Source organism: Haliotis asinina, chromosome 13 (genome assembly GCF_037392515.1).
Source record: "Haliotis asinina isolate JCU_RB_2024 chromosome 13, JCU_Hal_asi_v2, whole genome shotgun sequence".
NCBI classification, from domain to species: domain Eukaryota; kingdom Metazoa; phylum Mollusca; class Gastropoda; order Lepetellida; family Haliotidae; genus Haliotis; species Haliotis asinina.
The window spans coordinates 18,307,428-18,451,606 of NC_090292.1; the positions used below are offsets into that span (position 1 = coordinate 18,307,428).

Genomic DNA, 144,179 nt, shown 5'->3' on the forward strand with positions numbered 1-144,179 from the left:
CGGCCGTTTATAGGCGATCTAGTCCAGTTTGACCGCCGTGGTTACGGTACTGTCAGTGTCTTATCCAAAGTAAGTCATGTCAGGTGAAGACAGATTGAGTGGAAAACGAAACGAAGACAGAAAATCTTTGGCTTACGAAGACAGCCAAGATACCAACACCAGTTCCCTGTCTGTGTTAGCGAGCAGAACATGCCATACGAATATAAAAGTGTATTTGTTGTTTAAACGGTTAATTGAAGGTTCTTGAGGTTCCACAAGACTTTGTTGTTATTTCCAAACGTAAGGTAAGATTGGTAGACAACAACGTGTGCTTTAAACTGTATGACCTACTACCGTCTACTGAGTGATTAGGAGAATATTGTGTCACCGAGCTTGTGATGTAACATATTAATACGCACATATTCGTGACGTCACAGATATCTGTGTTCATTCCACGAGTTTTGTTTCATGACTTGTGGCAACTGAAAAGGCATTGTTTAAAATTGTCAAGTAAGAACGACATTGTATGTCCATTAAAATAGGCTATCCGCGTAGCGTTGAATTTCAAACCATCATTGCCTTTTATACAGATAACAAAGTGGGTAATATTGTTTTTACATACAATGACCTGGAATACAGATAATCGTAAATTATAGTGTTGTTGTAACAGATAATACGATGTGTCCTTGAGGACTGATAGGTCGGTCAATAACCTACCCCAGACAGAGGCTTTCAGGTTGTTGCCAAGTGTTCGTTGGTTACGAGAGCGTGTACCAAAGCTGTTTTCAGAGAACTCTTTCAGAGTCAGGTACAAGGCAGGTGTCTGATTTAAATGACCTGATATTCCTATAAAGTTACTTGACTTGCCTGATGCCTGTTGTGTCGGTCAATAACCTACCCTACACGGAGGCCTTCAGGTTGTTGCCAAGCGTTCGGTGTTTACGAGTACGTGTACACAAACAGTGTCCAGAGCGCTCTTTGAGACTTTGGTGTTATGAAAATGACCTGATGTCCACAAACAAAGGTGACACAAAATCAGCCATTTCGGAACACATCACCAAATTTCCTGACCACAACATCAACTGGGACACTGTCACAACACTTGCTAGCAACAAACATGACTTCAAACAACGCAAACTTGCTGAAGCAGTACAAATCCGCAGACAGAACCCAACAATCAACAGGGATCAAGGCGTCTTTGTCTCTCCGGCATTCAACTGCATCATTAACACTAATTAATCAACCCACTCTGGCCCCCAGTCTCTATTTATCCACTCAACTCACTCTGGCTTCCACCAATTAATCCACTCATCTCACTCTGGCTTCTGTCAACTCACCCTCTTCCCCCCTCCCCCCCCCCCCGCTGGCTTCAGTCCTTAATCAGCTTACCTCAACATGTATTGTTACCTCAAATAGTTATTGTTAATCCTGTTATTGTTGTATTGTCATCACATGCTCATCTCTGCTGCATATATATTGTACTCCCCCTGCCATTCCCCAAACGCTTGAAAACGGTATAAGAATCTATACCGAAACGTCGCTACCCTGCAATAAAGAAGTTGATCATCCATAAAAATTCTTGTCATCTTTATCTCAGCAACTTCTAGAATGCCTCTCAAACAGTCGATCTGCAATGTACCACTGTTCACACAACGGTGACAAGGTACCTGGCGGGATGGGGAGGTGATGTGCACATGATTGTTAACTCACCAGTGACTCAGTCAGGGTTATATACTTCTCGGTTGTTATTCTCAGTTAAGACTAAGAGCGAGAACTGAGTCTTCATTGAATCCCTGAACGACTAATTGTGATTGGTTCTTAAAGGGTTAAATACTTAGATGATTGTTTTGGCACGTCACGTGGCTGGTTACTAATCATTACATGTTTATGTGGTATTTACATACAATCTGCCATCATAAACACGCGGGCATAAGAAAGTGAACGCCTTTGTTAATGATCGACAAAATCAAGCAAAACATATATTAAATCGCGAGTTCGGGGAGTTAGCTCGCTTGGGAAGAGGTGTGACTATACCAAACCACACACACCACAACACCTGGGTAAAATAAACAAGGAGTTTGTTACACGACAGTCACAGGATGATTTCTACATTATCACTCGATAATAGCATCGGTAACATTTATAGTTATCAATCAGCTTTCCAAGAATAAAAACATCATACGTAGATTCGTTATACATACTACATTAATCACGATACACATTCAAAAGTATGCTACGTAATGTCATTGTTAAATACTGTACACATCAAGCCACATCTACACTGTACAGAGTTACAGAACAGCATAGTATTCACAACATAATACAATAGATAAAATAGCCGACACACTTTACACAATCTACAATATCCACACCAAACAACGTATACGTAGAGTTAATCATTACATAATTGAGTAACAAATTTAACGATACCAGGTTCCACATGTACCTAACGGTTGATATCTACTATAAACTATGGTTCATGTAGATTATAGAATAGCAATGGTAAAGATTCTCCGCACTAGAAGAAAGTAAAGTTGCGTCCAGTGTTGCCAAGTGTCTGGGTTGGTGAGCCGCCATGGCCACTTTTGGTCCTCCGCCGTTTATCAAGAACGAGCTGAAGTTACAGCAGAGGTACCAGTTGCACAAACAGCCCACACAACCTATGAGCATGAGTGAACTTACTAGGCAGTCATCTCCCGACTGCCATCCGCATTACATACCTATACCAGCTATCGCAGATAATCGCGTTTACAGATAAAACTTACGATAACGTTGTTATTGCGAACTTGAGATTATGTCACTTAGATGGACCAAGACTTCGATGGCCAGTCGTGAGTATGCAATGACGGTATACGTAGTGAACTATCAACAAGCGTTAAGACAGATACATGCATTGCACCTTGGTTCTGTTACCTTTATCACCATGACCTTTGAAAGCTTAAATACTGGGGAACGTGGTCAGCTGGTCTGTAAATTTTCAGTTTTCAATAACACATACCGTTTGTCCAATTCAGCTATGTTCCCTTTTGTTATTGGTGAAGAAATGGTATAGCCAGGGGTTGAATATCTGTTATTTCTTTATCTCTGAGCGTTCAAGTTTCCACGTATTTTGAACCAGTCGTGTTTGTTGATTCCCACAAAAGCCTTCACACCATCACACACGTTTTCCCTAAAAAATATGCAGTTCGGAGCGAGTCTTTCTCACTTGCGACGGTATACTCGCATCCAGCCATCATCATGGAGCATGGTGAACTGACGTTCGTCTGTAAAACCACTAGTTGGTAGTTTTGTACCAACCGGCGACCTACAGTCCTTGCCCACTGTAACCTACAAGGACGATGTTCCTTGGTCAGTGCCATTCCAAGCAGAGGACGTCAAGCTCTGACGAGCAATTTAGGTTTGTGTGTATATATGCAAGCGTACGTGGGCGGGTCTCGGTCATCTCGCAATGCAGTACCTGACTCTTACAGAGCACCTCCAACAGTGAAGCCTGTCAAGATATTACTGAATGTTATAATCGAAGTATTTCATCCGTCTGAAATAAACTCATGTTCAAAAGGAAGTGATTACTTTTTATTCGGACTTTTTATATAAAATATAGCTTCACATACAAATCTGTGTGAAGCTGGATTGGTTCATGCTGTCCCAGAATCTTCCTAAGAACTGTTTAAAACTGTATTCTGTAATAATAACATCTCTGCCCCAAACTGAATCTTACCACTCACAATGTAATATGTTTGATTAACCATGAATTAGACAAACACACGTTTAATTAACTTATGTACTTTGGGTTATAAGCTAGCTTGTTCCGTGTAAAGGGATAATAAGAAACGGCATTATATATTAGAAAGCAAACCAAATGACATTCCCAAAAAGTTGACGTGTGAAATCGTTTTGTGTTTTTCAGAATGTGGACAGGAATGAGGCTGGCGCATCTGGCCTTGTTGTCACTTTTACATATTGCTAAGACTCAGAAAGTGTCAACTCGAGACGGCCCCCTTCTTGGAGAGCGTGTGTCAGTGTTGGGAAAGTCCATTGACGTATTCTATGGAATCCCATACGCCAAACCTCCTGTAGGTGATCTACGCTTCAAGCATCCACAGCCTTCAGAGTCATGGGGACCGGAAGTGAGGGATGCACGGAAGCCAACGCCGTCTTGTTTCCAACCTAAAGATGCTCTAAGCTCTGATGAGAAACACAGACAGATACCCGACGATTACAGTGAAGACTGTCTTCATCTTACAGTGTGGGCACCATCGGACAATGCTGGCAATCTTGCAGTCATGATCTGGATCTATGGTGGAGGGTTTTACAGTGGATCTACACGAATGCCATTATATGAAGGAAAATACCTTGCAGCAGAGAATGACGTCATCGTTGTATCAATGAATTACAGATTGGGACCTTTAGGGTTTAGCTACCTTGGACCAGATACAATCCCTGGCAACATGGGCTTAATGGATCAAAGATTAGCCTTACAATGGGTGAAAGACAATATTGTCAAGTTTGGTGGAGATCCAACCCGAGTGACCATATTTGGAGAAAGTGCTGGTGGTGCAAGCGTGCATCACCATCTGATGTCACCTTGGTCACGTGACCTGTTTGACAGAGCCATCATGTAGAGTGGGACCCTCAATTGCCCATGGGCATACACCATTCCTAAAACAGCAGATGTGATAATAAAGAAGCTTGCAGATCATCTTCAGTGCCCTTCATCTTTAAATGATGGAGACATCTTTGAGTGCTTGAAGACAGCAGATGCACAAACTATGACAGATAGTCAGCCTGTTTTGTTTGGTGAAGAACTTGTATTTGTTCCAGTTGTTGATGGGTACTTCCTCCCCGATGACCCAAAAACTCTTCTCTCCAGCGGATCCATCAAGCAGACTAGTGTATTGCATGGGTTTACAGACAACGAGTATACGTTATATTTGGCATTGATGCTGAATCAATTGAGAAACGAGTCCAAATTACCAGAGACATTGCGTATAAGTCGCTCGGAGTATGAAAATCTTCTTTCCTTTGATTTAATTGGCAAGAGAGGAATCGCAGAAGCTCTTCGCCTGTTTTATGAAAGTCAGAAAGCGCCTTTAAAAGACACTGACTATTTTGATGTCGTGGCTCGCATGACTTCAGACAGGGATTTCAAGTGTCCTCATCTTGAGTTTGACAGATTGTACTCTCCTGCCAACCCTACCTACGTGTACAGTTTTAATCACCGAATGTCAGTTGGTCCGTTTCCAAAGTGGGTAGGAGCTACCCACTGGTCTGAGTGCGACTTTGTATTTGGTTGGGTTCTGGACAAGTCTCTGGAATGTACAGAGGAGGAGATGGAACTCAGCAAGACCATCATGACGTACTGGACCAACTTTGCCAAGTCAGGGTGAGTGAGTGACAGAGTGAGTTGGAGACAGTAAATGATATATCGAGGCACTGAATCTACGCAGGTGAATAATTTTGGAACAGATGAGTGAAATATTCCCCACTCGGTCTTATACTGAACATGTGTGTTTGCGTTTCTTGTCAGTTTACAATTATTCTCAGAATATCACGTTCTCACGTTCTGACCTGTTCATCCTGAAAATGTTATTGATGTCCATGATGATACAGGGACGGTAAGCTGGACAAGTAAGCTCAACCTAAGAAACAGTTCGTACACCACACTCTACCCACTTCCTGTGACTGAAGCCGTCTTTTTTAATTGGTCAAAAAAACCCAAAAAAAAACAAAAAAACAAAAAAAACAAAAAAAAACAAACAAACAAAAAAAACCCCAAAAAACCAAAAAAAACAACAAAAACAAAAAAAAACAACGAAAAAAAACCCCCAAAAACAAACGAAAAAAAACAACCCCATCCATAATAATAATATTAAATGTGTTTACAGCAATCCAAACGCTCCTGTTCCCGTCAAGGTGAACTGGCCAGTCTCTGACTACACTGATCTCTCCTACATGGCACTTGACGTGGGCAGCAAATTATCACCAGGACACGGGGTAGTCCATCACGAATGTGTCTTCATCAACAGGATTCTACCCATGATTTCTAAAGGTAAGGTTACGCGCTATCGAACAGTCATTTTGATACTTATGTATACCAGTACGTTACACTGATACTGTTGCACATATACTAATCAGTTCGTATCAACACATTCGTGCCATGTGGTTAAAAAGACACATTTATACCAATACGTTCATGTGGATAGGTTCATGCCCCACTAGTCCTGTACCATGCATCGAACTATCGATGGATTGCAATTGTGGAGTCCCCGATAGGAGTTAATCGATAGTAGAAACGAAAAACTATCGATGCATCGATAATCTGCGTAAGTGTCGATATTTTAGTGATTGACTTGCGTTGATGAATGGACAGCGCAAGATACAGGAAGTACCAGATTCGTTCACTTTGATTTAGAGTTATCCGCCCCTGTTTCCTCTTCAGCAAACATGACAGCAAGCACGACATACTACTCAGAATTTGAAATTGTCAATAATAGTAAGCTATATATTAACTGTTTATATGATCTGAAGTTTCTTTTCTGTTATCAAAATATACTGGAACTACTTCAACTTGCTTTTATTTCATAGAAACCGTACATTCATTTGGGAAATGACTTCAAATCAAATTCAAATTCCTTCAGAGAAAAATACTATTGTAATAGTTGGTGGCAATAGCCTATCACTATCGCAATAGTATGTTGCAGCAGACCATCGCTATGACAATAGTTGTTTCCCCTTCATTGTCACCCGTAATACGTGTGATCATCTCAGTGTCGAGACTTGTTTCATGAAATATTGTTAAAAGAAGCCTTGCGCACTACTCACTCGCACTTTAACTAGTATTATGGCTGTAAGACATATGCTTCACTGGAGGCACGTTTGTTACTAACCAGGGCCCTGTTTCACAAAGCTGTCGTTAGCCTAAGATCTCGTAACTCTTCTCGTAACATTGGTATCTCCTGTGTTACAATATAGGAGGTAGGGATGCTACGAGGAAACCTACGAGATCTTAAGGTTACGAGAACTTTGTGAAACGGGCCCCAGGTGACAGACCCTCTCCATGTCACTCCTGGTGTATTGTTATGGATGCTATACTCAACTGTAGCAAAACAAATTCATGAATCCATTTTACGATTTTACAGACACGCCTGAAGGACAGGAGTACTGCACAAGAGGATGAAAGGACAGCACCATTGTAATCAGACTTCCAGAGACATAGATTTTAAGCGTAGTATAGTCAAAGTCCATTGTAATCGGACCTTGAGGAACACATATGTCATTAACATTATTCAAGCTGCATTAAAGTGTACTGGGTAAATAAAGTCCAGTGGAGTCCGGGTCGGTGAATGTCCCTAGAAATAAGTGACTTTACTCTGTATGAATGCTGTGTCTGTCGTCTGTGTCCATGTAGGAATATGCCAAGCAATGGGTCTTCACAACATATGTATACGTCTACAATAGCTAAAGATAAAGTACGAATATGTCATTTTCACAATGAGTACTTATGAATTTGATGCTCACATGTTCAAAAAGAACAATATGAAAATGTAAGCATGAAATTACAAGGTATTGAATAACTTCTTGAAAGCTATTGTCTGTAGCGATTGGTATAGACATACAACGTAGGAGACAACACCTTGAAACCGGGAGTCTGGTTTGAATGGGAAGACTCGGATCAGGCAGATAACATTGACCTGCACTAAATGTGTACATGCACAGGGCGTAGAACGTAACCAAAACGTACCGTAGAGAAGCGTACCGTGGAGTAAGAACCTAGCCGTTTTCAACAACTTCTTCTGATAAAAATGTATGTCTGATAACACCATATAGATTGCATTACATACTCAGTATATGAAACCATAACAAACGTGAACACGACGAATCAATGACCAGAGAAGATACAACATACATACTAACATACCTCTCATAAACAGGAACGTCCTTGAGAAGTTTACGTACACAGTTCACGTTGAGAGTCACAACAAAGTTCACAGATATTGTCACAAACATCGGAAGAAACTTGCTGATGGATCTTGAGGTATGCCGAGGTTGACCTGATCTTGAAAGTTGGTTCACTCACTTGATTGCTGGGTCCAGATAGATTTGTCAATGATGCCCTGATAGTTGGTGAACGGCCGACATGTTGATGCTCACGGTTTCTGCCTCTGGTCTCCGCTTCTGTGTTGCATGATGACGGTCTCCGTGACGCTGCCTTTGTCGTCCTTCATGTCAACTACTGGTGCATTACTGCGAAGTGGACAGTGTAGGACGTAATGTTGATGCTCACGGTTTCTGTCTCTGGTCTCCTGCTTCTGTGTTGCATGATGACGGCCTCCGTGACGCTGCCTTTGTCGTCCTTCATGTCAACTACTGGTGCATTACTGCGAAGTGGACAGTGTAGGACGTAATGTTGATGCTCACGGTTTCTGCCTCTGGTCTCCTGCTTCTGTGGTGCATGATGACGGCCTCCGTGACGCTGCCTTTGTCGTCCTTCATGTCAACTACTGGTGCATTACTGCGAAGTGGACAGTGTAGGACGTAATGTTGATGCTCACGGTTTCTGCCTCTGGTCTCCTGCTTCTGTGTTGCATGATGACGGCCTCCGTGACGCTGCCTTTGTCGACCTTCATGTCAACTACTGGTGCATTTCTGCGAAGTGGACAGTGTAGGACGTAATGTTGATGCTCGGGGCACTGATTCGTGGAATCCCCCAGTTGCTCTGTTCCAATCGGTTCTGTGGTGGCATCCAAGGTCGTCTGTCGATGGGTCGTCTGGGTCCAGCGTCCGTTGTTGCCAAGTGTGTGGGTTGGTGGGCCGCCATGGCCACTTTTAGTCCTCCGCCGCCCATCATGAACGAGCTGAAGTTTCAGCTCGCTCATCAGAGCTACCAGTTACACAACCAACCCACACAACACACCTGACTGAATGCTTTCACTAGACAGCCACCCCAGTCTTATTTGTGACTGTCATCCGTATTATATACCTTTTCCAGCTATCATAGATAATCGCGTTTCAGATAATACTCACGTACTTCAGATTATATCATATAGATGGACCAAGGCATCGATGGCCATTCGTGTGTATGCCACGAGGGTATACGTGGCACGTACGTGATGTGACAAGCGTGAACTGCAAACAGTCGTAGAGACAGATACATGCGTATATGCATTGCACCTTGGATTTGTTAGCTTCAGAGATACTGGACACGGATTAAGTCCGATGCTCGTTATCACCGTGACCCTTGACAGGTTAAACATCGTGGTGGTCAGTTGGTCTGTAAATTTCCAGTTTTTAATAACACATACCGTTATAAAATATTGGTAAAACTTTGTCCAATTTTCCGGGGTTAATAGTATTTGAAAACAAGTGGTATGGATGTTGTGGTGAAAGCAGTACGCAACCACTGTTTTAGCGTTGGTGAACGACTGGCGTCATCGGCCGTAAACGCATTACGTCAGAAAATTGTATATGTTTTCTAAAGGATTTGTTTTTCTATATTTCAGATAAACCTCTACAGTGAATGAGTGAGTTTAGTTTTACGCCGCACTCAGCAATATCCCAGCTATATTGCGGCGATCTGTAAATAATCGAGTCTGGACCAGACAATCCAGTGATCAACAACATGAGTATGTGAGTCTGTGCAGATGGGAACCGATGACATGTGTCAACCTAGTCAGCGAGTCTGACCACCCAATCCCGTTAGTCGCCTCTTACGACAAGCATAGTCGCCTTTTATGGCACGCATAGTTTGCTGAAGGCCTATTCTACCCCGGGACCTTCACGGGCATAAACCTCTACAATGCCACCATACGCATGTGACGATCATGCGTCTAAGGGATTTTGTGATGCCATTACGCATATGAAAGACGAACATTCATCAGAAATAATTCAGTATCAAAACATTGAAGCTTTGTGAGGTAAGTGACGAAAAGTTACAAACACGTCTGAGCTTTCATTGATTCACTATGAAATAGCTGTTGCTGACATCCCGAAGACATTGGTAATGGTAGATGAGGATGATAGTGAGTGTGAGCCAGCAGGAAAGAAAGCTTCCTCGGACCCTGACAAATATGATGCACCCAACATCGATATTTCTCAAATAAATACAATTTTGACAGAGTTTCCTTAAGACAGACGACACTTGCCAAATGCGATTTAATGAGCAAATCAAAATGTTCTGTTTGACAGGGTATAACTATTTCGTGGCAAACATATCCATTTCATGGGTGGAACAACTTTGACAGGACAGAAACAAGTGATATGTTATTTACACCTTAATAACGGCCTTACTTCCTGCCTTAATAATACAAAATCATGACATGAAAACTGTAGAGGCTGCCAGTACATTCCTGCACACTGCCGGTATACTTTCAAGTGAGATTTCATCAGGCTAGCTATTCTCGGACGTTCGTAGCCCTACGTACTTCTTAAGCCCATTCTTAACACACTGGTGACGAGTTAAGAATTATTTTTAGGGCTACGATCGTTTCGAGAATAAGGGCCCTGGACTTCAGTCACATTATTTCGATATTACAGAACCCTGGGGTAAAAATACAAATCCTATGAAATTGTGTTTTATAAAAGATCAACAGCAGCATTACTGAACATGGAGGACATGTTGACCTCCTGGGTTGTGAACCATCACCAATAGTAGCAGAAACAAGGCATAGAAGGAAGGAAGAGCAGAGCAGGAGTTTTTACAGAATATCATAGCAAGAACCCAGTCGGCTTTGGAGAATATACAGGACGGGACGGTCATCAGACAGGTTCATGAATCACGGGGTCAGATTGGTATGATATATGGTACAGTCATTTCATCCTCTTGTGCTGTACTCCTGGCCTTCCGGAAGTTTATGCGCCCTTCAGTCCATCAAATCAATTTCCACTTCATTCATTCCGTCACATCAATTTATCAATTTCCATACTCGTCCCTCCGTCATACAAGTATAATTTATGTACCCTTCTGTCAGTCACATTAATACATCATTTTCCGTGCCCTTCGGCCAGTCACATCAATACATCAGTGTATGTACCCTTCAATCCGTCACTTCAATACATCATTTTCCGTGCCCTTCGGCCAGTCACATCGATACATCAGTTTTCATAATCTTCACTTCTTCTCTGTACCATTCTGGCAGTCACATATATACATCAGTTTATGCGCCCTTCAGTCCATCAAATCAATTTCCACTTCCTTCATTCCGTCACACCAATTCATCAATTTCCATACTCGTCCCTCCGTCACACCAGTATAATTTCTGTGCCCTTCTGTCAGTGACATCAATACATCAATTTCTGTACCCTTCTGTCAGTCACATCAATTCATCAGTTTCTGTCAGTCACATCAGTTCATCAATTTCTGTACCCTTCTTTCAGTCAGAAATGTACCTATCCACATAAGAAGGAACTCTCGCAGCAGCTAATGTAATCAAAACGAAGAACGTAACTGGATGATTGTTGTGAGTATGATCATCAGAGTGACACAAGATGGAGGTCCCCGGGGAAGAGCAGGTAATATACAGGCCTATTTGCATACAAGCATATGCAACCTAAATCTTCAAAGATAAACCGTGAGGTAACAACAGTGTTCGTGATGCATTACCTATATTTCGGACAATGAACCCCAATGGCATTCAGTGGAAAACCACACACGCACCTTGTACCAGGCTCGACAGCTGCACTGAGGACACGGCAGTGGGGTGTGCACGTAGACGCTGTTAAACCAGTGATATGACCTGGTTGGGGTGACCTGTGAAAGCTCAGTTGCAGCCAAGCCCGAAGTGCCTGGTAAGTCGAGACGTGAATGGTTTTTACAGTGGATGAGTCCATATAGCAGTGAGTGTTGTGTAACAACGTATTGCTTTCATCATCATTTTCATCATAGTCCCAAGTCGTTCAACCACAACCTAAGTAAGACAAGTACGTCACAAGCATGTGAGTGCATGAGGTTTCGTTGACGACTATATTTATCACTTTTCTTTGAGGCACATGTCGTAATCATCCTGGCGGCCTGGTCGAGATACAGCTACGCTCAAAATGCCGTTTCATTTATCCCCGATTCATACGTACTGTTAAAAACAAAGGATTTTTGGGTGATTGTAGAAGTGTTTGTGACTGGTGATTAAGCTGCACAAAAGACGTGACAATAACTCTGGGAACTCCTGCAAACAACGTTAATGGTGTATCTTTATTTTAACAATAGTCTGATTAGTGTGATGCTGTTTGTGGACTCCAGATGGTGTTCAAAACATATGATATATCTGTACTCTGTTGCAGATTCATTCTGTACGTTCATCCTTTTGCGCAATACTCCTACCCCTCCGGTGGGTCTGAACCACAGCCCAATTCATATTGTGCCTAGATGCGCTTCAGTATCATTCATACACACAGAAGGTCTTTCATTAAACCATTCATAATTCACATCTATGAAGGGCCTTTAGAAGTTACGGAAGCGTCCTAGTGCCAGAACCTGACTTTTTTATCTCCTAATTAGGACTTAATATGTCCTAATTAGTACGTATTATTTCCTAATTAGGACATAGTACATCCTAATTAGGACTTGAGAGGTTTGTACTGGGTCGGGGCAAGATGGTTGCCTACGTTGTCTCAACCTTGCTTGGAGCAGCGTTTTCAGTTGGCATTGGTTTTCATTTGTCTGCGTCATCACTGTATTGGAATTCTTGATAGGCATTTAGAAGTGAATATAATAAGACGAGTATATGGATGACAACTTTTTATTGCTTAACACAACGATTCTGGGCTACTCCTTGCCCCTTCTTCCTCATGTGATAGAGACAGGAGTACAAGACATATTATATATACCAGTAGTTACAGGAAGAAGATACGTACACATATATACAAATCACAGAGGTCAGATCAAATGCAGTTATAAAAACAATGATAACAGTGAAAAATTGAAACCAGTTAACAGATGAAAGGAAACATCTGTTTATGAATGACATTTTCGTTATTGTGAATAACGTGACGTTTCATCCCATATACTTAACTATGATATGAATACTATGTAATACTGACTTTGCTGTTTACCTCTACACTGTGCTTCGATAGTACTTGCACAGCACCTGTGAAGATCCGGGTTAGAATAGATCTTCAGCACCACGTGCTTTGTCGAAATATTATAGCGATCGTATGGGCAGGGTGGTTTACCGTTTTGCAAAACAACAGTTTTATCCCAAGTTATCCCAACTGAATATGGTGCGGATCAAAGGAATGTTTGTTCAAGACTCTATTACTTAAAGGACTATCCCTGAAATATTGCTGAGTGCGGCGAAAATCAACAAACAAACATTTCCACTGTTAATAACACCGTTAATGGGCAGTTTTCATTCCCGGGCTTCCTGTGGATTTCCTTGTGCCACCGAGACGCGATAGTGTTCACGGTTACATCACCACGTTGTCCTTACTGGTACCCATGTCCAGCTGAATGAACAGAGGAACGTTTGACACAGACCAGCATGAAGCCTAGGAAGTTGAAACCCATCAAAGGATACTTGACTCAGGCTCGAAAACAGTAAATATGAAGTGAGGCGCGATAACAGCCTCATCACCATCTTGTCCTTACTGGTACCCATTTGGTGCTGAATAATCAGGGGTACGTTCGACGAGGTAATGGACACAGATACTTCAATTAAATTCTAGGGAATATATCGCTGTAACTTTAACTGAACCACTAGTTTGTATGCAACATGCAGGTCTCTGAAAGAGAGACGGGGTTTACTGGCCTGTTTGTATGCAAACATATTCGCGCAAGCTGTTATGGTCCCAAGCAACATTGTTGTGCAGGATGTTGTTCACGTCGTACAGTCATATGCTTTAGTAGTACTTCATGTACAACTGAATGACTTTTATCACACAGAGATGTCACCTCAGGAGTGGATGGTTTTAGAGTGAATGAGTGAAAGTCTGCAGGATTGAGTTTAACAGTATTTCAGTTCGATGATCTGCGAAATGCACGAAGTAATATAGGATATTTACTGCAATCACTCACCCACTCACTCATATAGATTCCAAAATACATGTATGACACGGCATATTGATATCTCACGAGTGTTATCATACATGTAGACCTGGCTAATTGGACATAACAAGCATATTCGTTCTGAACGTGAGATCATTTTAAGTAGAAACATTGAATGAGGAAGTGTGTGTGTTAGTGAGTCGGTGAGTGAGTGGGTGAGTATGTGTATAATTGAGTGAGTTGATGACAGGGTGAGTGAATGAGTGAGTGTGTGTATAAATGTGCGAGTGAGTAAATCAGCCTTCTTGTTCCTACAGAACATTGGGTATTGCCCATTCATGTGTATGTCTGTTGGCTATTATCTCGTCATGTCGATTTCTACTGGCTTCCTCGCTGTGCTCATCATACAGACACAGCATGACACACCATAAACACGAACTGACTTTCAGGATGCAGTATGTACACCAACTGACATGCAGGACACGGTATGTACACCATCTTGCTTGAAGGATACAGCATGTACACCAAATGACATGCAGGACACACCGTAAACACAAACTGACTTGCAAGACACAGTATGTACACCATCTGACTTGCAGGACACAGTATGTACACCAACTGACTTGCAGGACACAGTATATGCACCAACTGACTTGCAGGACACAGTATTTACACCAGCTGACATGTGGAACACACCATAAACACGAACTGACTTGCAGGACACAGTATTTACACCAAATGACATGCAGGACACACCATACGCACCAACCGATTTGCAGAACACAGTATGTACACCAAATGACATGCAGGACACACCATAAACACGAACTGACTTGCAAGACACAGTATGTACACCATCTGACTTGCAGGACACAGTATGTACACCAACTGACTTGCAGGACACAGTATATGCACCAACTGACTTGCAGGACACAGTATTTACACCAGCTGACATGTGGAACACACCATAAACACGAACTGACTTGCAGGACACAGTATTTACACCAAATGACATGCAGGACACACCATACGCACCAACCGATTTGCAGAACACAGTATGTACACCAAATGACATGCAGGACACACCATAAACACGAACTGACTTGCAAGACACAGTATGTACACCATCTGACTTGCAGGACACAGTATGTACACCAACTGACTTGCAGGACACAGTATATGCACCAACTGACTTGCAGGACACAGTATTTACACCAGCTGACATGTGGAACACACCATAAACACGAACTGACTTGCAGGACACAGTATTTACACCAAATGACATGCAGGACACACCATACGCACCAACCGATTTGCAGAACACAGTATGTACACCAAATGACATGCAGGACACACCATAAACACCAACTGACTTGCAAGACACAGCATGTACACCATCTGACTTGCAGGACACAGTATGTACACCAACTGACTTGCAGGACACAGTATATGCACCAACTGACTTGCAGGACACAGTATTTACACCAGCTGACATGTGGAACACACCATAAACACGAACTGACTTGCAGGACACAGTATTTACACCAAATGACATGCAGGACACACCATACGCACCAACCGATTTGCAGAACACAGCATGTACACCAAATGACATGCAGGACACACCATAAACACGAACTGACTTGCAAGACACAGCATGTACACCAACTGACTTGCAGGACACATCATGCTTGAATAGATGAAATACGGAACAACAGAATATGATCCTTCTATTTATTCAATAGCGCCGTTGACAGATCTTTATTTCAGGGTGTCCTACAAGTAATAACCAACAAAACAACATTAAAACTAAATAATAATGATGGATTTATATTTCTACTCATGACTGAAAAGTATGATACAGCTCTGTTATCCTTTTGTGCAGTACTCCTGTCCGTCTGGTGGGTCTGAAACACATAAAGAAGACGTGATCACGAGCTATGAGGACGTACAGATTTTGGCATAGATTTCCTCTATTTTTGAGGATTTTAGACAACAATACAATCAAATATGTATAATTGCGACAACCGACACCAAACCGACATCTCAACCGCAAAATATAATAAAAATAATAATAATCATAAAATAATAATAACATTACCTTCAGAAATCATGGGTAGAATCCTGTTGATGAAGACACATTCGTGGTTGACTACCCCGTGTCCTGTAGATAACTTGCTGCCCACGTCAAGCGCCATGTAGGAGAAGTCAGTGTTGTCAGAGACTGGCCAGTTCACCTTGACGGGGACAGGAGTGTTCGGGTTCCTGTAAATAGAACAGGTCTATAATGTTTTGCTGGAATTGTTTGTCTGTTTGTTAGTTGAGTAACACTGCACTCAGCAATAATCTAGCTATGTGGTTGCAGTCTGTAAATAAGTGAGTTTGGCCCAGACAGACCAGGGATTAATGTCATGAACATTGATCCATGTTATGCGATATATACAATGACTTGTTTCAACCGTGTCAGCGTGCTTGACCAACCTATCCCATCAGTCGCCTGGTACGACAAGCATGAGCTGAATCAATTCTAGACAAAATCCTCACGGCTTAGTCTGTTTGGTATAATGCTAACTGTAGAAAGTGAAAATGGCTTCTTGACACAAACATGTCATATTGGTTGACATAAATGGTATCTGGAAATTGCACACATGAGAACAATAAAGGTTGTTTCATCTGTTTTTTTGTGCTATGCTTTCGGGTTCCTGACAAAAATATGAGAACTTTAAAGGTCTTAAACTTGGTGTTTGGTATCATTCAAAATGAGTGAGCGCGTGTGTTGTTTCGACACATCCAGAAACAGCTGGTTTTAGACGTTGTACGTATGTAGAATAGGACCAACACTATCATAACTTGGCTAACACCCGTGTGTTCGGGTTGCTGCATAAAGATATATACCTTCAATGAAACAATACAGATCGATCTGTTTGGGAATCAGTCCACCTTGACTGAAACAACAGTGTTGGGGCCCATACACATGGAAATAAAAAAAACTCAAATGTCTTAGATGAGTATGTTTTTAGGACATGAAATTTAGAAAAAAACAGCGGGAGTTACAGAAAGGTGCTTGAGACATCGTAAACATGTGAGAAAGAGAAGCCATTAAATCTCCATTCATCGCACATTATGGATGCAGTGTGTTTGAGGATTAACTATTGTCGGTGCATACACTACTTCTGGGAATTAATTATATCTGAGGTGATATTGTTTGAACATATAAATATAAACGAACCATATAAGACCGAGTAAAGGATTGTTCACTCCCTCTCTAGATCTGTTCCGAGCTTGTGAAAAGCGTAGATTTCATACTCGGTATATCAGTTACTTCGCTCTAACTCACTCTCACTTGCACTCACTCACCCTGACTTGGCAAAGTTGGTCCAGTAGGTCATGACGGTCTTGCTGAGTTCCACCTCCTCCTCTGTACATCCATGAGACCTTTCCAGAACCCACCCAAACACAAACTCAACATCATACCAGTGGGCTGCTCCTATCCACTGTGGAAACGGACTAACTGACAATCGGTGATTAAAACTGTAGACATAGGTAGGGTTAGCGGCAGAGTACAATCTGTCAAACTCAAGATGAGGACACTTGAAATCCCTGTCTGACATCATGCGAGTCATGACATCAAAATAGTGAGTGTCCTTTAAAGGGGATGTTTGACTCTCATAAAACAAGAGAAGGGGTTCTTCAAATCCTTTACCAGCAATAATGTCATAGGAAAGAAAACTTTCATACTCTGTGCGGCTTAAAATCAACGTTTCCGGTAATGAAGATATGTTCCTCATCTGCTTCAAAGCAACTGCCAGAAAGAATGTTAACTCATCTTTGGTAAAACCATGCATTACACTGACCTGCGTCTTGGAGCCAGAGGTCAAAAGAGTTTTGGGGTCGTTAGGGAAGAAGTGCCCATCCACTACTGGAACAAATGCAAGACCTTCAGTAAACAAATCAGTAAGCTGGAGATCTGCCATAGTTTGAGCATCTGCTTTCTTTACACAGTTATAGACATCTGTATCAGTTGAAGATGACGGACATCCAAGGAGATCAGCCAACCGCTTCAATTTCCGTTTGGCTGTGTGTGGAAAAGTGTAAGCCCATGGGCAAATCGGAGATCCACTCTGCATGATTGCTCTCTGGAATAAGTCACGTGACAGAGGTGACACCACGTGATGTCCTACGCTGACACCTCCAGCACTTTCACCAAATATGGTAATTTTGGTTGGATCTCCACCAAAGTTGGCAATATTGTCTTTCACCCATTGTAAGGCCAGTCGTTGATCCATCAAGCCCATGTTGCCAGGGATGGTATCTGGTCCAAGGTAGCTGAACCCTAAAGGCCCCAATCTATAATTCATTGAAACAACGATGACGTCATTCTCTACTGCAAGGTACTCTCCGTCATACAGTGGCACTCGTGTAGATCCACTATAAAAACCTCCACCGTGAATCCAAACCATCACTGCCAGATTGCCACCATTGTCTGATGGCGCCCATACTGTAACATGAAGGCAGTCTTCGCTGGTGTCATCAGGGGTTTCTCTGTAAGCGTCTGGAGATGTGATCTCGTCTTTAGGTTGAATGCAAGATGGCGTTGGATTCCGTGCATCTCTAACTTCCGGTCCCCATGAATCTGAAGGCTGAGGATGCTTGAAGCGTAGATCACCTACAGGAGGTTTGGCATATGGGATTCCATAGAATACGTCAATGGACTTGCCCAACACTGACACCCGTTGTCCTAGAAGTGGGCCATTTAGAGTTGACACTTTCTGTGTTGTCGCAATATGCACGACCGCCACCAGCGTAACAAGCACAAGTCTCATTGCTGTTGCCATTCTGGAAGAATATAATTAAACATTTAAATTTACTTTCTTTGTTTCTTTTTAATGCAAGTTCCTACTTAATATCAGGACGTGTTATACTAATAGGTGCAAGTAAAAATGGTGTTGTATTTAGTTGTAGTTCGCTCAGCTCCCTCTCTTCCTCTCTCTCTCTCTCCCTCTCCCCTCTCTCTTCTCTCTCCTCTCTCTCTTCTCTCTCTCTTCTCTCTCTCTTCTCTCTCTATATCTCTACTCCTTGTTCTCTCTCTCCTCTCTTTCTCTCCCTCTGCTCGCTCTCCTCTCTCTCCTCTCTTTCTCTCTCTAATCTCTCTCTCTATCTCTCTACTCCTTGTTCTCTCTCTCCTCTCTTTCTCTCCCTCTGCTCGCTCTCCTCTCTCTCCTCTCTTTCTCTCTCTAATCTCTCTCTCTTCTATCTTTCCTTTCTCTTTCTTTCTCTCTCTCCCTCTCTCTGTCCTCTCTCCCTCTCTCTCCCTCTCTCTCTTGTTCTCCCCTCTCTCTCTACCCCCCCCCCCCCCTCTCCCGCTCTGTCTCTCCCTCTCCAAAGCAAACTTTATTGCGTACATTGTGGGCTAAGTTCTTCCTACCACGGAGCGCCCTCCGGGTGGATAGGTCTGTAACTCTTGACCTTTTCATGTATTTTCTTAACTATTTTCGAATTGTAACCACTGTCCTTCCAGAAATTCTACCACACGTTGATATTCTGCCTGTACCATTACAAATAGACGCATAATCTGAAAATATGTCTTCTAATCCTAGATTAAAGACATTGTATCCTGTGGATTTGATGAAAGTCCAGACATATTCCAGAAAAGGAAATCCAGAGAGCTCATCAAAATAAATGCACAAATCTTAGTGAAGCGCCACCCCTCATCCCCCACATCCCTACACCTCCCCCTCTCTCTCTCTCACTCTCTCACTCTCACTCACTCACTGTCGCATTCAGCCTGATATATTCCGCGTTTGTTACCATATGTTTCACAGTTGTAATAAAACAAATCGAAACCCTGAAATATGGTTGTGCATGGATGTGCCCACCATTTTCACTGAGACAATGAATGTTGTAATCTTGACCAACAACGTGTGAGTCGTATGAGGTAAGGGTAGGGGGCTGACAATAATGTTAGTTTGCAGTTATGTGCAGCCTCAGTCCTCAAAGATAAACTGTTATGGTCAAGAGGAGTAATATTCCCAGCCATTGGCTACATTTCGGACAATGCCATACGTCAGTGATAAAACAGAAAGTCATTTTTCAACACACACTTACCTTGTACCTGACTCGGCAGTTGGGACTCAACACACCGCACTGGGGTGCACAAATAGACGCTGTTAGACAAGTGGCAACTCGCGTCATGACCTAGTTAGTAAGACATACGCAATCTCAGTTACAGGTGAGCGCGGAATGACTCTGTTAACCTGAATAAGTGGTTTTAGAATGAGTGAAGCAACGCGCGCATAAGTGATTGAGGGTTGCACAACAGTTTTGTTGTTTCATCTTGCGATTTCATCAATGCTGGAATGTACACACTACGAATACCGGCGTAATGGCTTAATTTTTTCAATGTAGTCGTAATGGATAGCAATGACCAGGCCAATGACCAGCACTCAGCCCAATGACCAGCGTTCAGTCAAATGACCAGCGTTAAGTCCAATGACCAGCGTTCAGTCAAATGACCAGCGTTAAGTCCAATGATCAGCGCTCAGTCCAGTGACTAGCGTTCAGTCCGACGACCAGAACGCAGTCCTATGACCGGCGTTCCCTTCTCAGTCCAATGACTTTGACCATTTCTAAATTCACATACAATCATACAACTCCGTTCCCAGTCACCCAAATGAAATAGTTCCTACTTTTTAACTGTACATAATAATCACTAAATTCGTGTGAACAGTTATTTTTGGGCGTAGCTTGACTTCAGGCTGAGAATTTACAAGTCATCCAATCAGGCCGCGAGCCTGATTACGAGTGGACACAGGGGGACTCTGACCATGCAGTCTTAGCAATGGGGGTAGGATGACATAATTTTAACTAAGTCAGCGTTCGCGGTAGGTTTTGTACGAGTACGTAGAGAAAACAATTATAAATATGTAATCCAAATCTTTTGCGTGCGAACATGCCCATGGGCTTACACATTAATATCATTTACATAACAGATAATCATATTTACACACTTTAACTTGCGCTCCACTGTTTTACTATAATTAACAATCATTATTTGGCTGTAGTTTGCATATCCCCATCCTCGATATCTCGAACGTATACCCTGGAGATATCGAGGATGGCATATCCCTGGTGTGGAAGTCAGTTCTTGTCTTACAACGATCGTTCATGGTGGTTTCACATATCGATCCTATTACTGATTGTGATATTGTATTTCTAAACTGGGCTTTGATTGGTTGAACTTCCGGGGAATACCTTCCACAGTGTCCAATGAGATCATGTCTGTGATTTGTTATTCGTCTTGTCAATTTGACACGTCAATGACATGTAATATGGCACTCACTTGTCATGAGTTACGTAGTGAAGTAGTTTGGGCGGGCAAGTGAGTTAACAACAAGGTAGACTCTCTCTATGTTTACTAAGATCAAAGCTGCTCTTGTAAGTTGTAAAGCCAATTCACCAATACCTATCTTCGTTTCAATAATAATCTGGTTTTTTTTTAAATCCAACAAAACATGGAGATGTATGGAGAACTCGGAGGTGTATGGAGAACATGGAGATGTGTGGAGAACATGGAGATGTGTGGAGAACATGGAGATATGTAGTGAACATGGAGATGTATGGAGAACATGGATATATGTAATGAACATGGAGATGTATGGAGAACATGGAGATGTGTGGGCAACATGGAGATGTGTGGAGAACATGGCGATATGTGGAGAACGTGGAGATGTATGGAGAACATGGAGATGTGTGGAGGACATGGAGATGTGTGGAGAACATGGAGATGTGTAGAGAACATGGAGACGTGTGGAGAACGTGGAAATGTATGGAGAACATAGAGATATATGGAGAGAATGGAGATGTATGGAGAACATGGAGATGCATGGAGAACATGGAAATGTATGGAGAACATGTAGATGTGTGGAGATCGTGGAGATGTGTGGAGAACATGGAGATGTATGGGGAACATGGAGATGTATGGAGAACATGAAGATGTGTGGGGAACGTGGAGATGCATGGAGAACATAGAGATGTATGGAGAACATGGAGATGTGTGGAGAACATGGAGGTGTATGGAGAACATGAAGATGTATGGGCAACATGGAGATGTGTGGAGAACATGGAGATGTATGGAGAACATGGAGATGTGTGGAGAACATGGAGATGTATGGAGAACATGAAGATGTATGGAGAACATGGAGATGTATGGAGAACATGAAGATGTATGGGCAACATGGAGATGTGTGGAGAACATGAAGATGTATGGAGAACATGGAGATGTATGGAGAACATAGAGATGTATGGAGAACATGAAGATGTATGGAGAACATGGAGGTGTATGGAGAACATGAAGATGTATGGGCAACATGGAGATGTGTGGAGAACATGAAGATGTATGGAGAACATGGAGATGTATGGAGAACATGGAGATGTGTGGAGAACATGGAGATGTATGGAGAACATGAAGATGTATGGAGAACATGGAGATGTATGGAGAACATGGAGATGTATGGAGAACATGAAGATGTATGGGCAACATGGAGATGTGTGGAGAACATGAAGATGTATGGAGAACATGGAGATGTATGGAGAACATGGAGATGTGTGGAGAACATGGAGATGTATGGAGAACATAGAGATGTATGGAGAACATGAAGATGTATGGAGAACATGGAGATGTATGGAGAACATGAAGATGTGTGGAGAACATGGAGATGTATGGGCAACATGGAGATGTATGGAGAACATGGATATGTATGGAGAACATGAAGATGTGTGGAGAACATGGCGATGTGTGGAGAACTTGGAGATGTATGGAGAACATGGAGATGTGTGGAGAACATGGAGATGTATGGAGAACATAGAGATGTATGGACAACATGGAGCTGTGTGGAGAACATAGAGATGTGTGGAGAACATAGAGATGTGTGCAGAACATGGAGATGTGTGGAGAACATGGAGATGCACGGAGAACATAAAGATGTATGGAGAACATGAAGATGTATGGAGAACATGGAGATGCATGGAGAACATGGAGATGTGTGGAGAACATAGAGATGTGTGCAGGACATGGAGATGTATGGAGAACATAGAGATGTATGGAGAAGATGAAGATGTATGGAGAACATGGAGATGCACGGAGAACATAAAGATGTATGGAGAACATGAAGATGTGTGGAGAACATGGAGATGCATGGAGAACATGGAGATGCATGGAGAACATGGAGATGCATGGAGAACATGGAGATGTATGGAGAACATAGAGATGTATGGAGAACATGAAGATGTGTGGAGAACATGGAGATGCATGGAGAACATGTAGATGTATGGAGAACATAGAGATGCATGGAGAACATGGAGATGTATTTAGAACATAGAGATGTATGAAGAGAATGGAGATGTATGGAGAACATGGAGATGCATGGAGAACATGGAGATGTATGGAGAACATGAAGATGTGTGGGGTACGTGGAGATGCATGGAGAACATAGAGATGCATGGAGACCATGGAAATGCATGGAGAACATGTAGATGTGTGGAGAACATGGAGATGTGTGGGAAACATGGCGATGTGTGAAGAACATGGAGATGTGTGGAGAACATGGAGATGTATGGAGAACATGGAGATGCATGGAGAACATGGAAATGTATGGAGAACATGTAGATGTGTGGAGATCGTGGAGATGTGTGGAGAAGATGGAGATGTGTGGAGAACATGGAGATATGTAGTGAACATGGAGATGTATGGAGAACATGGATATATGTAATGAACATGGAGATGTATGGAGAACATGGAGATGTGTGGGCAACATGGAGATGTATGGAGAACATGTAGATGTGTGGAGATCGTGGAGATGTGTGGAGAACATGGAGATGTGTGGAGATCGTGGAGATGTGTGGAGAAGATGGAGCTGTATGGGGAACATGTAGATGTGTGGAGATCGTGGAGATGTGTGGAGATCGTGGAGATGTGTGGAGAACATGGCGATGTATGGGGAACATGGAGATGGATGGAGAACATGAAGATGTGTAGGGAACGTGGAGATGCATGGAGAACATACAGATGCATGGAGAACATGGAGATGTATGGAGAACATAGAGATGTGTGGAGAACATGAAGATGTGTGGAGAACATGGAGATGTATGGAGAACATAGAGATGCATGGAGAACATGGAGATGTGTGGAGAACATAGAGATATGGAGAACATAGAGATGTATGGAGAGGATGGAGATGTATGGAGAACATGGAGATGCATGGAGAACATGGAAATGTATGGAGAACATGTAGATGTGTGGAGATCGTGGAGATGTGTGGAGAGCATGGAGATGTATGGGGAACATGGAGATGTATGGAGAACATGAAGATGTGTGGGGAACGTGGAGATGGATGGAGAACATGGAGATGTGTGGAGAACATAGAGATGCATGGAGACCATGGAAATGTATGGAGAACATGTAGATGTGTGGAGAACATGGAGATGTGTGGGAAACATGGCGATGTGTGAAGAACATGGAAATGTGTGGAGAACATGGAGATGTATGGAGAACATGGAGATGCATGGAGAACATGGAAATGTATGGAGAACATGTAGACGTGTGGAGATCGTGGAGATGTGTGGAGAACATAGAGATGTGTGGGGGACATGGAGATGTATGGAGAACATGAAGATGTGTGGGGAACGTGGCGATGTGTGAAGAACATGCAGATGTGTGGAGAACAAGGAGATGTATGGAGAACATGGAGATGTGTGGAGAACATAGAGATGTGTGGAGAACATGGAGATGTGTGGAGAACATGGAGATGTATGGCGAAGATGGAGATGTATGGAGAACATGAAGATGTGTGGGGAACGTGGAGATGCATGGAGAACATGGAATTGTGTAGATAACATGGGGAAAAAGTAATGTTACCACTCAACAGTCTTTCCTTCTACTGGTGAATGACATGTCGTATTAGTTAAACAAACAAACCCAGTCGACCATGCCTCATAATCCTCTTATTCTTTAAATATAAAGCTTGCCCGACTGGCAAAAGAGGATACCACCAGAGGCGAGAATACCTCAAAGACCGTCACAAGTAACGGATTACCCGATAGTCAGTTGTATAGTACATATGTCTGCTAATGATGTCGACTGTTGAAACATTATCCACGTACATGGAGAAATATAATATCACGATGTTATTGTCATGTAATTCGCGTATGCATTGAAGATAACCCTAGTTGTTCTTTAGGAAATATTTCTAATTATTTATTTGAATGTTAATTATTTTCAGTTTTGAGAGGAGTGGCTAATTTCACGGTATTGTCAACAGCAATACAATCTGTGGGTTACTACTTTATGGCAACGTAATTCAGTTCAGTCGAAACATATTTAGAATTGTTCAAACTTACATTTGTCGGTCAAGTAGATTCTTTCAATTCAGACAGTTGTTTTACGGTTCCTTATCTTTCTGTCCTTTTCTGTTCATCTTGTATGGATGTAAATTGTATCCAGTCCTTTTCTTACGAACAAAGTATGTAAAAACAAATACAGTATCACACATATGAGTATTTCATTTAAACAACGATTCAGGTCACACTCAGAACTGGATCCATGGAGCGGATAACTTCGTTAACTTACACTACTATAACTAAATAGTCACTATCCACAAGGGGCGGTGGGGTAGCCAAGTGGTTAAAGCGTTCGCTCGTCACGCCGAAGACCCGGGTTCGATTCCCCACATGGGTACAACGTGTGAGGCCCATTTGCTGGTGTCCCCCGCCGTGATATCGCTGGAATATTGCTAAAAGCGGCGTAAAACCAAACTCACTCACTCACTCACTCACTATCCACAAAAGTAAATTTAGTCATTGTACTCAACCAGTGAGTAAGTGATATACTTAAAGATAGCATTGACTAAAGGATAGTGCACAAAACAACCATGTTTCAGATGGTTCTACCTATCATAGGTTGATTGTCCCTTGCGTTTCCGATTTTAGGCCCACTGTTATCTGAAACGGCGAGTGCTTCACTGGATTTAGCATCTACCCTGCTCGCACTGAGAGCTTTACATGGACGTCTGTTGTTCTGACATGCTGATTGTGTGGTGCAACTTCGCTTATACATTGCAGACTATAAAGTTCAAACATCGACGCAGTTCAAACAATGTGCTACCCAATCACAGCTCACGTTACATCGACCCAGTTGAAAGCGTTCTAATTTAAATTTCCAACCTTCGATCTATGAGAAGCTTAACAGGTATGTTTTCATTTCTATCTCAAGGTAATTTTTCTATAATTACTTAAATCAGAATCTGTGCGTGAAAAACTCAAAATATTTTTACGAGCCATTTGCACTGGTCATATTCCGTACAACAATACGAGCCATTTGTGCTGGCTATATGCTTTGTAGGAATACCAGCCATTTGCGCTGGCAACATACTCTGTAAGGTTACAAGCACTGGCTATATACACTGTACGGATACAAGCCCTATACACTGGCCATATACTCCGCAACAATGCGAGCCACTTGCGCTCATCATTGTGTTTTCATCTTGAATAAAAAAACCTTCTTTTATAACAGTGTATAATCAGGTCGTCCCAATCCTTATTCAACTCACGTTTACACTATGTCACACAAACCAGGTCATCTTGTCAGATAACACCTGTTTACCAACGCGTTTGCCTGTACACCCCAGTGCAGTGTCCAGAGTCCAACTGTAGAGTCAAGTACAAGGTAAGTGTGTGTTGAAAAATGATTTTCTGTTTTATCACTGAAGTATGAGATTGTCCGAAATATAACTGATGACTGACGATCTTATTTCATTTGACCATAACAGTTTCTCTTTGAGGACTGAGGCTGCACATAAATGCAAACAAGTAGGACGTTGGGATGGATGATGGATGGATGGATGGATGGATAGATAGGTAGATAGATAGATAGATAGATAGATAGATAGATAGATAGATAGATAGATAGATAGATAGATAGAGTGAGTCCAGTTCATCGCCGCAGTCATCAATATTCCAACTATATGGAGGGGATCTGTATCTGTTTTTCGAGTGGCTAAACGATGATGTGCACAGAATGCAAGACACCACTGCCGTCGTTGTTTCACCGCAATCACGCTCAACTGTACTTTGACTTGTACTTAGTAGTATCACATTAGTATTCCTGAGATTAACCAGCAACATGCACTGAAAAGAAACAAAAGAAAGTAAATTTAAATGTTTAGTTATGCTTTTCCAGAATGGCAACAGCCATGAGACTTGCGTTTGTCACGCTGGTGGCGGTCCTGCATGTTACGACAACACAGAAAGTGTCAACTTTGAATGGCCCACTTCTAGGACAACGCCTGTCAGTGTTGGGCAAATCCCTTGACGTATTCTATGGAATACCATATGCCAAACCTCCTATAGGTGATCTCCGCTTCAAGCATCCACAGCCTTCAGATTCATGGGGACCGGAAGTTAGAGATGCACAGAATCCAACGCCATCTTGCATTCAACCTAAACATGTGTACTTTGCTACAGAGGTTTACAGAAAGACCCCCGATGACTACAGTGAAAATTGCCTTCATCTTACAGTGTGGTCGCCATCAGACAATGGTGGCAATCTGGCAGTGATGGTGTGGATCTACGGTGGAGGTTTTTATAGTGGATCTACAAGAATACCACTGTATGAAGGAAAATACCTTGCAGCAGAGAATGACGTCATCGTTGTATCAATGAATTACAGATTGGGGCCTTTAGGGTTTAGCTACCTTGGACCAGATACCATCCCTGGAAACATGGGCTTAATGGATCAAAAATTAGCTTTACAGTGGGTGAAGGACAATATTGCCAACTTTGGTGGAGATCCAACACGGGTGACCATATTTGGTGAAAGTGCTGGAGGTGCAAGCGTCACTCATCACTTGGCATCACCTCTGTCACGTGACCTGTTTGAGAGAGCAATCCCACAGAGTGGGACCCTCAACTGCCCGTGGGCATACACCGTGCCCAAAACAGCAAAACGGAAACTTAGGAGATTTGCCGATCTCCTTCAGTGTCCTTCATCATCAACTGATGCTGATATATATGACTGCTTGAAGACAGCAGATGCACAAATTATGGCAGACCTTCAGCTAGGTTTATTTGACGAAGGAATGGCATTTGTTCCGGTTGTGGATGGGTATTTCCTGCCTGATGACCCCAAGAGTCTTCTGTCCACTGGTTCCATCAAACAGACCAGTGTATTGCATGGCTTTACTAAAGATGAGACAACACTGATCTCTGCAAGGACATTGAAGCAGATGAGAAACATATCAACATTACCGGAAACACTGATTTTAAGTCGTCAAGAATATGACAGTTTTCTTTCATTTGACTTTCTCACTGGAACAGACATTGGACAGCCTATGCGTCTGTTTTATGAAAGTCAGAAAGTCCCTCTAAAGGACACTGACTATTTTGATGTAGTGACTCGCGCAACTTCGGACAATGGATTTAGGTGTCCTCATCTTGAGTTTGACAGATTGTACTCTCCGACCAACCCCACCTATGTCTATAGTTTTAATCACCGACTATCAGTTAGTCCGAATCCACAGTGGATGGGAGCAACCCATTCGTACGAGCTTGACTTTGTGTTTGGTTGGGCTCTGGAAAAGTCTTTGGGATGTACAGAGGAGGAGGCGGAACTCAGCAGGACCATCATGACGTACTGGACCAACTTTGCCAAGTCAGGGTGAGTGCGTGAATGACAGAGTGAAATACACTGTCATAAACCGTTATTTCCTCACCCGTCAATAAATTATACCACAAATAAATCTCTTTAAAGAAAATCAAGATTTCTTGGAGATTTTCTTATCTGTATCCAGGGATCCAAACGCTCCGGTCCCCGTCATGGTGAAATGGCCTATTTCTGACAACACTGATCTCTCCTACATGACCCTTGACGTGGGCAGCAAATTAGTAGCAGGACACGGGATACTCCACCACGAATGTGTCTTCATCAACAGGATTCTACCCATGATTTCTAAAGGTAATATTATATGTTAATGATGAAACATGGGCTGCTGGTACACATGGTTAAATGTTCTTAGAAGTGACTTGGATGCTTCTTTTGTTTGGTTGAATATTTACAATGATAAGTAGTGTTGTTTCGTTGGTTTAATTTACACAGTTGAGTGGTTGAAACAGACAGACTTTATAACAGTAGTTGTTGACTAGAAGACTGAAACTAAATAGTTAACCTAGAATCTCACTGTGAGAGGATTATGTGTGAAACCAAGAAACAAAAAACAGAAAGAAATACGATGAAATTACCATTTGTATTCTAAAATTCACAAGAAAAGTCTCAAATGAATACGATCTCTGGAAAGATGCCACTTTGGAAGAGTGATTGATTGAGTATACTTTTATGCCGCATTCAGCAATATTCCAGTAGAGTGGCAGTAACAATTCAAAGGCACATGACATAAGAGCAGTCATTGTAATGGGAATAAAAACTTGAAAGAAAGGGTCAGGCAGGGAGTGTCCAAAGTTTAAAGTGACCACACCCAAAACGGGTCTTCTTGTGACTCGAAATGTAATGTGAGGTGAAAGGCAATAGCTAAGATTGGTGTCCCTTGAAACATTGCTGCACAACGTTTGACACTGCCTCGTGGCAGTATGGTCATGTTTATATCTTTCCATATACAGATTCATGTTGAGACGTTCAACAATGTGTACAATCCAAAATGTCTATGTATGTATGTTCCCTTCGATGGTTCATGAGTGAGTTGCGGTCAAACATATCCTGCTTGGCTGTATTGAATTCTCTATCACGAGGGATAAATAGTTCAATGTCAAAATTAGCAACCGGTAATATTAGTGGCTGTATCCCCAAAGGGGGTTAACGTATTCTAAAATTATTGTCCTCCTGAGAGGGTACGTCAGTCCCAAAAAGTTCACAGTTTAAGTTTTGCTTACCCCATTTAAACTCAGTATATATGCTCTTTTAAAATTTTGGCTAAACGTCCCTACAAACGCCAGCGTCTGAGTAGATCATGTAAATTATATCTAGAGTCCATACAGGTAGCAAAGGTACTGTCCCCATGGACCCTGGTATGGTGGCCTACCTACAGTGGTTGGCGGTCTATAGCCCGTTTCTATATTGCAACGTCCGCTGTAGTTTATCTGTTATAGATTTAATTACTAGTTTTAAATATCAGTCCGTGATAATCTAGTTGTTTTGCTGTCCTTTATAGACAGATTTTTTACCATTCACTATTATGTGTAATATTAATGCTTCTCGTCACAATATGGCTGAAATATTGCCGATGTGACGTTTAATATAAACTCACTCACTCACTCTCAGTTTAAGTTTAAAATATGGAATTTATGATGTTTATGATGTCAGTTTTAACCCAAACTATAACCATTCAACAACGTAGGGGATATTGGATTTACAAGATTGGTAAAATGCAACTGATGAAACCAAGGAGGAAGCAGATGAGGAAGAAACATTAAGGGAAAATGTGACCATGTCTTCCATTACTTGGGAAACGTTTCACCTGTATGGATATATATTACTTTTTCTCATATGCATTGGCATTGGGTAATGGTATGATCGCAAAATGGAATATCCCCTACTTTTTAATAGAATATTATGTCTGATACATGCATCATTTTTGGGCCATCCTCCATCAAGGACCTCACACGTAGTGGCTGAACTGAAATACTCTTCAGAGCAACGTTGAGTACACCTCACTCACCAGCCAACACAATTGATTTTGATAGATGACAAAAGTCCCTGTCCGTGTCGAAGGCTGTATGACTGATTCTGAAGCGCAGCTATGCAAACAATGAAATCATTTTTGTTTCAGACCCACAGGAAGGCCAGGAGTACTGCACAAGAGGATGAAAGGACAGCATCATACTAATCAGACCCACCAGTCACAGTCACATCCACAGTCACCAACCTCAATCTGTACGCCTATCAAAAGCTTCATGGAATAATTACCATGTTCCTCACTGTTTCATGTTCACTTCCTCTTTAGTATAGTCAAGCAAGTCAAGTTGAAGAAAGTCAATATATGTATGTAAATAAATTAATATATTCAAAGACAAACGTTATTGTGATTGACTTGAAGTTTGAAATGAGTATTAACTACTAATTTATTTCTATATTCTTTCAGCGAGCTTCATACTTGGCCTGAAGTTTGTCTTAACTCTGGGCATTCTTGAGCTTGTCTTGAGCTTGCATTCCAAGATAGGTGTCCGCCTGATCTTCCACAAGATGTTAATAACGCCTCCCTTTTGTAACTTGACTGATGCATTATCTTATTAAGTACATTGCCACGTTTCAAATGAAGAGAGTTACATTTGTCGAGTCCATATGTCATGCCAATATCACTAGAAAAAGACTCGACAAGGAGAATGTTGCTCTTTCAAATTGGCATCCCCTTTGGCAAGAAGCTCAATGTCATCCATGTAAAGGAGATAAAACGTCCCGGAGGTCGCGGTAGCTGGGCGGGTTAGGCGGCTGACCTGTGTGCTGGCGAATAGATGCCTCACTCTGAGGTCTGAGGGTGCTGGTTCGAATCCCAGCTCGAATCTACTTAAAAAAAACAACTAAAATTTGTGTTTTACTAAGAAAGTGTAATCCCAAATATAACATATGTTACGATGTAGGTATCAACGGCACATTGTATTACTATTTACAGAGTAAGATTGAAATGCAGCAGAGAGGGTTCAGGTGATCCTGGCACAGTCAGGCCGGTAAGGCTCATCATCAGCTCAGGGCCCTTGTCCCCGCTACACGCAGCCCGGGCAGCGAATGGGACTTCTCCCGGGAAACACTGCCTAGTCGAACCCACCAAGAACTTTCCGGAGAATATGAAGGCTCCCCAACACTGCAGCCTTCTGCATTACCCAGGCACTCTCGTGATCTGCGCCAAGAGATCAGGAGATACCAAACCAAGGGCACCGAGAACAATGGGGTGCCTGACGACAGTGTACTTGGGATGCAAACGATACATTTCAAAGGCGAGGTCCGCATATTTATCATGCTTTTCCTGAATCTTGCCAATAACATTGCTGTCAAAAGGGACAGAAAATTCAATGATATAAATAATTTCATTTGTTTTATCAAAAAGGACAAGATCAGGATTGTTGGGTGGAATTCGTCTCAGGTTGTATATTGGCCTATTCCAGAGAAGTTTAAAAGCATCATTTTCCAGGACGCCCTGGACATATTCAGGGTCGTACCATGGATGGACCTCGGGGTCAAAGCCACAGGCATGGCGGAGACGATAGTAAAAGCAGCGAGCCACGCCATCATGTCTTAAGATAAGCTGTTTGTGTCAAGGAAGGGCATCCACTGACAAGGTGTTGGACAGTCTCTGTGAATTCATTGCAAAGACGACATTTCATATTCATATTTTCTTTAAGAATCACATTCTGGCGATTACGAGTGGGAAGCCCTCAGTTTCACATTTGAGACCAGCCGACTTCATCCAGGCGAAGGAGTCAGTTGGATTGCTGTTCTGATCCACACACTGCATGTACACACGATGCAATGGCTTCTCAGACAGCTTCTCAACAAATGACCGACTCTGAGCAGACTTGGTGAAGGACTTCACCTGGTTTACTCCCATCACTGTACCGTCCAGCGGTACATCGCCATCAACAAAATCAACTTCAAACTTCAAATTGTGTCCAACAACCTTGGCACGCTTAAAATAGCTGTGGAGTTCCTTGCTTTCATTGTGAGTCTTGACATGCATCACCAGAGGATCATCCGATAAATAATTATGTGCAAAAGTACACAATAAAATTCTGTCATGAAGAGTCTCCACATTAATCAAACCCCGTCCTCCCGAACTGATTGGCATATATAAACGATTAAGAGAGGAACGAGGGTGGTGTGCTCTGACATGATCCTTCTGGTCAGGCGGTCAAGACTCTGGATGTCCTGTTGTATCCAATCAACTACTCCAAAGGAATAGGAGAGGACTGGCACAGCAAACGTATTGGTGGCTTTGACCTTGTTTCGAGCATTTAGCATTTTTCTTTAAACGAGATTTATACTCGACCCGAAGTTTACCTTGAATCTGGGCATTCTGGGCTTGTCTCGAACTTGCATTCCAAGAAAGGTGTAGGCCTGATCTTCCACGAGATGCTCAATAACTCCTCCCCCTTGTAACCTGACCGATCCATCATTGGTTACCTTGCCACGTTTCAAATGAAGAGTATTACATTTGTCAAGTCCAAATGTCATGCCAATATCATTATAGAGAAGGGCTCGACAAGGAGAACCTGTTCTTTCAAATTGGTCTATCCTTTGGCAAGGAGCTCGATGTCATCCATGTAGAGGAGATGAGTAAGAGGTGTTGAACTGATCTTCCGTAACCCATGCTTGTCGTAAGAGGCGAATAACGGGATCAGGCTCGCTGACTTGGTTCTCACGTCACCGTATCCCAGTTGTGTAGATTCATGCTCATCATGTTGATCACTGAATTGTCTGGTCCAGACTCGGTATAGATGACATATTGCTGAGTGCCGCATAAAATTAACTCACTCACTGACTCTTCAGCACTTTCATACATCTCCTCGCATTCGTCGTAGAGCTGTGGTAGGCATAGTTGTCATGGGAGTGGTTGTTGTTGTAGTTAGTGTAGCTGTCGTTGACGACAGGGTCGATACTGCTGGCGTCGTTGGACCCACTGTTTGACCAGGGACGACAAGCCTGTGCCGACAGCTGTCATGTTGGTTATTCCTTCCTTAACAGAGCAAAACTCACTGTTGCAGGTGTCCGTCTTGTCACAACATTCCCGACACAACTCGTAGCGCTTGATCACGTGACGGCGGCCGAGAGAATAAATAAGTTGGAATATTTTCCATATTCATTATTCAGTTTTGTGTTTTGTGATCTATTTATTGCACACAAGATAGGAAGACAGTGGGACAAATGAGGCAGATGACAAATGAAGCAAACGATGTCGGATGTAAAGAAAAGAAAAGGGAGATAACTCTGTCACGACTACTTTACAGATGATAATAACTAAACAAAATAGTCAATTGAAAAATAGTACTAATTCCCAGTACACAAAAACTGGATTGTTTAATAATCAAGAAACCTAATGTCCTGCTTGGTTTACACATTTAGTCGTAAACCACTTGAATGGAATCCTAACTTTAACTTAAAATCGAGGTGGGAACAAAAGTTCGACACTATGACATCACTATCGTTGAATAACCTAGTCTGGTTATGCAACATTCGCTGGACAACTTTCAACTGGTTACACAACACTTGTTTCAAATAACCAGAATTACCTTATACAGATATTCAAAACTCGTGTGTAATAAAAATGGATACACAACAGGAACACGTTTACAGTGAGTGAGTGAGTTTAGTTTTATGCTGCACTCAGCAATATTTCAGCTATATGGCGGCGGTCTGTAAATAATCGAGTCTGGACCAGACAATCCAGTGATCAACAACATTAGCATTGATCTGCGCAATTGGGAACCGATGACATGTGTCAACCAAGTCAGCGAGCCTGACCACCCGATCCCGTTAGTCGCCTCTTACGACAAGCTGAGTCGCCTTTTGTGGCAAGCATGGGTTGCTGAAGGCTTATTCTACCCCGTGACCTTCACGGGTATCACAGTGCTAGACTAATGATATAAGATGCCGTTGTTCCATCATTGTATATCAGCTTCGAACTGTCTAGTCTTACCAGGCAGGGTAACAAAAAGTATCTCTCTTTAACAGCCATTGTCAAGACGTGGCCAAATTCACCACCGACGTTTCACCCTCAAGGCAGACGCTTTATTCCCTAGAGCATGGAGGCGATAGCTCTATATATCACATAGCACTGTATGGATAAAGTGTGAGTGAGTGACGTCTGTGTTAGTATGTGCATATGGCGAGTGTCTGAGTGACTCTTGTTTGTGGCGACTGTGTGTGTGTGTGTGTGTGTGTGTGTGTGTGGAGTATGTGTGTGTGACGTGTGTTGCGAGTGTGTGTGTGTGTGTGTGTGTGTGTGTGTGACGAAATATATGTGTGTGGAGGCGTGTGTCAAGTGTGTGTGTAGATACAAGTGTGGCTATAGCTAGTGCAGTCGGCGCCATGTCCCATACAGCCTAGCTAGTGCTAAACATCTTGATAAAGACTATAAATAAACCTACTTACGAATTCCAATTAAGAGTTCAACCCTGCCCTGCTGCTCACCACAATTTTGAGCTGGCTGGGTTCCAAACACATTTTACGCAAATGTGGTTATCTTATGATGAATCACTGGTTCAACAGCGTTTTCATGTGTACATACGAAGTGTAGCGTTCAGAGGTCACGTGTGGGGTCAGGTGCGGGGTGAGAGATGAGAAAAGACATTCTGTTAAATTTTAAAACCATTAAAATATCGATTGTCTGATAACCTCTGTAAGACGAGCACCTTCATGTTGTTGAAAAACGATTGCCTGCAATACAGATAATGGTGGAAGACGGAGCTGTTTCTAGAGACCATAATGTGTAATGTATCACGTTTTAGGAAGGCTCTCGCCATGAACGGCCCATGTGCTACTCAAAAGAGCCAGTCAAGTGAAACACGTGCGGTGTTGTTTTTTATACCCCCCTTCAAAAAAACAGCTGTGCTACGGCGGGGCTGTTCTTTATCTGATAAAAACCTGGGGTTGAGATGCCTAGACTTACTCAGGCTCTTCCAACATAAACTTTAATAGAAACGTAAATTGTAATACTTGTAGCAAATTGTAATAACCCTTGACGTAAATTGTAGTGAAAACGTAAACTGTAATAGCAACGTAAATTGTAATAAATATTGACGTAAATTGTTATACGCAAAATGTAATAAAATTTCGCTTTTATTAAAAGTTACGTCAAGGGTTAACACGAAAAGTAGAACTCGATTTTAGCTTTATATGCTTAGTCACATATATACTGAGAAAAACAAATAAGGGAACATCATGGCAATGTTTCTTTATTTCTTCTCATTTCCTCCCAGCGCTATTCAAGGCCGGTGAAGAAAACTGGAAACATTAAAGGAACGCTTGAATGTTACAGTTATCCTATATTTGTTTCTTTCAGTATATTATATTTATTCTAAACATCTTTCGTATATGTCACCCTGCCCATCGATACATTTTTATTCTAGTGTTAATAATACCATCTCGCCACCTATGGTGAAGTATATATAGTTACCTCACTTTACTGTATGGGTCGTGTTGTAGCTTAGTGGTTAAAGCGGTCGCTCATCACACCGAAGATCCAGTGATGTTGCGGGATTGTTGCTAAAAGCTGCGTAAAACCATACTCACTCACTTTACAATTTCTGAATACTCACACGTGTTTGCCCTTGAATTCTCTGATACTTTTTACTTTATTGCGCGGCATTTTGAATAGGATATTTACACGTGAGTTAAATACTACTTGTACAAACCAGTGGCCTATAGTGAAAGCTGAATATTATGTTTGGGTCAATATCTTCCTCCATATAAATCAAACGACACAACGGAGATAGTTCTAAGGATGCACACGTTTCGATGAGCGACGTTTCGATGTCGTTACTAACACCGTTATGAAGCGAGTGCCTGGTACATTACATCAACTCCTAAATGAGACTCGAAGAAGTAAACCAAGAGACAGTTATACTGCACTGAAGGTTTGTTACGCATGAAACAAACAATACACCATTCTTATTTAACAATGTTTGCAAAACACAAAACAATGCTTTAGTCCCACACAATCAAATCATCTGGAAAAAACTATTTGGAATTCACATGTTCGCCTCTTCACTATAGAAATAGTATGACGTCTGGATGAAACTTTTGGAAGCCGGTCAGTTTTCGCAACGAGAAAATCAAACATTCAAAACTTTGAAGTTGGTCCCTTCCTATGACAATTAGTTTTGAAAGTGTGTTTGTATACTACATCCATACAGTGTTATGTTAAGAAAATGTGTTACCTGGATTAATTAGAATTGATATAAAGATTGTTATAAAACATAATGAGGTGATATACATTCCACCCATCGTAAACAAGTCATACATTTCACCTATCGCTAAGTGGTGAAATCTGTGAGTGAGTGGGTGAGTGAGTGAGTGAGTCAGGGCATCAGCAATTTTGCAGGTATTCGCGGCGAGAAATACTGTATACAGAACAACATGTTAACGATACAAATAAGAATAATTATGGCATTTACTAAACATTCTCAGTCAAACAGCACATTCAAAGATATAACCTTACCATTGAAATAAAATTTTCTATTTTGTCAAATGATTTGAAAGTTACAAAATTAAGAAATACACTTCGCTCAGCCATCATGTATAGTCTAACGAAACACATTTTCTCCCTGACCTATTATAGTTAAGGTACGAGGACGATACAGGTTCACATTCCGAAAAACACTCCATGTGTATTTAATTGGGTGAAGAACTGCAAAAATCTTTCTTTTCACATAAGAAGTCGGAGTAAGATTTATGTAGACAGCTGTTGAGGCAGGGAAGAGCAGAGTTACCTCCAGTCACAGCCTGGGAATAAGCAATGGTGGGACGGAGATTTGGCCCCAACCGTCCCCAGATTTCCGGTGCCTGGCTCCTTCCAGTTACATCAGATCGGAACCAACGTCTACGCCATACTAAACGTTATCCTTGCGCACTGAGACTCTACATACGTCAGCCTGCAGACACATAGGTCGGTCAGTCACCTATCAACACGGAAGACTCTAGGTTGTTGCCAAGCAAGCGTTTGTTGGTCATTAGAGCGTGTACACAAGCAGGCTCAGAGCACACCTGAAGAGTCAGGTACCAGGTAGGTGTGTGATTGACATGGCAATCTGTTGCATATGTCCAAAATGTAAAACAGCCAGCATAGCAGTGATGCTACTTCAGACAATGAATGTTGATGAAATAACCATGAATGCACTTCCACACTTCTTACCAGCGTTATCTAATATGCAAATATTCTGGGAATGTTCCCCTGTTACACAGCAGTGCCAGGCAGTATATGCCATGTGGCTGTTAACCCTCTTCCGACTCACACGTAGTCAGGGATATGTACACCTGGGTTAACTGTTCACTCCGACGCAAAGTAATGACAATTTAAAGTTCACTTGGTTCACAAGCACGAGTTGTACCCCAACACGGGCAACAGCCATGCCTAAAGGATAGTAGGGCGTCTTCAATTAGTTATATGCTCATTGCTGATTTTTACCTGTATTACCTGTGATATTTAGATCAAATGTGCCAATATATTTTAATTTGAAATTTGTGAGAAACTTCACAGTTGGCTCTTCTCCATAACGTACACGTTTTCGTCATGTAACACACTGTACGTTCGTGTACTTGTTTAGCAATGTGCATCGTGTTGTGTAACCTTTAGAGCACAGATCCACTGGATCCAAAACCATGATTTCTGTAGAAGGCTGATCCTGCCTTGTAGTGATATTGATGCAAATTAGAGAAGTCATTTGCATATTTTAGGGACTACTTTTACAGTGTAAACAAACATGGAGTCACGCCCATCTACCGGCGATCATGGCCGGACTGACGGCCGCGGTTACAGTACTGTCAGTGCTTTGACTCAAGAAAAGACATGTCAGGTAACGATGGAGTGGATAACGAAGTGAAGATAGGAATACACAGGCGTACGAAATAGGAACATCAGTTCCCCGACCGACTGTCACTGTTAGCGAACAGACGACACAGGAATCCAGCAACAAAATGTCACTCGAACATTTGATGTTCAGAAAGTTAATTGAAGATGTGAAGTTCCACGAGATGTAAACTACGATTTATTGGCATCATTACGTGTCATTACAGAATATGTTACTGGGAACTAGATGTCCTGGCGCAGAGAATTGAGTGATCAGAAGAAAATTGTGTCACCGAGCTTGTGACGTAACGTATTACTACACACATATTTGTGACGTCATAGTTGTCTGTGTACATTCCACGAAGTTTAGCTTGATGCTGTGAGGTGAAGCTCGCAAAATATAACGGTTCTTCCAGATGCAGGATATTAACCATCCACAAAACACATTAGACTGATAATCTAAATTTAACGTATATAATCTGGGTCATCTGTCTCACGTGTCATGTGTCAAGGAATTATGATCATCTGGGAATATGAATTCGAAAGTGATTTTGAAACAAAATATGGTGAATTGCGAAATAGATATGTTGTCTCAAATCGCGGACGAGGTTAACCCTGTACTTGCAACGCTCCTGATCTACGCTGTTGCTGGTTTTGCCTACCCAAGAAAGTGTCATCTCTAAATGGCCCACTTCTTGGATCAATCCCTTACGAGGTGGTTATGAATTTCGCGCACGCAGCCTGCACACACTGATTCTCTCTAGAAGCATTTACTCGTCAGGTGAAGATACGGGTCATTGACTGTCCACGGCCTTTTCACAAATGAGGTCAATGTCTGATGCATCATTGGTTTAACAATGTATCGGCGCAGCATGTCAATATTTCCTCTGTGGGGTCAGGTACGAGAAGAAAAAGGGTATTCTGGTGAATTTCAAAACCATCAAGAAGTTATTGCTTGGTTGGCCGGTCAACAGCCTATCAAACGCGGGAGGTTTGTGCTGTTGCAAAGCAATTGCCTGCAATATAGATACGTACAGGATAGCAGTGTTGCTACTGTAGAGTATACCGCGCATCCGCGAGGACTGAGACTGCATATGCCTGCAGACAAATACGTCCGTCTAATACCTACTCCACACGAAGGCCTTCAGGCTGTTGCCAGTAGATGTTTGGAGTTTACGAGGGCGTGTACCAGGTACGAAGCTTTTGACAGGCATTTAGAAAACATGACAGGTTTTATGGATAACTAGTACTTTTATTCCTTGAACGATGTTTCAGAGATAATGAGTATCATGTTGTACTACCTTTAGTGTCGGGTTCCAGTGTTGGGGTGTCTCTGTCACACACTGAGGCGTCACACACTGTACGCACGTGAGCATCATGTTGTACAACCTTTAGTGTAGAGATCCACTGGGTGTACAGATCCACTGTTGGCGCATCTCTGTTATGCACAATGAGACGTCACACACCGTATGTTCATGAACATCATGTTGTACAACCTTCAGTGTAGAGATCCAGTGGATCCAGAGACGAGCCCTTCAGACTGATGGTCCTCCAGTGTGCGATGGCTGAGGCTCACCCATTTCCGGGTGGCTGGTATCTCCAATGCATTTGTCTCCAGTTGCATGCTGTTTTGCTCATATATCCTCGTGGTTTCAACATATTTATTCATTTCATCATGAAGGGATTGGCAAACAATGAGTGAGTAACTTTAATTTTACTCCACACCCAGCAGTATTCCAGTTATATAGTGGCGGTGTGTAAATAATCGAGTCTGGTCCACATGCTCCAGTGAGCAACAGCATGAGCATCTGCGCAATTGGGAACCGATGACATGTGTCAGCCAAGTCAACGATCCCGTTAGTCGCCTCTTACGACAAGCATAGTTGCCTTTTATGGAAAGCATGGGTTGCTGAAGGCGTATTCTAACCCGGATCTTCACGGATCGATTAGCAAACAAGCACAAAACATTTTTATATCAATGCTGCCCCCTAACAATGATAAAATAGCATTGATAAAACTGATAGATAGTGAGGGGCACAAGAACTGTGTGCAAACATAGTGGGAATCTACCTGGACAATACTAACGACATAATGAGTGACCATTTGCAAAGAATCGTTGAAGGCAAATAAACTAGTAGTTGTTGTGATGTCCGGATATCAGCAAGTCAAGGTGTGTACAATAACGCTATTTTCTGTAAATTGGTAAAGAAGGCCTGGGAAGGTATGACTTAAGTACTACAGATTTTATTAGTTCCAGATCTACCTGTTCTGATGAGCCCGAATGACCGCATATGATGATAGACTAATTGATTCCTCTACTAAAGAAGTAAGCATTTGGTCTTTATCTTACCTCACACATAAATGTCGTTTTCTGATTGGCTTAGCGCTCTTCTATTATTTTCAATGTACCCAGCTTACAAACGAGGTACATTGCAATGTTCCCTAATGGTAACCCATTCGGTACTTCGTGGTAGTACTTCTTTAGCGTCTTCTTTAACACCGCATGACGCATGATGCACGGAAATTACCGATGTTTTGCGAATGCAGATAGATGGAAGAGCGATAACTCTAAATCGGCAAGGTGCAAAGTCGGAATCGTTTGATTCACACAGGTTGGCTGAAGTGTATGATCCGAAACGCATGCTGCATAAAGTTCAAAATTAAGATTGTGATGTTTGGTAAGATAAGAAATAACCATCTGGAGCTCAAATTAGTTTTGCATTTAATATTTTGTAGGTCTGAATTATTTCTCAAATTATATCCACTTACAGCACTTACAGATGATAGGATAGACAAATAATCTGGAGATAATTTGATAACCGTTTTGTAAAATGCTTAAAATGAATGAGATCGTTTCATTTAGATCCAAATCAATTTGCCATTGTGACATTATGATAAATAACTGTTCAGATATGAGCCGCTACAGCGACACAGACCGAAGTGTCATCAGGATACATAATTGTTAGTTTATAATTGGTATGATATAACCTTGATCATCGTATACTAAAATGGCACGTCTAGTTGCAGGAAATATCATTCCCGGTGCGATTTATCTGAGCGATTTATTTGTGTTCACGGTTACTTTTTTATTTGAAACTATTCACCAGACATCCTCAATCTACCAGTAATAGTTATTATTTTGTTTGTGATACGCTTATCACAAATCTCTAAGAAAGACTCAGAGGACGAGATAGCGGCTTCATCAGTTGTGTCAGATGACAAGGTACCTTGCCAAGGAACTGAAACTCAACTTTCAATATGTTTTTCTTTATCAGTCATGTTGTAGCTTTAAATTGTCCTTTTAAAAGTAATATTGTTTTGAATATTGTCCTTAAAAGTTACGAATATAGGACAGTTATCGCTTCATATTGGATCAGACATAACATAACAAGGTATCAACATCTCATACAAAGAACAAATTAATCAATGTTCCAGAAGTGGGTGTGATCCTAGTAGGTTTGACAATGAGCTATTTCATCCCGTACATTGCCGTCAAGGTTTCGATTTTATGATTTTTTTCATTTATGATGTCAAGGCTAAAGTCAGCCTCTATAATGGTTTGCATATTCAACAGTCTAAGTAAACTTAGTCTCAGTGTATTTCGTTACACTCACTCTAACAAAACCTAGTAGAAGGTCGCGTCAGGGGATATTTGAGCGACTAATGGCCGTCCAATCAAACGCGAGACGGTTAAATAGATTTAACCAATCGGACAACGGCTAAGCTACTATTTAGGGATCGGAGGGACTTTCAAAATATTCAGTTCATTGACACAAATCTCTCCACAAACAAAAATCCGCATACACACAGTTATTTGACCTACAGTATATACGCTTTGGGGTTCCTGTTGACATGGTTACCATTACATAATATTTCCGCAAGACAACATGATTGAATATCGCCAAATACACTATTTTTAGCGACTGTTTACTCACCGTTGTCATGGTTGGACGTACGCCATGTGCATCATCCGGAACTGTCGTAGAGAAAATAGCATTCGGAATCGTTCGGGTACGAACCTTTTCGAGATCAAAAGTTCTAAAGGTATGCGCGAATGTGCACTTTCGCGATTTGGTAAGCTGTGTTGTGGTTGGTCAGTCTCATAGGTTACTTGACGCGACCTCCCATAAGGTTTTGTTAGACTCAGTAGTGGAGTGTAACGAAAAGTACTGGGGATAAGTTTACTTAGACTGCATACTGATTAATCTATTAACCCCAAATAGACTTCGCATTTATCTGAGCCATAATTCCAAGTATTTATTTCACATATGATTTACATCCAGTTTGCTTTTATTCCTGGTACTGATCGGTGATCCATATCATTAACGTAGAAATTATATATAGCATTTAAAGCTACACCACACATTCTCTTGGGTTTGGGTTAACTCAGCGGGACCATTCATTCTAGCGTGTTTCATGCTCTCTGCTAAACGTATTAGATCCTAAAGGGAGACGTCGTATATATGATAAAACGCGTCATATATTCATGTACACAAGTAGTGATGAGCTCAAATTTTACGTCACCTCGTCAACATTTCAGCCACATAGTGACGATAAGGATTTTGCCTACACAATAAATATAAGTTGTTCAATTATCAGTCAACGAAAGACTGTAAAATAACTAGAGTATCACAGATTGTGTCTGAAACTAGCATGTAAAGCTAAAACTCTTTAATTTATGACGACAGCGGTTATAGATCGCCAACATCTGAAGGTGAGTGAGTGAGTGAGTGAGTGAGTTAAGGTTTACACCGCACTCAGCAATATTATATAGATCGCCAACTACTGCAGGTAGATCACCATATTACCTGTATGGACCCCAATTGGATTCATGCCATCCCTCCAGAAATCGAATTAGAAAGTGATTCAGAAACAAAATGTACCGATGCGAAATTGTTATGTCGTTTCAGAATGGGTCCTGGGATGAGGCTTGCACTTGCCACGGTTGTGACGTTGTTGCTAGTGTTGCCTACTGTGCAAACACAGAAAGTTTCAACTCTAAATGGCCCACTTCTAGGACAACGAGTGTCAGTGTTGGGCAAATCCCTTGACGTATTCTATGGAATCCCATATGCCAAGCCTCCTGTAGGTGATCTCCGCTTCAAATACCCAGAACCGTCAGATCCATGGGGACCGGAAGTTAGAGATGCACGAAAACAAACGCCATCCTGCATCCAAATTAAAGATGCTGATGGCGCAGTTGAGGAGCACAAAAAGATACCAGACGATTACAGTGAAGACTGCCTTCATCTTACAATGTGGGCGCCATCAGATAATACTGGCAATCTAGCCGTGATGGTCTGGATCTACGGTGGATCTTTCAATAGTGGATCTACACGAATGCCACAATATGAAGGAAAATACCTTGCAGCAGGGTATGACGTCATCGTTGTTTCAATGAATTACAGACTGGGGCCTTTGGGGTTCAGCTATCTGGGGCCAGATACCATCCCTGGCAACATGGGCTTGATGGATCAACGACTGGCCTTACAGTGGGTGAAGGACAATATTGCCAACTTTGGTGGAGATCTAACCCGAGTGACCATATTTGGAGAAAGTGCTGGAGGTGTCAGTGTGGGTCATCACCTGGTGTCACCTCTGTCTCGTGAGGTGTTTGACAGAGCGATCATGCAGAGTGGGACCTTCAGTTGCCGTTGGGGATACACCATACCTAAAACAGCAAAATTGAAAATAAAGAAGTTTGCTGATCATCTCGAATGCCGTTCGTCTATAACTGATGCAGACATCTATGACTGCATGAAGACAGCAGATGCCCAAACTATGGCAGATATTCAGCTTAGTTTGTTAGATGAAGGGCTTACATTTGTTCCAGTTGTGGATGGACACTTCCTCCCCGATGACCCAAAGTCTCTTCTGTCCAGTGGATCCATCAAGCAGACCAGTGTATTGCATGGGTTTACTGAAGACGAGACAGCTCTGTTTTTGGCAATGATGTTGCCGCACATGAGAAACGTAACCACACTACCGGAAACATTGATTTTAAGTCAGTCAGAGTATGAAAGTCTTCTTTCGGCTGACTTTATTACCGGTGAGAAAATTGAAGAGCCTGTTCGCCTGTTTTATGAAAGTCAGAGAGCGCCTCTAAAAGACACTGATTATTTTGATGTCATGATTCGTATGACTACAGATAGTCATTACAAGTGTCCTCATCTCGAGTTTGACAGATTGTACACTCCTGACAACCCCACCTACGTGTACAGCTTTAATCACCGACTATCAATTAGTCCATATCCACAGTGGATTGGAGCACCCCATTCGTACGAGCTTGACTTTGTGTTTGGCTGGGTTCTGGAAAAGTCTCTTGGATGTACAGAGGAGGAGATGGAACTCAGCAGGACCATCATGACGTATTGGACCAACTTTGCCAAGTCAGGGTGAGTGAATCATACAGTGTGTGTGAGACAGTATACGTGACATATTCCATGGAACGGTGATTTACTGAGTGAAAGATCCCCAACTCGGCCGGAAATTATGATAAGACAAGACAATACTTTATTGTCGATATAGTTGAAATTAAATTCATTGCACAGTTTGCATGTCTCAGTCACATTAAAATAAACATTTTGGTTTGAACAGACAGGTTCCCATACCAGCAAAGAAAACTGAAAGTTAGAACAGACTGGACAAAACTTCTATAAGAAAGCACCATAATGGTTTGGTTTAATATCCACAGTAAATGTAACATGCCATAAGTACATTATGACGCAATTTGTTTTGACACAATGTGTCCTCATAGGTTTTCATAAAAATGTACCATTGATGCCTATAATTAATATTGAGTTGTTGGTAAACAGAGGGACAGGCACTATTTCTCTCGTGTAAATGTCTAAAGCGCTAATTCGTATTGTCAAGCCGTTCTCCTACATGCGATCTCTCTCTTTCACTCTCACAGAGTGAAATACACTGTCATAAACCGTTATTTCCTCATCCATCAATAAATTATACCACAAATAAATCTCTTTTAAAAAATCGAGATTTCTTGGAGATTTTCTTATCTGTATCCAGCGATCCGAACGCTCCGGTCCCCGTCATGGTGAAATGGCCTGTTTCTGACAACACTGATCTCTCCTACATGACCCTTGACGTGGGCAGCAAATTAGCAGCAGGACATGGGGTAGTTCACCACGAATGTGTCTTCATGAACAGGATTCGACCTATGATTTCAAAAGGTAATGTTTATGATGGAATGTACATTCTAATAGTTTCAGAAGTGACTTTGATACTTCTTTTATTTAACTGAAAAGGGACACACAACAAAAGAGGATCGAAATGTCAGTCTTTGCCTGTGTGGAACCCATCACACTTGGACAACAGAAATTATGAATACTACATGTTGACCTCGACAGAGGGATATCAGCATGTTTATAAATACTTATTGTAACACTCCCGGTTTTATTTAATAGTGATACAGATATGTTTTAGTAATGAATAATTGATGATATTTAAACGTGGGCATGCGGAATGTTTTGTATGTGTCTATAATTTGTATGTTGATTATCTATGTAGCAATATAGTGAAGCTGTACCTGTGTGCAGGGACCACAAATAGTCACGGATTAGTGTTGTCCATAACTAAATGACACCCAGCAGTGCATAGGGAGTGTACGTGAGTTTGGGGTCAATGTAAACATCAAGAAAGACAGAACGCACCGACTTGAGTTGGGGGGAGATTAAACGGTCACAGGTAGAGTCAACTCAGACCATGTAACAATGGACAGCACTACTGTAGGATGAATGTTGTTTGGGATTACTAAGGCTACGTGGCAAGACAGCGAGGTACAGACCTTGTACACGGACACTAGCAAAGGGATATATAGTTTATCATGGCTTAATAATCAGGGAGGGTTTATGGCATCTAGGGACGGTCCATCGAAACGGTGACGATCTTTACATTTGATGGATGCAGCGCACGTTTTGACTTCGACTTGTTTTGTGATAAACCGCGGGGGAAGTCTAGTTGTGGAGAACGGTTTGCGGGACACACGTAGCTTGACCAGAGATCACTGCACTCCTGGACATTCATGATTACTTACAGTTCGTTCACTAAGTATATGTGTTGACATTATAAACGTTTGATGGTAATAAATAAGCCACTAGAATATTTTGAAGTTGGTTGTTCCTGCTCGGCTGTCGCCTTGGAGAGAAGCTCAAGAATAAGAACCTGGTTCTATCAATATATTAATATCAATATGTATGACACATTCTTTCAGCTTGGTGTCTTCCAAGTGTTAAAAGCTGTTCTGCAGTTATTGCATCTGAAGCATGATAAAACTCCTTTTCAAGCGCGATGGAAGTGATGAGTTCAGATAGTAAATCTTTACATGGAATATCAGTAATTAAGTGTCCTTTGATATTTGTTTATAGCGTTAACAGTTCTAGAACACTGGGAAAGTTGGATACATGTGCATGTAACTTTGGGCGTAAACATGATGCCTATATGTCTGAAGAAGTTTACAACTTCAATCTTTTCACCATTGTATCTCCACTTTTCGTAACTTCTTAGGGTTTACCTTTTCTAAAAGACCATCACTATTGTTGGCACTTTCATTCCAGTTTCTAAGCAACATAATTTCAAATCATCTGTTTGCTTTTTGAGTTGAACAGCTGAATAAACTACAGATGACACATCATCTACAAACATTACATTGAAAACCATTGTATTGCAAGAGAGAGAGAGAAGATTTTCTCTTTGGAAAAGAGATGAGAAGTGGTATGGCGATGTCTGGGTTCTGATTCTAGCTATATGGCATGCTTAACTGTCTCCCAGTTTCAGAAATTTCAAAGATGTTGTTGGATTTTGTCTTGGATCAAATAGCAAATATCAATTTTTGGAACTGTAACTATAAGGGCAGATTTATTGTACATAAACTGCTTCATGTTGATAAACATACACAAGTAAACATAATGAGGCGTTTACAGATGTTGGCATTAGGCGATTAATTTCATCCTTAACCATCAAATATATGTTAAACTCTTTATACATAGATTTAAACACCACAATGTTTTCCTCCTTTCAGTGTTATCTTGACCAGACAGTTGTTTCATTGTCACTTCTTCCCAGTGGCTTGTAAATAATTGGAGCTTTCTTGTTTAAAATCAAACCTTCAGAAGTCTGGAATGTGGTTTGTCTCATCCCATGCATATTCACCTTGCTTGTCTTGGTGGCACAGCCATATCAATATGCCTACACATATATATGTGGTTCATTGGTGTACACTAATGGTTAAAGTGACCACTCGTCACGCTGAAAATCTGAGTACTCGGTCTGGTCAGACGCGCTGATTTTGTTGCCACACGCCATCCTTTCCCAGTTGTGCAGATCAATGCTCATGCTGATGATCACTGGATTGTCTGGTCCAGACTCCATTATTTACACACCGCCACCATATAGCTGGAATACTGCTGAGTGTGACGTAAAACTAAACTCACTAACTTAGCCATACATTCATATCGATATATTCATGCTAACACTTACATACCAATATGTTCATACCTGTATGTTCAAATTTACATATACATATAATTAAGTTCATTGCTTATGTTTATCTTAACATCTTATCACTCATTCTAATATCGCCGTGCTGATGTATCGTTTTTTGGAATCATACCGAACTGCAGCCATAGATTTAAGTTCGTACAGCTTTGATATTTTGTCTCTCTTGTGGCTTTGTGGATGCTTGCGAACTGCAGGTCAATGATGAGTCACACTAATGTGTTTCAGACCCACCGGACGGGCAGGAGTACTGCACAAGAGGATGAAATTGAACACGTCACACTGCATGAATGTTGCGACACCCTTTACCGTGTTGTTTGTCAGTTTGTTGTTTAACGCCGCACTCAGCAACATTCCATCAATATGTCTGTGATCTGTAAGTAATCAGGTCGGGTACAGACAATCCAGTGATCACCAACAGGAAAATCGATCTACGCCATTGGGATACGATGACGATGTGTCAGCTAAATCTGCGAGCCTGACCACCCGATTCCGTTAGTCGCTTAAGCAAGCATGAGTTACTGAAGACCAATTCTAACCCGGATCCTTACGGGTAACTATATTGCTGATTTATCAGTAACAACAGCTATATTTTCATCACACTCGCCACACCTCTCAATAAACAGATAAGCTGTATTCTGTCGTTCCTCACGTTTCCATATAAAGGTTGTTGTAGCACGCTGTGCCGAGAATGTCAACTTTCAGATGCATATACGTTATTAGCATAGGCAGGTCAACCCCTAGATACACAATCAACTCAGGTACTCAGGTAAGTCAACTCTTAGATACACAATCAACTCAGGTACTCAGGTAGGTCAACTCTTAGATACACAATCAACTCAGGTACTCAGGTAGGTCAACTCTTAGATACACAATCAACTCAGGTACTCAGGTAAGTCAACTCTTAGATACACAATCAACTCAGGTACTCAGGTAAGTCAACTCTTAGATACACAATCAACTCAGGTACTCAGGTAAGTCAACTCTTAGAAACATCATCAACTCAGGTACTCAGGTAAGTCAACTCTTAGAAACATCAACTCAGGTAAGTGAACTGGTAGATTCCTCATCAACTTAGGTAAATCAACACTTAAATACATCATCTACTAGTGTAAGTCAACTCTTTGATACACAATCAACTTAGGTAAGTCAACTCTTAGATACTTCAGCAATTTACTCAAGACAAGACAACTGATAGATACATCATCAGGTCAGGCAAGGCAACTGATAGATACATTATCATGTCAGGCAAGTCAAATGATAGATACATTATCAGGTCAGGCAAGTCAACTGATAGATACATCATCAGGTCAAGCAAGGCAACTGATAGATACATTATCATGTCAAGCAAGGCAACTGATGGATACATTATCATGTCAGGCAAGTCAACTGATAGATACATTATCGTGTCAGGCAAGTCAACTGATAGATACATTATCATGTCAGGCAAGTCAACTTATAGATACATCATCAGGTCAGGCAAGTCAACTGATAGATACATTATTAGGTCAGGCAAGGCAACTGATAGATACATTATCAATTCAGGCAAGTCAACTGATAGATACACTATCATTTCAGGCAAGGCAACTGATAGATACATTATCATGTCAGGCAAGTCAACTGATAGATACACTATCGATCAGACAAGTCAACTGATGGACTAATCAAGTGGTATATGCGTTATTTACTCTCAGAAGTTTAGACGCAAACTGCTCAGACAAGTCAACTAAAACATACACTTTCACGTTTCGAGGTGTTCAGTAAGATAAATACGATGTTCATTGGTCACCAGGGGACCAGGGGTTGAGGGGTCAGGGAACATAAACAAACAACGAGGGTACCTCAATCCATGATCCCCTCGTGACCAGTGAACAACTTCTATTGTTAGGATTGTTTCAGTCATTTGATTTCAAATGTGTGGACATGAATGACCTTGAACATGGCTTGGGTTGAGTCGGCTGGTGTGTGATGATTTTAAGACGGCTTATCCCGAATGGTTTATATGCATACAGGGAAATAAAATAATATATTACAGTGTGCATAAACAGAGTGAGGGGATTTTAGAGGAGCTCTTTCAGAAATGTTTTCCGTCCGGTTTCACGGGGTGGGACCTTGCTCAATGTGGCAGCTGGACTGTGCGGCGTGCCCGTTGGTTGAGAAAAAAAATCGTCTTCTTTAACTCGACGATAATGTAATAATTCGCCTGGGAAATCTGACGGAAGACATTATCGTGTTGCCGTGTTTTTCTATATGACAATTCACTGATGCGCGATAATCCCTTAAACAACGAGGCATTGACTTGTAGTCTGTAACAAAGAACACACCATCACGTTATGTCGATTTTAGTTATTTCAGCAAGTGATCAATATTGACTATTTAATTCTTAACATATCTTTGAACAGAACTTGTCCTGTGACTTCCTACCACATCAGGGGGGAAGTTATAGCTATGTTCCGATGTAACAACTTTAGGTTAGCAGTGGAAATCGGCTGCCACGCAAATACACTCTATGACCAACGTCTGTGCTTTTGCTGCCACTCTGTTGGCGTCAACTAATAACTTTGTTGAATATTATATCCTTGTCATACTGATGTGTGGGAAATATTTTGAAATAAGAAAAATGTGTTTCACAGCCCACCAGATCTATCCTCCAACAACTGAAATCTTTGTGCGTACTTACTTGAAACAACATAAAGTATCAGGACATGAACAAACGCTGATGTCCCCAAATGAAACTATGGGTTTTAAGTACTCATCGTTGCCCTTAATCCGTTATCATCACATCAGCTGGCCGGCAAAGTTGGATGTGACCGACTTAATTAGATGTGTGGTAATCAGGTGTCGCATGATTTCTGGTGTCACAAGTGTATAGCTTTCTAGAGAGTTGAATTGCAGTCAGCTGCATGATAGTGGCCTCTGAGAAGGCGTGCTCATTCTTGAAAATGTCTACTAACTTTAAAATGTTCGGGTGAGTGGAAGCTAGAATGGATGTCATCTTCGAGTGCCATCCTTCCACGTGATTGGTAGTGCGTGGACCTTCAGCGTGGAAATGGTTTCACATGTTGCGTCCATGCTGCCCATCAACCCCATCTTGCTTTCAAGCTAATGATCCTCTTAGTTCTGCCGAGAAGCACAAGCAGGTGCCCGACGTTTAATATTACAGTGAAAACTGCCTTCATCTTGCAGTGTGGTTGCCATCAGACAATAGTGGTAATCTAGCAGTGATGGTCTGGATGCACGGCGGAGGTTTTTATTGTGGATCTTCACGAGTGTCACAATATGAGGGCAAATGCCTTGCAGCAGAGAATGCCGTCATCGTTGTTTCAATGAATTACAGATTGGGGCCATTCGGGTTCAGTTATCTTGATCCAAATACCATCCCTGGCAATACGGACTTGATGGATCAAAGATTAGCCTTGTAGTGGCTGAAGGACAAAATTGCCAACTTTGGTGGAGATCCATCTCGTGTGGCCATATTTGGGGAAAGTGCTGTTGGTGTCAGCGTGGGTCACCATCTGGAGTCGTGACCTGTTTGACCTTTTTCCAGTGATCCCAATGTCCTTCATCGTCAACTGATGCAGATATTTATGACTGCTTGAAGACAGCAGATGCCCAAACGATGGCAGACCTTCAGGTTAGTGATTTGTTCAGTGAAGGGCTTGCATTTGTTCCAGTTGTGGATGGGTACTGCCTCCACGATGACCCCAAAACTCTTCTGTCCAGTGTATTCATCAAGCAGACCAGTGTATTGCATGGATTTAATGAAGACGAGATAACACCGTTTTTGGCAGTGAAGTTGAAGCAAATGAGAAACGTGTCCACAGTCCTCGAAACATTAATTTTAAGTCAGCAAGAGTATCAAAGTCTTCTCTCTTTTGATTTTGTTGCTGGTAGAGGAATAGAGGAACCGATTCGCCAGTTTCACGAAAGTCAGAAATCCCCTTTGACAGACACTCACTATTTGGATGTCATGATTCGCATGACTTCGGACAGGGATTTCTAGTGTCCTCATTTTGAGTTTGAGAGATTGCACTCTCCTGCTAACCCTACCTACGTCTACAGTTTTAATCATCAACTATCAAGAAGTCCATATCCACAGTGGATAGGAGCAGCCCACTGGTACGAGCTTGACTTTGTGTTTGTTTGGGTCCTTGAAAAGTCTCTTGGATGTACAGTGGAGGAGATATAGCTCAGCAAGACTATCAGGATCATCATGACTTACTGGACCAAATTTCCCAAGTCAGGGAGAGTGAGTGCAAGTGAGAGTGTGAGTGAGTGGGCGGTTGAGTTCTTGGAACAGTGTTAGAACTGACTAAAAACATTATTGAACAGCCATAAATTGTAGCAAACAGAACGGTCAGATTTCTTAAAGATTTCATATTTATATTTGCCCTGAGTGAGTGAGGTGTTTATAGAAGTGACACCATTCCGTTGCAGTTTTTGTTATCTTTTTCCAGTGATCCCAACGCTCCTGTCCCCGTCTAGGTGAACTGACAGTGTCTGACAACACTGATCTTTCATATGTGGCCCTGGACGTTGGCAGTAATGTATCAACAGAACACGGTGTAATCCATCACGAATGTGTCTTCATTAAAACAGGATTCTACCTATGATTCCTTCAGGTACCATACAAGTAACTTCTCCAGTGAAGATCTCCCAAACGTCATAACTAAATGTCACTAGTCACACCAAGCTGTGCCTATTTTGTCATCGTTACATCCCCACGTTGACCACGCCAGTATTGATCAAATCTCGACTTTGAAAACTTCCCATTTCCAAACACTGAAAATGGTACTAGCTGAATGAGGACCACAGATAAAAAGAACACTCAACTTGTCAAGTGTTATAAATATCAATTATGCATGTACAATTGAAACAAAGAACATGCGTAATGTTGAAGGTTTCAGATACTGCTTCATATACTATGCATGTACAATTGAAACAAAGAACACGCGTAATGTTGAAGGTTTCAGATACTGCTTCATATACTACGCATGTACAAGTCAAACAAAGAACATGTGTAATGTTGAAGGTTTCAGATACTGCTTCATATACTATGCATGTACAATTGAAACAAAGAACACGCGTAATGTTGAAGGTTTCAGATACTGCTTCATATACTATGCATGTACAATTGAAACAAAGAACATGCGTAATGTTGAAGGTTTCAGATACTGCTTCATATACTACACATGTACAATTGAAACAAAGAACATGCGTAATGTTGAAGGTTTCAGATACTGCTTCATATACTACACATGTACAATTGAAACAAAGAACATGCGTAATGTTGAAGGTTTCAGATACTGCTTCATATACTATGCATGTACAATTGAAACAAAGAACATGCGTAATGTTGAAGGTTTCAGATACTGCTTCATATACTATGCATGTACAATTGAAACAAAGAACATGCGTAATGTTGAAGGTTTCAGATACTGCTTCATATACTACACATGTACAATTGAAACAAAGAACATGCGTAATGTTGAAGGTTTCAGATACTGCTTCATATACTACACATGTACAATTGAAACAAAGAACATGCGTAATGTTGAAGGTTTCAGATACTGCTTCATATACTACACATGTACAATTGAAACAAAGAACATGCGTAATGTTGAAGGTTTCAGATACTGCTTCATATACTATGCATGTACAATTGAAACAAAGAACATGCGTAATGTTGAAGGTTTCAGATACTGCTTCATATACTATGCATGTACAATTGAAACAAAGAACATGCGTAATGTTGAAGGTTTCAGATACTGCTTCATATACCATACATGTACAATTGAAACAAAGAACATGCGTAATGTTGAAGGTTTCAGATACTGCTTCATATACCATACATGTACAAGTCAAACAAAGAACATGCGTAATGTTGAAGGTTTCAGATACTGCTTCATATACTATACATGTACAAGTCAAACAAAGAACATGCGTAATGTTGAAGGTTTCAGATACTGCTTCATATACTATGCATGTACAATTGAAACAAAGAACATGCGTAATGTTGAAGGTTTCAGATACTGCTTCATATACTATGCATGTACAATTGAAACAAAGAACATGCGTAATGTTGAAGGTTTCAGATACTGCTTCATATACTATACATGTACAATTGAAACAAAGAACATGCGTAATGTTGAAGGTTTCAGATACTGCTTCATATACTATACATGTACAATTGAAACAAAGAACATGCGTAATGTTGAAGGTTTCAGATACTGCTTCATATACTATACATGTACAATTGAAACAAAGAACATGCGTAATGTTGAAGGTTTCAGATACTGCTTCATATACTATACATGTACAATTGAAACAAAGAACATGCGTAATGTTGAAGGTTTCAGATACTGCTTCATATACCATACATGTACAATTGAAACAAAGAACATGCGTAATGTTGAAGGTTTCAGATACTGCTTCATATACTATACATGTACAACTGAAACAAAGAACATGCGTAATGTTGAAGGTTTCAGATACTGCTTCATATACTATACATGTACAATTGAAACAAAGAACATGCGTAATGTTGAAGGTTTCAGATACTGCTTCATATACTATGCATGTACAATTGAAACAAAGAACACGCGTAATGTTGAAGGTTTCAGATACTGCTTCATATACTATACATGCACAATTGAAACAAAGAACATGCGTAATGTTGAAGGTTTCAGATACTGCTTCATATACTATGCATGTACAATTGAAACAAAGAACATGCGTAATGTTGACGGTTTCAGATACTGCTTCATATACTATGCATGTACAATTGAAACAAAGAACATGCGTAATGTTGAAGGTTTCAGATACTGCTTCATATACTATGCATGTACAATTGAAACAAAGAACACGCGTAATGTTGAAGGTTTCAGATACTGCTTCATATACTATACATGTACAATTCAAACAAAGAACACGCGTAATGTTGAAGGTTTCAGATACTGCTTCATATACTATGCATGTACAATTGAAACAAAGAACATGCGTAATGTTGAAGGTTTCAGATACTGCTTTATATACTATGCATGTACAATTGAAACAAAGAACACGCGTAATGTTGAAGGTTTCAGATACTGCTTCATATACTACGCATGTACAAGTCAAACAAAGAACATGCGTAATGTTGAAGGTTTCAGATACTGCTTCATATACTATACATGTACAATTGAAACAAAGAACATGCGTAATGTTGAAGGTTTCAGATACTGCTTCATATACTACACATGTACAATTGAAACAAAGAACACGCGTAATGTTGAAGGTTTCAGATACTGCTTCATATACTATGCATGTACAATTGAAACAAAGAACATGCGTAATGTTGAAGGTTTCAGATACTGCTTCATATACTATGCATGTACAATTGAAACAAAGAACACGCGTAATGTTGAAGGTTTCAGATACTGCTTCATATACTATGCATGTACAATTGAAACAAAGAACATGCGTAATGTTGAAGGTTTCAGATACTGCTTCATATACCATACATGTACAATTGAAACAAAGAACATGCGTAATGTTGAAGGTTTCAGATACTGCTTCATATACTATACATGTACAACTGAAACAAAGAACATGCGTAATGTTGAAGGTTTCAGATACTGCTTCATATACTATACATGTACAATTGAAACAAAGAACATGCGTAATGTTGAAGGTTTCAGATACTGCTTCATATACTATGCATGTACAATTGAAACAAAGAACATGCGTAATGTTGAAGGTTTCAGATACTGCTTCATATACTATGCATGTACAATTGAAACAAAGAACACGCGTAATGTTGAAGGTTTCAGATACTGCTTCATATACTATACATGTACAATTCAAACAAAGAACACGCGTAATGTTGAAGGTTTCAGATACTGCTTCATATACTATGCATGTACAATTGAAACAAAGAACATGCGTAATGTTGAAGGTTTCAGATACTGCTTTATATACTATGCATGTACAATTGAAACAAAGAACACGCGTAATGTTGAAGGTTTCAGATACTGCTTCATATACTACGCATGTACAAGTCAAACAAAGAACACGCGTAATGTTGAAGGTTTCAGATACTGCTTCATATACTATACATGTACAATTGAAACAAAGAACATGCGTAATGTTGAAGGTTTCAGATACTGCTTCATATACTATGCATGTACAATTGAAACAAAGAACACGCGTAATGTTGAAGGTTTCAGATACTGCTTCATATACTATGCATGTACAATTGAAACAAAGAACATGCGTAATGTTGAAGGTTTCAGATACTGCTTCATATACTATGCATGTACAATTGAAACAAAGAACATGCGTAATGTTGAAGGTTTCAGATACTGCTTCATATACTACACATGTACAATTGAAACAAAGAACATGTGTAATGTTGAAGGTTTCAGATACTGCTTCATATACTATACATGTACAATTGAAACAAAGAACATGCGTAATGTTGAAGGTTTCAGATACTGCTTCATATACTATACATGTACAATTGAAACAAAGAACATGCGTAATGTTGAAGGTTTCAGATACTGCTTCATATACTATGCATGTACAATTGAAACAAAGAACATGCGTAATGTTGAAGGTTTCAGATACTGCTTCATATACTATACATGTACAATTGAAACAAAGAACATGCGTAATGTTGAAGGTTTCAGATACTGCTTCATATACTATGCATGTACAATTGAAACAAAGAACATGCGTAATGTTGAAGGTTTCAGATACTGCTTCATATACTATGCATGTACAATTGAAACAAAGAACATGCGTAATGTTGAAGGTTTCAGATACTGCTTCATATACTATACATGTACAATTGAAACAAAGAACATGCGTAATGTTGAAGGTTTCAGATACTGCTTCATATACTATACATGTACAATTGAAACAAAGAACATGCGTAATGTTGAAGGTTTCAGATACTGCTTCATATACTATACATGTACAATTGAAACAAAGAACACGCGTAATGTTGAAGGTTTCAGATACTGCTTCATATACTATGCATGTACAATTGAAACAAAGAACACGCGTAATGTTGAAGGTTTCAGATACTGCTTCATATACTATGCATGTACAATTGAAACAAAGAACATGCGTAATGTTGAAGGTTTCAGATACTGCTTCATATACTATGCATGTACAATTGAAACAAAGAACATGCGTAATGTTGAAGGTTTCAGATACTGCTTCATATACTATGCATGTACAATTGAAACAAAGAACATGCGTAATGTTGAAGGTTTCAGATACTGCTTCATATACTATGCATGTACAATTGAAACAAAGAACACGCGTAATGTTGAAGGTTTCAGATACTGTTTCATATACTATACATGTACAATTCAAACAAAGAACACGCGTAATGTTGAAGGTTTCAGATACTGCTTCATATACTACACATGTACAATTGAAACAAAGAACATGCGTAATGTTGAAGGTTTCAGATACTGCTTCATATACTATGCATGTACAATTGAAACAAAGAACATGCGTAATGTTGAAGGTTTCAGATACTGCTTCATATACTACACATGTACAAGTGAAACAAAGAACATGCGTAATGTTGAAGGTTTCAGATACTGCTTCATATACTATGCATGTACAATTGAAACAAAGAACATGCGTAATGTTGAAGGTTTCAGATACTGCTTCATATACTATGCATGTACAATTGAAACAAAGAACATGCGTAATGTTGAAGGTTTCAGATACTGCTTCATATACTATGCATGTACAATTGAAACAAAGAACATGCGTAATGTTGAAGGTTTCAGATACTGCTTCATATACTACACATGTACAATTGAAACAAAGAACATGCGTGATGTTGAAGGTTTCAGATACTGCTTCATATACTATACATGTACAATTGAAACAAAGAACATGCGTAATGTTGAAGGTTTCAGATACTGCTTCATATACTATACATGTACAATTGAAACAAAGAACATGCGTAATGTTGAAGGTTTCAGATACTGCTTCATATACTATGCATGTACAATTGAAACAAAGAACATGCGTAATGTTGAAGGTTTCAGATACTGCTTCATATACTATACATGTACAATTGAAACAAAGAACACGCGTAATGTTGAAGGTTTCAGATACTGCTTCATATACTATACATGTACAATTGAAACAAAGAACATGCGTAATGTTGAAGGTTTCAGATACTGCTTCATATACTATGCATGTACAATTGAAACAAAGAACATGCGTAATGTTGAAGGTTTCAGATACTGCTTCATATACTATGCATGTACAATTGAAACAAAGAACATGTGTAATGTTGAAGGTTTCAGATACTGCTTCATATACTATACATGTACAATTGAAACAAAGAACATGCGTAATGTTGAAGGTTTCAGATACTGCTTCATATACTATACATGTACAAGTCAAACAAAGAACACGCGTAATGTTGAAGGTTTCAGATACTGCTTCATATACTATGCATGTACAATTGAAACAAAGAACATGCGTAATGTTGAAGGTTTCAGATACTGCTTCATATACTATACATGTACAATTGAAACAAAGAACATGCGTAATGTTGAAGGTTTCAGATACTGCTTCATATACTATGCATGTACAATTGAAACAAAGAACATGCGTAATGTTGAAGGTTTCAGACACTGCTTCATATACTATGCATGTACAATTGAAACAAAGAACATGTGTAATGTTGAAGGTTTCAGATACTGCTTCATATACTATACATGTACAATTGAAACAAAGAACATGTGTAATGTTGAAGGTTTCAGATACTGCTTCATATACTATGCATGTACAATTGAAACAAAGAACATGCGTAATGTTGAAGGTTTCAGATACTGCTTCATATACTATGCATGTACAATTGAAACAAAGAACATGCGTAATGTTGAAGGTTTCAGATACTGCTTCATATACTATACATGTACAATTGAAACAAAGAACATGCGTAATGTTGAAGGTTTCAGATACTGCTTCATATACTATACATGTACAATTGAAACAAAGAACACGCGTAATGTTGAAGGTTTCAGATACTGCTTCATATACTATACATGTACAATTGAAACAAAGAACATGCGTAATGTTGAAGGTTTCAGATACTGCTTCATATACTATACATGTACAATTGAAACAAAGAACATGCGTAATGTTGAAGGTTTCAGATACTGCTTCATATACTATGCATGTACAATTGAAACAAAGAACATGCGTAATGTTGAAGGTTTCAGATACTGCTTCATATACTATACATGCACAATTGAAACAAAGAACACGCGTAATGTTGAAGGTTTCAGATACTGCTTCATATACTATGCATGTACAATTGAAACAAAGAACATGTGTAATGTTGAAGGTTTCAGATACTGCTTCATATACTATACATGTACAATTGAAACAAAGAACATGCGTAATGTTGAAGGTTTCAGATACTGCTTCATATACTATACATGTACAATTGAAACAAAGAACATGCGTAATGTTGAAGGTTTCAGATACTGCTTCATATACTATACATGTACAATTGAAACAAAGAACACGCGTAATGTTGAAGGTTTCAGATACTGCTTCATATACTATACATGTACAATTGAAACAAAGAACATGCGTAATGTTGAAGGTTTCAGATACTGCTTCATATACTATACATGTACAATTGAAACAAAGAACATGCGTAATGTTGAAGGTTTCAGATACTGCTTCATATACTATGCATGTACAATTGAAACAAAGAACATGCGTAATGTTGAAGGTTTCAGATACTGCTTCATATACTATACATGTACAATTGAAACAAAGAACACGCGTAATGTTGAAGGTTTCAGATACTGCTTCATATACTATGCATGTACAATTGAAACAAAGAACATGTGTAATGTTGAAGGTTTCAGATACTGCTTCATATACTATACATGTACAATTGAAACAAAGAACATGCGTAATGTTGAAGGTTTCAGATACTGCTTCATATACTATACATGTACAAGTCAAACAAAGAACACGCGTAATGTTGAAGGTTTCAGATACTGCTTCATATACTATGCATGTACAATTGAAACAAAGAACATGCGTAATGTTGAAGGTTTCAGATACTGCTTCATATACTATACATGTACAATTGAAACAAAGAACATGCGTAATGTTGAAGGTTTCAGATACTGCTTCATATACTATGCATGTACAATTGAAACAAAGAACATGCGTAATGTTGAAGGTTTCAGATACTGCTTCATATACTATGCATGTACAATTGAAACAAAGAACATGTGTAATGTTGAAGGTTTCAGATACTGCTTCATATACTATACATGTACAATTGAAACAAAGAACATGTGTAATGTTGAAGGTTTCAGATACTGCTTCATATACTATGCATGTACAATTGAAACAAAGAACATGCGTAATGTTGAAGGTTTCAGATACTGCTTCATATACTATGCATGTACAATTGAAACAAAGAACATGCGTAATGTTGAAGGTTTCAGATACTGCTTCATATACTATGCATGTACAATTGAAACAAAGAACATGCGTAATGTTGAAGGTTTCAGATACTGCTTCATATACTATGCATGTACAATTGAAACAAAGAACATGCGTAATGTTGAAGGTTTCAGATACTGCTTCATATACTACACATGTACAAGTCAAACAAAGAACACGCGTAATGTTGAAGGTTTCAGATACTGCTTCATATACTATGCATGTACAAGTCAAACAAAGAACACGCGTAATGTTGAAGGTTTCAGATACTGCTTCATATACTATACATGTACAATTGAAACAAAGAACACGCGTAATGTTGAAGGTTTCAGATACTGCTTCATATACTATGCATGTACAATTGAAACAAAGAACATGCGTAATGTTGAAGGTTTCAGATACTGCTTCATATACTATGCATGTACAATTGAAACAAAGAACACGCGTAATGTTGAAGGTTTCAGATACTGCTTCATATACTATGCATGTACAATTGAAACAAAGAACACGCGTAATGTTGAAGGTTTCAGATACTGCTTCATATACTATGCATGTACAAGTCAAACAAAGAACATGCATAACGTTGAAGGTTTCAGATACTGCCAGTTACATTCAGGAATTCTCCCTGACGATGATGTTGTGCTTGTCATCATCGTGTGCTGCTCAGTGGTTTCTTTAACGAATCCAGTTACAAAGAACACATACCAAGTACTATGCATAGCCACATGCATGAACGTGGAAGGCTTCCAGGATTTCCCAGTGTGTGATCCTTAAGTGTGAAGCTTTTCTTGTTGTCACCGTATCTTGCTAACTAGTTTCAGAAAACCCATGAATGTCCAGAACCGCACAGGGAACATAATTAGAAAAACAGTCAAGCACAATTGCATATGCACAATTCATGCCCCAGACGCTCAAATAATTCCGATTATTATTACCCTGCTAGAAGGTTAATGGTTAGATGACTTATCCCACCGTGTACCCATTTTCTTCTGGGTGAACAGAAGCATTTTTGAACAAACTCAAGAGAGATACCGAAGAGAGCTGGGATGTAGGCTCATGTTCACATTAATAGATAAATGGCAGCACTTTCATATCTGTAGGTTCATTACGAAAAGAAACCTATCTGTTCACGTTCACACTATCATATGAATTAAGTCACGCTGAAATACTCATATCAGCATGTTTATTCATGTTTATTCATGTTTACACATTAACAAAATATGTCCACACCCATATACTCGTGTCAATACGCTTATGTATGAGCAAACAGATGCATTCATACCAATATCGGTAAGTGAATATGTTCATACATATATCTTATATATGTTCAACACGTTCTTGTAATAAGAAAAGAGTCAAATCATTGGGTGGCAAGGCTGGACACATGTCATCATCTCCCAATTACATAAATCGATGTTCACGTTGTTTATTACTGGACTGCCTGGTTGAGACTTGATTGCATGCATATACAGACCGCCGCCATATAAGTGAAATATTGTTTGTTATACGACAAAACAACCAACCAACCAGCCACCGTCTAAGGTCCTACAGCTATGGTACCTCATGTATTTTCTGGTTTAGCTTTGTGGTTTCGCAAGAAAAAAATGGAGATTTCTAAAATTTACAGTTTGGAAATATCATATTTACAAAAATTTCAAAAAATTGCTAAACTGCAGCCAGAGACGTTATGAATCATATTAAATATTGTTGTGTTTCAGACCAACCTGACGGACAGGGACACTGCACAAGAGGATGACAGGGCTGCATATTCCCCGAGTAAAGAATATGTTTCATCACTGTCGTTTCTTTAAATCCTTTGTCAGTCATATCATCAAGTGTCATTGTGTTGAGGAAGACAAATAGAGCCCAGAAACACTCCTCAGAGATAATTAACGTCATTTGTGCATGTATGTTGTGGCGTCTTCACACCGAGTCATTCGGGTCTATAACAGTCACCTTACCAATGAAACAATAGCTTCGGCCTGGTTAACCAGTTTCTTTTTCCGTGGAAGCTGGAGACTCTTCGCCTTGAAATATCTCTGCACATATTCCGCGGTCAAACGATGACATTCAGAAGTACTCATGTTAAAAAACACTAAATATATAATATGTGGTCAGTGTCAATTATTGGATGGATGTACATTTCAAATACATAAATATCTCACACGTTACAATCCAATCACAGTTTGCCTCCATCAAACCTGAAGTTACGATACGCGCTCAGGGCGCAACACATTCCTCTTTAGTGTAGTGAAACCGTCACCATTCGTTCCTTTCCGTAATTTGCAAGATGACTTTAGTGTAGTAAAACCGCCACCACTCGTTCCTTTCCGTAATTTGTAAGATGACTTTAGTGTAGAAAAACCGTCACCACTCGTTCCTTTCCGTAATTTGCAAGATGACTTAAGTGTAGTAAAACCGTCACCACTCGCTCCTTTCCGTAATTTGCAGGATGACTCAAGTCAGTGGATGGGTAAACAAGGCACAGCAGTCAGATTAAAACCGAAACGTCGCATCTATTGCAATAAAGAAATGTCTATCCAAAAACTGTGCCCCACTTCAGCATTCTTTTAAATACAAAGAGATTTAAGCCCGCACATGTGTGTTTGTTCAAACAACAACACTACCGCGTTTTCAGTCGCGTTTTTCCCATGACGTGGCACATTCGTCATTGTAGTTTTTGAGGGTGGGCAGGTCCTAGTGTTAGCTGATGACGGGTTGAACGACGTAAAACAATCCTCACTCGCTCGTTGAATGCATGTAGTTTATGCACGTACTGTTATGAATGGGCATGTGCAGGTCAAACGGTCTGCTCTTGACATGGAGGGGCGTAATATTACTCACTCACGCGTTGAATAAATATAATTTCTGGACGCGTGACCAGGTTTCTTTCCATATTTAATTCCATGGGCTTAAATTTAAAATTAATTCTTGGGTGTTTGGAGTCCCTTTCAAAACGCAAAGATTCTGACGCTCTAAATACTGTATGCAGACAACTAGTCATTGTCTTTGATTTCAGTCAGTCCTTCATAATAATTTGTGTTTTGCATAAATTAGACTTAACTTTACCATTCGCAGTTACATGTACTCACATGATGAAAAATTTTCATAACTTTCAAGTTTGAACTTATACACAAGTTTCCAGATTAAGGGGGTTTTAAAACTTCGAATATAATCCATGGGCGGCTTAAATATGGTTAAAATATTTCATCGCTAGAATAGACAAATAGACCGATCTAGTGTGTCAATCAAAACTGGCGCATACGTCAGTTTCGACCAATCAGCAGTCTGGACTCGCTTTGTGGATTTGTCAGACCTATTTCCGGGGTCAAACGATGCCATTCACACTCGCTTCATGTACTGATATAATGCTCCCGTTAGTCATTAGTGGAAGCACATCTGTCAACCAGTGACACGAAGTCTGAAATAGTCCCAGGAAATTGTGTGTGTTTTCCTGGACACACACACACACACACAGAGAGAGAGAGAGAGAGAGAGAGAGAGAGAGAGACAGACAGACAGACAGAGACACTCAGACACATACACGCAGACACACACAGACACGTAGACACACACACATACACACACCGTTGATACTCTAAGCTGAACCTTTGGTGTTATTCAGTAGAGTACAGAAATGTGTTATATCGTGGTGCATCACAAGATAGTCGACCAAGTTCTCATTCTGCCGCAACGAGATTGACCATACATTTGACAGCAATCATAAGAACTATTTTGTATCAGATGTTTCAGTGTTACATACATATTTCAAGGTAGGACAAAATCGTTATGAAAATCATGAACGTTATAAAACGTTTTACTTGATCGTGACATATTCATGTTTACCAGATTACAGCAATCTTCAGAAATTTCATTTACATATATGCCGTGTTCGGACTGGAGTGGGGTGTGCGGTCAAAGTGTACAGTATTACCCGGACACAAGGTGGCGCTATCATCGATCTGGTGTGTGGAGGCTGGTGTGGAGGATGTGGTCCTATTGGAGATATGATCAAAAAACAAAACAAAACAAAAAAAACCCCATAGAATCCCAACTCCTGCTCTCCAAAGTACACTGGTGTTGGGTGTTATCTTACCCTACGCCCATCCCCTCTCCGAAGCAAAACAAAGATATCAACGTTCACAGCACTGCCTTCACTGACCGCCATACGACTCAAGAAGATCCACCAATCGCTTGTGTCTCCAAAGTCTCGCATAATAGGTCGCTGTCAATCCTTCTTTGTTCTTGGCGTTGACATCCACCACATTCAGGGAGAGGACAAACGCCGCTGTCCAAAAATCTCCTGTCCGGCAAGCCATGTGACGGGTGTTATCACCTCCTTTGTCCACCAGGGACACATCGGCTCCTTCCCTCACAAACAGCTCCACCACGTCTCTGTGTTTATACCAAGCTGCCTCAGTCACTGGTGTCCTGCTATAGTCTCCTCTCTGGTTGACATTGAAGACATTCAGAGACAGGACCAGCTCTACCGTTCCCACATCTCCTCCCCGACAGGCGAAGTAAAGAAGATTGTGACCATCATCGTCCAGAAGAAACACATCGGCTCCTTCCCTCAGAAGGAGCTCAACCACATCCTTGTGTTCATACCAAGCTGCCAACATCACCGCTGTCCTGCTCGACCAGTTTCTACTGTTGATGTCCACCACGTTCAGAGACAACACCAACTGCACCGTCCTAAGATGTCCTCCACGACAGGCCACGTGAAGGATGGTGTTATCATCATGGTCCAGTAGCGATAAATCGGCTCCTTTCCTCACAAGGAACTTCACCACTTGTCTATGGCCCTGCTCTGCCGCCCTCAACAACGGCGTCCCCAGTTCCATTCTACAGTTGATGTTGGCGTGGCCTGCAGACAGGATCCGCTTCACTGCCGCCAGGTCACCGCGCTGGCTTGCGTAGTAGAGGTCGCGGTCGTCTGGTGATGGAGTTGCTGTAACATAAAATTAATGCAATCTGACTTGATACGTGACGAGGGCATTTCTTCATCATGGCTGACAACAACATGATAGGAATGACAACACGCAGACTAACAACCAGGTTCTGAAATGATGACAATTTACAGAAAAAGGCTCATGCTAAAATAACAATATATTGAAAGGGAGCCCTAAGACTCCCTTCATTTTCAGGAACTGTGGAAATGCAGATATGCAACATTTTCTAGACTTGCAAGGGTCTTCATGGATATACACGTATTTGCTTTAGAGTCTGTACGACATACCAGATAACACGTTGTTTCTGTAATTAAGGGTGCAGTGTTTTATTCTTAAAATATTTCTGTTCAAGTCAGTTGTTGTAGCAATATTTTGTGTAATCTCAAAGAGGGGTAACATTTGTTGATCGTTCAACTTGATAATATTACAATTGCTGTTTGATGTAAGTGTGTTTATGTCAGCCTGTTTTGTCTGTCAACACCACACTTAGGTTTATACACGCTGCTTGATTATGACCTCAGCCTGTTTTGTCTGTCAACACCACACTTAGGTTTATACACGCTGCTTGATTATGACCTCAGCCTCTTTTGTGTGTCAACACCACACTTAGGTTTATACACGCTTCTTGATTATGACCTCAGTCTCTTTGTCTGTCAACACCACACTTAGGTTTATACTTGCTTCTTGATTATGACATCAGCTTGTTTTGTCTGTCAATACAACACTTCCGTTTATTACTGATTGTGCTTGATTATGACCTCTACTTGTTTTGGCTGACAAGATAATACATTGGGGATACTCATACACATGTTAATTGCATTAAGGGTTAAGGTAGGTGATCGAGAGAGTTACGCTCTCAGCAATCTTCCAGCTATTTGGCGGTGGTCAGTAAGTAATTGGGTCTGCACCAGGTAACTCAGTGATCAACAGCATGAGCATCAATCAGCGCAATTGGGAACCGGTGACATGTTTAAACCAAGTCAGCGAATCTGACCATCCGATCCCGTTGGTCGACCCTTATTACAAGCATGGGCTACTGAGGAGCTTCACAGGTACCTTGTAAATCGGGCTGTTGGGTCGTCACTGGCATTGGTGCAACCCTCTTGGTCTCGGCCGGATCCTGACTCGGGTCAGTTGAGGCTGAAACAGAGAATATTTTGTTCATCATGCCAAAGGAATTTAAATGCAGCTGTCGGTCCCTGTCTGGTGCTCTGCATTAATGGGTACAACAAGGACTGGTGGGCCCGGAGTCAGTATAATGTGTCTGAGTGGGGAATTCATACTTAACTGCGGTATGGTATCTCAGTGAGCTAGCACCGTGAAACCAGCTTAATCTGGAGAGTACAAACGGCTACACATACACACGTCTGCACGTTGTCATGGGATCGAAATATTCTTATGCGCGACGATAAACCCTCATCTGCGTCAACGATGACTGAAAGAAGCATCATGTTAAATATGTAATGGGAACACTTGTGCGGTCATAATTTCACGACTGGAACGAAAACATTGTCAGTCAGTTCATTTGTTGTGAATGGAATTCACTCTAGTGCAGCATTAAGTCTGCATAGAATTATTAACAGAGACCTACAAAATGCATACAGGTCAGGTACTTAAGATTGTTTGCCCTTGTGTTCTATGTCATTCCTACCCGAGAAAATCCTGGCTGGAATTGACCTTGACCCATACTAACGGGATGGGTTTTCAGGCTCGCTGCAGCGTTTGACATATGTCATAATATCCCAGTTACGTGGATCAGTGCTCTCGCTGGTGTCCAGTCCCGACTCGATTGTCTTCACCACCAAGTATTGCTTTACCAGACACAGTTCAAAGAAGAGTCGGTAACGAAACATATTATTATCAGGATCTGATTATTATGGTGTTGTCTTTCACCACAAGCTTTGTTATCTCTGGGTATTTGAGTTATATTCGCGTGTAGTTTCAGTTACAGTCGATGAAGTAATCAATCGACGATGTAATCAATCGATTGAGTAATCAATTTATCTGACTGGGGAGACATGGCGACCGTTGTGTAGGTCACTCGAGTAATAAATTCGTATTGGCTTTCAAAATCGAAACTGTAACACAATTACAGTTACAGTCTGTCATACAGACTAACGATTAGTCCCTAAATATACAAAAATGTGCGTTTCTTGTTGTTGTTGTTTTTTTGTTGTTGTTTTTTTGTTGTTGTTTGTTTTGTTTTGTTTTGTTCCTTTGTTTTGTTTTTTTTGTTAGTGTGTGTGTGTGTGTTTTGGGGGGGTTTTGTTTGGGCTTTATTTGGAGACAAGTGAGAAGGAGCCCCAAGGGAGAACCTGGGTAACAGTCTGAGGAATGCGCTACTTATGTCTCAGCCAATGTGCCCCTCTCCGGGTACAGGTTAACGTTAGGTCTGAATATATCTACCCAAAACTATAGATGATAATTCCTTGTAAAGTTGAAAGTTGAGATGAAAGATCCTGGAACTGATGAACGCTACACGCGTCGTATAGACTTTTTAATTGCAGAAAGGGATAATAGCGAATAGTTAATTAAGTACCATAATCAATGCTGTCCCATTAATTTAACGAACGGCGGAATAATTTTGTAAACACCGCTATAACATGGCAAAAAATGTCCGTGAGCCAGTAAAAGTTTAGAGTTTGAGAGAATGGGTTTAGGTTTTTGTCGCCTTTAGCAAATTTGGATCAGTATCACAGCGGAGTACAGGAGAAATAGGCTTTACACAAATTTACCCAAGTTGGAACTCGACCTGGGGTCTTCGACGTCGAGGCAAACGCTTTAACCAATAAGCTACCTCGCCGAATCTTCCGCAACTATATCATACAAAAAGGTACAAAACTGGGAATGGTGAATTATACCAGTCCGTACGAAGAAAAGGAAACGAACGCGGATTGTGCGTGATTTTCGCAACCACTCTTCTTCCTGTCATCTAGGTAAAAGTAATCATTTGAATATAATCTGCAATGATCATTTTGTTAGCTATTTTATTAAATATCAGTTAAACTATTATTTTTTAGCTAGGGGACTTTTGGAAGTCTGACTCTCCGGTTCAGTCAGTGAAAACTCAGACTGTGGCTCCGGTAACACTATCTTCCCTTATCTCATCAGAATTCTCGGGCCACTTTCTTATGTGAGAGGAAGCATTTATACCACGTTCTTCACATCATTAGCTATACATCTGGTGTTTGTTAGAACGGTTACTTTCATATCTGCTTATTATCCTGTCTAAAGTCCCTGAATCACATGCAGTCCTAAAGCCTTTTATGAGGCAGGTCCACATTTGCCTCTTTCCAGTTTAAATGGTTTTATCTATTTCCATCCAAACGGTATATATTCAATGAGCGTGTGAGTGAGTACAATTTTACGCCGCTTTTAGCAATATTCCAGCAGTACCAGGGCAATTGTCACCTGAAAACCTGTCGACTTGTACTGCATTTTGTTGTAGTAATTTTTACATACTCTAAAGACAAAACGTGTGTTTGAATGTTGTGTGGTTGGCACTGAGTTAGTTCGATCATGTGGTTTGGCGTTTTTGTCAAAAAAGGGTTTCTTTGGATCTTCACTTAGCTCTTAACATATTTTGAAAACACAACTGAATAATATCTATGAGTCCCACATGGAAACTTATTACATGTAAAGCTGTAAACAACATGCCAAGTAAATCAACCCTATGCTTATATGAACACGGGAAAATGGGACCAATATTTTATAACGGTATGTGTTATTAAAAACTGGAAATTTACAGACCAACTGAGCTCATTCCGCAATGTGAAACCTGTCAAGGGTCACAGTGTCACAGTGATAACGAGTATCAGACTTAATCCGTCACCAGTATCTCTTAAGCTGACAGAACCAAGGTACAATGCATGTCTCTACGGCTGTGGTCAAATCAAGTGCGTGCCACGTATGCCCTGGTGGCATACTCGCGACTGGCCATCGATGCCTTGGTCCTTCTAATTGACATAATCAAAGGTTCACAATAACAACGTTACCGTACGTTTTATCTGCAAACGCGATTATACGCGATAGCTGGAATAGGTATATAGTACGGATGGCAGTCACAAATCAGGGTGTGGCTCTCTAGTAAATGTTATCTATTGTATTACGTTGTGCATACTATGCTGTCTTGTAACTATGTACTATGTAGATTGTATCAACGCCACCGGCTTGATGTATAGAGTATTTAACGATGACATTACGTTGTATACGTTTGAATGTGTGTCGTTATTAATATAGTGTGTACAACGAATCTGTGTATGATGTTTATATTCCTTGAAAGCTGATTGATAACTATGATTGTATCCATACTATTATCAAATGACTGTGTAACAAATGATCCTGTGACTGCGGGTATTAAACTCTCTGTTTGTTTTACTCAAGTGTTGTGTTGTGTGTGGGTTGATATAGTCATACCTCTTGCCAAGCTAGCCAATTCCCCATACTCGCGATTTAATACTTACATCCCCTGTAAAACCTATGTTGAAGGGCATGTACACAATATGTGTTCCCTTGACAAGTATACCCAATGCTTACACTCGCAGTAAAACCTATGTTGAAGGGCATGTACACCCTATGTGTTCCCTTGACCAGTATACCCTATGCTGACATCCCCGATGAATCCCACGCTTAAGTGTCCTGTACACTCAAAGTCTCCATGTTTACAGGCTCAGTATACCCTGTGTTGTCATCTCCTAGCTCAATTCATCACTGTCACCTTTGTAGGTGTCTCCACACTTATAACAGAGAACGTCTACCTTTGACATAAGACACACACTTCGCATCTATGACTACACAGGCGTTCAAAATAATAACATGTTTCATAAATTGTTTGGTTGCAATACCAAGAGAGCATTGTGACAATTGCGTTTTCAGAACAAATGTTTTATTAAATGTCTCACCTCCTGCAGCTCCAGGATACGCGAAGGATGTAGTCGTGAACGACATCAGCGGCGACGATGTCGTCAGTGAGGTTGCATCAACATCATTCTCATTTATCTCATCCACCCCCACATTAGTTGTATTCAGCTTCAACAAGTCCTCCTCAAGCCCCGATTTCACCATCCTTGAATCACGCAGGTCCGCCTCCGTCTTATTCAGCTGCAGCTGTAACGCATTGATGCCTTTGGTCAGATCATCATGTAATTTTCCATGACTCTTTCTGTAAGTGTCTCTTTCCCGCTCAAAACGTCTCAGTTCTTGTTTCACTGCTCTAAGTTGAGCCTTTGTGTTAAGTACATCGGCTTTCAGACTGTTAATTTCGTCGAAAGCATGTGAGCTGATAGTATCTCCAGTATGATCTTGCAGTATGTCAGAAATTGCATGTTTGACGAAACCATTTACCAAGGGACGAAGAAATGTTTCAGTCAGTTCTTCCTTCAGTGACGACTCAAGTGTTTTGAAGTTTTTAGCAATTCTAATCTCATTATCAACAGCTGTAACCTTCGGTGCTTTCATCTCTCCTTTCACCCGTCTCATCCGTTTAGCCATCTTGGCATCAGCATGCGCGTCTCTGACACAGCACCACAACAGAAGACACAACACAACCCCTTGTGTCTCCATTGTGCAAGGTCTCCGTATCTGTCGAAACTGAGATGCTGAAGTGTTTATCCTTGCCTGACGAACGTGTCTGGCAGAGTGCCAACTCGAGGAAACAGATACTTCACCGATCGTGCGTGTACTCGTGGTATCAAACCAATTAGATAACAACTAATCCCTGAAATGAACATAATATACGGAAAAAAGTTCATGTTGAAAAGTATATGAAATGAAAATGAACCCTGAGCCTTTCTTAATAAAGCTGTGTAAATCTAGATTTGCCACATTTCTTAGACTTGCGGGTGCTTTCTTGGATATACTTGCTTCGGGGTCCGTATGCATATATACCAACCGACACGGTGGATAACTACAGTGGTATATTGTAATGGATATCCCGCACCACGTATTGGAATCACAGCACTATTGTTCCATTGAGAGTATTGCTGGAGTTAACTCTGCAACCAACATATATTAGAAACAAGTATTTTATGCATATACATGTATATGCTAAGGATCCAGGTGGCCTATTTGTTGCTATGGCGGGTTTACCGTTAGATCTACGTAGCACAAAACCAAATATTTTCCCATGACTTCAATAGTAATGTTTCATTTCTATTTAAATTAACTGAGATGTGAAGAGCTGTTACATGTACATGAGTGCATAGTCTTGCCTTAAAGAAGCAATGAAAACATAGAATGCGAACATCTCAGCCAGCGCCTTTTCCGAGTACAGGAAGGTGAACAGACCCACCATCAGCGGGTATATATGTCAGTGTGTTAAATACAAGAACAATCAAGGACTGAGATTCCTACCTGTAGGTCAGACTCTCCACAGGTACATACCCGTACATCGGTGTGTTAAATGCAAGAACAATCAAGGACTGAGATTCCTACCTGTAGGTCAGACTCTCCACAGGTATATACCTGTACATGAGTGTGTTAAATGCAAGAGCAGTCAAGGATCTGCTGGAGTCTTAATGTCTTAATTGACTGACTGAGACTATGACAGCCAAAGCTAAAACCGCTATAACTGACATGTCGCAGGCTAAAGTCTGTTTTGTCAATAACACTGCACCTTACTTTCCAGCAATCTCACTGATGCTGGCATAGACAGCAGTGTTGCAGAGGCAGGTCATGTGACTGCAGAGCGGACTGCGCTGACAACAACGGATAAAATACAGCTATATCTACATCTTGGCTCTTTTGGTGCACTTCTTGGACATTTTCCAGGCCGATCACGCGTTCTCTCTTGTGTAGTATTGCAGATTCCATGTGAGCACTTGGACTCTCTATGCTATTTATACCCTGGGTCATTCTTACCTATACATACTCAACCTGTTTTGTAGTTTATCATTGCATGTGTATCAATATATAAAGCACAGATTTTGAGTTATAGCAACTGTCGGGTTTATCAAAGGAGTGTCAGGATGTCAATAAAGTAGATTGGAAACATTAAACAAATGACATATATGGTGTACAAATACATATTATTCCCCTGAATACTGTATTTAAGTGTTTGTATTGTGTGAGATAAGCAGACCTGGAGTAAAAAATCCGACAGTGAAATACTGTCGTCATGGACCACAAACTTTGATCTTTTAAACTCTTTTATGTTTGCAGTAAAACGTACCGATGAATTTCACGTAAACAAAAGTGTAAATCGAATAAAGTGCAATTAAGGTGGCGAATCCTCATAATTTTTCTTTCCCAAATGAACATTTTAGTCAACTTAATGATAGTTGTTTAACAAACTGTCATAGTTCGAAATTGAGTCATTTGTTTGCATTGCAAGGGGGTATGCACACTAAATGAAACACTGTGATCAAGTTGGGCACCGCACGTAACTTTGCTGCACTGTGGAGGCGGGGAAGGAGGCGACTGGCTTTGTGCAACAATGTTGACGTATGACATCACTTCAGAACGCCGTTTTGCGTTTTATTACAAGATGGCGGCTTCGCTGACAAGAGTAAACAGGATTTTGCGAGAACTCTTCCCACAGTTTAGAGACTGTTTCTACATAATTATGAGATGTATCTTATCAGAATGACCCTCACTAGCTGTGTATAGTTATATGTTTTAGTCGTTTTCACTTAAGTAAGAGAGGAAGCCAGAAATAATTACCATCGTCGTTCAGCGTATTTGTGTCAGTCAAGGTGTCACTCTGCACGGAAATTCGGGACCTGGTTTGTTCTCTTTGGAAGTTGGAATAAAAAATGATGCTTTAGTCTTTCAGCATCCTTGGTTTTCGTTGTTTTCACACTGTGTCATTTCACTCAACCTCAACGAATGCTTCATTTCGATCAACTTCACTGAATGTTTCATTTCACTCAAACTCACTGAATGTTTCATTTGACTCAACCTCACTGAATGTTTCATTTGACTTAACCTCACTCAATGTTTCATTTGACTCAACCTCACTGAATGTTTTTCATTTGACTCAACCTCACTGAATGTTTCATTTCACTCAACCTCACTGAATGTTTCATTTGACTCAATCTAACCGAGTGTTTCATTTCACTCAATCTAACTGAATGTTTCATTTGACTCAACCCCACTGAATGTTTTCCATTTCACTCAACCTCACTGAATGTTTCATTTGACTCAACCTCACTGAATGTTTACTTTCACTCAACCCCACTAAATGTTTCATTTCACTCAAACCTCACCGAATGTTTCATTTCACTCAACCTCATTTACTTTGTGGTATAAATGACGTTTAAGTTGACCATAACAAATTTAGGGTGTTATCATACTGTTTTGGTTGCAGCATACTGGACTTCGAAGTGAGGTCTGATAGAGGTAGGACAAGGATGCATCTGTTACCCAGACTGATGATACGGCGACCAGTGAGTCAGGGACGTTTGGTTAGCCAAGTGGTTAAAGCGTTCGCTCATCACACCGAGGGACCCAGTTTGATTCCCCACAAGGGGTACAATGTTTGAAGTCCACCATGACATTGCTCCAATATTGCTGAAAGTGGTGTAAAACTAAACTCACTCACTAGTTTCTTTACGCCGTGGTGTACAACATTCCAACTACACCCTGCGGTAGAGATGAGCTGTGATCAAACATGCTCCAAACCAAAACTGACCAAACGATTCCGACTAGCCGTCCCACCTTGAAGCATTGGTGTAAGTTTATTATGAACCTCAGTATAAAGCATATTAAATATACACTGTAGGCCAATCACGTTGTTGTAGAACATGTCATTAAAAGGAATCTGCTCAACCTCCTCCGGTTTCTGCACGTCCACTGAAACAGGATGAGGCGTCACTATTTGCTCAGTTTCAAACACAAACATTACTTCTTCAGCAGCAATACAGTAAGGTTAATAAAACTATATATTGCACACTTTCAGCTAAGGTAGTACCATATGCTATATATTGCACACATTCAGCTTATTTCAAACCGGCTGCATTTTGGACATATTCAGTTTACTTGATACCAGCTACACAGTGCACGTGCATACATTCAGCTGAGCATAACTAGCTACATTTTCCATACATTCAGTTTCTTGATTCAAGCGACTTATTGCCCACATTCAATTAGTTCATTCAAGCTACATATCTGTTAGATTCATATACGTTGTTAAGAGCTACATATCCATACATTCAGTTAAGTTGCTATGAACTGAAAATCGCATACATGTATTGAAGTTGATACGAGCTGCATATCATACACATGTATTGAAGTTGATACGAGCTACTCATTTAATGCAACCAGTGAAGTTAATAGCAGCAATGTATTGCATATATTCATGTAAGCTGAAACCAGCTACAGATTCCATTCATCCATTCATTCATTAACATCAGCTACATATTTCATACATTCTGTTAAGCTGTTACAAGCTATATGTTGCATACATTCTGTTAAACTGTTACAAGATATATGTTGCATGCATTCTGTTAAGCTGTTACAAGCTATGTGTTGCATACATTCTGTTAAGCTGTTACAAGCAATCTGTTGCATATATTCAGTTAAGCTGTTACAAGCTATGTGTTGCATACATTCTGTTAAACTGTTACAAGATATATGTTGCATGCATTCTGTTAAGCTGTTACAAGCTATGTGTTGCATACATTCTGTTAAGCTGTTACAAGCTATATGTTGCATACATTCTGTTAAGCTGGTACAAGCTATCTGTTGCATACATCCTGTTAAACTGTTACAAGCTATCTGTTGTATACATTCTGTTAAGCTGTTACAAGCTATATGTTGCATACATTCAGTTAAGCTGTTACAAGCTATCTGTTGAATATATTCAGTTAAGCTGTTACAAACTATATGTTGCATGCATTCTGTTAAGCTGTTACAAGCTATGTGTTGCATACATTCTGTTAAGCTGTTACAAGCAATCTGTTGCATATATTCAGTTAAGCTGTTACAAGCTATGTGTTGCATACATTCTGTTAAACTGTTACAAGATATATGTTGCATGCATTCTGTTAAGCTGTTACAAGCTATGTGTTGCATACATTTTGTTAAGCTGTTACAAGCAATCTGTTGCATATATTCAGTTAAGCTGTTACAAGCTATGTGTTGCATACATTCTGTTAAACTGTTACAAGATATATGTTGCATGCATTCTGTTAAGCTGTTACAAGCTATGTGTTGCATACATTCTGTTAAGCTGTTACAAGCAATCTGTTGCATATATTCAGTTAAGCTGTTACAAGCTATGTGTTGCATACATTCTGTTAAGCTGTTACAAGCAACCTGTTGCATATATTCAGTTAAGCTGTTACAAGTTATATGTTACATACATTCTGTTAAGCTGTTACAAACTTTAAGTTGCATACATTCTGTTAAGCTGTTACAAGCTATATGTTGCATACATTCTGTTAAGCTGGTACAAGCTATATGTTACATACATTCTGTTAAGCTGTTACAAACTTTAAGTTGCATACATTCTGTTAAGCTGTTACAAGCTATATGTTACATACATTCTGTTAAGCTGTTACAAACTTTAAGTTGCATACATTCTGTTAAGCTGTTACAAGCTATATGTTGCATACATTCTGTTAAGCTGGTACAAGCTATCTGTTGCATACATCCTGTTAAACTGTTACAAGCTATCTGTTGTATACATTCTGTTAAGCTGTTACAAGCTATATATTGCATACATTCAGTTAAGCTGTTACAAGCTATCTGTTGAATATATTCAGTTAAGCTGTTACAAACTATATGTTGCATGCATTCTGTTAAGCTGTTACAAGCTATATGTTGTATACATTCAGGTAAGTGTTGTTATTGATACTTAATACATATTGCATACATTCAGTTACGTTCACACTTGGTACATAATGTATAGCTTTAGGAGAGATGATACCAGGTGCACACTGCATATGTTCAGGTAAGCTGGTACCAGCTACACATTGAATACATTCAGTTAGGTTTTTGTTACTGACACTACATACATATCGCATACATTCTTTCAGTTGATTCCAGCTACACATTGCCTTCATTCAGTTGATACCAGCTACACATTGAATACATTCAGTTAGGTTTTTGTTACTGACACTACATACATATCGCATACATTCATTCAGTTGATTCCAGCTACACATTGCCTTCATTCAGTTGATTCCAGCTACACATTGAATACATTCAGTTAGGTTTTTGTTACTGATACTACATACATATCACATGCATTCTTTCAGTTGATTCCAGCTACACATTGCCTTCATTCAGTTGATTCCAGCTACACATTGCCTTCATTCAGTTGATTCCAGCTACACATTGCCTTCATTCAGTTGATTCCAGCTACACATTGCATACATTCAGTTAAGTTTTGTTACTGATACTACATACATGTTGCCTTCATTCAGTCGATACCAGCTACACATTGCATACACAGGGAATACTACACGAGATCTTATTACATACGAAGGTCAACAGCTTCGTATAATTCGTATAAGACGAATGTGGTGTTTTATTTATTACCCACGTTTTACGTGCATTAAAATTACAAAATAACATATTTTTTATCTTTATGTGTCAAACCGAAAACCGGTTTCATAAAATAAAACGTTGTACAGTTCTACACTTTTGCATTACGTCACTATGTCTGCTGCCTTGGTAACAGACGTCACGATGCATGTCAGTTGTCATCGCCTTGATCAGCTTCTTACAGTAAACTACTCCGGGGCACCCCTTTTCTGGGTTTGCAGTTTCTTCACGCATTTAACATCACTGTTGGAAACGCTGGTTACGACACAGGTCAACGTGTTATGACACTCGTTGGACGTACAAGATTGGTGTGCACCTACCCATACGTTAACCACGTGGGTTATAAATTCAGTCAACCACCTACATACTGCATACACTCATTTAACTTGATACCATCTACATAGTGCATACCTTCAGTTTATTTGATACCAGCTGAACATTTCATACATTCAGTTAAGCATGAATACCCCACTCAGACACAGCAAAAGCAATTTTGGAACTCATTGGTCGTCTTCACAACCATTAAAGGTGAAGGTCGACGGATCGTCTTCGTACACATTTAGTCACATGAAACATCGGCTAAACCGTTCGGGGAAGAAATATGTCATCTTTGTTTGCTTTGGCAGACCCGTGAAGGTCACAGGGTAGAATAGGCCTTCAGCAACCCATGCTTGCCATAAAAGGCGACTCGTAAGAGGCGACTAATGGGATCAGGTGGTCAGGCTCGCTGACTTGGTTGACACATGTCATCGGTTCCCAATTGCGCAGATCGATGCTGATGTTGTTGTTCACTGGATTGTCTGGTCCAGACTCGATTATTTACAGACCGCCGCCATATGGCTGGAATATTTCTGAGTGCGGCGTAAAACTAAGCTCACTCACTCACTTTGACAGCTTTATGTAGTCCGCCTGGAACATATGAAGCACAATAAACCGTTGTTGCGGTAACAACCGAACCACCGACACGTGATCCGTGGAGAAATCATGACATGTTCTTGACGTAGTGGCAAAATAATTGAAGGGCTCCACGTGACGCGACGCCATGTAATTATTAACCAGAACCAGGCGAAGTCATTGATGACATTAAGTTTTACGTGGTTCACATTTCAAGTTCATGACTGACAGATCACATCTCTGACGTTCACTTTCATCATCAGGATGGTGAGTGAGTATTTTAGCAATATTCCAGCAATATCACGGCGGAGTGCCACCGGAAATGGACTTCACACATTATACCCATGTGGGGAATCGAACCCGGGTCGTCGGCGCGAAAGGCGAACGCTTTAACCACTGGGCTCCCCAACCGCCCCTCATCAGGATAGACAAATAAGTCAGTATTTAGACTCACATCTCAGAACTGTTTTCATTAGACAGTTAGTTTGCTTGAGTTGAACTTTTGAACTGTTAGCATTACACAGTTAGACAGTTTACCTGACTGCTCAGAACTGTTATCTCTACATAGTTACACAGTTTACCTGACGTCTCAGAACTGTTATCATTAGACGGTTAGACAGTTTACGTGACGTCTCAGAACTGTTTTCACTACATAGTTACACAGTTTACCTGACGTCTCAGAACTGTTATCATTAGACGGTTAAACAGTTTACCTGACGTCTCAGAACTGTTATCATTAGACGGTTAGACAGTTTACGTGACGTCTCAGAACTGTTATCACTACATAGTTACACAGTTTACCTGACGTCTCAGAACTGTTATCATTAGACGGTTAAACAGTTTACCTGACGTCTCAGAACTGTTATCATTAGACGGTTAGACAGTTTACGTGACGTCTCAGAACTGTTATCACTACATAGTTACACAGTTTACCTGACGTCTCAGAACTGTCATCATTAGACGGTTAGACAGTTTACTTGACGTCTCAGAACTGTTATCACTACATAGTTAGACAGTTTACCTAACGTCTCAGAACTGTCATCATTAGACGGTTAGACAGTTTACTTGACGTCTCAAAACAGTTATTGTTAGACGTTCGAACAGTTGACCTGACGTTTCAGAACTGTTGTTAGTAGACAGTTATTTGGTTTACCTGACGTCTCAGAACTGTTGTCAGTAGACAGTTATTTGGTTTACCTAACGTCTCAGAACTGTTGTTAGTAGACAGTTATTTGGTTTACCTGACGTCTCAGAACTGTTGTTAGTAGACAGTTATTTGGTTTACCTGACGTCTCAGAACTGTTGTTAGTAGATAGTTATTTGGTTTACCTGACGTCTCAGAACTGTTGTTAGTAGACAGTTATTTGGTTTACCTGACGTCTCAGAACTGGTATCAATAAACAGTTTATTTCACAGCTCAGAAATATTTTTATTATCGATTTAGACAGTTTAGACATGTCAGTCAACTTCAATTAGGTTTCAACATCAAGACTGATATGTTAGTAAGTATTCATTTCAATGTCAAGACCTGTATGTCACTCTTAGTGCTAAACACAATCTCAGTCTCAAGAACCCGTGAAGGTCCCGGGGTAGAATAGGCCTTCAGCAACCCATGCTTGCCACAAAAGGCGACTCTGCTTGTCGTAAGATGCGACTAAAGGGATCAGGTGGTCAGGCTCGCTGACTTGGTTGACACATGTCATCGGTTTTCCAAATGCGCAGATCGATTCTCATGTTGCTTCTCACTGGATTGTCTGGTCCAGACTCGATTATTTATTTCCATATAGCTGGAATATTGCTGAGTGTGACGTAAACCTAAACTCACTCACTCACACAAGCTCAAGACTGACACAACAACTTCTACTATTGTTAAACAGTTTACATGTCAACTTGAACATTGATATGTCATCTTCAAGTATTGTTAATCAGGGCCCGGTTGTTCAAAACTCGGTTATATTTTAACCACTGGTTAAGTCCTCTTAACCAGCCGTTAAACCTAACCAAGTGTCAAAAGCGTTTCTCAAAACCTGGTTATCTTTAAACTGCCGTTGTCTTGGTATTAAAGTTAACACACTTACGGACCGCCGCTAAATGGTTAACCGTGTTGTTTAAATCGGCTAAATGGTTTTGGTCATTCAACCGAAAGCCACGTTCATGGTGCCGTTAAGACAAGCGAAAGTATATAGTACTTACGATTTAAACATTGTAGACTATTCGGATAGTGAACTGCGTATGCATGACAGGTTTGGAAGGAGATCTATCGAGTATGTGGTGGGCGCCTTAAGAGACGATCTTAACCATACATTAACATTCACTTACGTCTGAGAGACATTCATTCACTTCTTAGTGCTGAGAGAGCTACGAAAATGTGGGTCACACATACACAGAGAGAGAGAGAGAGAGAGAGACAGAGAGAGAGAGAGAGAGAGAGAGAGAGGTCCTTCCCCTTCAACCCTCATTTCATCCAATAAAGTTCTAAACATATCACGCACGCAAATATACTTCATGGTTTTGAATTCTGGGGGAATTCCCACGTTTCTTGATACTCAGGCAAAGTTAAAGTGCTAAAAATAACCTTTCCAAAATAGCCTTCATCGTAAATGTTCGCATTTTGGACACAATACGAAATCGTTACTCACAGCTTTATTTGCTGTGCGTTTTGATGATATTGATGATCACTTATGTCAGGTTGTCATGAAATCACTAATTATAATCCTGAAACGTTTCCGTTGAACACAGAATCGGTCGGGATGTTTTCGAAAATACATTTCAATGAACGCCGAAGTGCGCTTTCCGCAATGTTGGATCGTGTTTTTGAATTGACGTTTTTCGGAAGCCAGTATTCAGACATATTATATACATCACATTTATGGATCCATCATATTAGGCTGCGGCAAACAAATAAATCAATTCCCCACATACTCATGTATGTGGGGAATAATCAAATTACAAAAGGTCTTTCTCACCAAAACCAACTGTCTAGATAAAATGAAACGAAAGATACTGGGTGTGAAAATGAACCCTGTGAAACGAACGAAAGGATGCGCTTGTTTGAAATGTAAACAAAGAAAAATTCCGATTTTACAGTTCATTGCAATTTCTGAAAGTTTCCGACATCCATCTATTCGTTGCTTGTAATGGCTCAATACCTTTAGATTATGCATGGCGAGATTATAGTAGCAGGATATCAAAAATAGATACAATGCAATGAATTGATAATTCATATGAAATTTTCTAAGTTTTCGTGCAGCGTGACGCAATGACTGATGTAAAATCACGAACAATCAGATCAGAACAACAATGGTATTTATCAACATTTCTGCTTTCTTCTCATACTTACAATGAAACTGATAAAAACATATAACAATACCCAGGTAGTCAGTATGATTCTGATTAAGTACATATCATATTCATGTACAAACGATCCCTGAATCGAAGGAAGAGTCCTCGCAAAACCCTGTGCACCTTTTGTCACCGAAGCCGCCATTTTGTAAGAATTCGGTCATCGGTACTGTACTGATGTCATGCGTCAATATTGTTGCACATATTAGGCAACTTCTTTTAAGTGAAGGTGGGTTGAACAAGAGTAAACACAATCGCCCTATTATTCCGATCACACTTTCAGTATTATGATGAAAATCTGGCGCATCGTTAATATTGTTGATGTATACTGGACACAATAAAATAGTAAAATCAGTTATGTTTTGTCTAAAGAATGTTGCATTCTGACAACCTCGCTGAGACATTTTATAATGGAAACTGGGTGAGATACAAAGCAATCTCGGACTTTCAGAGCTGGGAATCTCGGAACTAACTTATATATATCGGATAGGATCATCCAGATCGCTATTACCTACGTCGCATGCAGTTCAGTGTCTCGCGTTCAGTGTCTCCATTGTTGACATTGACGGAAGTAAGCAAACTATAGCACTATGGGATGGATAGATCTTTAAACACGCCTATTACCACGACGTTAAAGATAACCACGCTACCTGTTCTTTAAACGTTCGTAGCCCTACGAACTTCTTAAGCCCTATCTTAACACATTGGCTACGATTAAAGTTAAGAGTTCTTAGGGCTACGAACGTTTCGAGAATAAGGGCCCATGACGTTAGTAAACGGACTGTGCAACGCTCTTTTAACGTCCGGTTAGCTAACAGCGGATTGAAGGATTTAAGAGTTAACCGAGTGTTAAAATAACCGATCTTTGAACAACCGGGCCCAGGACGATATGTCAGTCACATGTAGCGTTAAACTCTAATCGCATAACTCATGTTACAGTTGTACATCTAAATAAGTGTCAATTTCGAATCCGACCCCACGAAATGAGAATCACGGCTAAGTGAGAAAATTCTACGACGCATAAAGACGCCTGATACAATTCGGTCTGTCAAGGTAGAAGCTCAAGGTGCCAAGACAAAAATGTAAGAGCGTGTATCGTGGCGCATCTGATCTTTAAAACAGATTGTGAAAAACAGCGCAAATGCACAATAAGATGTTCTTACAACAGGTACCTTGGCACGATGTAGTTCCCGCTGCTAATCTAAGACTACAGCACAGTCTTTGAAGCACCCAGTCTGGTGTTTTCCTTTCCTACCTGAATTGTCTTGGGAAACGTAAATTCCGAAGTCAGCGAGGATTGCTGAGCATTTGGAGTGGGTGATGTTGAGTGAAGTGATAGGTTCATGTTGTGGTTTGAAAGTGTGATGTATGTTTGAATGAGCGTAATTGAGTAAAGCAGCATTAAGTGTAAAATACCGGTTCAGGTAACAGAATAACGCTGTGTTTTAAGTAAATGAGCAGAGACGCACTAAAGAAGTGAAAGAGATTTTTTTTATGAAGAGAGAAGTGTAGCGCCGGGGAAGTGAGAGAGTGTACCGTTTTAACTTAGATATTTTTGTTCAGTATTGCATGGCCATTAGTAAGTGAACACTGGGTGAGTGAGTTATGTTGTATTTCAACTGAATAGTGTTGCGAGAAAGAGAGTAAGTAATACTTTCATGTAAGTAAATAAGTAATTCTGTTTGAGCACATCAGTATGCTAATGTTACAAAGTATTTCATAATAAAGAAATGAGCGATCGTATCTGTTTACAATATGCTAGTGTTACAAAGTGAGTTAGTAATGCTAGTGTTGCAAAGTGAGTTAGTAATGCATCAATACAGAATTGAGTGGTCGTATCTGTTTACAGCATGTTAGTGTTACAAAGTGGATATGACCTGGTGTCATAACTGTGATTCCTGACCTGCTGTTATCACTGTGATTTATGACCTGCTGTCATCACTGTGCTTCTCCACCTGCTGTCTTCATGTGATTCATCACCTGGAGTCCCCACTGTGACTCATCAACTTGTGTCCCCACCGTGAGTCATCAAATTGTGTCAACAATGTGAGGCATCACATTGTGTCCCTACCGTGATTCATCACCTTGTGTCCCCACTGTGAGTCATCAACTGGTGGCCCACCGTCATTCATCACCTTGTGTCCCAAACGTGATTCATAAACCTGTGTCCCCACCGTGTTTCATCACCTTGTGTCCCCACTGTGAGTCATCACATTGTGTCCCAATTCTGAGTCATCACCTGGTGTCCCTACCGTGATTCATCAACTTGTGTCCCCACCGTGATTCATCAACCTTGTGTCCCCACTGTGAGTCATCACCTTGTGTCCCTACTGTGACTCATCACCTTGTGTCCCCACTCTGAGGCTTCACCTTGTGTCCTCACCATGCTTCTTCACCTGGTGTCCAAACTGTGAGTCATCAACTCCTGCCCCACCGTCATTCATCACCTTGTGTCAACCCCGTGAGTCATCACCTGGTGTCCCCACTGTGATTCATCACCTTCTGTCCCAACTCTGAGTCATCACCTTGTGTCCCCACCGTGATTCACCACCTTGTGTCTTCACCTTGAGTCATCACCTTGTGTCCCCACCGTGAATCTTCACCTTGTGTCCTCACTATGCTTCATCACCTGTTGTCCAAACTGTGAGTCATCAACTGGTGCCCCACCGTCATTCATCACCTTGTGTCAACCTTGTGAATCATCACCTTGTGTGCCCACCGTGATTCATCACCTGGTGTCTCCACTCTGAGTCATCACCTTGTGTCCTCACCGTGATTCATCACCTTGTGTCCCCACCGTGCATCATCACCTTGTGTCCCCACTGTGAGTCATCACCTTGTGTCCCCACCGTCATTCATCAACTTGTGTCCCCACCATGTTTCATCACCTTGTGTCCCCAATGTGAGTCATCACCTTGTGTCCCCATCGTGATGCATCACCTTATGTCCCCACTCTGAGTCATCACCTTGTGTCCCCGCCGAATTGTGACGAGACACTGTAATATGACACGAAACATGTATGCTGGAACCAGAGATACACGATATATCCTGTACAATAACAAGTATTATCTGTTGTAAAATAGCTCGAGGCAAGTGTCTTGTGACTTATTATAAAAGTTAGAGTGGCCATATCCGAGGTTCTCTTCCGCTTCATGACGGTGGCATTCAAGTTTGGATGTGCCGCTCAGCATTTCCGCTTATTTGGGCTCATGGTCTACTAATACTACTGGTGTAGCGTGTGGTTCCCCGAGCTGGCGTTTTACCAAACATTTCAGTCGAGCTATATAAAAGCCGTTTACCCAGCGGCGAGGCAGTTGCTTTCCTAGCTGCGTGTTGTTCTGTTGGAACAATGGAGCTATCAACAGTTGTATTCCTGAGTCTTGTACTGTGCGGTATGGTAGATGTACATGCTGGTGACAGTTTGGAAATTCTGACTATGCGTGTGGGGATAGTTGAACAAGCCATTAGCCTTTGGAAATTTTCAAGTATTAAAACTGAGACAAAATTGAAGAACAAGTTTAAGGTTTGGGAGGAGTCCCTGAAAAAAGAACTGACTTCAACAATCCTTCCTTCATTGCTAAAACCTCTCTTGAAAGAAGAGATTACATGCATCCTAACTGAAGATGATATTGGGCATCGGATCATCGAACAAGTTCGCGATGAAGTTCACAGCTTAAAGGACAACATGCAACACATAAAGACACAGCTTCGAACAATAACACGAGACTTAAGGCATGTTAAGAGGGAAAGGGTCACCTGTAAAGAGAGTGTCAGAAAACAACGTAGCGAGTTGACCAAAGACATCCGGGCTTTACAGATGCAGGTAAATCAGACAGTAGTTCGTGCAAACTCATATGCACGGATGCTGAGATCAAAAGTCAATCAGACCATTGATGGCCTGCTTGAGACAAACCAGACACTCGCAGGCCTCACACAGGACTTCAAGACGCTGAATACCAGTTGTGTGGTGACGGAGAGAGAAATAAAATCATACCGGGAGGGCTTGCAGGAAATGAAGAGAAACGTATCCTCAGATATTCAACGTTTAAACATTCAAGTGAATCAGAGCATTGATGACCTGTTTTACACAAACCAGACACTCGCAGGCCTCACACAGGACTTCAGGACACTGAATACTAGTTGTGTGGTGACGGAGAGAGAAATAAAATCATACCGGGAGGGCTTGCAGGAAATGAAGAGAAACGTATCCTCAGATATTCAACGTTTAAACATTCAAGTGAATCAGAGCATTGGTGACCAGTTTTACACAAACCAGACACTCGCAGGCCTCACACAGGACTTCAAGACACTGAAAACCAGTTGTGTGGTGACGGAGAGAGAAATAAAATCATACCGGGAGGGCTTGCAGGAAATGAAGAGAAACGTATCCTCAGATATTCAACGTTTAAACATTCAAGTGAATCAGAGCATTGATGACCAGTTTTACACAAACCAGACACTCGCAGGCCTCACACAGGACTTCAGGACGCTGAATACCAGTTGTGTGGTGACGGAGAGAGAAATAAAATCATACCGGGAGGGCTTGCAGGAAATGAAGAGAAACATATCCTCAGATATTCAACGTTTAAACATTCAAGTGAATCAGAGCATTGGTGACCAGTTTTACACAAACCAGACACTCGCAGGCCTCACACAGGACTTCAAGACACTGAATACCAGTTGTGTGGTGACGGAGAGAGAAATAAAATCACACCGGGAGGGCTTGCAGGAAATGAAGAGAAACGTATCCTCAGATATTCAACGTTTAAACATTCAAGTGAATCAGAGCATTGGTGACCAGTTTTACACAAACCAGACACTCGCAGGCCTCACACAGGACTTCAAGACACTGAATACCAGTTGTGTGGTGACGGAGAGAGAAATAAAATCATACCGGGAGGGCTTGCAGGAAATGAAAAGAAACGTATCCTCAGATATTCAACGTTTAAACATTCAAGTGAATCAGAGCATTGGTGACCAGTTTTACACAAACCAGACACGCGCATGCCTCACACAGGACTTCAGGACGCTGAATACCAGTTGTGTGGTGACGGAGAGAGAAATAAAATCACACCGGGAGGGCTTGCAGGAAATGAAGAGAAACGTATCCTCAGATATTCAACGTTTAAACATTCAAGTGAATCAGAGCATTGATGACCAGTTTTACGCAAACCAGACACTCGCAGGCCTCACACAGGACTTCAAGACACTGAATACCAGTTGTGTGGTGACGGAGAGAGAAATAAAATCATACCGGGAGGGCTTGCAGGAAATGAAGAGAAACGTATCCTCAGATATTCAACGTTTAAACATTCAAGTGAATCAGAGCATTGATGACCAGTTTTACACAAACCAGACACTCGCAGGCCTTACACAGGACCTCAAGACGCTGAATACCAGTTGCTTTGGGATGAGGAAAGAGATCAAGGAACTTTCAACCGCGACGTATCCTGGAACGACAGAAGGTGAGACATTTACAAGAGATTTATTGCTTAATTACCATTCTATTTTGATATGGCAATCGAAATATATAAGAATAACATTAATTTGTTTGCCAGCCTAGGGTTCATATGACAGGCCAACATAGAGTTCACATGACAGGGCAACGTAGGATTAGGTTGGCATGGCAGCAAAAAGTTTCATGGACACGTCAACATGGAGTTTTGGCAGGAATAAATTAGCTTTATCTGATAACCTAGGGCTTACAATGTATGTAAACGTTCGATTAGCATGAAACCCTTGAGTTTACAAGACATGCAAACGTCAGCCAAACTAGGGCTTACAAGGCATGTAAGCGTTAATTTAGCAGGTATAGACAACCTTGGGCCTACAAGGCATATTAACGTGGAGGCACCAACCAGTGTACATAAAGGACATACAAGGCATATTGACGTAGAGTTAGCAGCTATGGCCCAGTGTATATAAGGCTTACAAGGCATATTAAGGTGGAGTTAGCTGGCACGAACCAGTGTACATAAAGGACTTACAAGGCATATTAAGGTGGAGGTAGCAGGCACGAACCAGTGTACATAAAGGGCTTACAAGGCATATTAAGGTGGAGGTAGCAGGCACGAACCAGTGTACATAAAGGACTTACAAGGCATATTAAGGTGGAGGTAGCTGGCACGAACCAGTGTACATAAAGGGCTTACAAGGCATATTAAGGTGGAGGTAGCATACGTGAACCAATGTACATAAAGGACTTACAAGGCATATTAAGGTGGAGGTAGCAGGCACGAACCAGTGTACATGAAGGACTTACAAGGCATATTAAGGTGGAGGTAGCAGGCACGAACCAGTGTACATGAAGGACTTACAAGGCATATTAAGGTGGAGGCAGCAGGCACGAACCAGTGTACATAAAGGTCTTACAAGACATATTAAGGTGGATGTAGCAGGCATGAACCAGTGTACATAAAGGTCTTACAAGGCATATTACGGTGGAGTTAGCAGGCACGAACCAGTGTACATAAAGGACTTACAAGGCATATTAAGGTGGAGGTAGCAGGCATGAACCAGCGTACATAAAGGACTTACAAGGCATATTAAGGTGGAGGTAGCTGGCACGAACCAGTGTACATAAAGGACTTACAAGGCATATTAAGGTGGAGGTAACAGGCATGAACCAGTGTACATAAAGGACTCACAAGGCATATTAAGGTGGAGGTAGCAGGCGTGAACCAGTGAACACAAGGGCTTACAAGGCATATTAAGGTGGAGGTAGCAGGCACGAACCAGTGTACATGAAGGACTTACAAGGCAAATTAACGTGGAGTTAGCAGACATGACCCAGTGTATATAAAGGTTTACAAGGGTTATTAACGTTGTGATAGCAGACATGACCCAGTGTACATAAGGGCTTACAAAACATGCACAAATTGGGCTAGTAGGTAAAGCCAACAGAGCATATTTATGTGGAGTCAGCAGGCAAGGCCCGGTGTCTATAAGAGCTTACATGTGTGCTTGTCTGTTTGAAAGCAAAGCAACACCAAACAACAAGATCAGCCAGTGTGTAAAGATCATTGACCACCCTGTATACCTAACCTCCACCCAGCTTGACAGCTGTTGCTCCATGCTTTTTAGTTTTATGCCTGGCATTATTTGTTTTAGTAATTCTCACGTATATAACACTGATGTTGTAAGTGCACTGCCTGTACAATTCGAGTTTCCACTCTGCTGTGATCGCACTAATTCATCTCTGTATGTCTACATATTTGAGTGAACTTACTGATTCAATTAGGAACTTGACTTCAGAGGTATAGTTGTCATGAATCTGATGAAATAAATCACCAGGTTATTACTATTGGGTGATGCCATGACAAACGCTGTGCATAGATAGAAACCCATGGTTTTTCTTCATTTATTTTTGTAGTACACGATTATCATGACATGAAATTAACAGGCGACTAACTACGACCATGGTATTGGAACAGGCGGACCACTTATGGCTACTGAAAATACATGTACGATATACTGGTTATATCGCCACCGTTTGTGGAGGAGGAGAAATTTAATCCATGGCGAAATATAACCACATAAGACAGTTAGAGACCCTTTGGAAAAGAAAACAAGTCGTTACTTTCTTGATCGTTTTATACGTCGCAGTTGCATAGCGCACGTACACTCGCACATAAATACAACATACATGATAACTATGGTGCACGCTTTCTCGGTATGTACGTCGCACCTAGAACCTTGATGCCGAGATCTTCACCTAAAACAAATTGCCTTTATATGTACAACAATGTTGACGCATGACATCACTACCGTTGACCTATTTCTTACAAAATGGCGGCTTCATAGACAAGGGGACGTATTATTTGCGAGGACTCAGGGACCGTGTGTACATGAATATGAGATATAAGTAATCAGAATGGTTCACACTATTTGTGTATTTATATACATTTTCATCGTTTACATTGTAAGATAGATAAGAAGCCAGAAATGCTGATAATTACCGTTGTCGTTCTGCGTGATTTTGAGTCAGTCATGGCGTCACGCTGGACGGAAACTTTGATGATTTCTTTGAGTTTAACTTACGTAACATTTACACTTTCTTAGTAAAGTACAGATTCTAGTACTTTTTTGGTTGAGCCTGCACCATAATCGCCAGCTCACAAAGTCAGCCGCCTAGTCCACTCAGCTACCGCGACGTGGATATCGTACTAGAATTTGTACTTTACCAACATGGCGTAATCCCAAATATGATATATGTTACATTTGACCACTTTCTAACTGGCATTGTGCAATTCTTTTGAGTTCCATTGCATTCCAAATCATTGCATTGTATCTATGTTTAATTTCCTGTCTTGCTACCATGCTCATTCTATACATATTCTAAAGGTACTAAGCCATGACGAGCAATGAATAGACGTCTGGATGTCGTACAATTTCAGAACATGCCATGCAGTGTAAAATCGGAATCTGTCATTGTTTACATTTGAAACAAGCGCAGTGTTTTGAGCACAGCGTTCGTTTTCAAATCAATTAGCTTTCGTTTTATTTTATGGAGAGAGTTGGTATTGGTGACGAAGACCAGTTGTAGTTTAATTCTAAAACGTAAGGGGAATGGGGCATCCTGTTGAATTTATCTTCCCTTCATAGGTGCGCTGTTCCGGACGGTCCAACCTTAGAATGACGACACATGTGTATGCGCGATGTATGCCGTACGTGTTACTATTACCAGGGATAATCTACAACTATACAGTCTCCCTGCTATTACATTTAGAGACAGTTGACACCTGCAGCTGTCACCTTCACTGGTAACGTTCACTCCTGTGCATTGACCGTATATCTATTCCCTCTCACGATGATACATCAAGTGTTATATCCTGAAACATATATTCCATGATTCTGTGATACACCTGGGATAGTCATGCCTGCTCACACTGCAAGAATGAATGGCGAAATGGCAGTTCGAAGCGAGGCGGTGGAATCAGCTGATGTATTACGGCCGATATGGGTGCATTCCTGTAATTCACTCCGGCGGGGAACTGATGTGCATGAAATGTGAAACGCTGATAGTTTTGTTATGTAAATTTCATGGGTGGTACAAGATGGGATTGAGTTTTTGACAAGACAAATATTTAGCAGGTACAGAGGGAAGTGAGAAACAATGGACAAGTAGTTGTAAAGTAACAGTGACGGACGAATTATGTCAATCATCACCTATATGCAGCCAATTTTCAAATGCGATAAACATGGACATAACTAAAATCAACTTTTTTATGTCTGTAACGGTTTGTGATGCATGAAATATAAAATCACTGTATGGATAAATAATGCACAAAAACACTGCAAAATTCTACAATGACCGCGTTTTAATTATTCTGATTTACGGGTATAAATTAAAATGTTTTGATTTTATTAAGTTTTAATAGAAGGAAATAATGTTGAAATACTAATTTATTTAATATACTACCTCGGACACAGAAGATCTAGAAGTAAAACCACCACTTGTTTAAATACTCATTCAAGGGCACTTTCCAAATTCTATTTTTCATTACACAACTAAACAATACATATATTCATATTGATAACATATTTCAGTCTCTAGCATATTAAATCACACGGTTAAGTGTTGTCAGCATCAAATGGTTTACATTTTCCTGCAGTGTCTACATAATAAAGTCAATATCTTTTCGCACACAATGGTTAAAGAATTACCGTTGGAAATAACTGAAGGGTTGATAACATATACAAAGCATTTTCATTGATGTCGCGACTTGCTAGTACAGCTAGCACTCGTTGGGGTTCTGTCATAGGAAATGCCGTGACAATATAACCGATTTTTCATGGCGTTTTCAGTCTTTATTTATATCGTGTCAAGTCGCACTGCTCTTGGAAATAAAACAAACCATGCTTTTCTCCTCAAGCAAAAATCAAAGCAAAACGTGTCAGTTAATGGCTTTTTGTCGTCACCGATAGGCATTTTTTAAAATGAAGGTGGCCAGGGCAACGTGTAAACGTGGTTCTGTCTGTGCATGTAGCAAGTTGTCGCAGCGCACATTGAGTCGGGAACTAGAACACAAGCAAGAAGTTGGACCATGGCTTATATATCATTTCACAAGGAGAGTTATTTTCAGAAAGTGACTTTTCAGGCTTTTTTTTGAGAATTTCGAATTTCAAGCTGATACGTGATTTTGTAAATACTATCCAAGATAGCGGAAAACACACTTCGGCGTTCGTGTAAGTGTATTTCCGAAAACATCTGGGTTCATCGGCAACGGCAGCAGTGATTTCATGAAAACCTGATATGTGATTTTTTAAATCAAATACACCCGCTAATTATCCTGTTTTGACACTTCGCAAAACAGCAAGTAATGCTGCGATAAAAGAGCTATATTTACGATGAAGCCCGTTTTGAAATCACTCTGTCTGAGATAATAGTGAATGGTATCACAAAACAGGAAATTACCCACAGAATTCAAAACTGTGTAATATGTTTGTGTGCTTGATATATTTAGAATTTTATTTGAATTTAAACTGAGGGTTAAAGTGGAAGGACATATATGTTCCTGTGGCACCCAGGGGGCTAAACTGAGGTGGGAATGTCTGCCTACACGTAGGACAACATACATTAAAACCAGCATACACTAAATCTGGATATCTTTATTTCACACTAGACTGAGATGTGGAAAAGCGTCTGTACTAAACGCAACAGGTTCAGAAAACCAGTTAGATTTTCCAGGTTATACTTAGGGGTATTTGCTCAATTCAAGTCCCTCAATGTCCTTGTTTGATAGAGTGATCGCAACTATTTGCACCTAAGCCTTTGAGGTCTACTAATATCCAGGTATGACCTATTTTGAAAGTGAACTTATATATCTTTTAAACAAATAAATTAGGAATTAAGCAATACAAACAGTCGGTGAATTACACCAAGTTCAGAAGTGTCCGATATGCTAATATATGATTGTCCATGTCATGCCACAGGTAACGCGAACTGTATCATAAAAACTGAAACAAAACTAGAGAGCAAACATGGGACGATTGGAAATATTTCCATATCGATTTGTTGATCAGTCCAAGTAGTCGAGCGCCAAACGTTGTCGTGCTCCTAACCTAACAGGTCCAATGATGTCATAGCTGGCAGGTCTGCTTCGTGGCGTCGCCAGTCAAAGCATTTCTCAACTAGCAGAGAGATGTGTCGCCCGTGTTAGGACGTACGTTATTGGTGGGCAAGTTCTGAGCTTATGATTTTAAACTGATTTGTGGAATTAGATGAAAGAGTCCAAATGTATATTGCATGACTGCTGTAAAGCAGCATGAATGTTGCAGGAACCAAGTGTTTGCTTCACACCATGTTTACACCCAGACCTGTGCTTAGCCTGTCATCGGCGGGGGACGATGGAGGGTCGGGGAAAACATAACAACGCAGCGTTTCACCTGATAGACTCGTTTTATTTAATCAAATTATGTACTCTTTCCTACCGTTAACATTGACCTGGTGGGATTTACCTCCTACATCCGCCCATTCCAATATTTCATTTCAAATGTATTGTGTTTTTTACTCGGGGCTGCTGCATTGCATTGAATTTGTGAGAGTTTCACAGAGTTTGACACAAATTACAACTGTGTTGCACAAACATCGAGTCAGGTTGCCCTGTTGTTCTTCACACTGATAAACATTAGTGTTAATGTGCTTCAATTTAGAATTTACAGAGTTGCCTAAAATAGCAGGTACACTAAACAGAGAGTCTAGGGTTAGGACGTCTAGGAAAGGCAATTTTTAATATTCCAGCCACGGTTACTGAATTCAAACTAAAACGGTTGTCATTCCATAAAGTAAAAGTGCTGAAGTAATTGTTTGTTTATATATCAACACACAATGTGAAAATAATATATACTCATATATGAAGTCCTCGTATTCGTATCCCTAACCTACCCTAGCCCTGAGGGTGAATTGACTGTTTTGTTTACACCGTTCAAGTGTATATTTAACACAAAACAACCCAAAAAAAGTCAGACATCTATACAATTCAAACATTTCAGCAAATAGGGTCCCAACTGTTATCAAATAGTCGATGCGCAATGGACAGCTTATTAAATTTACTAAATGAAGCTGTGAAAATATATTTAGGAAATGAAATATCCATCAAATTAAACCATCTGTTATAGCAGATGTATTTGGACATAATATTGAAAGGCAAACATTTGTGGAAAGCAGAACCTGAGGTCAGTAGTCATAGAACTATTTTATGTACATGCATAGTTTTCTGATTAAAATACTGCCTGTTTCAGCTTCGACTGACCCCAGCCGGAACAACACGTTTCCATCGGCGCCAGTAACGACACAGGACCTACAGGGTAGGTGGGAAAACCAGGAAAAAACAGGAAGTGCAGTTGTTAATTCTCCCTGCATTTACCACACTGATGTATATGCCCGTGGTGATTTTGACTTCAGGGATGAATCTCACTCCAGTACCGATCGACGTTGTCAATCACAGAATTTCGAACTGTAAAAAATAATATAAGGAAGTATCACTTTTTTCTTGCTTTAAAGACTTACCTCAGTCAACTTGAAAGATATATGATTAATACTCCTTTTCCATAAGATATGTATTTAGAATATAATCATACATAATATTGAAAGGCAAAACATATAAGGAAAGGCGAAAACAGACCAGCAGTAGAAATGCTTATGTGCTATGTATAGTGTTCTGAACATCATGTTCACTGTTTCAGCCTCCACGACTGACGAGAGTGAGTATCTGACACCCAGCAAGACGGTTCCACCGACACCAGTGACGACACAAGACTCTGATCACCATGGTAGGTTGGAGAACCCAGCAGCAACAGTATACTGGCTTTATCAACTCGTAAAATGCAACAAACGTCAACACTCTCAAGCCGTATACAAAATAATGCAGAACATCTGACTCTAACAGAACGTTATGTATTAAACACACCATCATTAATTCCAGAAACCACATGTTGACATTCCCGTCATTTTGGATTGTTGTCAGCCATGATGGAATTGTTTAAATGACGTAGCAATGTCTGAGTCACGTATCAACATGATGTAAACATTGTAGATGTGTGACAAATATGTCTGGTGTACATAGTTTACTTTGTGTTACAGCGACTCCATCACCTGCAGCAGGCCGCGACCTCTACGACGCCAGCAGTCGCGGTGACCTGGAGAGAGTGAAGCGGATCCTGGCCGAGGGTGACGTGGACATCAACTATAGAGGACAGTGGAGCAGGACACCGGTGATGCAGGCAGCATGGAAGGGACACAGGGACGTGGTGGAGTTCCTGGTGGGTAGAGGGGCTGATGTGTCACTGGTGGACAGTAACGGTAATAATGTCCTTCACTTCGCCTGTGCAGGTGGCGACCTGGAGACGGTGAAGCTGATACTGTCCATGAACGTGGTGAACATCAACAGTAGAGGATGGTACAACAAGACACCGGTGATGATGGCATTAGGGAGTGGGCACAGGGATGTGGTGGAGTTCCTGGTGGGTAGAGGGGCTGATGTGTCACTAGTGGACAGGAACGGTAACAACGTCCTTCTCTGGGCCTGTATTGGTGGAGACCTGGAGACAGTGAAGCTGATACTGTCCCTGAACGTGGTGAACGTCAACGCCAGGAACAAGAACGGGCGGACAGCGGCCGACATAGCGAGAGGCAGAGGATATCAGCGAGTGGTGGATCTCCTGGTGTCACGTGGTGCACACTGAGTCAGTGTCGGTGTGGACAGAGACGGAGCACATGTCGTTGCTGATGCGGTGTGGTGTGGGTCGCGATTCAAGTGATTTCCTGTTTTTCTTTTTTAATATAAATAAACGTTGTTGAATGTAATGTCAGACATTTTGTCATGTTTTGTCTTTGGAACCTCGCATGATCAGGTAGGAAAATTGTAAACTGAGTATAAACACAAACGCTGAGTGATTGTACATAAATGTCGCCCGTCTTAACGTAATTCTGTGTTAATCTTAATAATTCTGTTCACAGAATATCGCGAATCGTAAAACAGACAACAACAAACTGTTTATTTACATGTCGATGCACTCTGTGACCTAAGACTGAGCCGAGGTTCACCCAGCTGACGTGGCCCCATTTGTACAGTGACAGTGTCGTCACACTGCTGGTGACGTCACAGACATACAGAGGTGCTGGGTCGTCTTCTCAGCCAGCATATATAGCGGCACGCTGCCTCAAAACACAAGCAGCGTTTCTCAAATACCATGTCGTCACTTCTGCTTAACAAAGGGAGAATGGTAGTCCATAGCTGATTACTGTAGGATTTAACCAGTTCGGTTATTTGACTACACTCATAATATACAAAATTAAACTGAAAACAATCATCACCCGAAACATCCCAGTTTTATTTATTCGTGGATGCCATAAGGACAAATAGATCCACCCACTTCTCTGCTTCACAATCTAACATACTGTTTTCAGTTAAAACACAATAATTGCTGAAATGACCGGCAGTTATAATGTACGTCGTAAATCTCGCCGTTTTGATATATGACGAATTCTTGGCATCGTTTACTGTATGTATGCATACAAGTGTAAATATTGGATATTTATACATAGAACTCAATTTTGAGTGAGTGAGTTTAGTTTTACGCCGCACTCAGCAATATTCCATCAATATGGCGGCGGTCTGTAAATAATCGAGTGTGGAACAGACAACCCAGTGTTCAACAACATGAGCATCGATCTTCGCAATTGGCAACCCATGACATGTGTCAACCAAGTCAGCGAACCTGCCCACCCGATCCCATTAGCCGCTTCTTACGAGAAGCATACTCGCCTTTTAGGGCAATGCGCCTTTAAATCAATTCCCATGAACACGTGTAAAAGGCCTATGAAGAAATTTCAAGTGAATACCATCCAAATTCCCATCAATATCGACCAAATTATTACGGTGAACATAACTTTCAGAAATGAATTATCAACATGATTTCCCCTAAATTTTAGAAAATTCATTAAGTAATGGTTTTATCCATATGCGTGAGTGAGTGAATTTAGTTTTCCGCGGCACTCGGTAATATTCCAGTGAGTGAGTGAGTTTGTTTTTACGCCGCACTCAGCAATATTCCAGCTCTATGGCCCCAGTCTGTAAATAATCGAGTCTGGACCACACAATCCAGTGTTCAACAACATGAGCAATCTGCGCAACTGGGAGCCAATGACATGGGTCATCCAAGTCAGCGAGCCTGACCTCCAAATCGCCTTTTATGGCAAGCATGGGTTGCTGAAGGCCTATTCCACCCCGGACCTTCACGGGTCGTATATCACGCGGTTTAGGTGATAAATTTCATTACACATTAATCTCCCCGGTCTTTGGACAGCCAGAGAAATCAGGTGACTGACAAATATTTCAAAGCAAAACCAAACCTCTTTTAAATGAATGTACTTTTTAATAGTCGAAAACTAGGAAATCTTATTAAAGTGTAAAACCATCATGTTCCTATCTAACATAAACAGATGAATATTATACACTTAGATGTATGTTGTCAGTGCTCTCAGTGACCAATCTTGTATACCTACATATGAAGATTTATGTCAAATTTATGTTCCGCTAACTGTGACCAGCTGTGGAGATCGATGTCCATGCTGTTAATCACTGGATTGTTTAGTCCAGACACGCTTATTTACGGAAGCATAGCTAGAATATTCCAGAGTGCGAGGTAAAACTAAACTCACTCACTCACTCTTGTCGCTGATTGCGGCCCTAGAGAAAATATTTTTCAGTTCAGGTAGATGTTCCGGTCAAGCCAATAAGAATATAAACCATAGCAGGTCCCACCTTGTGAATGCTTAGCTCGATAGACGAATAATACCCAGGTCAATCGAATTTTAGTTATAGTTCCCTGTGGATACGTAATGAAGGTAAGAGGCCATGCTTTTAAGAGTCACATATTAGCATTAACAAACCGGGTACCCATTCATTGCTGGTGAGGGTTAAGAAAGCGTTAAGTCACTTGCCATGTGTTTCGGTGTAGAGCAGGACCGGAGACCAAGAGGCTAAGGGTTCTGCTGGCGAGCACTTTCCCAACCGAGGAATCACAACGACTAATGTATTTTGACATTATCTGAATCGCTGCCAATACACGTCTCTATCGCCGTGTATGGACCAACTCACTCACTCACTCACTCATCGCCGTGTATGGATTACCTTTAAATGAAATCCATGACAAGCTGTACATCTTTCCTTTCGTGGAGATGCAGGAGGCCAACATAACTGCATTCTTATTCTCATATTTTCTTTGTGTTACCAAATCCTCTTTCCATTGTGGAGTCAGTATTCCGCCTGTACATTTCTGAATAACGTATCCATGGTTATCCAGGAACCAACCGATCCATTGGAGATGCTGATAATCAACACCAGTAATCAAATCCTAGACTAATGCCTAATCTCTGAATATAGATAACGTTGATACAAGAAAACTCGTGTAAATTGTAAAGGATCCCCTAGGAGACCAGAGGAATTCTAGACTTGCTTCATTTAGGGCTTTAGCATTGCAGAGAGGGCTTGGAAGTGGGGGAGGTATTGTGGTTCAGGGACTGAGTGAGACTAATTAAATCCTTGCTGCCCGACTCAAAACAAATTTACTTTTTATTTTGTTGTCAGGAATCTAAAGCTGGAAGTCGACATTCTGTCAAAATATTCTAGTCAGAGCCACACAGACGGGTGAGTGATATCATGAGCATTCTCAAATTATCGAGAAAATGCTACAACGCATAAAGACGCCTGATACAATTCGGCCCGTCAAGGTGAGAGAAACCCGCAATTTGCCAACACAAATATGTAGGAACGTGTAACGTGGCGCATCTGATCTTTAAAACATATTGTAAAAAACAGCGCAAATGAACAATAACATGTTCTTACAACATGTAACTTGGCACGGTGCAGTTTCTGCTGCTAATCTCAGACTACAATACAGTCTTTGAAGCACCCAGTCTGGTGCTTTCCTTTCTTACCTGAATTCTCAGGTGAAAACTTAAATTCCGAAGTCAGTGAGGAGTCTTGAACATTGTGAGTGGGTCATGTTGAGCATTGTGAGTGTGTGTTGTTGAGTGAAGTGATGGGGTTATATTGCAGTTTAAAAGTGTAATATATGTTTAAATGAGCGTAATTGAGTAAAGTAGCATTAAGTGTAAAATACCGCTTGCGGTAACAGAATAACGCTGTGTTTTAAGTAAGTGCGCAATGAAGCTCTGAAGAAGTGAAAGAGATTCTTTATGAAGAGAGAAGTGCAGCGCCGGGGAAGTGAGAGGGTGGTACTGTTTTAACTTAATTAGATATTTTTGTTCAGTATTGCATGGCCATTAGTAAGTGAACACTGGGTGAGTGAGTTATGTTTTATTTCAACTGCGCAAAAGTAAGAGAGTAAGTAATACTTTGTTGTAAGTAAATGAGTAATTCTATTTGAGCGCATCAGTATGTTAGTGTTACAAAGTACGTAAGTAATGCAGCGATAAAGAAGTGAGTGATCGTATCTGTTTACAGTATGTTAGTGTTACAAACAAAGTGGGTAAGAGATGGTGTCATAACTGTGATTCATGACCTGTTGTTATCACTGTGATTCATCACCAGCTGTCATCACTGTGATTTATCACCTGGTGTCATAACTGTGGCCTGCTGTCTTCACTGCGATCCATCACCTGCGGTCTTCACTGTGATTCATCACCTGGTGTCATAATTGTGACCTGCGGTCTTCACTGTGATTCATCACCTGGTGTCCCTAATGTCATTCATCACCTGGTGTCCAGACTCTGATTCATCACTTGCTGTCTTCACTGTGATCATCACGTGCTGTCCTCACTGTGATTCATCACCTTGTGTCCCCACTGTGTTTCATCACCTTGTGTCCCCACTGTGAGTCGTCATCTTCTGTCCTCACTGTGATTCATCACCTTGTGTCCCCACTGTGTTTCATCACCTTGTGTCCCCACTGTGAGTCGTCATCTTGTGTGCCCACTGTGATTCATCACCTTGTGTCCCCACTGTGAGTCATCACCTTGTGTGCCCACTGTGAGTCATCACCTGATGTCCCCACTGGGATTCATCACCTGGTGTCTCCATTGTGATTCATCACCTTGTGTCTCCACTGTCAGGCATCACCTGGTGCCCCCGCTGTGCGTCATCACCTTGTGTCCCAACTGTGAGTCATCACCTTGTGTCCTCACTGTGAGTCATCACCCGGTGTCTTCACCGTGATTCTTCCCTTGTTGTTTTGTGTGCTTGGACTTATGTTTCTTTTTTGGTAGAATCAAATTCTACAAAAATCGGATCGATATTCAAATACCTAATGACAGGCAGGATCTGATGTCTGAGGAGATGTATATGATTTTGAAGTGTCAATGGCCCAAGAACTAGTTTGTGTTTGAGGACCCCTGCTCAGTGACATGAGCTGTTCAGATGGAACAGACTGTGAAAAGTGTACCGGCTCAGTATGAATCTAAAGTTTTAAAGGCGCAAGAACTGGTCTGGGCACAGTGATCTGGGCTGTTCATATGGAATAGACTGTGAATAGTGAGTGAGTGAGTTGAGTTTTACGTCGCACTCAGCAATATTCCAGCTATATGGCGGTGGTCTGTAAATAATCGAGTCTGGACCAGACAATCCAGTGATCAACAACATGAGCATCGATCTGCGCAATTGGGAACCGATGACATGTGTCAACCAAGTCAGCGAACCTGACCACCCGATCCCGTTAGTCGCCTCTTACGACAATCAGAGTCGCCTTTTATGGCAAGCATGGGTTGTTGAAGGCCTACTCTACCCCGGGACCTTCACGGGTAGACTGTGAATAGTGTACCGTCCCAGTCTCGTCTACTGAACGTGAGGTACTGTTTTCACCTAGCCAGATATGTCTGGAGGTAAGGTGGACACAACACTGGATATATCCATGGATGTAGGTGCCAGATGTTGCGTTCCGTCAACCGCTGGTGCACATCTCTCCCCGCTTGGCTATTTTGTCGTGTTCACACGTCGACACTGCTGCGTGTATTACCTTACCGTGTCTCCAGAGATGTTGTTGTATATCGATGATCACTCTTTGTGTGCTATTCCACTAAGCATGCTCATGACATTCCAGAACGCTGTTTGTCAGCAGTCTGTGCCACCGTTATAGATGTATAATGCATAAACATATACTGCTGTAACTATGCATTAAATCCCTAAGACACGCAAAACCAAGTTTTGTGTTGTTTAAAATCACGGCATTTCAGGCGTGGCGTCTTCACTTAATATGTATTCTATAACATAATACACAACTGAGACACTGTAATAGTGAGTGAGTGAGTGAGTGAGTTAGTATTTAACGTCACATCGGCAATATTTCCGCCATATTGTGACCAGACACTGTAATATGACACGAAACATGCATGCTGGAAGCAGAGATACACGATATATCCTGTAAAATAACAAGTAGTTTTAGTTGTAAAATAGCACGAAGCATATGTGTTGTGACTTATCATAAAAGTTTAGAGTGGCCACATCTGAGGTTTTCTTCCGCTTCATGACCGTGGCATTCACGTTTGGATGTGCCGCATCAGCATTTCCAACTAGTTGGGCGCAAGCTCTACACACACTACTGGTGTAGCGTGTGGTTCCCCAGGCTGGCGTTATTCCAGACACTTCAGTCGAGCTATATAAAAGCTGTTTACCCAGCGGCGAGGCAGTTGCCTCCCTAGCTGCGTGTTGTTCTGTTAGAACAATGGAGCTATCAACAGTTGTATTCCTGAGTCTTGTACTGTGCGGTATGGGAGATGTACATGCTGGTGACAGTTTGGAAAGTCTGACTATACGTGTGGAGGTAGTTGAACAAGACCTTAGCCTTTGGAAATTTTCAAATACTAAAACTGTGACTAAACTGACGAAGAAATTTAAGGTTTGGGAGGAGTCCCTGAAAAAAGAACTGACTTCAACAATACTTCCTTCATTGCTAAAACCTCTCGTAGAAAAAGAGATTACAAACATCCTAACTGAAGATGATATTGGGCATCGGATCACCGGACAAGTTCGCGAAGAAGTTCACAGCTTAAAGAACAACATGCAATACATAAAGACACAGCTTCGAGCAATAACACGAGACTTAAAGCATGTTGAGCGGGAAAGAGACACCTACAGAAAAAGTGTCAGAAAACAACGTAGCGAGTTGACCAAAGACATCCGGGCTGTTCAGATGCAGGTGAATCAGACAGTAGTTCGTGCAACCTCACGAGCACGGATGCTGACATCACGACTCAATCAGATCATTGGTGACCTGCTTGAGACAAACCAGACACTCGCTGACCTCACACAGGACTTCAAGACGCTGAATACCAGTTATGTGGTGACGGAAAAAGAAATAAAATCATACCGGGAGGGCTTGCAGGAAATGAAGAGAAACGTATCCTCAGATATTCAACGTTTAAACATTCAAGTGAATCAGAGCATTAGTGACCAGTTTTACACAAACCAAACACTCGCAGGCCTCACACAGGACTTCAGGACACTGAATACCTATTGTGTGGTGACGGAGAGAGAAATAACATCATACCGGGAGGGCTTGCAGGAAATGCGGAGAAACGTATCCTCAGATATACAGAGTTTAAACATTCAAGTGAATCAGAGCATTAGTGACCAGTTTTACACAAACCAGACACTCGCTGGCCTCACACAGGACTTCACGATGCTGAATACCAGTTGCTGTGGGATGAGGAAAGAGATCAAGGAACTTTCAACCACGACGTATCCTGGAACAACAGAAGGTGAGACTTTTAGCAGGGATTTGTTGCTTAATTAACATTCTATTTGGGTATGGCAATCGAAATATATAAGAATAACATTAATTTGTTTGCCAGCCAAGGGTTCATATGACAGGCCAACATAGGGTTCACATGACAGAGCAACGTAGGATTAGGTTGGCGTGACAGCAAAGAGTTTAGTGTACACGTCAGCATGGAGTTTTGGCATGAATAAATGAGCTTTATTTGATAACCTGGGCTTACAATGCATGTAAACGTTGGATTAGCATGCAACCTACGGTTTACAAGATATGTAATAAACGTTAGCCAAACTACGGCTTACAAGACATGTAAGCGTTAATTTAGCAGGTATAGACAACCTCGGGCTTAAAAGGAATAATAACGTGGAGTTAGCAGGCATGAACCAGTCTACACAAGGGCTTACACGGCATATTAACGTTGTGATAGCAGGCATGACCCAGTGTATAAAAGGACCTACAAGGCATGCAAAAGTTGGGCTAGTAGGTAAAGCCAATACACCATATTTATGTGGAGTCAGCAGTCAAGACCCGGTGTATATAAGAGCTTACATGTCTGCTTGTCTGTTTGAAAGCAAAGTAACACCAAGCATCAAGATCAGCCAGTGTGTCACGATCATTGACCACATTGTATACCTAACCTCCACCCAGCTTGACAGCTGTTGCTCCATGCTTTTTAGTTTTATGCCTGGCATTATTTGTATTAGTAATTCTCACGTATATAACGCTGATGTTGTAAGTGTACTGCCTGTAAAATTTGAGGTTCAACTCTGCTGTGATCGCACTAATTCATCTCTGTATCTCAACATATTTGAGTGAACTTACTGATTCAGTTAGGAACTGGACTTCAGAGATATATATATTTCTCGGGAATCTGATGAAATAAATCACCAGGTTATTACTATTGGGTGATGCCATGACAAACGTTGTGCATAGATAGAAACCCATGGTTTACTTTCATTTATTTTTGTAGTACACAATAATCATGACATGAAATTAACAGGTGACTGACTACGACCATGGTATTTTGAATAGGTGAACGACTTATGGGTACCGAACATAAATGTACTGTATACTGGTTATATTGCCACCGTTTGCCGAGGAGATATTTAATCCACGGCGCAATATAACTATATAAGACAGTTAGAGACCCTTTGGAAAAGAAAAGAAAACAAGTCGCTGCTTTCTTGATCGTTTTATACGTCGCAGTTGCATAGCACATGTACACTCGCACATAAATACAACATGCATAATAACTATGGTGCACTCTTTCTTTCTTTCTTGGTATGTACTTCACACCTAGACCCTTGATGCCGAGATCTTCACCTAAAAGAAATTGCCTTACATGTACAACAATGTTCACGCATGACATCACTACCGTTGACTTATTTCTTACAAAATGGCGGCTTCATACACAAGGGAACGTATTATTTGCGAGGACTCAGGGACCATATGTGCATAAATATGAGATTGTGAGATATAAGTAATCAGAATGGTTCAGACTATTTGTGTATTTATATACATTTACATCGTAATTTAGATAAGAAGCCAGAAATGCTGATAATTACCGATGTCGTTCTGCGTGATTTTTTGTCTGTCATGAAGTCACGCTGGACGGAAACTTTGATGATTTCTTTTGAGTTTAACATTACAAACATAACAAAGTGTAATCCCAAATATGATATATGTTACATTTGACCACTTTCTAAATGACATTGTGCAATTCTTTCCATTGCATTCCAAATCATTGCATTGTATCTATGTTTAATTTCCTATGTCTTGCTACGATGCTCTTTCCATACATATTCTGAAGGTACTAAGTCATGGCAAGCAATGAATAGACAGACGTCTGGATGTCGTAAAATTTCAGAACATGCCATGCAGTGTAAAATCGGAATTTTCCATTGTTTACATTTGAAACAAGCGCAGTCTTCGCGTTCGTTTTCAAATCAATTAGCTTTCGTTTCATTTTATGGAGAAAGTTGGTATTGGTGACGAAGACCAGTAGTTTAATTCTAAAACGTAAGGGGAATGGGGGATCCTGTTGAGTTTATCTTCCCTTCACAAGTGCGCTGTTCCGGACGGTCCAACCATAAAATGACGACACATGTGTATGCGCGATGTATGCCGTACGTGTTACTGTTACCGGGGATAATCTACAACTATATAGTCTCCCTGCTATTACATTTAGAGACAGTTGACAACTGTAGCTTTCACCTTCACTGGTAACGTTCACTCCTGTGCATTGACCGTATATCTATTCCCTCTCACGATGATACATCAAGTGTGAAAAATATATTCCATGATTCTGTGATACACCTGGGATAGTCATGACTGCTTACATTGCAAGAATGAATGACGAAATGGCAGTTCGAAGCGAGGAGGTTGAATCAGTTGATCTTTTTCAGGTCATGTTTGTCGTTTTGTTGACGTTTTGCAATCGGTAATTTAAGTTTGGCACTAGATGTCTCAGTGTCACACATTTAAAACTGCAGTGTATTTTCATTGTATATGTACTCAAATCCCTTTAGTATTACGGCCGATATGGCTGAATTCATGTAATTCACTACGGCGGGGAGCTGATGTGCATGAAATGTGAAACGCTGAAAGATGGCACAAGATTGGATTGAGTTTTTTGACAACACAAATATTTAGCAGGTACAGAGAGAAGTGAGAAACAATGGTCAAGTAGTTGTAACATAACAGTAACGGACGAATTATCTCAGTCATCGCCTACATGTAGCCAATTTTCAAATGCGATAAACATGGACATAACTAAAATCAACTTTTTTATGTCTGTAACGGTTTGTGATGCATGAAATATAAAGTCACTGTATGGATAAATAATGCACAAAAACACTGCAAAATGCTACAATGACCGCGTTTTAATTATCCTTTAGTTTTAATAGAAGGAAATAATACTAATTTATTTAATATACTACTTCAGACACAGAAGACCTAAAAACACCATTAGGTTAAGTACTCATTCATGGGCACTTTCCAAATTCTATTTTCCTTTACACAACTAAACAATACATATATTCATATTGATAACATATTTCAGTCTCTAGCATAATAAATGGCACGGTTAAGTGTTGTCAGCATCAGATGGTTTACATTTTCCTGCAGTGTCTTCATAATAAAGTCAATATCTTTTCGCACTATACATGATATCTGCACTGTACAATGTTGTAATTCTGAGTTTTTGTATGCTGGTGCATGTGTACTTTAATATTACGTTACACATGCATGACCTTGTTTAGTCATTGTCCATATTATCTATTAAATTTCTAATAAAATAAATAAATCCAGAAACATATCTTCATAGAATAATTGTGGGGTCAAATTCGAATGTATGTCATCTAAAACATATATTTGACATTAAATTCATTTTGTGATATTACACCCATAACCTAAAGATTCTTTAAGAACTGTTGAATGAAAATCAGAATACAAAGTATACAAATTTAGATAATATATGGTGTGTCATGGGAAACATTTGTCAGCGTAATGTTACCAAACCAAGAAACACATGTGCAATGTAATAATATAGTCTGGTTCATAATTATTGAGAATTTTTCTTCTTACTTTGAGCTATCCTAACACCTCAACTGATTCACTGATACTTAAAACTAAGTAATGGTATAAGGGAAGTAACTCATCTTGGCCTACTGAGTATAGTACAATTAGAGTTACCTCCCCTGAATTTGTAGCAGACGTCATTTTCCTCAGCACTGTCAACAATGTCTGCTGAAGATAAAAGAAGGTTGAAATTTGATTGATCTTGGATGGGAGAAAAAGACTGGAATTCCTTCTCCTCTCATGAAACAAGAACATAAAGACAGGCGTGTTGAGTGGTGTTTGGCACATGAAAACTTTGACTGGGAAAATGTGATTTTTACTGATGAAAGCTCAATATGTGTATATCCCAATAATGTGAAAATATGGACAAAGTCTGCGTCAGCACCATTGTATCGACGACCTAAATACAGCCCAAAGTTTCATGTATGGGGAGGGATATCCTTATTAGGAACGACCCCGCTGTGTGTGTTTGAGGGAAATCTGACAAGTCAACGCTACACTAACATATTACATAATTTTCTCCTTCCAAGTGCACATGTGTTTTATGGAAATGACTGGATTTTGCAGCAAGATAATGATCCTAAACACACCGCAAAACATGCCAATCAGTGGTTTCAGGAGAAAAATGTGACTGCATTACCATATCCTGCATATAGTCCTGACTTAAATCCCATTGAGAACATTTGGGGGATGATGAAGGAATGTGTGAATCAAAAGGGGTTGACAAAAATTGAAGACAAGAAGAGAGAAGTGGTCCGATACTGGGACAGCATAACTCACGAGACACTAACCTCTCTGATAGGAAGTATGCCTACCCGTCTTAGACTGTGCCGTGAAGCTCAAGGAGACTTGATAAAATATTAAATTGTTACCTACACAACATGAAAAGGTCAGTTCACTTTCACAATACATTCAATTTTATCTGATTTGTTCTCGTTTAATAATATGAAATGCTTTAGCTATTCTCAATAATTTTGAACCATACTGTATCATACACGTCCGCTTGGGTGGTCAGAATTATATGTGTTTTATTGAGACAATTGAGGTGTATGGTTTTTGCTTAAGTAATTTACATATATAAATATACAGTAGTGTCAAAATTTAAAATCAAATGAGGAACTGCTTCTCAGAACGTAATTTATAGATTTGTAACTGTTACATTCTATACGGAATCTCGCCAATTGTTGGGATGTGTAACAATCACAAATTGGCGAGACAGACCTTCCAGGAATGGATTCAGTATTCGTTGGTTGGAGTTGTATCTCCGATTTTGTTTCTTACATTGAGATCGGCATTAGTATGGGAACTATTTTCAAGATTTTAATGGCTAAAGAATTACCGCTGGAAATAACTGAAGGGTTGATTACATATACAAAGAATTTTCATAGATGCACTAAGTTGAACTTCTATGCTACTTTTCATGGCGTTTTCAGTCTTTATTTATATCGTGTCAATTCGCACTACACTTGGAAATTAAACAAACCATGCTTTTCTCAAGTAAAAATCAAAGCAAAACATGTGTCAGTTAATGGCTTTTCGTCGTCACCGATAGGCATTTTTTAAAATGAAGGTGGCCAGGGCAACGTGTAAACGTGGTTCTGTCTGTACATGTAGCAAGTTGTCGCAGCGAACATTGAGTCGGAAACCACACCAGAATTGGACCATCACTTATATATCATTTCAAAAGGAGAGTTATTGTCAGAAAGTAATTATATGACTTTCGAATTTCAAGCTGATACGTGATTTTGTAAACACTATCCAAGATAGTGGAAAGCACACTTCGGCGTTCGTGTTAGTGTATTTCCGAAAACATATGGGTTCATCGGCAACGGCAGTAGTGATTTCATGAAAACCTGACATCAGTGATATCATTATTTTGGTATTTTTTAAAACCAATAAACCCGGTAATTGTCCGGTTTTGACATTTCACAACACAGCAAATAACGCTGCGAATCACGATTTTGTACTGTTTCAAAGGGCGATATTTAAGATGGAGCCTGTTTTAAAAGGTAATTTAAATCACTTTAGCTTTGTCTTAGATAATAGTGAATAATATCACAAAACAGGAAATTACTCACAGAATTCAAAACTGTGAATTATATTTGTGTGCTTGATATATTTATATTTTTATTGGAATTCAAAGTGAGGGTTGAAGTGGAAGGACATCCAGGAGGCTAGACTGAGCTGGGGAATGTGGCATCCTGGGGGCTAGACAGAGCTGGGGAATGTGGCATCCAGGGGGCTAGACTGAGCTGGGGAATGTGTGTCTACACGTTGCACAACATACATTATAACCAGCATACACTAAATCTGGATATCTCTTTTTCACACTAGACTGAGATGTGGAAAAGCGTCTGTACTAAACGCAGCAGGCTCAGAAAACCAGTAAGTCTTTCAAGGTTATTCTTAGGGGTACTAGTATATAAGCTCAATTCAAGTACCTTTATGTCCTTGTTTGACAGAGTGATCGCAACTATTTACACCTAAGCCTTTGAGGTCTACTAACATCCACTTATGAACTATTTTGAAAGTGAACTTTTATAGTTTTTAAACAAATAAATTAGGAATTAAGCCACATAATCAGTCGGTGAATTACACCACGTTAGGGAAGTGTCCGATATGCTAATATACAACTGTCCATGTCATGCCACAGGTAACGCGAACTGTATCATTAAACGAAAACAAAACTAGAGAGGAAACATGGGACGATTGGAAATATTTCCATATCGAGTTGTTGATCAGTCCAAGTAGTCGAGCGCCCAACGTTGTCGTGCTCCTAACCTAACACGTCACAATGACGTCATAGCTGGCAGCTCTGCATCGTGGCGTCGCCGGTCAAAACATTTCTCAACTAGCAGAGAGATGTGTCGATCGTGTTAGGACGTATGGCAAGCCGTTTTCACTTTTATTAAGATATTAAAGATATTTTGAATTGTTTTAAAGATATCTTAAACTGAATTGAAGATATCTTGAATTGAATTGAAGATATCTTGAATTGAATTGAAGATATCTCGAATTGAGATAATTATTGATATCTCCAATAAAACTAAAGATATCGCGAATTGAATTAAGGATATGTTGAATCATATTAATGATATCTTAAAAAGAATTAATGATATCTTGCTTTGAATCAGAGATATCTTGAAATTAATGAAAGATATCTCAAATAGAGAAAATCTATTAAGGGATTACAGATATCTGAAATTGTTTTAAAGATATCTCGAATTGAAGATATCTTAAATTGCATTAGAGATATCTTGAAATAATTTAAAGATATCTTGAATAGATTCAATTTCAAGATATCTTCAAATACTTCCGGCTACATATCCTTAAATACTTCCGGTTCGGAAAATGGCTAGTGACCATGCATGTACACCTCGCACATGCCGAGAGCCGAAAAGCCGTCTTGTACTGTCAAGACATGATCCTGCATCGCGGCCGAGAACACCACCTTTGTATATCCTACCCAGATTCGTCGCTACATGGCCGAAATAATGCCAATGCAACGTAAAAAATCACCACAACCCTCTTCAGATTCTCGTGGCCGACTACCCCTCGTATTTTCTCGTGACGTTCTAGAAATATTTCACGTAGGGTTTTGACTAAAACGTTGATATCGATGTACTCCCAGATGTCATATTTTATGACCATGAATTTAGATAATAATAGGCCGGTAAACCGTTCAATTCTTGTATCAACGGTAGCCAGGTGGCTTGCTGACATGTTGTGCGCATGCGCCAAGTTTCTATAGTCCGTTTCTGTATGTGTTCAGCATTGGCGGCACGCAATGTTAGCAAATATTCCCCAAAGTTAGATTTCAAAATCCAAGCAAACTTAAATTCACGATAAGCAATTCAATAGTAACTGTTATTACAGTCATGAAGTGTATTTCTCTGGACAGACTCACCGGGTGTTTACATTACAGTTTCACTGGCCCGTGTGCCAAATCACAGGGCAATGTTCTAAAGAGCTGTGGTTGTGAGACAATATTTGTATATTAAAATTTGTACATTTAAATCAAAGCTGTTTAGACAATAAGAACCTGGGAATCCATTAGCTTCATCTCTAATATCAATATGTTTATACCTTTAACGGGAATCAGGTTAGATGTATACTAATCAACATACATATACAACGATCTTATGAAAATGTGCGTCAGAAAAAGACAAATATATTAACTTAAACAACTTAACCACAAGTGTTACAATTGTATAAATCATTTACTGGCATCGTTACAAATGAAACCCGTCGTTAAAACTACTCATTTCGACATTTAAATGCCTTAAATCGACCTTTTTGACAAATTTTAACTTGCGATTCAACCAATCGGAGGGGCGGCCTCCGTGAATTAATGTGATTTATACCTATGTGGGGCACTGTAGAATTCATGTACATTTCCGAGGATAATTTGTCTTGTTTACTGGTTTGTCTAAACACAATTTCTCAAACTGAATTTAACCCGTGACGCCACGATTTTTGAAAAAAATGTAGCAGCGCCCAGTGGCTAACATCCGCCAGTCTGAGAATGAATGCCATTAAGGTGTATTTCCACCGAGTAACAAAATCGAAAGTACTTTCTACTGGTAGTAAAATACGCATTTAATTGGTGTCCTATAGGATTTTGCAGGACATTGATTAAAATATAACAATTTCACTCTTGAAAGCGAGGTGAGTGTCAAACTCCCTTTGGTCATTAAGCATTTACTACAACTAGTTGGTACTTTTGTGTTTTTGTTGTTGTTTTTTTTGTCGTGATCAAAACAAATCTTAAACAGCATTTTCTATCTTTAAGCAAGGGAGGGTCCAGCCATCGGATTTAAAATATACCACGGGCTTCTTCAACGCTCGCTTCACAAACAACCAAGTAAGCAGGAACTGCGGGTCCGACGGATGTTTGTGCATGGTGACACCGTCACCCGACCCCTGGTTTGAGGGCATAGCAATGATTGCAGGTTTTTGTTGACGTCGAGAAATCAGCAAAATTACGGACTTGTTACACATTTTATATACATGTGTAAAGCTAACCGAAAACCCTTCCTTACATGACGTCACAGCGGTTCGCTGCAGTGTTCTGGCGACAGATGTACTTAACCTGTTTGTGGTTTCGGTATTAACTAACCACAAGCTTTTCAAAGAATGAATTTGGTGTTCCGCACAAAACTAACCAGAAGTCTTTTATATGTTAATGGTTAAAAGTTTATAAAAAACCCAGAAGTTTATTCGTTCTTTGAAAGTGAAAAACGGCGAAAATGAAAGCTCGAATGAACATTGCGCACCGCCACTGTAGAACACTATCAGAAACAGACTATAAAAATGTGGCGCATTGCCACATGTGTTAGCTCGCTAGCGATGATACAGGAACTGACTCAAAAAATTACGAGGGGTAATAGACCTCGAGAATGTGGGTAGAATTCATACAGGCGGTGTTTTCGGCCGCGATATATCCACAAATGTATTACGCTGTGACGTCATGTAAGGAAGGGTTTTCGGTTAGCTTTACACATGTATATAAAATGTGTAACACGTCCGTAATTTTGCTGATTTCTCGACGTCAACAAAAACATGCAATCATTGCTTTGCCCTCAAACCAGGGGTCGGGTGATGGTGTCACCATGTACAAATATCCATCGGACCCGCAGTTCCTGCTTAATGGGTTGTTTGTGAAGCGGGCGTTGAAGAAGCCCGTGGTATATTTTAAATCCGATGGCTAGACCCCCTCTTGCTTAAAGATAGAAAATGGTGTTTAAGATTTGTTTTGATCACGACTAAAAAGGCAAAAAAACACAAAAGTACTTACTAGTTGTAGTAAATGCTTAATGACCAAAGGAGTTTGACACTCACCTCGCTTTCAAGAGTGAAATTGTTATATTTTAATCAATGTCCTGCAAAATCCTATAGGACACCAATTAAATACGTATTTTACTTCCAGTAGAAAGTACTTTCGATTTTGTTACTCGGTGGAAATACACCTTAATGGCATTTATTCTCAGACTGGCGGATGTTCTTCAATTCTACAGTGACCCACATAGGAATAAATCAGGCCGCCCCTCCGACTGGTTGAATCGCGAGTTCAAATTTGTCAAAAAAGGTCGATTTAAGGCATTTAAATGTCGAAATGAGTAGTTGTAATGACGGGTTTCCTTTGTAACGATGCCAGTAAATGATTTATACAATTGTAACACTCCCATTCAAGGTATAAACATATTGATATTAGAGATAAAGCTAATGGATTCCCCAGTTCTATTGTCTAAACAGCTTTGATTTAAATGAAGTACAAATATTGTCTCACAACCACAGCTCTTTAGAACATTGCCCTGTGATTTGGCACACGGGTCTGTGATACTGTAATGCAAACACCCGGTGAGTCTGTCCAGAGAAACATACTTTATGACTGTAATAACAGTTACTATTGAATTGCTTATCGTGAATTTAAGTTTGCTTGGATTTTGAAATTTCAATTCAGTTTAAGATATCTTTAAAACAATTCAAGATATATTTAATGCCTTCATAAAAGTGAAAACGGCTTGCCATATGGAAAGCAGAACCTGAGGCCAGTAGTCATATAAATATTTTTTTGTACATTTATAGTTTTATGATTAAAATATTCCCTGTTTCAGCTTCGACTGACCCGAGCCGGAACAACACGTTTCCACCAGCGACAGTAACGACACAATACCTACAGGGTAGGTGGGAAAACCCAACAGGCAGGAAGTGCAGTTGTTAATTCTCCCTGCACACTGATGTATATGCCCGTGGTGATTTTGACTTCAGGGATGAATCTCACACCGGTACCGATCGACGTTGTCAATTACAGAATTTCGAACTGTAAAAAATAAGATAAAGAAGTATCACTTTTTTCTTGCTTTAAAGACTTATCTCAGTCAACTTGAAAGATATATGATTAATACTCTTTTTCCATAAGATATGTATTTAGAATAAAATCATACATAATATTGAAAGGCAAAACATATAAGGAAAGGCGAAAACAGACCAGCAGTATAAATGCTTATGTGCTATGTATAGTCTTCTGAACATCATATTCCCTGTTTCAGCCTCCACGACTGACGCGAGTGAGGATCTGACACCCAGGAAGACGGTTCCACCGACGCCAGTGATGACACAAGACTCTGATACACACGGTAGGTTGGAGAACCCAGCAGCAACAGTTGTACTGGCTTTATCAACTCGTAAAATGAAAAAAAAAATCAACACTCTCAAGTCGTACACAAAATAATGCTACAACTTCTGACTCTAACAGAAAGTTATGTATTAAACACTCCGTCATTAATTTCAGAAACCACATGTTGACATTCCCGTCATTTTGGATTGTTGTCAGCCATGATGGAATTGTTTAAATGATGTAGCAATGTCCGAGTCACGTATCAACATGATGTAAACATTGTAGATGTGAGACAAAGATGTCTGGTGTACACAGTTTACTTTGTGTTACAGCGACTCCATCACCAGCAGCAGGCCGCAACCTCTACGACGCCAGCGGTCGCGGTGACCTGGAGAGAGTGAAGCGGATCCTGGGCGAGGGAGACGTGGACATCAACTATAAAGGATGGTACAGCAGGACACCGGTGATGCAGGCAGCATGGAAGGGACACAGGGATGTGGTGGAGTTCCTGGTGGATAGAGGGGCTGATGTGTCACTGGTGGACAGTAACGGTAATAACGTCCTTCACTTCGCCTGTGCAGGTGGCGACCTGGAGACCGTGAAGCTGATACTGTCCATGAACGTAGTGAACATCAACAGTAGAGGATGGAAGAACAAGACACCGGTGATGTGGGCAGCAGGGAGTGGGCACAGGGATGTGGTGGAGTTCCTGGTGGGTGGAGGGGCTGATGTGTCACTGGTGGACAGGTGGGGTAACAACGTCCTTCTCTGGGCCTGTATTGGTGGCGACCTGGAGACAGTGAAGCTGATCATGTCCATGAACGTGGTGGACATCAACGCCAGGAACAACGACGGGAAAACAGCGGCCGACATAACGAGAGACTGGGGACGTCAGCGAATGTTGGATCTCCTGGTGTCACGTGGTGCACACTGAGTCAGTGTCGGTGTGGACAGAGACGGAGCACATGTCGTTACTGACGCGGTGTGGTGTGTGCCGTTCACGTAGTCGTGGGTCACGATTCAAGTGATTTCCTGTTTTTCTTTTTTAATATAAATAAGCGTTGTTGAATGTATTGTCAGACATTTTGTCATGTTTTGTCTTTGGAACCTCGCATGATCAGGTAGGAAAATTGTAAACTGAGTATAAACATAAACGGTGAGTGATTGTACATAAATGTCGCCCGTCTTAACGTAATTCTGTGTTAATCTTAATAATTCTGTTCAGAGAATATCGCGAATCGTAAAACAGACAACAACAAACTGTTTGTTTACATGTCGATGCACTCTGTGACCTAAGACTGAGCCGAGGTTCACCCAGCTGACGTGGCGCCATTTGTACAGTGACAGTGTCGTCACACTGCTGGTGACGTCACAGACATACAGAGGTGCTGGGTCGTCTTCTCAGCCAGCAATAGCGTCTTACTGCCACACAACACAAGCAGTGTTACTCAAATACCATGTCGTCGCTTCTGCTTAACAAAGGGAGAATGGTAGTCCAAAAGGTGATTACTGTAGGATTTAACCAGTTCGGTTATATGACTAAACTCATAATATACAAAATTAAACTGAAAACAATCATGTGTCCCAGTTTTATCCCAGTTTTATTTATTCGTGGATGCCAGAAGGACAAACACATCCACCCACTCTGCTTCTCAGTCTAACATACTGTTTTCAGGTAAAATACAATCATGGCTGAAATGACCGGCAGTTATAATGTACGTCGTAAATCTCGCCGTTTTGATATATGACGAATTCTTGGCATCGTTTACTGTATGTATGCATACAAGTGTAAATATTGGATATTTATACATAGAACTCAATTTTGAGTGAGTGAGTTTAGTTTTACGCCGCACTCAGCAATATTCCATCTATATGGCGGCGGTCTGTAAATAATCAAGTGTGGACTAGACAATCCAGTGTTCAACAACATGAGCATCGATCTGCGCAATTGGCAACCCATGACATGTGTCAACCAAGTCAGCGAACCTGCCCACCCGATCCCATTAGCCGCCTCTTACGAGAAGCATAGTCGCCTTTTAGGGCAATGCGCCTTTAAGTCAATTCCCATGAACACGTGTAAAAGTCCTATGAAGAAATTTCAAGTGAATACCATCCAAATTCCCATCAATATCGACCAAATTATTACGGTGAACATAACTTTCAGACATGAATTATCAACATGATTTCCCCTAAATATTAGAAAATTCATTAAGTAATGGTTTTATCCATATGCGTGAGTGAGTGAATTTAGTTTTCCGCGGCACTCGATCGGTAATATTCCAGTGAGTGAGTGAGTTTGTTTTTACGCCGCACTCAGCAATATTCCAGCTCTATGGCCCCAGTCTGTAAATAATCGAGTCTGGACCACACAATTCAGTGATCAACAACATGAGCAATCTGCTCAACTGGGAGCCTATGACATGGGTCATCCAAGTCAGCGAGCCTGACCTCCAAATCGCCTTTTATGGCAAGCATGGGTTGCTGAAGGCCTATTCCACCCCGGACCTTCACGGGGCGTATATCACGTGGTTTAGGTGATGAATTTCATTACACATTAATCTCCCCGGTCTTTGGACAGTCAGAGAAATCAGGTGACTGACAAATATTTCAACGCAAAACCAAACCTCTTTTAAATGAATGTACTTTTTAATAGTCGAAAACTAGGAAATCTTATTAAAGTGTAAAACCATCATGTTCCTATCTAACATAAACAGATGAATATTATACACTTAGATGTATGTTGTCAATGCTCTCAGTGACCAATCTTGTATACCTACATATGAAGATTTATGTCAAATTTATGTTCCGCTAACTGTGACCAACTGTGAAGATCGATGTCCATGCTGTTAATCACTGGATTGTTTAGTCCAGACACACTTATTTACGGAAGCATAGCTAGAATATTGTAGAGTGCGAGGTAAAACTAAACTCACTCACTCACTCTTGTCGCTGATTGCGGCCCTAGAGAAAATATTTTTCAGTTCAGGTAGATGTTCCGGTCAAGCCAATAAGAATATAAACCATAGCAGGTCCCACCTTGTGAATGCTTAGCTCGATAGACGAATAATACCCAGGTCAATCGAATTTTAGTTATATTTCCCTGTGTATAAGTAGTGATGGTAAGAGGCCATGCTTTTAAGAGTCACATAATAGCATTACCCAACCGGGTACCCATTCATTGCTGGTGAGGGTTAAGAAAGCGTTAAGTCACTTGCCATGTGTTTCGGTGTAGAGCAGGACCGGAGACCAAGAGGCTAAGGGTTCTGCTGGCGAGCACTTTCCCAACCGAGGAATCTCAACGACTAATGTATTTTGACATTATTTGAATCGCTACCAATACACGTCTGTATCGCCGGGTATGGACCAACTCACTCACTCACCCACTCACTCACTCACTCATCGCCGTGTATGGATTACCTTTAAATGAAATCCATGACAAGCTGTACATCTTTCCTTTCGTGGAGATGCAGGAGGCCAACATAACTGCATTCTTATTCTCATATTTTCTTTGTGTTACCAAATCCTCTTTCCATTGTGGAGTCAGTATTCCGCCTATACATTTCTGAATAACGTATCCATGGTTATCCAGGAACCAACCGATCCATTGGAGATGCTGATAATCAACACCAGTAATCAAATCCTAGACTAATGCCTAATCTCTGAATATAGATAACGTTGATACAAGAAAACCCGTATAAATTGTAAAGGATCCCCTAGGAGACCAGAGGAATTCTAGACTTGCTTCATTTAGGGCTTTAGCATTGCAGAGAGGGCTTGGAAGTGGGGGGAGGTATTGTGGTTCAGGGACTAAGTGAGACTAATTAAATCCTTGCTGCCCGACTCAAAACAAATTTACTTTTTATTTTGTTGTCAGGAATCTAAAGCTGGAAGTCGACATTCTGTCAAAATATTCTAGTCAGAGCCACACAGACGGGTGAGTGATATCATGAGCATTCTCAAATTATCGAGAAAATGCTACAACGCATAAAGACGCCTGATACAATTCGGCCCGTCAAGGTCGAAACTCAAGGTGAGAGAAACCCGCAATTTGCCAACACAAATATGTAGGAACGTGTAACGTGGCGCATCTGATCTTTAAAACATATTGTAAAAAACAGCGCAAATGAACAATAACATGTTCTTACAACATGTAACTTGGCACGGTGCAGTTTCTGCTGCTTATCTCAGACTACAATACAGTCTTTGAAGCACCCAGTCTGGTGCTTTCCTTTCTTACCTGAATTCTCAGGTGAAAACTTAAATTCCGAAGTCAGTGAGGAGTCTTGAACATTGTGAGTGGGTCATGTTGAGCATTGTGAGTGTGTGTTGTTGAGTGAAGTGATGGGGTTATATTGCAGTTTAAAAGTGTAATGTATGTTTAAATGAGCGTAATTGAGTAAAGTAGCATTAAGTGTAAAATACCGCTTGAGGTAACAGAATAACGCTGTGTTTTAAGTAAGTGCGCAATGAAGCTCTGAAGAAGTGAAAGAGATTCTTTATGAAGAGAGAAGTGCAGCGCCGGGGAAGTGAGAGGGTGGTACTGTTTTAACTTAATTAGATATTTTTGTTCAGTATTGCATGGCCATTAGTAAGTGAACACTGGGTGAGTGAGTTATGTTTTATTTCAACTGCGCAAAAGTAAGAGAGTAAGTAATACTTTGTTGTAAGTAAATGAGTAATTCCATTTGAGCGCATCAGTATGTTAGTGTTACAAAGTACGTTAGTAATGCAGCGATAAAGAAGTGAGTGATCCTATCTGTTTATAGTATGTTAGTGTTACAAACAAAGTGGGTAAGAGATGGTGTCATAACTGTGATTCATGACCTGTTGTTATCACTGTGATTCATCACCAGCTGTCATCACTGTGATTTATCACCTGGTGTCATAACTGTGACCTGCTGTCTTCACTGCGATCCATCACCTGCGGTCTTCACTGTGATTCATCACCTGGTGTCATAATTGTGACCTGCGGTCTTCACTGTGATTCATCACCTTGTGTCCCCACTGTGAGTCATCACCTGGTGTCCCCAATGTCATTCATCACCTGGTGTCCAAACTCTGAGTCATCACTTGCTGTCTTCACTGTGAGTCATCACCTTGTGTCCCCACTGTGTTTCATCACCTTGTGTCCCCACTGTAAGTCGTCATCTTGTGTGCCCACTGTGATTCATCACCTGATGTCCCCACTGGGAGTCATCACCTTGTGTGCCTACTGTGAGTCATCACCTGATGTCCCCACTGGGATTCATCATCTGGTGTCCCCATTGTGATTCATCACCTTGTGTCTCCACTGTCAGGTATCACCTGGTGCCCCCGCTGTGCGTCATCACCTTGTGTCCCAACTGTGAGTCATCACCTTGTGTCCTCACTGTGAGTCATCACCCGGTGTCTTCACCGTGATTCTTCCCTTGTTGTTTTGTGTGCTTGGACTTATGTTTCTTTTTTGGTAGAATCAAATTCTACAAAAATCGGATCGATATTCAAATACCTGATGTATATGTATATGAATTTGAAGTGTCAATGGCCCAAGAACTAGTTTGTGTTTGAGGACCCCTGCACAGTGACATGAGCTGTTCAGATGGAACAGACTGTGAAAAGTGTACCGGCTCAGTATGAATCTAAAGTTTTAAAGGCGCAAGAACTGGTCTGGGCACAGTGATCTGGGCTGTTCATATGGAATAGACTGTGAATAGTGAGTGAGTGAGTTGAGTTTTACCTCGCACTCAGCAATATTCCAGCTATATGGCGGTGGTCTGTAAATAATCGAGTCTGGACCAGACAATCCAGTGATCAACAACATGAGCATCGATCTGCGCAATTGGGAACCGATGACATGTGTCAACCAAGTCAGCGAACCTGACCACCCGATCCCGTTAGTCGCCTCTTACGACAAGCAGAGTCGCCTTTTATGGCAAGCATGGGTTGTTGAAGGCCTATTCTACCCCGGGACCTTCACGGGTAGAGTGTGAATAGTGTACCGTCCCAGTCTCGTCTACTGAACGTGAGGTACTGTTTTCACCTAGTCAGATATGTCTGGAGGTAAGGTGGACACAACATTGGATGTAACCCTGGATGTAGGTGCCAGATGTTGTGTTCCGTCAACCGCTGGTGTACATCTCTCCCTCTTGGCTATTTTGTCGTGTTCACACGTCGACACTGCTGCGTGTATTACCTTGCTCACGTCTCCAGAGATGTTGTTGTATGTCGATGATCACTCTTTGTGTGCTATTCCAGTAAGCATGCTCATGGCATTCCAGAACGCTGTTTGTCAGCAATCTGTGCCACCGTTATAGATGTATAATGCATAAACATATACTGCTGTAACTATGCGTTAAATTCCTAAGACACACAAAACCAAGTTTTGTGTTGATTCAAATGACGGCATTTCAGGCGTGGCGTCTTCACTTAATATGTGTTCTATAACATAATACACAACAGAGACACTGTAATAGTGAGTGCGTGAGTTAGTATTTAACGTCACATCGGCAATATTTCCGCCATATTGTGACGAGACACTGTAATATGACACGAAACATGCATGCTGGAAGCAGAGATACACAATATATCCTGTAAAATAACAAGTAGTTTTAGTTGTTAAATAGCACGAAGCATATGTGTTGTGACTTATCATAAAAGTTAGAGTGGCCACATCTGAGGTTTTCTTCCGCTTCATGACCGTGGCATTCTAGTTTGGATGTGCCGCATCAGCATTTCCAACTAGTTGGGCGCAAGCTCTACACACACTACTGGTGTAGCGTGTGGTTCCCCGAGCTGGCGTTGTTCCAGACACTTCAGTCGAGCTATATAAAAGCTGTTTACCCAGCGGCGAGGCAGCTGCCTCCCTAGCTGCGTGTTGTTCTGTTAGAACAATGGAGCTATCAACAGTTGTATTCCTGAGTCTTGTACTGTGCGGTATGGGAGATGTACATGCTGGTGACAGTTTGGAAAGTCTGACTATACGTGTGGAGGTAGTTGAACAAGACCTTAGCCTTTGGAAATTTTCAAATGCTAAAAGTGTGACTAAACTGACGAAGAAATTTAAGGTTTGGAAGGAGTCCCTGAAAAAAGAACTGACTTCAACAATACTTCCTTCATTGCTAAAACCTCTCGTAGAAAAAGAGATTACAAACATCCTAACTGAAGATGATATTGGGCATCGGATCACCGGACAAGTTCGCGAAGAATTTCACAGCTTAAAGGACAACATGCAATACATAAAGACACAGCTTCGAGCAATAACACGAGACTTAAAACATGTTGAGCAGGAAAGAGACACCTACAGAAAAAGTGTCAGAAAAGAACGTAGCGAGTTGACCAAAGATATCCAGGCTCTACAGATGCAGGTGAATCAGACAGTAGTTCGTGCAACCTCACTAGCACGGATGCTGACATCACGACTCAATCAGATCATTGGTGACCTGCTTGAGACAAACCAGACACTCGCTGGCCTCACACAGGACTTCAGGACGCTGAATACCAGTTATGTGGTGACGGAAAAAGAAATAAAATCATACCGGGAGGGCTTGCAGGAAATGAAGAGAAACGTATCCTCAGATATTCAACGTTTAAACATTCAAGTGAATCAGAGCATTAGTGACCAGTTTTACACAAACCAGACACTCGCTGGCCTCACACAGGACTTCAGGACGCTGAATACCTATTGTGTGGTGACGGAGAGAGAAATAAAATCATACCGGGAGGGCTTGCAGGAAATGCGGAGAAACGTATCCTCAGATATACAGAGTTTAAACATTCAACTGAATCAGAGCATTAGTGACCAGTTTTACACAAACCAGACACTCGCTGGCCTCACACAGGACTTCACGATGCTGAATACCAGTTGCTGTGGGATGAGGGAAGAGATCAAGGAGCTTTCAACCACGACGTATCCTGGAACAACAGAAGGTGAGACTTTTAGCAGGGATTTGTTGCTTAATTAACATTCTCTTTGGGTATGGCAATCGAAATATATAAGAATAACATTAATTTGTTTGCCAGCCAAGGGTTCATATGACAGGCCAACATAGGGTTCACATGACAGAGCAACGTAGGATTAGGTTGGCGTGACAGCAAAGAGTTTAGTGTACACGTCAACATGGAGTTTGTGCATGAATAAATGAGCTCTATTTCATAACCTGGGCTTACAATGCATGTAAACGTTGGATTAGCATGCAACCTACGGTTTACAAGATATGTAATAAACGTTAGCCAAACTACGGCTTACAAGACATGTAAGCGTTAATTTAGCAGGTATAGACAACCTCGGGCTTACAAGGAATAATAACGTGGAGTTAGCAGGCATGAACCACTGTACACAAGGGCTTACACGGCATATTAACGTTGTGATAGCAGGCATGACCCAGTGTATAAAAGGACTTACAAGGCATGCAAAAGTTGGGCTAGTAGGTAAAGCCAATACACCATATTTATGTGGAGTCAGCAGTCAAGACCCGGTGTATATAAGAGCTTACATGTCTGCTTGTCTGTTTGAAAGCAAAGTAACACCAAACATCAAGATCAGCCAGTGTGTCACGATCATTGACCACATTGTATACCTAACCTCCACCCAGCTTGACAGCTGTTCCTCCAGTCTTTTTAGTTTTATGCCTGACATTATCTGTATTAGTAATTCTCACGTGTTTAACGCTGATGTTGTAAGTGTACTGCCTGTAAAATTCGAGGTTCAACTCTGCTGTGATCGCACTAATTCATCTCTGTATCTCAACATATTTGAGTGAACCTACTGATCCAGTTAGGAACTGGAATTCAGAGGTATATATATTTCTCGGGAATCTGATGAAATAAATCACCATGTTATTACTATTGGGTGATGTCATGACAAACGCTGTGCATAGAGAGAAACCCTTGGTTTACTTTCATTTATTTATTTTTGTAGTACACAATAATCATGACATGAAATTAACAGGTGACTGACTACGACCATGGTATTTTGAATAGGTGAACAAATAAATGGGTACCGAACATAAATGTACTATATACTGGTTATATTGCCACCGTTTGCCCAGGAGATATTTAATGCACGGCACAATATAACCACATAAGACAGTTAGAGACCCTTTGGAAAAGAAAAGAAAACAAGTCGCTGCTTTCTTGATCGTTTTATACGTCGTAGTTGCGTAGCACATGTACACTCGCACATAAATACAACATACATAATAACTATGATGCACTCTTTCTTGGTATGTACTTCACACCTAGACCCTTGATGCCGAGATCTTCACCTAAAAGAAATTGCCTTACATGTACAACAATGTTCACGCATGACATCACTACCGTTGACTTATTTCTTACAAAATGGCGGCTTGATACACAAGGGGACGTATTATTTGCGAGGACTCAGGGACCGTGTGTACATAAATATGAGATTATGAGATATAAGTAATCAGAATGGTTCACACTATTTGTGTATTTATATACATTCTCATCGTTAACATCGTAAGATAGATAAGGAGCCAGAAATGCTGATAATTACCGCTGTCGTTCTGCGTGATTTTGCGTCAGTCATGGCGTCACGCTGGACGGAAACTTTGATGATTTCTTTTGAGTTTAACATACAAACATAACAAAGTGTAATCCCAAATATGATATATGTTACATTTGACCACTTTCTAAATGGCATTGTGCAATTCTTTTGAGTTCCATCGCATTCCAAATCATTGCATTGTATCTATGTTTAATTTCCTATGTCTTGCTACGATGCTCTTTCTATACATATTCTGAAGGTACTAAGCCATGACAAGCAATGAATAGACAGACGTCTGGATGTCGTACAATTTCAGAACATGCCATGCAGTGTAAAATCGGAATCTGTCATTGTTTACATTTGAAACAAGCGCAGTCTTCGCGTTCGTTTTCAAATCAATTAGCTTTCGTTTCATTTTATGGAGAGAGTTGGTATTGGTGACGAAGAGCAGTAGTTTCATTCTATACCGTAAGGGGAATGGGGGATCCTGTTGAATTTATCTTCCCTTCACAAGTGCGCTGATCCGGACGGTCCAATCTTAGAATAACGACACATGTGTATGCACGATGTATGCCTTACGTGTTACTATTACCAGGGATAATCTACAACTATATAGTCTCCCTGCTATTACATTTAGAGACAGTTGACATCTGTAGCTTTCACCTTCACTGGTAACGTTAACTCCTGTACCGTATATCTATTCCCTCTCACGATGATACATCAAGTGTGAAAAATATATTCCATGATTTTGTGATACACCTGGGATAGTCATGACTGCTTACATTGCAAGAATGAATGACGAAATGGCAGTTCGAAGCGAGGAGGTGGAATCAGCTGGTCGTTTTCAGGTCATGTTTGTTGTTTTGTTGACGTTTTGCAATCGGTAATTTAAGTTTGGCACTAGATGTCTCAATGTCACACATTTAAAACTGCAGTGTATTTTCATTGTATATGTACTCAAATCCCTTTAGTATTACGGCCGATATGGCTGAATTCATGTAATTCACTACGGCGGGGAGCTGATGTGCATGAAATGTGAAACACTGAAAGTTTTGTTATGTAAATTTCAAGGGTGGCACAAGATGGGATTGAGTTTTTTGACGGCAGGTACAGAGAGAAGTGAGAAACAATGGTCAAGTAGTTGTAACATAACAGTAACGGACGAATTATCTCAGTCATCGCCTACATGTAGCCAATTTTCAAATGCGATAAACATGGGCATAACTAAAATCAACTTTTTTATGTCTGTAACGGTTTGTGATGCATGAAATATAAAGTCACTGTATGGATAAATAATGCACAAAAACACTGCAAAATGCTACAATGACCGCGTTTTAATTATCCTGAATTACGGGTATAAATTAAAATGTTTTGATTTATCAAGTTTTAACAGAAGGAAATAATACTAATTTATTTAATATACTACTTCAGACACAGAAGACGTAAAAAAAACACATTAGGTTTTCCATTACACAACTAAACAATACATATATTCATATTGATAACATATTTCAGTCTCTAGCATAAAAAATGGCACGGTTAAGTGTTGTCAGCATCAAATGGTTTACATTTTCCTGCAGTGTCTACATAATAAAGTCAATATGTTTTCGCACTTTACAATGTGCGCTATACAATGTTTTAATTCTGAGTTTTTGTATGCTGGTGCATGTGTACTTTAATATTACGTTACACATGCACGATCTTGTTTAGTCATTGTCCATATTATCTATTAAATTTCTAATAAAATGAATAAATCCATAAACATATCTTCAGAGAATAATTGTGGGGTCAAATTCGACTGTATGTCATCTATAACATATATTTGATATTAAATTCATATTCTGATATTGCATCCATAACCTAAAGATTCTTTAGGAACTGTTGAATGAAAAAAAGAATACAAAATATACAAATTTAGATAATATATGGTGTGTCATGGGAAACATTTGTCAACGTAATGTTACCAAACCAAGAAACACATGTGCAATGTAATAATATCATACACGTCCGTTTGGGTGGTCAGAATTATATGTTTTTCATTGAGACAATTGAGGTGTATGGTTTTTGCTTATGTAATTTACATATATAAATATACAGAAGTGTCAAAATTTAAAATCAAATGAGGAACTGCTTCTCAGAACGTAATTTATAGATTTGTAACTGTTACATTCTATACAGAATCTCGCCAATTGTTGGGATGTGTAACAATCACAAATTGGCGAGAAAGACCTTCCAGGGATGGATTCAGTACTCGTTGGTTGGAGTTGTATCTCCGATTTTGTTTCTTACATTGAGATCGGTATTAGTATGGGAACTATTTTCAAGATTTTAATGGCTAAAGAATTACTGCTGGAAATAACTGAAGGGTTGATAACATATACAAAGAATTTTCATAGATGCAGTAAGTTGAACTTCTACTTTTCATGGCGTTTGAACTCAACAGGTTCAGAAAACCAGTAAGTCTTTCCAGGTTATACTTAGGGGTACTAGTATATAAGCTCAATTCAAGTACCTTTATGTCCTTGTTTGACAGAGTGATCGCAACTATTTACACCTAAGCCTTTGAGGTCTACTAGTATCCACGTATGACCTATTTTGAAAGTGAACTTTTATATTTTTAAACAAATAGATTAGGAATTAAGCCACATAATCAGTCGGTGAATTACACCACGTTAGGCAAGTGTCCGATATGCTAATATACAACTGTCCATGTCATGCCACAGGTAACGCGAACTGTATCATAAAACGAAAACAAAACTAGAGAGGAAACATGGGACGATTGGAAATATTTCCATATCGAGTTGTTGATCAGTCCAAGTAGTCGAGCGCCCAACGTTGTCGTGCTCCTAACCTAACACGTCACAATGACGTCATAGCTGGCAGCTCAGCTCCGTGGCGTCGCCAGTCAAAACATTTCTCAACTAGCAGAGAGATGTGTCGCCCGTGTTAGGACGTACGTTATTGGTGGGTAAGTTCTGAGCTTATGATTTTAAACTGATTTGTGGACTCAGATGAAATTTTGCAAATGTGTATTGTATGACTGCCGTAAATCAGCATGAATGTTGCAGGAACCAAGTGTTGGCTTCACACAATGTTTACACCCAGACCTGTGTTTAGCCTGTCACCGACGGGGGACGATGGAAGGTCGGGGAAAACATAACAACACAGCGTTTCACCTGATAGACTCGTTCTATTTAATCAAATTATGTACCTTTTACTACCGTTAACCTTGACCTGATGGGATTTACCTCTTACATCTGTCCAGTCCAATATTTTATTTCAAATGTATTGTGTTTTTCACTCGGGGCTGCTGCACTACATTGAAATACATCCCCGCTGTAGCACACGGCCAAACGTTGCCGTGTGCATTTCTACAACATTTCATCAAAACTTCAATGGAAAGTAGATTATGGAAGAGTAATTGTGCTGTATTTTCGTTATTTCTAACATTGAACCAGACGAAGCATGTCTGACAACCGACATTCGATCTTTACCACCCTTGTCGTTTATCAAAGCACACTGTTTCCATTGACAAGTACAGTTGTGTCAGCTGCAGTGTCCGCCTCGGTGAGCAGTTGTTTGAGAATTGCTCTGTGTGCCACTATTAGTCGGTATTCTGATATTTTGTGAGAGTTTCACAGAGTTTGTTTGACACAAATTACAACTGTGTTGCACAAACACAGAGTCAAGTTGCCCTGTTGTCCTTCACACTGTTTGGTAAACATTAGTGTTAATGTGCTTCACTTTAGAATTTACGGAGTTGCCTAAAATACCAGGTACACTAATTAGAGAGGGTAGGGTTAGGACATCTAGGAAAGGCAAATTTTAATATTCCAGCCACGGTTACTGAATTCAAACTAAAACGGTTGTCATTCCATGAAGAGGAATTATGAGTAAGTAAAAGTGCTGAACTAATTGTTTGTTTATCAATGAACACACAATGTGAAAATAATATATGCTTATATATGAAGTCTCCGTATTTGCATCCCTAACCTACCCTAGCCCTGAGGGTGAATTGACTGTTTTGTTTACACCGTTCAAGTGTATATTTAACAAAAAACATTTCAGCAAATATGTTATCAAACAGTCGATGGACAATGGACGGCTTATTAAATTTACTAAATGAGGCTGTGAAAATATATTTAGGAAATGAAATATCCATCAAATTAAACCATCTGTTATAACATATGTATTTGGACACTGAAAGGCAAAACATTTGTGGAAATATGGCAAGCCGTTTTCACACTTATTCAGGAATTACAGACATCTTCGATTGTTTTAAAGATATCAGCATTATATTTAAAGACATCAATAATGATTTAAAGATATCTGTAAATTATTGAAGATATCTCTAATTAATTTTACATATCCACAATAGAATTATTGATATCTCAAAATGTTATAGAGATATCAAGATAGTATTTCGTGATATCTCTAATTGTTTTAAAGATATCTGCAAAACAATTACGATCATAGTGTACATAATTGTATTAGAAATTAATTCCAGATATCTTGAATTCAATTCAACATATCTGGAATTCAATTCTAGATATCTTGAAATGATTGGTACATATCCACAATTGTATTACAGATATCTTCAATTCAATTAGAGATATCTCTAATTCAATTATTGATATCTTCAATTCTTGCTATTACTGATATCTAAAATTGTTTTACAGATATCTTGAATTGATTTGAAGATATCTTCAAATACTTCCGGGTACATATCCGTATATACTTCCGGTTGGAAATGGTTGGTGACCATGCATGTACAGCTCTTACATGACAAAGCCGAGATGCGGTCAACGCATGACCCTGTATCGCGGCCGAAAACACTGCCTGTATGAATTCTACCCAGCTTCTAGTGGTCTATTACCCCTCGTAGTGTTTTTGAGTCAGTTCCTGTATCAACGCTAGCGAGCTAACACATGTGGCAATGCGCAACATTTTTATAGTCTGTTTCTGATAGTGTTCTACAGTGGCGGTGCGCAATGTTCATTAGAGCTTTCATTTTCGCCGTTTTTTCACATACACTTTTAACTATTAACATATATATAAAAGACTTCTGGTTAGTTTTGTGCGGAACACCAAATTCATTCTTTGAAAAACTTGTGGTTAGTTAATACCGAGCAATTAAAAGTAGCCAAAAGGTCGCCTGATTCCCTCTTGCCCGAAACCACAAACAGGTTACGTACATCTGTCGCCACAGCACTGCAGCGAACCGCTGTGACGTCATGTAAGGAAGGGTTTTCGGTTAGCTTTACACATGTATATAAAATGTGTAACACGTCCGTAATTTTGCTGATTTCTCGACGTCAACAAAAACATGCAATCATTGCTTTGCCCTCAAACCAGGGGTCGGGTGATGGTGTCACCATGTACAAATATCCATCGGACCCGCAGTTCCTGCTTAATGGGTTGTTTGTGAAGCGGGCGTTGAAGCCCGTGGTATATTTTAAATCCGATGGCTAGACCCCCTCTTGCTTAAAGATAGAAAATGCTGTTTAAGATTTGTTTTGATCACGACAAAAAAAAACACAAAAAAAACCCAAAAAAAAAACCCCACAAAAGTACTTGTTAGTTGCAGTAAATGCTTAATGACCAAAGGAGTTTGACACCTCGCTTTCAAGAGTGAAATTGTTATATTTTTATCAATGTCCTCAAAATCCTATAGGACACCAATTAAATACGTATTTTACTTCCAGTAGAAAGTAGAAAGTAGAAAGATTTTGTTACTCGGTGGAAATACACCTTAATGGCATTTATTCTCAGACTGGCGGATGTTCTTCAATTCTACAGTGCCCCACATAGGCATAAATCAGGCCGCCCTCCGACTGGTTGAATCGCGAGTTCAAATTTGTCAAAAAGGTCGATTTAAGGCATTTAAATGTCGAAATGAGTAGTTGTAATGAAGGGTTTCCTTTGTAACAATGCCAGTAAATGATTTATACAATTGTAACACTCCCTTTCAAGGTATAAACATATTGATATTAGAGATAAAGCTAATGGATTCCCCAGTTCTATTGTCTGAACAGCTTTGATTTAAATGAAGTACAAATATTGTCTCACAACCACAGCTCTTTAGAACATTGCCCTGTGATTTGGCACACGGGTCTGTGATACTGTAATGCAAACACCCGGTGAGTCTGTCCAGAGAAACATACTTTATGACTGTAATAACAGTTACTATTGAATTGCTTATCGTGAGAAATTTCAATTCAGTTTAAGATATCTTTAAAACAATTCAAGATATCTTTAATACCTTCATAAAAGTGAAAACGTCTTGCCATATGGAAAGCAGAACCTGAGGCCAGTAGTCATATAAATATTTTTTTGTACATGTATAGTTTTATGATTAAAATATTCCCTGTTTCAGCTTCGACTGACCCGAGCCGGAACAACACGTTTCCACCAGCGACAGTATCGACACAAGACCTACAGGGTAGGTGGGAAAACCCAGCAGGCAGGAAGTGCAGTTGTTAATTCTCCCTGCACACTGATGTATATGCCCGTGGTGATTTTGACTTCAGGGATGAATCTCACACCGGTACCGATCGACGTTGTCAATTACAGAATTTCGAACTGTAAAAAATAATATAAGGAAGTATCACTTTTTTCTTGCTTTAAAGACTTACCTCAGTAAACATGAAAGATATATGATTAATGCCCTTTTCCATAAGATATGTATTTAGAATATAATCATACATAATATTGAAAGGCAAAACATATCAGGAAAGGCGAAAACAGACCAGCAGTATAAATGCTTATGTGCTATGTATAGTCTTCTGAACATCATATTCCCTGTTTCAGCCTCCACGACTGACGAGAGTGAGTATCTGACACACAGCAAGACGGTTCCACCCCCGCCAGTGACGACACAAGACTCTGATACACACAGTAGGTTGGAGAACCCAGCAGCAACAGTTGTACTGACACTATCAACTCGTAAAATTCAACAAACGTCAACACTCTTAAGTCGTATACAAAATAATTCTACAACTTCTGACTCTAGCAGAAAGTTATGTATTTAACATGCCATCATTAATTCCAGAAACCACATGTTGACATTCCCGTCATGTTGGATTGTTGTCAGCCATGATGGAATTGTTTAAATGATGTAGCAATGTACGAGTCACGTATCAACATGATGTAAACATTGTAGATGTGTGACAAAGATGTCTGGTGTACATAGTTTACTTTGTGTCACAGCGACTCCATCACCAGCAGCAGGCCGCAACCTCTACGACGCCAGCGGTCGCGGTGACCTGGAGAGAGTGAAGCGGATCCTGGCCGAGGGTGACGTGGACATCAACTACAGAGGAGGATACTACAGCAGGACATCTGTGATGATGGCAGCATGGAAGGGACACAGGGATGTGGTGGAGTTCCTGGTGGATAGAGGGGCTGATGTGTCACTGCTGGACAGGGACGGTGACAACGTCCTTCACTGGGCCTGTATTGGTGGCGACCTGGAGACGGTGAAGCTGATACTGTCCCTGGACTTGGTGAACATCAACAGTAGAGGACAGGACAGCAAGACACCGGTGATGTGGGCAGCAGAATTTAGACGCTGGGATGTGGTGGAGTTACTGGTGGGTGGAGGGGCTGATGTGTCACTGGTGGACAGGGGCGGTGACAACGTCCTTCACTTCGCCTGTAAAAGAGGAGACTTGGAGACCGTGAAGCTGATACTGTCCATGAACGTGGTGGACATCAACGCCAGGACCAAAGACGGGAAAACAGCGGCCGACATGGCGAGACGCAGGGGACATCAGCCAGTGGTGGATCTCCTGGTGTCACGTGGTGCACACTGAGTCAGTGTCGGTGTAGGCAGACGGAGCACATGTCGTTACTGACACTGACGTGGTGTGTGCCGTTCACGTAGTCGTAGGTCACGATTCAAGTGATTTCCTTTTTTGCTTTTTTAATATAAATAAAAGTTGTTGAATGTATTGTCAGACATTTTGTCATGTTTTGTCTTTGGAACCTCGCATGATCAGGTAGGAAAATTGTAAACTGAGTATAAACATAAACGGTGAGTGATTGTACATGAATGTCGCCCGTCTTAACGTCACAGACATACAGAGGTGCTGGGTCGTCTTCTCAGCCAGTAATAGCGGCACGCTGCCTCACAACACAAGCAGCGTTACTCAAATACCATGTCGTCGCTTCTGCTTAACAAAGGGAGAATGGTAGTTCATAGCTGATTACTGTAGGATTTAACCAGTTCGGTTATTTGACTAAACTCATAATATACAAAATTAAACTGAAAACAATCATCACCCGAAACATCCCAGTTTTATTTATTCGTGGATGCCAGAAGGACAAACATATCCACCCACTTCTCTGCTTCGCAATCTAACATACTGTTTTCAGGTAAAATACAATCATGGCTGAAATGACCGGCAGTTATAATGTACTCGTAAATCTCGCCATTTTTGACATAAAACGAATTCGTCATTCGCGGCATCGTTTACTGTATGTATGCATGTAAATGTAAATATTGGATATTCATACATAGAACTCAATTTTGAGTGAGTGAGTTTAGTTTTACGTCGCACTCAGCAATATTCCACCTATATGGCGGTGGTCTGTAAATAATCGAGTCTGGACCAGACAGCTCCGTGATCAACAAAATGAGTATCGATCTTCGCAAGTGGGAACCGATGACATGTGTCAATCAAGTCAGCGAGCCTGACCACCCGATCCCGTTAGTCGCCTCTTACGATGGTCACCTTTTATGTCAAGCATGGGTTGCTGAAGGCCTGTTCTACCCAGGTACCTTCACGGGTGGAACTCAGTTTTGAAAACAGCCAATTAGTGACCAGTGTCATGTGTGTTTTGTCAGTGATTATGCTGCAGTCCCACTCTTAAACAAGGGATAAGCCTTTAAGTCGTCTTGGTGGCAGGCAAATAGAGACGCCGAAGTGAGGTCCGTCTAATACCTACTCCACACAGAGGCCTTCAGGCAGTTGCCAGTAGGTGTTCGCAGTTTATGAGGGCGTGTATCCAAGTTCGAAGCTTTTGACAGGCATTTAGAAAACATGACAGTTTTATGGATAACAACTTCTTTTATTTATTCAACAACGTTCACGAGCCAAGCCAATGAGTATCATGCTGTACAACCTTTAGTGTAGAGGTCCACTGTTGGGCGTCTCTGTTATGCACTGAGACGTAACACACTGTATGTTCATGAGCATCAAGCTGTACAACCTTTAGTGTCGAGATCCACTGCTGGGGCGTTTCTGTTATGCACTGAGACGTAACACACTGTATGTTCATAAGCATCATGTTGTACAACCTTTAGTGTCGAGATCCACTGTTGGGGCGTCTCTGTCACACAATGAGACGTCACACGCCGTATGTTCATAAGCATCATGTTGTACAACCTTTAGTGTCGAGATCCACTGTTGGGGCGTCTCTGTCACACAATGAGACGTCACACACTGTATGTTCATAAGCATCATGTTGTACAACCTTTAGTGTCGAGATCCACTGTTGGCGTGTCTCTGTTATGCACTGAGACGCCACACACTGTATGTTCATAAGCATCATGTTGTACAACCTTTAGTGTCGAGATCCACTGTTGGGGCGTTTCTGTCACACAATGAGACGCCACACACTGTATGTTCATAAGCATCATGTTGTACAACCTTTAGTGTCGAGATCCACTGTTGGGGCGTCTCTGTCACACAATGAGACGTCACACACCGTATGTTCATAAGCATCATGTTGTACAACCTTTAGTGTCGAGATCCACTGTTGGGGCGTCTCTGTCACACAATGAGACGTCACACACTGTATGTTCATAAGCATCATGTTGTACAACCTTTAGTGTCGAGATCCACTGTTGGCGTGTCTCTGTTATGCACTGAGACGCCACACACTGTATGTTCATAAGCATCATGTTGTACAACCTTTAGTGTCGAGATCCACTGTTGGCGTGTCTCTGTTATGCACTGAGACGCCACACACTGTATGTTCATAAGCATCATGTTGTACAACCTTTAGTGTCGAGATCCACTGTTGGGGCGTCTGTGTCACACAATGAGACGTCAAACACCGTATGTTCATAAGCATCATGTTGTACAACCTTTAGTGTCGAGATCCACTGTTGGGGCGTCTCTGTCACACAATGAGACGTCACACACTGTATGTTCATAAGCATCATGTTGTACAACCTTTAGTGTAGAGATCCACTGTTGGCGTGTCTCTGTTATGCACTGAGCCGCCACACACTGTATGCTCACTGTTGGGGCGTCTGTGTCACACAATGAGACGCCACACACTGTTGGGGCGTCTCTGTTACGCACTGAGACGTCACACACCGTATCCTCATGAGCATCATGTTGTACAACCTTTGTGTTCCCACTAGGCACATTTAGGAGGGTGCAGCGCCCTGCCCTTTTTATTTTGCGCCCTGCCCTTTTTCGCCTCAATCGCAGTCGTTTACTATGACCAGTGTGTATTTTCCTGATTTGAAATGCTTTTTTCAAATTCTAATTTTAAAATACAAACCGAGAAGAGTAAAAACGAACTTTAGAATTGAAATTAGAATTGAAATTATAAGACAATTCGACTTTTTATACATTTTGTTGTTTTTTAAATAATCCTCACCAGCACGCCCTTTGAGGTTATGAAGTGCCCTTTTCCATGAATTTACTCTGTCTTCTCTGAACCCTAGGGGGAACACTAAACCTGTAACTAACATGGATACCACAAACGACACTTATTAGCCCATATATGAACCCATAAAATAATTTTAGTAAACAGTAATTTTCCTTATAGATTCAGTTTTCCTACACTATGCTTAGGTTACAACACATTTACTCGGGGAAATGTTTTGAAGCCACGTTAGTGTCACGTGTTGAAGTCACCGTGCTGTACCATAGAGCATACAAACTTCAGAAACATGACCAGATGAGGAACAAATATCACATGCATTCATGTATTACAGCAGAGGCTGAGACACACAAGGTTCCTGTTAGGTGTCCACGTGAAGAATTGACGATATTTGGGAAGATGACGATATATGGGCAAATGTATCTTTACAGATGCTTGGAGAATGCTTAGAATGGCCGCTCTTGCTGTTGACAGAACTGTTGCTACTGAAAGATATCAATCACTGGTTTGTTTGGACTAATCAGTTTTGATGGGGAATCGTGGGTGGATGTTGAGGTAGAAAGGTGAGGTGTAATATCTGCCATGAATGCTGGGATACGTGTCCATCATCACTCCTGTATTTTATGCCCGGGAGCGTTCGGACGACCTGTATGCTTCGATATGTAGGTGGATTCCTACTGATTACTGCCTGGTACCCCTGATGCAAGGTTAACCGTCGATATATCCATGATATGATGCTGCGCAAATTATTAAAATCAAATTTAGATTCATGCCTACGAAGTTTAATTCACGAGTCAGTGTTATCACCTTGAGAGTTATACAATTACATCCTAGGACAAATTACTTAGTACATGTGACATAAGTAGTTTTTTTTTTAACATGGACAATCAGCAGTTGAATAATCATGTTTAAAACCCTTCAAGACGTTTGTGGCAGTAATTTTGTTACTGCAGACCTAACATCCGAAAGACCATGAAGGTGCAAGCCATTTCTTTCGCGGTTCCATTTGCATTATCAATACTTTTATTGTATAGTCCCTTCTCATAAACTGAGGGTTGCTGGTGGGGTCTGTGGGTTGGGGAGTCGTGTTATGGATCAGGGCCTAGATTTTCGAAGCTCTCTTAGTGCTAAGATAGTCGTAAGTTATTGTCTGAATGGCAGTTACGACTGTTAGCCTTAAGAGAGCTTTGAAAATCTAGGGCCTGGATTACAAGACTGGGGACATTCACAGCTCCGTTTCTGCTCGTCTAGCCTAATGGATAGACCTTTTGCTCGTCATGCCGAAGATTGTGTCTCGAATCCCTTTAGCAAAAATTGTTTTTAGGATGAAAACATAACTGGCTCTCCTTTCAAGAAAGGTTTTCTTTCATGAAAATACTGATGCAAGAGTGAGATTTAAAGTTCGACAATATAAAACACAATTAACACATATGTGAGTAGTTGTGAGACGTTCATACCCTATTTGTACAATTTGCTATTGTCCAGAATGTATTTGTTAAACATGACTAGAATTTCTTCATAACATTTCAATAGCATTTAACACTTGTGAAGCATATTTAAAAGGCTACAAGTAATCATCGATGTTTTAAAAGAAAAAGAAAAAGAAAAAAGAAAATGCTACGACATGACATGATACCGTTTCGAAAATATTCTGATATATGTCGATTTATTTAGAATATAATGACTAATTGTAAATAATAGTGTTGAGTTGAGTAGAAAATAGCGATATTTGGGACGCTCCGAAATGAAGCTTACAGCATGGACCCACTGCGCCAGAATAATCAAAACAAGCCCTGAGACGACTGAAACCCCGTGACGTCAGAACAGGCGATGATGACGTCATGACCACTGTACCTGAACATCGGTAGCCAGTAAGAGTCTCACTCGGTGTGACCAAATTTCAGACGACTTCTGCCAGAAAACTTGTAAATTTTAGAAAACGTTTTCTGCCCAGCGGGTATGTGTATGTTATAACATTTGGAGTTCAACAACTGCCAATTTTCATAATTTTCACCTAGTAATATAGACATGGATGATTTTTTCAAAGTGAGTTATATGTACTGAAAAAGAGTTATATTGCGCTGAACGTTCGATCTACCAAGTGACGTGATCAGCGCCATACTTGAGAATCAGCGAGCACGTCACAGTTAGATGATACAAAGTAGTGCATCACATTTCACATTTCCAACATTGGTACTATATGTAACATTTATTTTTGTTGCAATAAGCAATGTTAACATGAACAAAATATGCAGTCTTGTTTTCCTCCATAATTTCAGTGTTGCCGTATTTTAACCAAGTCTTTGTTTACAAATTAAAAAAAAGCCCACATGTCAGTGGTAATAAGTGGAACAAATACGTGTAATTTCCTGTAGAAATGGGCGATTGAGGAGTAGATGCACAGGGGAATATGTGTTTAAAGCCATATTGTTCACGTAAACTGGCGCATGATTTGTGAGTAGAGTATTTCCAGTGTCTGGCACCTGTTACAGTCATTGTAGTGAGTGTGTGAGCTTAATGTCCCCGGTCCGTGAAGATCCCGGGGTAAAATAGGCCTTCAGCAACCCATGCTTGCCATATGTTTCCTATTCCCAATTGTGCAGACTGATGCTTATGTTGTTTGATCACTGGATTGTCTGGTCCAGACTCAATTATTTACAGACCACCGCCATATTGCTGGCCATGGAATATTGCTGGAATATTGCTGAGTGTGGTGTAAAACTAAACTCACTCACTGACTCACTCACTTAATGTCCCAACTCAAGGTATTAACTTTAACAGCAAACAAACCCCACCAAACAAATATTTCAAATTGAATGCTTTTATTTCTGACCTCCACTCCACCAATATGTAGTTTACTTACTAGCATCATTTCCTTTGTTGAGACCTCTACTCATACCACATGTACAGCTTCCACATATTTCCCTCCCAGGAGAACATATGAATGTCAAACACACAGGTCATTCTGGTGGATGTGTCCCTGCCTGTCATGACAATGTTTACAGTAAAGATTGGAATAATGAAGATACTATTTTTAATCTTACATTGTGAATTTAATGGCTGCATAATACTACTCATATCTGTAGCTAACATGGATACCACAGACAACACATATTAGCCCATATGTGAACCCATAAAAAAAATCATAATTTCAGCAAACAGTGATTTTCATTATAGATTCATTTTACCTGCACTATGTTCAGGTTACAACACATTTACTCGGGCTTTATGCCCCTCAGCTCCTAAAGTGGTACCACGTATACGGATTCCCTAAACCTTGGTTCCTTAACCCTCAGATATTATGCAAATGCAACACCCTTACCTTATATCATCAACCCTCAAATTCTACAGAGGTGCCACACTCTCATCCTGGTTCCTGAAGTTGAATCAAACATACTGAAAGGGTGCCTTAAGTAGACCATTCACCCTGCAGAGACCATTCAGCCCACGTAGACCATCGACCATGTACAACTTAACCACACACAACTCCCCGTCAAGCTACACAAACCACCTGCTGGAAGACATGGGAGCCCTTTAGAAACTCTGTATTACCAATTCACCATATGGGTGGTCTATGGTGTGTGTGGGAACTCTTTGACCACCAGACCATTTTCAGAAAATGATTATCTTGTAACTTATTAAAACCTGTTAAGGCAAGCTGCCATCTAGACCCGCCTACACAATGATATATCTGGCTACTTTGAAAGACTCAACTTCACCACTTGATCATTTGAAGAAAATGCACATTCAAAATATCTCTTCCATGCCAGTGTTGTGATTGTCTTGAAGTTATCAAGCATCACTTACTAGTTATAAGATCAAACTAGAATAGGTGTGTCTCTGTGTTATGCAAGCCATTACGTCTAACCTGTGTAGGTTAACTTATGATCTCAATCACTGAAATGACTGGTCCAGACTTACATACTGACTCTCATGATATAGCTAGACACATTACTGAGCACAGAAAACAAACAGCCATACAGACAAACAAGCATTTATTGTGATTCCAATCTCTACTAAATTAAAATAAGTTTAAAGGTAACTGGATAGTGGTTGAAATTTCAATCTTGAATGTTTTGAATGCACCATCTTTTTTGTATATAGTTAAGTCAAACCTGCAGATCAAATCAACATCAAGCTTCACTTTAGGTTATTTTGTGAAATCATGACTGTTTCGTCATCAGGTGTGGACTAGACAATCAAGTGACTGAAATGGTGTGTGCACCCTGGAAACTAAGAAGACCCTTAAGCTTCCTATGATGTATGCAGTAGTGTACCTAACCCTAACCCTAACACAAACCCCAAACTATACATCTGGGTATATTCTAGTTTAGAACTGACATAATCAGGTGTGGACTAGACAATCAAGTGAGTGATATGAAAGACTGTACCCTGTGATCTAATTCTACCCTTGTATGATGTATACAGTAGTGTACCTAACCCTAACACAAACCCCAACTATACTTCTGGGTATATTCTAGTTTAGAGTTGACATAATCAGGTGTGGACTAGACAATCAAGTTATTGTGATGAAAGACTGCACCCTGTGATCTTACTCTACCCTTGCTGTGTTCTGCCATGAAATGTGACAAGTGTGACAAGAAGCCCCTTCAGTGAAAATGCATGGGTCATTTTACAAACTCAAGGAGCCACGGTGAGAGATTATATGAAAATTAAAACTGCACATTCAGTTTGTGGAAACAGAATCACAACCAACAAGTGATGTCTGTCATACATATGTGACACATTGAGGCAGCATCCCACATCTTTTATTCAGCCTCATACATACTGTATGTCATCATTACTGCTACCATGTCTCTTCAAGGTTCGTTCTGAAATTAAACAGAAACAGTATGAGACAAATAACTGTTACGTGTGATAACAGGAGCAAAGTCATTTACTTTTTTCGTAGCTGACCTAGAAACATCCAACTGTGTATGAAGTTGTGAAAAACATTATTCATGAAAACGGCCTATCCCTATCCCACTGATTGTTAATACTATATGCCTATCAACAATGATCTGGGTAGACCAGTGAGCTGGCCTGTAAATAGTTTGGACCAGCACTCTGAAAAATGCATACTGACAGCTCATCAAGGGAGCAAACTCTACAACCTAAGTTTTTTTTCAAAACATTATCTTGTCTACTGGTGAGCCAGAAGAGACAGCAACACAAGCCATTTTAAGGAATCAATAGTGAACCTGTCACACAGGTCTGCATGTCTGTCTGTCTGTCAGTGATCATATAAATCTTAATTATCTTATTAATTTAACAGTATGCTATGATTTGACTAGAATGAAATTTCGCCTGTTGTTCCACCATGAAGGCTAGAGAGAAGAGGTAACATGGTAACATGCCGGCAGAATTAAATGGCAAGATGTTCGATCCTTTCAGTATCTACCTGATCTGCTGCCATTTTTCGCATTGAAAGGAGCATTTCCAGTTGAATTGCGTCTGTTTCTGTGATTCTGTTCATCCTCTTGAATAAGATCTGAAGTTTTACTGGTGTTGTCACTTCCTCCCCAGAATTCAGTAACTAATACTTCACTACAAAAGCAAACTTGCCTCTTCGAATACTGGTTGTGTTTGCACAAATGCTTTTGTAATTGTCACAAACCAACGCCCTGTACATTTGAAAACACATGTTTAATCAAAGATAATTGAACACTGATTCATAATAGAATGTTTTCCCCTACAGTATTGCTTATAATTATGTGCCAACCTACATACTTCATACTTCTAGATTTACTATAGATTTACTTTTCTCTTCTTAACCAGGTTTTGTAACATATGCACACACCCATAGCTGTCCTGGCAAAGGCAGTCGCGTGATCATGTTCTCTCACAAATTGCAAGAAAGCAATGGGAACACTTGACGCTGACCATAGACATCTCACGATAAGATAGCACTGTTATTGTTTTCTCTTTCATTCTGATCCACTCACCCCTTTCCGTAAACTGTTGCGGCAACACACTGTCACTAACAGTGCTGCCTGCTCGCCTCAGTGATTCTAACATACATATTCCAAGAGAAAGAAAAATAGGATCGCATAAAATTTCAGACTTTATTCACGTCAAACATAAGAGACTTGATTTGTTGTTTTCTGATTACATAAAGAAAAGCAGTTTCAAGTACGTCCCCCATGTCAGTGTCCTAATTGTATAGGTATATATTTTGGTCTGGGAATAGAATTTCTTATTTCCCCTCCGAATAATTATATCTGGACCCAATGAAAGGTGATCGGTGTGCAAGATATGCACTTGTGCAGCACTGGATTTACCTACACCCTAGACATTACACAGAAACATGTACCATTTCATATCCTAACCGATGGTGTAAGTTTAATTACATATAATTAAAGAGTTTGAAAGAATAGTCACCCATAAGCATATTTTCTGAAATTCATGTTAGATGGTACTGCTGTTGACATTTTAAGCCATATTCAACGGTAATATTTTCCATCATCACTTTGATTTTCGTCCTCACATAACACACTCAGAGAGCAAATGTCACGGGGCTGTTTATCAAGTTGATCAAATTTAAAGTATTAGAGAGGATTAAATAAACACCTCTAACCAAGTATAATAATAATTGTCATTTGAATTTTGCAAATTTAAATGTTCTCTTAACCCAAATGCATAGACTGGTGCCATCTAGATGGAATATTCATTAGTGCAGCCTTAAATATCCACAGCCGTATAAGTCATTCGTCATAGGGCATCCCTCAGCCAGCAATTCAAGGATGTGTTGTGATAGAAATACACACAATAGATGTCCACGAACATCAGAATGTTTTCGAAACATCATGATCATTCACAGACTATCACATATCTGTCAGCAAATAACCCGTATCTGTGTTTCTTGTGCCACTCTGGGTTAGAGCACACACAAACCTCTTTATACCAGCAGGGGCGTATTGCTTTCTTCATTTTTAAATTCGATGTTTATCCAGACGTCATCAATCTATTTTGTCTCTGTTCTAATGAGGGGCAGTGTGACAGGGCATTTTGCCCATTTATCAACGAAACTATCTAAATCAATGCTATTTTCTATGGGTGAACCAAGTCAGCAAACCTGACTATCAGATTCCATAAATCGTCTTTTTTGTGCAAACAGTTAGTTGTCGTTTAGGTTACTGAGATCAGGTCTAAACTAGATCTTCTCGGGTGGTTGTTCTTAAAGGGGACAATATGTCCTACCTAAGACTCAACGCCTGCTGCCGTTCATAGTGTACCTATTTATTTCAGGACGTCTCTCATCAAACTATGGCGTTCCAGACACAAATTCATCACTCAAATGATTGACGAAGCAAAAGTGTGTGAGTGAGTTTAGATTTAAACTCAGCAATACCCCAGCTGTATAGAGGCTGTCTGACAATAATCGAGTATGGACCAGACAATCCAGTGGTCAACAGCATTAGCATCAATTTATGCAATTGGGTTTTACGAATACATGTCAGACAAATCAGTGACCCTGCCAACCAGATCCAATTAGGCACCTCTTACGTTAAGCTTGCATTACATGGAGATCAATTCTAACCCTGATCTTCACAGGTGAATCAGAAGTGAGTATCACTTTTAGCCGCTTTAAGCATATTATGGCAATATCACAGCGGAGAACACCAGAAATGGGTTTTACACACTGTACCCATGCAGGGAATAAAAACATGATCTAAGGAGTGTAAACAAATGCAGTCTGTCCACTCGTGTGAGTCTAACCAAACATGTGTAGCCTGTCCACTGGAAACATTTTCATTTGAAACAAAACTATTCCAAACTAAAAGTGGGGAGTATTGTCCACTGGTGAATCTAGCATATCGGGTGGAAATCCAGAAAATGTTGACACTCAGCTGGGTCAGAAACAAAATTGTAAAATGTATTTGGGAGAGGTTTCCGCTATTGTCCATACAGCTACACAGCATGCAAAGAGATGACAATTGGATACATATTTGAACAAAATCCAGGAACTACATTGAAAGTGAAACCTTTACTACTGGAGATCAAAACTTTAGCATTTGAAGATAGAATGGGTCAACTTGCGAGGCCAGAGTATTGTGTTTTGTCACAACCAACTTTATTGAATTTTGATGGGATGCTATCTATACAACTGCATCATGCATATGGATTCCAATTCCAAACTGGAAGAAAATTTAGCAATTTACCTAGAAGTTTTTTTTTGTCATTCTCCAACTTGTAGTATTTTCACACCACAATTGATTGAACTAAGGTGGGATATAGCATGTATAGCTACATTATTTAGATAGATTTCAGATTTAAGAAAATTTGAACAAAACCTATCAGATCCATCAATGTAACTTTTGGCCATTCAAGACCAAATTTGTAGCATTTGGAAACAGAATGGGTCAACTTGCAAGGCCAGGTACACTGCTTGTCATGGAGTTTCATACCAAAATTGTTCATATTACGATGAGTTTCTATCTATATAGCTAGATTATGGAATTATATCAATATCACAGAAATTTCTTTAAAATCCAGCAAATTCCCTGACGGCAATTTTCCCTGTTGAACACCAAACTGTAGTATTTGGAGGCAAAATGGGTGAATTTGCGAGAGCAGGTACTGAATTTAGATGTCTTTATATCCGTATATCTAAACTGTGCCAACAGATTTAAATTTCATTGAAACTGAACAAAATCCTGCAAGTTCCCTCAAAATGGCTTTTCCCTGTCAAAGACCAAAACAGTAGCAATCAAGGCAACATGCATCCAATTGTGTGGCCGGGTACTGTGCTTGTCATAGACTTCCACACCAGAATTGATTGCATTTAGATGGGCTACTGTCTATATTTCTACAATATGGAAATATCTATAGAACTAAATTATGCTAATAATATCCACTTTGATTAGGATTTCAACAAAATCCAGCATGTCACTTGAAAGGGACTTTTGCCTGTCGAAGACGAAAATTGTAGCATTTCAAGACAGAATGGGTCAACTTGCAAGGGCGGGTGCTGTGCTTGTCATAGACATTCACACTAGAATTGATTGAATTTAGATGGGCGTCTGTCTATATTGCAACACTGTGCAAATAAATTCGAATTTTATCAAAATTTAAAACAAAACCAGCAAATAACCTGACAGTGACTTCTGCCTGCTGAACACCCAAATTGTAGCATTTCAAGACTGAATGGGTCAACTTCCAAGGCCGGGCACTGTGCTTGTCACAGACGTTCACACTAAAATTGATTTAATTTAGATGTGCCCCTGCCTTTATTGCTACACTATGCAAATAACTTCCAATTTTATTAGGATTTAAAACAAATCTAGCGAATACCCTGACAGTGATTTTTACCTGAAGACCAAAATTGTAGTATTTTAAGACAGGATGGGTCAACTTGCAAGGCTCGGTACTGTGCTTGTCATGATATTTCACACCAGAATTTATTGATTTTAAATGGTTTACTGCCTGTATAGCTAAGCTATGCAAATAAATTCCAATTTTATTAGAATTTGAACAAAAGCCAGCAATGCTGTGTGGCTCAGAAGACAGGTGTTTCATAAATGTGCATTTTGACTTACTGGACACATGGCTTATGTTACGATACTGTTATGGTTTTACTTGATGTAGTTTTGAAGATGGCAGATGTACTTGGAATACATAATACTTCTCAAAACTGACACAACAAATATGCACAAACAGCATTAGATGTCACAGTATGGCACACTTCATGAGTAACACTGTATAAGACAGAGAGAACCATGTTCTGAGACAGACAGACAGGAAACGGCGGGCCAAATATATTATTGGATAATGAACCCATTAATGAGCACCATGCCTACAAATGATTAATGCAACATACATTCTTGATAATAATAATAATGAATTTTAAGCCACAAACGTGTGACATATACAGTTTACTACGAATAAATCTGTTAAAACTCATGAAGCTTGTGATACAGTGTGTATGTTGAGACTATATAGAAAAAGAGTGCTGCGCTTTGAGGAAATGTGTTTGCACATGCTCTGCTAAGTGTTATTTAGGTAGATATTATTGCATTTTGTCTGTCATGTGTACTTGTAAATTTAACCATTTGCATACTCGGAGGTTATTGGATTTTTGCTGGATTGATGCTTTTTAGCATACAGTGGCAATACATGCGATTTTTGCGCGTGCGAATGCATTTTTCCTTTTTTTATCCTTCACAACATATTACAAAAAGCTGTGATTTAATATATATGTCTTTTAACACATATTTATAATCATGTCACAGTTGCCCACTGGCTCTCGCCAATGCCTGCTCCTCTTTAACATAAACATCCTTTGCTGATTCAGCGTGAGACAATAAAGGTTAATTAGGAAACCCAAAATGTTTTAATTAAGGAAAGAAAAGCTGTAAAAACACTGTCACTTCCTGCCCAGAACCCCAGGATGTCACACCTGACGGGCGAAGAGAAGTAAGTAACCTTCTCACACAGACATATCAAGGACAACACATAACAACAAGACTATGTCTTTTCTCTGGGACTCTCGGTATGTTATCAAGTTTGTTTTTTCATCGTTAACTATACATTTTCAACCGAACCATACTTGGAATTCTAGCTACCCAAATGCGCAGATTTCGTTTTAATATTCTGCAATCCATTTTTAGTAATACCCGGTGGCCCGGCCCGGCCCGGCCCGACTTTTCTTGGCCCGACTTTTAGGCCATCCCATTTCAACTAACGTCTACAGATAAAACAATCAGAACAGAGTATGACATTCACGTTTAGGTATATCTAAATTGTAAGACGTCCACCCTAACTTTAACGACATGGAACAAATTCTTTGAATGGTATTTTCAGAAGTTGGATACGTCTTTAGGTATGTCCAGATACAATTAAAGACATCTTGAAACTCACCCTTACCTGATGAGGAATGTAGATATTCCAGTCATATGATTTGAAATTTACCGGAAGGGAGGATACAGAAGGAAGTCTTTTCCACATTTATACTCACTGTCGTAATTCGACTGCTTATAAATATCGGTCAAACTATGTACGTCATACTTCTAGGATCACAATACATTTACTTTCTGTTCTTAACCAGCTTTTGGAACACATCGCACATGCCAACATCTTCCATTGCCAAAGGAAGTCACGTGATCACGTTCACTCACAAATTCCAAGAAAGCAATCGGAACGTATGACGTTGTTCATATATACCTCATGATATGATGGGGCTATTTAATGTTTTTGCATTCTGAACCATTCTGAACCAATCTGTTCCGGCAACACATTGTCACTAACAGTGCTGCCTGCCTGCCCGCTCGCCCGCCCGCCTCCTGTCCTCAGTGTTTCTGACATACATATACTGAGAGAGAAAAATAACGGATCGCGTAAAATTTCAGAATCTAATCTGTTTTTAAAATACGCACAATAAATTTCCACGAACGTCATAAATACCACTTTTCAGGATTGTTTAGAGACTATCGCTTACTTGTCA

General features: G+C 40.4%; 6 protein-coding genes and 1 pseudogene across 10 annotated transcripts; 6 read left to right on the plus strand and 1 right to left on the minus strand.

The window, feature by feature from the left end:
* Positions 1–3,887: 3,887 nt before the first annotated feature.
* On the plus strand, positions 3,888–7,156 carry LOC137260142 (acetylcholinesterase-like; annotated as a pseudogene).
* Positions 7,157–11,438: 4,282 nt separating this feature from the next.
* On the plus strand, positions 11,439–33,815 carry LOC137260118 (cholinesterase-like). Of its 4 annotated transcripts, XR_010954732.1 has the most exons (7): positions 11,656–11,763; positions 26,069–26,195; positions 26,582–26,672; positions 27,186–28,661; positions 28,795–28,958; positions 30,784–30,887; positions 33,710–33,815. XR_010954732.1 is itself a non-coding variant. In XM_067797819.1 (6 exons), the coding sequence occupies exons 4-6, from the start codon at positions 27,187–27,189 to the stop codon at positions 30,819–30,821; spliced, it is 1,677 nt and encodes a 558-aa protein (XP_067653920.1). In that variant the 5' UTR covers positions 11,439–11,763; positions 26,069–26,195; positions 26,595–26,672; position 27,186; the 3' UTR covers positions 30,822–31,028. The 4 variants fall into 4 exon arrangements, 3 of the variants coding, with proteins under 3 accessions (XP_067653920.1, XP_067653918.1, XP_067653919.1); XM_067797819.1 differs by lacking the exon at positions 33,710–33,815 and having other exon boundaries at positions 11,439–11,763; positions 26,595–26,672; positions 30,784–31,028; XM_067797817.1 differs by lacking the exon at positions 33,710–33,815 and having other exon boundaries at positions 11,631–11,763; positions 30,784–31,028.
* On the minus strand, positions 15,675–20,155 carry LOC137259750 (acetylcholinesterase-like). Its single transcript, XM_067797350.1, has 4 exons — positions 20,060–20,155; positions 17,312–18,790; positions 16,056–16,219; positions 15,675–15,861 (listed from the first exon to the last, which is right to left on the minus strand). The coding sequence occupies exons 2-4, from the start codon at positions 18,787–18,789 to the stop codon at positions 15,824–15,826; spliced, it is 1,680 nt and encodes a 559-aa protein (XP_067653451.1). The 5' UTR covers position 18,790; positions 20,060–20,155; the 3' UTR covers positions 15,675–15,823.
* Positions 33,816–37,409: 3,594 nt separating the features above from the next.
* LOC137260117 (acetylcholinesterase-like) lies at positions 37,410–48,660 on the plus strand. 2 transcript variants are annotated; one of them, XM_067797815.1, is made up of 4 exons: positions 37,410–37,728; positions 43,422–44,906; positions 45,538–45,701; positions 48,253–48,660. In XM_067797815.1, exons 2-4 carry the CDS (start codon positions 43,423–43,425, stop codon positions 48,288–48,290), a joined length of 1,686 nt encoding a protein of 561 aa, XP_067653916.1. In that variant the 5' UTR covers positions 37,410–37,728; position 43,422; the 3' UTR covers positions 48,291–48,660. The 2 variants fall into 2 exon arrangements, with proteins under 2 accessions (XP_067653916.1, XP_067653917.1); XM_067797816.1 differs by lacking the exon at positions 37,410–37,728 and adding an exon at positions 40,763–40,837.
* A 2,423-nt stretch (positions 48,661–51,083) lies between these two features.
* LOC137259386 (cholinesterase 2-like) lies at positions 51,084–62,275 on the plus strand. The gene is given in 5 exon segments (XM_067797054.1): positions 51,084–51,573; positions 51,576–52,295; positions 52,510–52,616; positions 52,619–52,646; positions 62,238–62,275. Coding segments are annotated over 5 exon segments (1,383 nt in total).
* A 24,162-nt stretch (positions 62,276–86,437) lies between these two features.
* Positions 86,438–113,634, plus strand: LOC137260075 (inversin-like). The gene is made up of 5 exons (XM_067797767.1): positions 86,438–86,659; positions 93,438–93,503; positions 93,882–93,968; positions 94,279–94,772; positions 113,048–113,634. The coding sequence occupies exons 1-5, from the start codon at positions 86,467–86,469 to the stop codon at positions 113,561–113,563; spliced, it is 1,356 nt and encodes a 451-aa protein (XP_067653868.1). The 5' UTR covers positions 86,438–86,466; the 3' UTR covers positions 113,564–113,634.
* Positions 113,635–119,467: 5,833 nt separating this feature from the next.
* On the plus strand, positions 119,468–130,071 carry LOC137260073 (uncharacterized). Its single transcript, XM_067797766.1, has 4 exons — positions 119,468–120,534; positions 128,490–128,555; positions 128,924–129,010; positions 129,323–130,071. The coding sequence occupies exons 1-4, from the start codon at positions 119,499–119,501 to the stop codon at positions 129,925–129,927; spliced, it is 1,794 nt and encodes a 597-aa protein (XP_067653867.1). The 5' UTR covers positions 119,468–119,498; the 3' UTR covers positions 129,928–130,071.
* The last annotated feature ends 14,108 nt before the right edge of the window (positions 130,072–144,179 follow it).

Coding starts and splice junctions, on each gene's coding strand:
- LOC137259750 (XM_067797350.1), bottom strand. CDS start 18,789: ATGGCAACAGCAATGAGACTTGTGCTTGTTACGCTGGTGGCGGTCGTG. Junction 16,220..17,311: donor ACCAACTTTGCCAAGTCAGG/GTGAGTGAGTGC, acceptor TTCTATTTACAG/GAACCCGAACACTCCTGTCC. Junction 15,862..16,055: donor TCTACCCATGATTTCTGAAG/GTAATGTTATTA, acceptor TATGTGTTTCAG/ACCCACCAGACGGACAGGAG.
- LOC137260118 (XM_067797819.1), top strand. CDS start 27,187: ATGGCAACAGCCATGAGACTTGCGTTTGTCACGCTGGTGGCGGTCCTG. Junction 28,662..28,794: donor ACCAACTTTGCCAAGTCAGG/GTGAGTGCGTGA, acceptor ATCTGTATCCAG/GGATCCAAACGCTCCGGTCC. Junction 28,959..30,783: donor TCTACCCATGATTTCTAAAG/GTAATATTATAT, acceptor TTTTTGTTTCAG/ACCCACAGGAAGGCCAGGAG.
- LOC137260117 (XM_067797815.1), top strand. CDS start 43,423: ATGGGTCCTGGGATGAGGCTTGCACTTGCCACGGTTGTGACGTTGTTG. Junction 44,907..45,537: donor ACCAACTTTGCCAAGTCAGG/GTGAGTGAATCA, acceptor ATCTGTATCCAG/CGATCCGAACGCTCCGGTCC. Junction 45,702..48,252: donor TCGACCTATGATTTCAAAAG/GTAATGTTTATG, acceptor AATGTGTTTCAG/ACCCACCGGACGGGCAGGAG.
- LOC137260075 (XM_067797767.1), top strand. CDS start 86,467: ATGAAGAGAAACGTATCCTCAGATATTCAACGTTTAAACATTCAAGTG. Junction 93,504..93,881: donor AACGACACAGGACCTACAGG/GTAGGTGGGAAA, acceptor TCACTGTTTCAG/CCTCCACGACTGACGAGAGT. Junction 93,969..94,278: donor ACAAGACTCTGATCACCATG/GTAGGTTGGAGA, acceptor TTTGTGTTACAG/CGACTCCATCACCTGCAGCA.
- LOC137260073 (XM_067797766.1), top strand. CDS start 119,499: ATGGAGCTATCAACAGTTGTATTCCTGAGTCTTGTACTGTGCGGTATG. Junction 120,535..128,489: donor GTATCCTGGAACAACAGAAG/GTGAGACTTTTA, acceptor TCCCTGTTTCAG/CTTCGACTGACCCGAGCCGG. Junction 129,011..129,322: donor ACAAGACTCTGATACACACA/GTAGGTTGGAGA, acceptor TTTGTGTCACAG/CGACTCCATCACCAGCAGCA.